Source organism: Eleutherodactylus coqui, chromosome 4 (genome assembly GCF_035609145.1).
Source record: "Eleutherodactylus coqui strain aEleCoq1 chromosome 4, aEleCoq1.hap1, whole genome shotgun sequence".
NCBI lineage: Eukaryota > Metazoa > Chordata > Amphibia > Anura > Eleutherodactylidae > Eleutherodactylus > Eleutherodactylus coqui.
This window is the reverse complement of record NC_089840.1, coordinates 210479809-210623987: the sequence shown is the minus strand read 5'-3', so window position 1 is coordinate 210623987 and position 144179 is coordinate 210479809. Positions and strand designations below refer to the sequence as shown.

Genomic DNA, 144179 nt, shown 5'->3' with positions numbered 1-144179 from the left:
GCGGGTTTCCTACCACCCTGTCATGCCCACCAGGGCAGGTTTTTTAAAATGGTCTAATCATTGAATTTCAACTAGTTTTGCAGTTGCATCTCAAGAGCCATAACCTTTTCATTTTTCCATTGACATGGCCATATAAGGGCTTGTTTTTTGCAGGACATGTTGTACTTTTTTTAAACTGGGGGGAGGAAAAAAAGAAATGGGGAAAAAAGAAAAAAAGGGGCCATGTCATTAAGGGGTTAAATAATGCATTAACTTCCTTCTCTGGGTCATTACGATGCATGGATACCACATGTGTGATTGTATTTTTGATTTTTTACAAAGTAAAGGTAGACAAGTGTTTTTATTATTTTTTTAATAACTTTTTAACTTTTTTTTTTTAATTTTTATTTATTTTTTATTTTTTTGTCCCTTTAGGGGACTTCCACAGGGACCCATCAGGACCCCCTGATCACATTCCGGGGGTCCGATGGTGACAGCCCTTTACATGCTGCAGTCACATAGACTGCCGCATGTAAAGGGTTAACACAGCAGAGATCGGAGGTTTTCTCTGATCTCTGCTGTAAGAGCAGGTACCTAGCTGTCCTCTCACAGCCAAGAACCAGCTCTCCCTGCCACAGAGACCATCGGCTTGCTTCTGAAAAGCCGATGGTCTCTATGGCAACCTGTAAACAAAGCAGGACATTAGAAGCAGGAGATTGCCGGCAGATCGGCAATATCTTCTGCTGGTTTTTCAAAGCCCTTGCTTTGTTCTCTGTGGGTCTATGCAGGCAGAGCACAATGTCACAGCTTGTGGCATTGTGCTCTGCAGCTCCCATAGTGATACATAGCCCGGAAATCTTCCGGGCTATGTCGCTATGAGCAGTGGAGCTCGTCCCAGAAACTTTCCGGGCGTGCCACTCAAGGGGTTAACCCCTGCTCAGAAAGACATCAGCTCACCTGTGTACGGCTAGAGGGACCAGGATCACACTCTCAAGTTATCCCTAAACTGCACTGGGAATATGGTAAAAAAAAACCAGGTTAAAATATGTACATACTCTGTAACTCATTATTGTTGTATTGAATGTTTGATCTCTTATAACAATTTTTAAAAAAAAGGAAGGAGTTGTCATTTTGCTGCAAAACTCTGCATACAGTTACTTGTCATACAGTTATGATAATAATTAGAGTTGTGATGTGATTAGATGAACGGTCTTACCACCTGAGGGCCTAAAAGTGGTTCCCCCTTGGCCTATAAAAGGCTCTCAGAGGCTCCTTGTGTGTAGTGGCCTCTTCTTCCCTTGTGTAGAGCTTGTTGACCACTAGACGCCTCTATGACACAGAGAAGAGATTTCAGGGTTTGAGAGGGGCGCATTATTGGAATGTGAGAAGCTAGATGTTTGTATCGAAGAATTGCTTGCCTTCTGGGCAGTTGTGATCAGACTGTTAGGAGATGGATGTGTGAGGGCACACAAGGCAACCGGGCTCAGGACGTCCTCAACAGACCACCAGTAGAAAGGATGATCTGATCGTGCAACAATCATGAACAGCTCCAAATATTTCATTGTCCACCATCCAGAGACAGATAGCCCCATCATGGCTGTTGGAACCATTTCCAGGCACTTGGCTTGAAGGACCTTTGGTATACATGCACCCCTAATGCATACTGCCTTTGACACCCACCCACTGTCGCTGTTTGCAGTTTTGTCTTGAATGACGAAGCCAAGTTGTCTTTAGCAACAAATGCAGATTTACTTTGGGCACTAATGACGGCCATGTTCCTGTCTGAAGACCTAGGAGTGAGCACCTCAATCCTGGGGGGCCATCACATATGACAGTCGGTCACCCCTAGTAGTGGTACGAAGGACACTGACAGCTCAGCGATATGTTCAGGACATCCTGCTGCCACATGTGTTCCTCTCATGGCGGCTTCCAAAAGGTCGCACACACAAGGATGTCACAGAAATGTCCCCACAACATTGTCACACTTCTATGATCTGCCCAGTCACAAGATTTATCTCCGATAGAATATTTTTGGGAGTAGCGGGGATGCCAACTTCGACAGACTACAAGTTTGTACAATCTAGAGGCTCAGTTACAGCAAATGGGGAGCAATATGCCGCAGGATACCATACAGAACCTGTATGCCTCCATGCCCGCCCATATCACCTCTTGTATCCAAGCTAGAGGCTGTACAGCAGGGTACTAGAGCCTATATATCCACCCAAATCACATTGGTATTCAAGATAGAGGCTGTACAACAGGGTACTAGACCCTCCATGCCTACCTCTATCACATCTTGTATCCAAGCTAGATGTGGACCAACAGGGTACTAAAGCCTCCTTGCCCACCCATATCACATCTTGTATCCAATCTAGAGGCAGTACAACAGGGTACTAGGGCCTGCATGCCCACTCGTATCACATCTTGTATCCAATCTAGAGCCAGTACAACAGGGTACTAGAGCCTCCATGCCCGCCCATATGATATCTTGTAAACAAGCTAGAGGTGGTACCACAGGGTAATAAAACCTCCATGTCCGCCCATATCACATCTCGTATCCAAGCTAGAGGCGGTACAACAGGGTACTAGAGCCTCCATGCCTGCCCATATCATATCTTGTAAACAAGCTAGAGGTGGTACAACAGGGTACTAGAGCCTCCATGCCCGCCCATATCACATCTTGTATCCAATCAAGAGCCAGTACAACAGGGTACTAGAGCCTCCATGCCTACCTGTATCACATCTTGTATTCAATCTGGAGGCGGTACAACAGCGTACTAAAGCCTCCATGCCCGCCCATATCACATCTTGTAAACAAGCGAGAGGTGGTACAACAGGGTACTAAAACCTCCATGCCCGCCCATATCACATCTTGTACCCAAGCTAGAGGCGGTACAACAGGGTACTAGAGCCTCCATGCCCGCCTCGATCGCATCTTATATCCGAGCTAGATGTGGACTAATAGGGCACTAGAGCCTCTAAGCCCGCCCATATCACATCTTGTATCCAATCTAGAGCAGGTACAACAGGGTAGTAGGGCCTCCATGCCCACTCGTATCACATCTCTTATCCAATCAAGAGCCAGTACAACAGGGTACTAGAGCCTCCATGCCCGCCCATACCACATCTTGTATACAAGCTATGGGCGGTATAACAGGGTACTAAAGCTTCCATGCCTGCCCATATCACATCTTGTATCCAATCTGAGCCGGTACATCAGGGTACTAGAGCCTCCATGCCAACCCATATCACATCTTGTATACAAGCTAGAGGTGGTACACAGAGTACTAGAACCTCCATTCCCACCCGTATCACATCTTATATCCAAGCTAAAGGCAGTACAACAGAGTACTAGAGCCTCCATGCCCACCTGTATCACATCTTGCATCCAAGCTAGAGGTGGTACAACAGGGTACTAGAGCCTCCATGCCCACCTCAATCACATCTTGTATCCAAGCTAGATGTGGACCAACAGGGTACTAGAACCTCCATGCTGTCCATATCGCATCTTGTTTCCAAGCTAGATGCGGTATAACAGGGTACTAGAGCCTCCATGCCCACCCATATCACATCCTGTAGCCAAGCTAGAGGTGGTACAACAGGGTACTACAGCCTCTATTCAAGGGTCATTTTTCTGCAATAAATTCTCCTTTTGTTCTGATATTGTAATCACTTATTTATAGCAACATTACAATCAGACAAAGAAAGTTTTATTCAATTCCGAACAATTTCTTCTAGGGAAGGGATTTCTTTGTGACAATGAGTGGATAAGGGTGAACTCATATGAGCGTGTTTGCGCACGCAATACACAGAGAATAGTATCCATTGATTCCAATGGGTTTTCTCACATTATGAGTTTTTGCGCGTGCCTTATGCGCTCGAAAAAAGATGCAACATGCTCTATCTTTGTGCACAATACAATTACACGCTGCCACCACTAGTTTTGTTATCGGTAAAGTGATATATGAATTATGAATGCAAACTTCGGAATATATGGATAGTTTTTCAAATGGACAAGGCTTGAATTGATACATTGCAGATTTATTCTAGAAATGGTCTAGCAGTGCCAAAATATATGATATGTACAAAAATATACAAAAACTTACGTGGAAGAATAAGGAATACAGTATGAATACACAGCAAAACAGATCTTTAAAATAAACTGGAGAAATTAACAGAAAGTTACCAGATTTTGGGATACATGGTCCAAAGGGTCTGGCTGGTGGAGTTCCAGAACAGAGGGACGGCCCATATACCGTAGTATGGCTCAGTGGATTGACAATTTGGACCTGTGGGGTCCCTCTGGAACACTCTTTCTCCCCACCCCCTCTGAGGTCATACAGAGAAGGGAGGATTGGATTTGTAGGAACTCTGAAAAATCATAATCCCCTAGTTTCAGTCATATCTCCGTGGTAGGTTATTTGATCGGAAATATAGGCCCGGCATATTTTTAGTGATGATTTTATCTACGCATTGAATCTACACACAACTGGGTTCAAAGCCATATTTTCCCAGATATGCAGTTCTGGGAGTTCTGGGCCTTGGACCTTACTGCGGGTAGATGCGTTTTATTCGGCTGGGCAGCCTGAATCTGAAAATATGATTCATATCGGGATAGGACCTTTATACGCCCAAATATCCTTTATTAAAAGATTCCCTTCTGATGTGAGTCTGGCACCAGGAGGTCAGCATGAACCATCCCAGTTGTCAATTTCACTTAGCTTGGAATTGTCATTAGCTAGTTTTATGGCCACCGGGACATGGGATTTCCTGTCCTATTGTACATCAAATGCTTATCAAATACAAGAGAGGAAGAGAGGATTAGAACATTATAACTTATCCAGCTTTTCCAGAGCTACTACATACCATTGAAGCTGACATAGGCCCAAGGCTGACACACAAAATGTCTGAGAGCCTAGGGCAGTGATGGCATACCTTTTAGAGACCGAGTGCCCAAACTGCAACCCAAAACCCACATATTTATGGCAAAGTGCCAACACGTCAGGGGGCGGGGCTTATCACAACGTATGATTTTACCTCCATCGTTCTAAAAAAGACAGGGCAGCTTCAAAATAGACAGCTTGCAGATTTTGATTGCTTTTTGGATGCAGAAATGCTGCAGAATGTCCTCAGCCAAAATCTCTGTGGAAAATTCTGCAGCATTTCCAGATCCAAAAAGCAGTCAAAATCTGCCAGCTGTCTATTTTGAAACAGCCCTGCCCATTTCTGCCACATGTAAACATACCCCAGCAATAATAGTGACCCCTCCCCCGACAGCAGCCCCAGCGATCATAGTGACCCTCCCCACAGCGGCCCCCAGCATAATAGTGACATCCCACAGTGCCCCCCAGTATAATAGTGACATCCCACAGCAGCCCCCAGAATAATAGTGACACCCCACAGCGGCCCCCAGAATAATAGTGACACTCCACCGCGGCCCACAGTGTAATAGTGACACCCCACAGTGGCCCCCAGAATAATAGTGACACCCTACAGCAGGCCCCCAGTGTATTAGTGACACCCCACAGCGGCCCTCTGTATCATAGTGACACCCCCTCCCCCCTACCCAGACGCACATACCGAGACGCACCGCCTCCTGATCTTGGACGCTCCGCTCCTCCTCTGCATGGCGTTGTTGCTGGCATGGATCCCGATGCACACTGTGACGTCAGTGTGCTGCCGGACACTTCTTCCACCTGATCTTGCGGAACCAAGTAGTAGGAGACGTTGGGGGAGGGGGGAGGAGGATCCTGGCTGCACTCTGACATCACAGTGTGTGCAGGGATCAGCGCTGCTAGCAGTGCAGCTGAGTGAATACTGGCAGGGGAGCCGCGGCCCCTGCTGGTATTCACAAGTGTTGAGCGGCCGATGGTGGCGCATGCCAGCAGGGAGGGCCCTGCGTGCCGCTTCTGGCACGCGTGCCATAGGTTCGCCACCACTGGCCTAGAGTCTCTACCTCCCAATATCTATATATCATTGCATCTTTCTAATATCTATATACCTATCATCACAGTAAAATCAAGGGGAAGGATGTCACATCGATTTTTCCTAGTGTCCTGGACGGCAGCTGATTGATACTGGACAGCCGGGGGGGGGGGGGGGGGGGGGCACTTTCTCAATCCCTTTATATGACAGGGACTACCAGAGATACTGCAGCTGAACACTTGTATCGGTAGCCCCATTAAAATGAATGGAGCGACACGGAACATGCTTAGCTATCGCTCTATTCAATCTCCATGGCACTGCAGGGGGTGCAGTGAGCCCACAGTGAGGAAGAGAGGAGGACATGTGACCTCTGTTCTAGGGGTCATTGACGGTCTCAGTGGTGAGTCCCCCATCAATCAGACATTTTGGCAATTTTGTAAACAGCCCTTTAAATTTGTCTTCAACAAGGCTCACAACTTTAACAAGGGCAAGCCTGGAACTTTGTTCAAAAGTCCTTCACCATCATGTCCTTAGTTTTATACAGAAGTTATTGATAGGTCCTTTTTAATGTCTCTACGGAACTTATTTGCATTCTGGGAAATGTCATCTTTATACCAGACTTTATACAGTAATCTGGTATAGGAACAACTAACTGTATTATACGTGTCTGAAAATAACTAAAGTGTCTGAAAATAATCTTATCAACTGTTTGCAATAACATCCGGCTGAACCGTGAATACAGCTCTGGGCTACAATGCAGGATGGAGCTCTGAACCAGTACAAAAGAAGTTACGAAATGCGCACCTGCACAATGAACTGCGCAATTTTGTGGGGATATCAACACACCCAGGACTAATTAAGGCTGCACAGCCCAATAAATCACGGCACGGCTGTGTCCAGTGCTAATGTAAAAGGTCCCCAGCAGCACAAAAAATACTGTAAAAAGTGCAGATACTCTTGCAATATTGCAACCTTCACTGCACAAAGTTGCACTATCACATTTTTTTTGCGCTTACGCTAATTTAAAGAAGCCCTAAGGCTAGGTGCACACTTGCGTTAAAAAAAGTCTGTTACGTCTGCAGCTCTGTGTGGCCTAATTATTCAGGGCTTAAACAAACTATTGTATTTGCGCATGTTTTGGCAATCTTAAAACTCATGCCCGCAAAATGTGATCAAACAAACCCATTGAAAGCTGCCATAGAAGTCTATAGCAGGTTAAAAAAATCAAGTTGAAGGGTGTGATCCTGCAGACAACTCTTGTTCATGTGCTAACATGCTCTGTTGCGGTGAGCGTATTTGCGCATATGTTCATCTGTTTAAGCCCTTAGTCCATATTTGGTCTATGCATCAGTGCATCAAATCTAATAGGAATTATATTCACCCTACCACAAGTTCTGGTCTGGGGGCAGCAGTTCAGAGTCTGTGACCGTTGACCTCCCCCCACCCTGGCATCTGCTGTAGGGATGATGCCCGGCCAGAGGTCAATAGAGGGGTTGCTATTAATACTGGATCTACTATAGGGGTCACTATTACTACTGGGTCTACTATAGGGGTTACTATTACTACTGAGATTACTATAGGGGTTACTATTACGAATGGGGTCACTAATAATACAAACAGCTTGTTTTCGGGATGTAGCCCCTTCTTCAGAAATGACCAGAAAGAAAACTAATTTAATAAAACAAATGGAAACTTGAAGGTAGGAAGAACAATAATCTAAAAAAGGAAGAGACAAAAATAAAATCAATAATTTAGATCCATAATAAACTAGATACATTTTACCCCTCGAATAATGCAAATAGATACGATAAATTCATGACATTAAAATAAGAGAATTAAAAGAAATTAAATATATAATTTAAAAGAATATATATATTTTTTAATAAAGTAATTAAATTATTCGTTTTATTAGTATTCTTTCGGCCATTTCTAAAGAAGGAGCTGCTTTCCCGAAATGCGTTATTTGTGCTGGATATCAATTAGATAATAAAAGAGAAATTGGGTTAATCCCTTTGCTTTCATGCACTTTACATTACTAGGGTTGTGCCCACAGTCCATCATTTTCTCCTTTTTACAATTAAGCATTACTATTACTACTGGGGCCACTATGGGGGATCACTTGCTGCTTCAGCTACAATCGGTTTACTGCTACTACTAGGGCCACTATGGGGGACACTGTTACTACTAGGGCCACTTTGGGAGTCACTTACTGCTGCAGCCACTATGGGGGCCACTATTACTACTGGGGCCACTATGGGAGACGCTGCCACTATAAGGGCCACTATGGGGGTCACTTACTGCTACGGTCATTATGGGTTCACTGTTATTACTAGGGCCACTATGGGGGTCACTGTTACTATTAAAGGGGTTGTCCCGCGAAAGCAAGTGGGTCTATACACTTCTGTATGGCCATATTAATGCACTTTGTAATGTACATTGTGCATTAATTATGAGCCATACAGAAGTTATAAAAAGTTTTATACTTACCTGCTCCGTTGCTAGCGTCCTCGTCTCCATGGTGCCGTCTAATTTTCAGCGTCTAATCGCCGGATTAGACGCGCTTGCGCAGTCCGGTCTTCTTCTCTTCTGAATGGGGCCGCTCGTGCCGGAGAGCGGCTCCGTGTAGCTCTGCCCCGTCACGTGCCGATTCCAGCCAATCAGGAGGCTGGAATCGGCAATGGACCGCACAGAAGCCCTGCGGTCCACCGAGGGAGAAGATCCCGGCTGCCATCTTCACCAGGTAAGTAAGAAGTCACCGGAGCGCGGGGATTCAGGTAAGCACTGCCCGGTTTTCTTTTTTAACCAGTGCATCGAGTTTGTCTCGCGCCGAACGGGGGGGCTGTTGAAAAAAAAAAAAAAACGTTTCGGCGCGGGACAACCCCTTTAAGGTCACTATGGGGGTCACTTACTGCTGCAGCCACTATGGGGGCCACTATTACTACTGGGGCCACTATGGGAGACGCTGCCACTATAAGGGCCACTATGGGGGTCACTTACTGCTACGGTCATTATGGGTTCACTGTTATTACTGGGGCCACTATGGGGGTCACTGTTACTATTAAGGTCACTATGGGGGTCACTTACTGCTGCAGCCACTATGGTGGCCACTATTACTACTGGTGCCTATTGGGGTTACTATTAGGGCTCGTTCACACAGTGCATTTCAGTTGTGCAAATATGCTGTATATTTGTGCGACTAAAAATTAGCTTACGCCACGCTTTGGTGTGTTTTCATGTGCTCAAATACATAGACAGGCTCATTGAAATGGTGCACAGTGAATATACAGTTTTCCTGCCTATTTGTGCCCACCCATTCACTTCAATGGCCTATTGCGGTCCGTAATACTTATGAAAATGGGTCATGCCGCGTATTTTTGAGCTTATGTGAGCAAACCCATTAAGATCAATGGGTTTTATTCACTGTGTAATACGCTGTGCAAATATGCTCATGTGAACAAGCCCTTGCAATTACAATCGGCCCTTTGAAGGCAACCATAAGGCTGATGCGGCTCCTGGTGAGGATGAGTTTGACCCCCTGCCTATTCACATATGATGCCGCTGTGGCATTGCGCCTCCTGCCAGGCACCGGTGCTCTGCGTAAAACATTTAACTGTTGCATCCCTACCCTGTGAATCCCACCTAGTCCATAAAACATGAACAGCAAATTGATCACCATAAATAACTAGGCATAAGCCATGTATTTAGAAGCTGCACATTTCCATCTCCATAAGGTAAAGTTTATTCATGAATCTCCTGTGCTTGTCTTTGATTTTGCTTTACATACATTAAAATGAATCCAAGGCAGGCAATAATAATATGCAGCCCATGAAGCAGAAGCAGCAGCAGCAGCATCCGAGAGCCATGCATGGAGATGGCTAAATAATAATGACATCCACTAGGGGGCGCTGTGCCATAGAGAAGAATGCACGCAGAGCACAATCTCAATGTAATAGGCTAATCAGCTCATACTTACAGGGAGCGCAGTTTTCACATCCTACATGCTTCTTACCCTGGGTGCTGCTCTGACAAACAATGCTATATACACTGCTGCTGGACCTGCTGGGATACAACAGAGTTGTCTGATCGGATGCAAAACTATCTATCTACCAGATCCAGAAAGAGAGGAGAGAGTTCATGGGGATTGTCCAGGCTCTAATCTTCATGGCGTATTGATGCAAAATAGATGTGTGCCAGGAGATCATGATCCAGAGGAGGGAGAGGGTGCACTGACCCCTCATCCAAAATATCTGCTGCTGCACACAAGTGCTGGAGAAGATCAGGGCAGCAGCCACATAATGATGGTGCAAAGTGCTCATCTCTTCCTGGGAGCAAAGTCAGTGGATGTCTGGAAGCAGCCCTGAGTCACCACCACAATGCAGCTGGCAGAGGCTAAGTGCCCCTGGCCCCATAGGCAATAACTACACCTGAGGAGCAGCTCTCACATGAATGAAGAATGGGTACGTGTACTACTGGGGCACACATTGCACACACAGGCACCTGCATGCATGCCTGGGGCAACATGTGCAAATGCACATACACTCACATAGACTTCTACAAAGCCACAGACTAATTTACAGTCATGCTTAGATACGTCTATCAGCAAGATTGCTGCACATCATCTGCTTTTTCTGCTCTGTGGCAGTGATATAAATTACTATATGGTATGTGTGTATATATATATATATATATATATATATATATATATATATATATATATATATATTCATTGTAAATATATATCTATCTGTACACAGTATAAATATATATATAATATTTTTGTGTATGTATAATAATCTTTATATATATATATATATATATATATATATATATATAGCGCCAACATATTCTGCAGCGCTTACAATGTATACATACACACATTATATACACACATATATACAGGTATTCATCATATAAGTAGAATTTATTTATTTATATATATATATATATATATATATATATATAAACATATATGTATATATACATATTATATATATATATATATATATATATATATATATATATATATATATATACTGTGTGCAGATAGCTCTAAAAATGTATTTCCAATGAGTTATGTGTGGGCAAACATGCTCAGACTTGTAGATTATTTTATTCCAACACATATTTTCTATTATTTTCTGTTTATTTTCTTTTCCTTTTTATTATGTTGTTATTGTACTGAAGAACTATCCTAGCACGTCACATTAAACGTTTTCTATTGCATGCTTTTTAGTGCTACATGAGCATTCTATTTTCCATATATTATGCTGTTATATGTTATGTCTCTATTAATCTAAACATTGTAAATCAGAAAATCACTTCCAGGCTTTTGCTTGTAGGTTTCAACCCTTATCGGTTATTAAGAGGATCAGCTGTATTCCTGCTTCTAGCCCTGCTGGTTTTCATGGCTATGCTCTCCTCTGCTGAACGTGGGTGCCCTACAGGATGTAGGTGTGATGGAAAAATGTTTTATTGCGAGTCTCAGAAGCTGCAGGAAATCCCGTCATCAATATCTCCTGGATGTGTTGGGTTATCTCTCCGATATAACAGCCTCTACGTACTGAAATTTAATCAATTCAAAGGTCTTAATCAGCTTACTTGGCTGTACATAGACCATAACCATATTAGCAGCATTGATGAGAATGCATTCAATGGGATCCGACGATTAAAGGAGCTGGTACTGAGTTCGAACAGGATTTCTCATCTGCTGAACAATACCTTCAGACCTGTCACTAACCTGAGAAACCTAGATCTGTCCTACAATACCCTACAAAAACTTGGAATGGGACAGTTTAAGGGTTTGAGGAAACTGCAGAGCTTACACTTGAGGTCTAATTTATTAAGAACCGTTCCAGTTAGAATATTTCAGGATTGTAGAAATCTAGAACTTTTGGATCTGGGTTATAACAGAATTCGGAGTTTGGCCAGAAATGTTTTTACAGGTATGATCAGATTGAAAGAACTGCATTTAGAGCACAATCATTTCTCCAAACTCAACCTAGCCCTTTTTCCAAGGCTGGTTAGTCTACAGAACCTCTACCTACAATGGAACAGGATCAGTTTTATCGGACAAACCATGTCTTGGACTTGGACCTCGTTACAAAGACTCGATTTATCTGGCAATGAGATTGAGGCATTCAGTGGCCCAAGTGTATTTCAATGTGTCCCAAACCTTCTGAGGCTTAACCTGGATTCTAATAAGTTGACCTTCATCGGCCAAGAAATCTTGGACAGCTGGGGATCCCTGACAGATGTAGGCCTGGCAGGGAATATCTGGGAGTGTAGTCGAAATATCTGTTCCTTGGTCAACTGGCTCAAAAATTTTAAAGGCTTGCGAGACAACACCATTATTTGCGCCAGCCCGAAGGATCTGCAGGGGGTCAATGTCATCCAGGCAGTCAAAAGCTACAATATTTGCAGCAAAAATGTCACGGAAAGCAGGGAGTTGAAAACCACCGGGCGAAATACAACATTGAAACACAAAATAACAAGAACTAAACATGAAAGTAACCACTCAATGCCTCCGACTGTTGGATTGACAGGACCTGGCTATGATACCAGTGGGGATGCAGATAGTGTTTCTTTACATAAAATAATAGCAGGGACTATTGCACTGTTCCTGTCAGTTTTAGTGATATCCTTAGTAATCTATGTGTCATGGAAAAGGTCTCCAGCAGGTGTACGACATCTGCAGCAGGCAACTCTTATGAAAAATCACAGCCAAACAAAAAGATCATCCCTAACACAAATTAGCTTAACACCACAGGAATTTTATGTAGACTACAAGCCTGCGACTAACAGAGAAACTTGTGAATCTATAAGTAGTACTGGGCCCTGCACGTATACGAAAACAGGCTCCAGGGAATGTGAGGTATAAGGCGCAAGAATACCTTTTTTTTTATTTTAGGATGACTTGTTTTTTTATGGGACTGCAGTAATTCCACTTCTCATGTATCACTAATGTCACTTATAGACAGCTGTATAAATATCACTGTTCATTTCTGCTACCAAATTATAAAGAAGGACATTACAAGATTAGTCGCTGTAAAATCACGGAGAGATGGTGTGCAATATATTGTGAGTTATGGTGCTGTTTCCTTTTTTTTCATTTTGGATTAAAGTATCACTTGTTTTGAGGTTTTGGAAACTTCCGCTAACATTTCTTTCAATCTTGTATCACAGATCATGCTCTGTTTTGTAAGGCCAGACACATTGATTAAGGTAATGTCAACTAAACAAATCTCATCAGCTATTTGTTACTTGGGTTGTTATTTTAGCCTTCGAGTGATTGGCCACTTCCTACCGTCATGACAGTTTTTAGGTGCAAGAATTCTGTGCTGATTAATTACTTAATATATCTTCATAGCAGTTGAATTGTTTTTTTTTTGTCTATTGGTCTCCAAATCCCCTGCATCTTTCCAAGCTCCATCTTTAATTATCAGTTGTCTCTTAGCTCAGCTGCAGAATAGATAGAGACTAGCAGCTATAAGGTCTCTTATTCACAGCACATATAGAACAGAGGAGATCCTGCTCCTCTATCTCTGTTTCTGAGACCCTGAGAAGCAGCAGTAGCATGGAGAACATTATACAGCAGCACTAAGCAGTGCAACTGTGAATTCAACACAGGGATGAGATAAAACACTTACTAGGGCCTTCAGCAGTATTTCTGTGTGTCTGTCTCTCTGCCTATCTCTCGTTCTGCAACTGTTTCCTCCTTCCTCTCCTTTCTTCATAGACTGCTATGGGCTGCATGTACTTTGATACCTCAGTGAACTGTTCTGTTTCGAGAAGGATTTTAGCGTTATTTTAGAATGAATGATTAGTACAGAAGGTGACGGGAGGCAGAAAAAGTGGCTGATAAATGGGAAAGAGACATTTCTTATATTGGTCTGTACTATTGATTTATGCAAAGTTTATTGGTGCCTGTTTAAGAGACAAATCAGCACAGAATTGTTAACCAATCTAGATTAATAAAATTAAACGGTGGACTGTTACTTTAAGCATAATTACTCCAATTTCTCCATGATGATGAAAATATGAAATCTGATGGCTTCACTAGTACTTTCCAGACTCTAGAAGCTCTTGGGTCATAATGCAAAATTTGTAACATGGTCAATCAATGAACTGTACTGTACTTGTCTCCTTAAATGGGGCATTTCAGCTTCCTCGGGCTTCAAGGCCTGGCTGCAACCATATAGTTAATGCCTCTATCTTCCCAGCAATGTATGACTTTTGTTTTCTAGGAGAAGCAAAGGAAGACTTTGTATCACAGTCAATAGGTGATATATGCTTCAAAGTGAAAAGCATTGTAGTTTTGACATGAGATGTTTAGGTCACACTGGTTTGTTAGTAATTATAATATAGAATTCTATAAAAGCAGTTATTGACAGATATTGTTATCATTGAATTATATTTTGTCTTCAGTCTTTGGCTTATCAGTATACATTTAAAGGATTCTCTGGTTTGATATAAATAAGGCTCAAGAGCACATATAGTGTACACTCCAGGTATTACACATTTAGTGTTTGAGAGCTTAGTTTGTTAATGAGATGCAGAGGAGAAAGAACAAGGAGTTTTGCACATATGAATCAAATCTATGAGAGTAATTAAAACCTGCAAAGTTTGGGGATATATATAGTAATTGATTTTGTTAATCTGATTAAACAAAAAAAATCAATGGGGTGCCTCAGGTATGGTGCGTGCAGGATCCAAGACTTTCGCTATTTTTGTTCTTCAACTCCTATACTGAAAGCCTAAGGCTGCTTTCACATTTACAGGGGGGGGGGGGGGGCTGTTTTCCTGCTCCATTCAGGGAGCAGGAAAGAGGAATCCTCCTGCTGAACTGGTCCATCTTATGACGGAGCCGAACAGTGTAGAATGGAACCAATTGATTATAATGGGTTCCATTCTGTTTCCGTCCAGCTGCCCGCCATTTTACCAGAATGCGGTGCTATTGCTTCCGCTATTTTGTTCCAGATCTGCGGCAGAACCTCCGAATGGGGATTCCAGCGCAGATGTGATCCTGACCTAAATCAAGTGTGAATGTGGCCTAAGCTATAAATGGTGTAGCACTAAGGTAACAATCACATTTACTTGTATACAGCCTCTACAAATCATTTATGCTACTAGACTCTTATAAAAATGTGCAATGGTGGTTATTATTTAGAATGAACAATTTTGAGAATTTAACTTTTCCCTAAAAGTGTATATTTTCTGTTTTACATATATACATAAATCAGAATAATTTCTCCTTTCAATTGCAAAACTTGCCTAAAGGTAGCACAATTATCTATCTTGTCAGCTTCGTTTTTTACAAGACCTTTGTCCCATTCCTTGTCAAATACAATCACCTTTTGATCGCCTTTTTGCTAAACCTCGATCTAATCTCCAACCTAACACAGTAGCGCAGCTCCAGCCAGTGGAGCGGAGAGACATTTGACTGAAGTCATACCCTAATGTTTGATCTCCAAAGGAGAACATATTTTTGCAAAGGAGAAATACTAGATAATAGATAGAGCCTCTAGGCAAATACATACTTTGTTCTTTGTTATTGCACTACATGCTTAGAATGCTCTTATATCACCATTATACTGCAGGTTGTATGATGACATTTAAATACACTTATTATTTTGCTCAACAAACTTCCAGAAAGTAATAAATGAAAACCACTGAATATTTCCTATTCCAGGATGAAAGGAATGACTGGAGATTATCAGTATATTCTGCAGTATATTTTCTATAGTAGTAGTTGGTTATGCATTTTGACATATACATTATGGAGGCATTTGATTGGTATAATAAATCCCATTGATTAGTGTATAGAGAGGTTAGAAGTACTGACAATGGACCATCAGAATAGATCAGTTTGAATTGGAACAGAATGAATTGTGTTTGGAATATATTGCAGCGCCCTTCAGTTATTAGAGGAAGACTGGAAGGAATTATCATTCATAAACTGACACCATTTCTGATCATGTGATTACATTAAATGCCAAGCAAACTGGATTAAATGACAATGCAGTAATAAAAGAAAATTGCTGCAGTCTGAATAGCCATAACAATTAATGAGGATCCCCTTTTGCAGGAGCCTCAAGAGCTTCAAGATCTCCTAAATCTGAGGTTCACCTGAAAAGGGACAATGCACAATATGTATATACTTTGCAGATTTCCTGTTTTTTAAAACATTTTTGATTCGCTCCAAAAAGGTCCTGATACTCTGGAGAATGCCAGAATCCGTGCTGTTTGGACAGTAGTAAGGTCTATTGGTACAGTACTGTGCAAAAGTTTTAGGCAGGTGTGGTACCTTTTGCCTTCAAATCAGCATCAATTCTTCTAGGTACATTTTCACACTGTTTGTGAAGGAACTCTGCAGGGAGATTGTTCCAAACACATTGGAGAACTTAGCATAGATCTTCTGTGGATGTAGCTTGCTCTAATCCTTCTGTCTTTTCATGTAATCCCAAACTGACTTGATGTGCGATCAGGGCTCTGTGGTGCCATATCATGACTTTCAGGACTCCTCGTTCTTCTTTACCCTGAAGATAGATCTTTATGACATTGGCTATGTGTTTGGGATTGGTGTCCTGCTGCAGAATCATGTTGGAGGCAATCCCTGATGGTATTACATGATAGATAAGTATCTGCCTGTATTTCTTAGCATTGAGGACACCATTAATCCTGACCAAATCCCTACCTCTTTTTGTTGAATTGCAGCCCCAAACTTGCAAGGAACCACCACCATGCTTCACTGCTGCCTGCAGACACTCATTATTGTACCGCTCTCCACCATGCTTCATTGCTGCCTGCAGACTCTAATTAATGTAAAGCTCTTCACCATGCTTCACTGCTGTCCGCAGACACTCGATATTCTACCACTCTCCACCATGGTTCGCTGTTACCTGCAGACACTCATTATTATACCGCTCTCCACCATGCTTCACTGCTGCCTGCAGAACTCATTATTGTACCACACTCCACCATGCTTCACTGTTGCCTGCAGACACTCATTATTGCACTGCTCTCAACCATGCTTCACTGCTGCCTGCAGACACTCATTATTGTACTGTTCTTCAACGTTCTTTATTGCTGCCTGCAGACACTTAGTACTGCACTGCTCTCCAACATGCTTCACTGCTGCCTGCAAACACTCATTATTGTACCGCTCTCCATTATGCTTTACTGCTGCCTGCAGACACTCATTATTGTACCACTCTCCACCATGCTTTACTGCTGCCTGCAAACACTCATTATTGTACCACACCCCACCATGCTTCAATGCTGCCTGCAGACACTCATTATTGTACCACTCTCCAACATGCTTCACTGCTGCCTGCAGACCTCATTATTGCACCACTCTCCACTCTGCTTCACTGCTGCCTGCAGACACTCATTAGTGTACCACCCTCCACCATGCTTCACTGTTCCCTGCAGACACTAATTATTGTACTGCTGTCCACCACGCTTCACTGCTACTTGCAAACACTCATTATTGTACTGCTTTACACCATGCTTCACTGCTACCTACAGACACTCATTATTGTACTGCTCTCCACCATGCTTCACTGCTGCCTGCGGATACTCACTATTGTACCACTCTCTGCCATGCTTCACTGCTGCTTACATACACTCAGTATTGTATTGCCCTCCACCATACTTCACTGCTGCCTGCAGACAGTTATTATTGTACCACTCTCCGCCATGCTTCACTGCCGCCTGCAGACTCTCATTACTGTACCACTCTTCACAATGCTTTATTTCTGCCTGCAGGCACTCATTATTATACCACTCTCCACCATGCTTCACTGCTGCCTGCGGACACTCATTATTGTACCACTCTCCACCATGCGTCACTGTTGCATGCAGACACTGATTATCGTATCACTCTCCACCATGCTTCACTGCTGCCTGCAGACACTCATTATTGTACTGCACTCCACCATGCTTCATTGCTGCCTGCAGACACTCAGTATTGTACCGCTCTCCACCATGCTTCACTGCTGCCTGCAGACCTCACTATTGTACCGCTCTCCACCATGCTTCACTGCTGCCTGCAGACCTCACTATTGTACCACCCTGTACCATGCTTCACTGTTGCCTGCAGACACTCAGTATTGTACTGCGGTCCACCATGCTTCACTGCTGCCTGCAAACACACATTATTGTACTGCTTTCCACCATGCTTCACTGCTGCCTGCAGACACTTATTATGGTACCGCTCTTCAACATGCTTTATTGCTGTCTGCAGACACTCAGTATTGTACTATTCTCCACCATGCTTCACTGCTGCCTGCAAACACTCAATTATTGTACCGCTCTCCACCATGCTTCACTGTTGTCTGCAGACACTCATTATTGTACCGTTCTCTACCGTGCTTTATTGCTGCCTGCAAACACTCATTATTGTACCACTCCCCACCATGCTTCACTGCTGCCTGCAGATGCTCATTATTGTACACTCTCCATGCGTTCAGTGAAGAAACTACCTTCTGTAACAACCAAATATTTCACATTTTGAGTCATCAGTCCAGAGCACCTGCTGCAATTTTCTGCACCCCAGTTCTTATGTTTTTCTGCATAGTTGAGTCACTTGGCCTTTCTATGTTGAAGGTTTGGATTTTTGGCCACAGTTTTTCCATGAAAATCACTTCTGGACAGACTTCTCCAAACAGTAGATGGGTGTACCTGGGTCCTACTTATATCTGCCAGTTCCAAACTGATGACACTGCTGGACATCTTACGATTTTGAAGGGAAGTAAGCATGATGTGACTTTCATCTGCTGTACTAAGTTTCCATGGCCGACCAATGTGTCTATGATCCCCAACGTTGCCTGTTTCTTTGTCCTTCTTCAAAATAGCTTGAACAGCATATCTTGAAACCCCAGTCTGCTTTGCTATCTTTGCCTGGGGGAGACCTTGCTAATGCAGTATAACTACCTTGTGTCCTGTTGCTCTGCTCAGTTTTGCCATGCTGCAAGACCTGTGACATGAAACTGAAGGCAGGAAGAAGCGGCAGCATTGGGGTCAAAATGTTGTTACGCTGTCATTTTTATTTGTCATGGGAGAATAAAGAACGTTTTTCTATATTGCAAACCCGGATGCTGCTGCTTCTTCCTGCCTTCTGGTTCATTTGTCTGGGACCTTGTTGTGATCCCGAGCGGCTTTTGCAACCCTGTAAGTCCTGCCACTGACGTGGATGCTGTTGGTAATCTATGGTATTTGCTGTGACCTGAAACTGTCTTCCACAACCTCACCTTTGTAGCAGAGCTTTGCTATTCCTCACCCACTTTTAAGCCTCCTACACAGCTGTTACTGTTTAAGTTAATGACTGTATTTTAACCTACATCTAAAAATCATGATCATTATCATCTGTTTGGTATAACTGGTTAATCATACACCTGACTATAATTCTACAAAACCCCTGACTTTGTGAAAGTGTACCTAGAAGAATTGATGCTGTTTTGAAGTTAAAGGGTGGTCAACAAATATTAATTTCATTTCTATTTCTGTTTTGTTCATTCACTTTGCAGTTTGTCAATTAACAAAAATAGACTATTAACACTTCTATTTTTGAAAAAAATTCTTACTTTGCAGCATTTTGCTTCCACATCTGCCTAAAACTTTTGCATAGTACTGTTTATATAGGCTGGACTAGAATGTACAGATAACTAATTAGCAAACGATCCACTTGAGTCCAGGCAGCAGTGAGGCCTCTGTATAAAATACTAGTCTTTAATGGGATAGTTCAATCAAAATTACCCCTTTTAGGGTACATTCATATCTTCAGTTTTGTTGCAGAAATTGCTCCGACTGAAAAATCCATTTTTATACATGTAAATGGTGGTTTTCTGCGGTATGCGCCTGGATTTCTGTAAGCTCTGTTTGAAATTCTGCAACAAATCTGCTGTATGTGAATACAGCACTATAAGGAAGCTGTCCTAGCAGTCTGCAAATCTGAAATCTCCAGCAATATCAGCTGTAGCTCTAGATTTCAGTTGACTCCATCTTGGACATATAATATTGGATACCAGACCATTCAAAAGCATAGCTGATAATGCAATACATGGCTGTGCTGAGTTTCCGTAGGTGATTGCTATTTTTGCCAGTGGATCCCCATTCTGACAATTAAAAGGGGGTCCTAAGTACAGAACTGATTACCAGAGATCTGTATTACCGCAGATGAGTAATTCTTAGTCACTTATACTGAATTGCCACCAGGTTTTAAATGGCAACAATGTGATTATTTGTTACACATCGTATAATTAGAGGGGTCATTTGAAGCTTCTTGGCCCCAAATAGCCCCTTACATTTCCAGGTGCTATTTGCAATTCTAGCATCTCCTTATATTGTAAAGTAGTTTTTGGTTCCTCTCAGGCACCAAGGCCTGCTAGCAATTGGTTTTGCTGCAGCTCCAATATCTGCACCCTATAAGCAAAGAATTAAATTTCCCCCTTTCTGTACTCCACGAACCCTAAGAAGATGTCCATTTTTGCAATTCATTAACATAATGTAATGTTCCGCCTGCAGTGTAAGGGCTCTTTAATACGGGCCAATAAATCATTCAGATTCCTACATCCAGCAGGAATCTAAAAGATTATTGTTCAGTGTCAATGCACGCCTCGACTGAATGATGAACGAGAATTTGTTCACTTCTCGTTTGTCGTTCAGTTTTCATGGGTCAGGAGGGATGTCGTGTTTCCTTAAGAAGAGCACCCAAAAAGTGTAAGAAGACACCTAGGGGGTGAGTGGGTTGGGGAATGCCATCGTCTCTCCCCAAGGAGAGCACACAGAAGGGGTGTGGGCACACCTAGAAGGTCAGTGAGGAGACGTATAAGGCCATGCATGCTCCTCTGGGTAATTTATGCAAATAAGGAAGATGGACTTACTACCTCTGCAGCAACACCTATTGGATGGCAGCATTCCTTTATATCAATGTCAGACCCTTTATATAGGTCTTTATAACAATGTTTGGGAATAGGAACCCAAGCCAGAAAACCACATACAGCTGTCAGTACATAATTTTCTAGCTTGGTTTCCTATTCCCACTCATTGTTATAAAGACTTGTATGCAGAAAACTGAATGACAGATTGCCCTGTCTAAGTAGGCAGTGGTTCACTTATGAACGACTGCCTGCTTACTGTGAGTGGAGGCGGGTGGGCCGGAATGATCTCCGGTCTGACTCCATTCACTCAGCAATGCTCACTCCTGTGTAAAAGTAGGCATCTGCACCCAACAAGTCGTCAAGTATAAAAAGAGCCTACATGCTTGGATTTGACTACAACTCTTGCGTCTTAAAGAGATTATCCCTGATTGGTAGAGGGTGAGATCCTCACCAATCCCTTGAATGGTGTCCCATTACCCAACCCTCCTCACTAAGGCCGCAGTGCACCCCATGCAGTGGGGAGGAGCTTGAATGGAACAGTGGTCATACATGCTTGTTGCCACTCCATTCATCTTCCATTGAGTGCAGTAGATTGCACTTGTACTCAGCTATTTCCATCAGCCCACTGAAATGACTAGAGCAGCACTACACATGTTTGGCCATAACTTCGTTGAATCTCCACATCACTGCAAGGGGTGCAGTGAGCCCACAATGAGGAAATGTAGAGGACATGGGACCCCTTGTTCTTGAAATCGGTGGGGGTCAGCAGGTAGACCCCATTATAAGATTTTTATCACCTATCATATGGTAGGTGATAAAAGGCAGTCTTCCGGTAACCCCCTGGGAGAGACTCAGATAATGACTTAATACAACATAATGACCAATATTCAGCTCCCTAATAAATTCTTTAAAGTGTCTACCTAGTTGGAGCTTTACTTAAAGTTGACAACTTTTTGAATGCCCAAGAACGTCCAATCATATCGCATACATTATATATAACTTATGTTTCTGCATTTACTACATCAAACATGCAGTAAGATGGAAGCACACATCATCTAGCATTGTACCATTTTCTAGATGAGATAGCATTAAGTGGAGCGGAGTTAATATATGGAGGCCCGAGGTGACATGTAGATAGTCCTCACAGAGCAAGTAATGGAAGGCTATGTGGAAGATAGGTTCTGTTTTCCTGATTCATGATGCTTTTTAATCTCTTATGTTTAAATTCATGGGTAAGCATGATGCTCAGATAGTGTTGTTGAGAAATCTACATTCAGCTTGTTCACTTTATCGCTCTATAAATTGTGTTGCTTCTTAACCTCTATTTTATTTGATACAGCCACATACTTAAAGCAATGCTGCATCTTTGAAGGAGCGTTAAATGAAGTTCATCTTTGCATATTTTCTGACACGTAATTGGGAAATGTCAGAAGATATTATCACCTGGGATCTGAGAAAAATTACATATGCATTACATTCCCATTCATTTAAATGGCAGCACTGTCAACACAGTTAAGAAATCTAGAGGCCTCCAAGCTAAAATAGGCATGGCATTCAGAGAAGCGCCAGGAAGGACCGTTTAATTACAGACCTGTAAGTAGACCAAAGGCTGCTATTGGTGGTAGCTTGGGGTTTGTAAATTGATAAATTGAGGCTAGACTCAAGGCCCATGCACATAGCATTGCAGCATTCACAGATAGAGAAGAGGGAACTTTTAAAAAGTTAGGCATAAAGTTTGGTTTAATCCGAATTAGTTTGAACCGAACTGGAAGTTCACAAAAACCCTTAAAATTAGTGGTAACCCTCAAAACTAGTGCATAGCATTGTTGCCTTGCAGCATTGGAGGTCCAACGTTCAGATCTGACGAAGGACAACATCTGCATGGACTTTGAAAACCTCCATGCAAATGTTGTCCTCAGTCAGATTTGAACCTTGGACTCTAGTGCTGCAAGGCAACAGTGCCAACCATCCATTGAAGGACTACCCCCAGACACAGCTCTATGTGCCAACTTCTTGTGCCCTCATAAAGCACGGTATTATCCCATTACCCCTGGAAGCACTGCTTCTAGTTCCAAATATTACTCTAATTTGGAATGCGATGGAGCAAATCGAAGGGTTTGAGCCAATAGATGACTCTCGGCGTCATAATCATGTGTATGAGGATTTAGTTATGCAACTGCATAAGGTGGACCTTCCCTGGAGATGGGAGCTGTGTGTGGTTATACCCAAATATATTGTAATTTGGCCTTTCGGAGATGGTCATTTTAGATTTGGCTCTATATTACGTTTGCCCACCTTACGCCAACAAAGGTTGTTATTTAAGCAGCAGTAGAACGTACATAGCGAGGACTCTAATTTACAGGTTGGCAGATACAACATGGAGAGCCATGGCGTTTGTGTTGCTTCAGCAAGATGTGTTTGCAAACCTGTTGTATACTACTAATTTATAGATAATTATTAGCTATTAGTTCCTTGATTTCTTATTCACTCCACATTTCTTATAACAGTAACGTACTTAACATCAAGACAAAAGCAAAGTAATTAAATGCAAAATGAAGGTAAATGAATAATTAAAAACTGAACCATGCACTGCAAAGCTAATTCGTAGTTGTAATATGGGTTGGTTCTTGTCCAAAAATGATTAGAAACCTTTGATATATACAGCGAGTCAGCTGTGGGATTATGTTGGTATAAAGGGGAACCCTCCGTTTGAATATATCTTTAGAGGTTAATTACAGTTTAGTTTTACAGTGGAATTAAGGGCCATGTCTTACTGCAATTACATGTGGCAGAACTTCCATTTATGACGGGTATTTTAGAAAAGTTACTCTAGAAGGTTCATATAAGCAGTTTTAGTGGGGAATTACATACAGCTATTCCCTAATAAACAGTAGTCTGTATTGCCGGGAAGTTATTAGAATGCTGTCGTCTGTAAAGGAAGTAATAGGGAATTGCTATTTAGTAATTTTTCTTACATATTCATATTGTTCTGCAGCGAGGTACCGTATGCCTCCCTTAGCTGCTCACCTTTTAACCAACTGGGCATGCCTGAATCCAGATTGTCCCTGAGATAGCCTTTAGTCCTTCTGACCAACCTTTGTGAACACCCAGGCTAATCATTAGGGACCGGCAATACTGTACCCGTTTATATTTCCCCACTGCCTTACCAGCTATAAGGCTGGGTTCACATCGGTGTTGGAACCTCCGGTCGGAGGTTCAGTTGCATGTCCGGCTCAAAATACTGGAAAAAAAAGCACTGCATGCGGTGCTTATTTTTCTATCTAAAAGCCGGGCATCTGAGGGAAAACCAAATGGACCCCATTATAGTTAATGGGTTCCGTTCTGAAACTGAGCCATTCGGGTGTAAGGTTTCCCTTTTCCTGCTTCCCGAACTGAGTAAGAAAGCAGAACCCCAGGCATAGGTGTGAAACCACCCTAGCTTATGCTATAACTTACCTTCCATGGCCCGCCTTTGTCAGTGTCAGAAGGAAAAAAATAAGGCAGAGATTGGGCTGTAACCGGCCTTACTGGCCAAGCAGTCACCCTACTTTTTTTTCAATTTTTTGCTACATTTCTCACCTTATGGTAGCTATAAGAATGGTCTCCAAGACCGGTAGGGACTACATGGCCTGCTCTATCTTGTTATACTTTAACCCTAGGTCTTGGAGGGTTCCCACTTGTACTAGTAAGAGTAACTTGTTGCAGACACCTTTGCAACTGTTCCATATGTCTGAATGGAATTTGTATGAATTCATGGACACGCCGCAGAGATAACCATGGTTGGATGGAATAAAAGACATTTCTGCAACCAATCAGTTGTGTGTGAACATACTCTTACAGAACCCCTCTATTAAACAATGATTATCAAGAAGATTCCTATAAAAGTTAAGTTTCCCAATCACCGAGCTCCGTGAAGGTGCTCCCAGTTAGCTGACAAAGAGTAAACATTCGTTTATTGCCTGATCAGATATTTGGGCTGCCACAAAAATCATTATTGTCAACAGTGCATTGTTCATTACCCAAACATTCCGAGTTGGCATGAAGGTCAGCTAAACCGATCTTGTTAATTGATGCTTCTAATCTGGCTCATATAAAACAGTCTAAAAGAACCCTGAACCCTTTAGTGACCACCAATGCACCGTTGTACTGACCTGACTGATGCACTTTAATCCTGGACATACATCTTTTGAAGGTTGTGGCGTGGCCAATTACTGACAGCCAGGCTCCTGCTCTAACAGCCTGGAGCAGTGAAACCTTTAATCCTGGTAGTTTAACTTCCTTTATACCACAATCAATAGCAACTGCAGCATGAAAGCAGATGACAGTGGACTCCTTCTGTCAACCATCGGCACCCCGCAGTGCGACTGCAAGGTACCAATGTGTTCTCATGGCAGTTGGAAGCCTGATTTCCATGTTTGCCATGTAACTGTTAGACCCCGGCTCTGGCAGAGTCTATTACACATCTGTCATAGGCTTATTAGAATGCACTACATAAATAATGCAGTGTACTATCCTAGCACTCAAATGACTGTAGCTTCAAGTCCCCTTGAGTGCCTAAAAAACAATTGCAAAAAAGTGCAAAAAAGTTTTCAATTAAAGAAAAAAATCCAGTTAAAAAAAAAATTCCCCACAAAAACTCTTTTAAATGGATAAAATATTTTTAAAAAATTGAAAAGCAACACATGATAGGTATTAGTACATTTTTAACGACCCAGATAAAGAAAATATTTTGTTAATTATGCATGGTCAATGCCATAAAAATAAAAAAAACCGCCAGAATTGCTATTATTCTTTTGTCTCCCCAAAAAATAATAAAAAGCAATCCAAAAGTCACATGTACCTCAAAATGGTACCAATAAAAGCTATAACTCGCCCAGCAAAAGAGAAACCCCCACAGAGCTCCACTGCTGGAAAAAAAAATATTATAGGTCTTAGAGGTGATGCAGAGTCAATTGTTTATCTTAAAACTTGCTTTTACTGTGCAAAAGTAGCAAAAAATTGTAAAAAAAATCTATATAAACTTTGTATCGAAGTAATTGTTAAGTATCGAAGTAATAGTTGCTGATAAGAAAGTTATTATGTTACTTTTTACCAAATGATGGACGCTGTAAAAAGAAAACCCCAATACAATGGTGGAATTTCTGGAAGCTTTTTCCCATCTCCCCCCCCCCCCCCTCCAAAACAAAATGTAATAAAAGTTCTACAACACATTATATGCACCCCAGAGCGGTGCCAAAAAAATATACCACTCATCCCATGAAAAACAAGCTATGTCAACGAGTTATGGCTCTTGCAATGGGATGATGAAAATCACTTGGTCCTTAAGGCAAAAAAATGGGCTTGTCACTAAGGGGTTACCTCATTTACTGGAAAGCTACTAACCTTCTTACAAAATAATAAATAGGAACAAAAATAAATAAAAAGTGCTGTTGTTCTAAGTTCCCAATTAGAGATGAGCGAGCACCAAAATGTTCGGGTGCTCATTACTCGAGCCGAGCTTTCGTAATATTCAAGAGCTCTGATCGAGGAACGAACCCCATTGAAGTCAATAGGGAGACCTGAGCATTTTTGCAATTGACCCGGCAGGTGCCAAGCTTTTCTCTCTCTCTCTGTCTGTCTGTCTCTCTCTCTCCCTCTCTGTCTCTCTCTCTCTCTCCCAGCCAGATACTGCTGTAGATGTGCGCACGCTGGCATGTCACAGCAGGAAGTGGTAATGTGGGGAGGGGCCATAACATTTTCTCGAACACAGCGTGGTGCTCGCTCAAGTAACGAGCACCGCCAAGTAGGATACTACTACTATGAGCATCAAGCTCGGACAAGCATGTTCGCTCATCTCTATTCCCAATCAGATTACTTATTTTCCAAATGCAAATTGAAAAATTACGGAGTAACAATATGCTCATTTGAAAGTGGCTTTATTGGGAGAAAATATATAAACCTAAAAACTGCCTAATAAAATACTCTGTCAGTCTGAGTCCTGGAGTTGTTGACTCTTTTAACCCCTTCAGTGGCACGTTTATTATTACCATGTCATGCCTCACAGGTCAGGTTTTTTAAATGAGTCAACAATGCAATAAAAACCCAGGAAGATTTTAGATGACAGCTCAGTGCTCTGCACATTTCAGCACTAGAGCTGTCCACGGAAATCTTCCAGGGTTTAACTGCATGGTCAATGCAGCAAGCCCCGGAGATTTTCCGGGTATGCCACTAAAGGGTTAAGGGCTTGTACCCTTAAGTTGGGGGTTCTGTTCAATTGCTGCATTTGGGTAGAAGGGAAAATGATACCTCCTGGCAGAACTGATCTGTTTTATGATGGAACTGAATGGCTCCAAGCGAATCTCATTGACTATATGGGATTCAGGAGGCGCATACTGCGCTATTTCATGTTTTTAAACAATGGAACCTCAAACACCAATGTGAACAAGTCCTTAGTTATTTCTTTTACTGAGGGCAAAAACACATGGGTGCACGCGCTAATATGGATCAGCGTATGACTGGGGTTCTTTTATTTGACTATTCAAACTCTGCGTTATTACGCGTGAGTTTGGAAAAAAAGCAGAAAGATAGGAGAAGTCACCTGTCTTTTGTCGCATGTAGAAAAACTAAGTCTGATAAAGACAGGGCAAGTCCTATCTTATCGCAAGTGTACTATAAACAGAATCCAGATAGTGAAAACTAAACCATTAAAATGAATGGTTTTGTTTCGTCCTGTTATGCGGCCCTGATTCTCAAGGCCGCATAATGCGACTAAAACACGCATCTGTTTAAGCTGAGAAAGGACCTTTTACATGGGCTAATAAGTCATTTAGATTCCCGCATCCAGCAGGAATCTCAATGATTATTATTCAGTGTAATTACATGAATGACGAACGATTCTCGTTTGTTGTTTAGTTTCATGGGTCAACAGGGGTGTCATCATCCCTTAAGGAGAGCACACAAAAAGTGTGTGGAGAGACCTAGGGGGTGAGTGCTTTGGGGAAAGGCATTGTTTCTCCCCAAGGAGAGCACCAAGAAGGGTTGTGAAAGACACCTGAAAGGTGAGAGAGGAGACTTATATGGCCATGCATGCTCCTCTGGGTAATTTATGCAAATAAGGAAGATGGAACAATATCTCTGCAGCGCCACACTGCATTCCTTCAAAGTTCTGGCTATTCCCAATCTTTATTTCACAGACTTGTTAAAAGATCATACACTGATTTGAAGGAATGCTGCCATCCAATAGGTGGCACTGCTGAGGTATTGTTCCATCTTCCTTATTTGTTCAGTTCCTGCATGCAGAAAATGGAATGGTCTACTGTTCTGTGTAAACAGGCAGTTGTACATTTATGAATGAAGGTGGCGGGGGCGATCCCCAGCCTGTTCTGCCTCTATTCACTTCCCATATAAAAGCACAGGACTGGTCTTCGCTGGGACGTCCTGACGGGCATCTGCACCCAACAAGTCGTCCCATGTCTAAGGGGTCTAACAACTAACACTCAGCCTTAATACACTGCTGAATAGCAAACCTGGGCTAGTACTGCAGCGATATGAAATAGCTTTTACATATATAACATATCTCCATATATATATATATATATAGAGAGAGAGAGAGAGAGATAGATAGATAGATAGATAGATAGATAGATAGATAGATAGATAGATAGATAGATCTATATATAGAGAGAGATATTTGTATATATATATATATAGAGAGAGAGAGAGAGAGAGAGAGAGATTGTGTATTGTATTCAGGACTATAGGGAAGCCAAGTATTGGTTAAAAGTAAGTAGAATATAATCTTTCGGAGGGATATGTCTATAACGTTAGACTCTATGGGAGAATTGTTGACTATGGCGAATCTCTATATAGAAAACTGCTCTCAAGCCTTCTACTTTTCAGGAGGCCGTAATCAGTAGTCTACGTGATATAAGTGTCTAGGCTGTCTTGAGAAATAGAGATACACTGTGAGAAATGCGTCATTGAGTAATTCGCTCATTCTCGGATCACTTTTTCCTTATTGATTCGGACGGCATGGCCTAATAGGTACCCAATGAATAATATGGCAAGTAGATTATTATCTCTATTTCCTATAAGTAAAAATCCGTAATTATCCACATCTCCCATTATATAATTTGCTTTCTAGTCTATGCTGTACAGTTGCTATGCTTGTTCAGTCCTAATTGGTAATCACAGCCTCAGACTCTTATTAACCTTTCTCTACAGGGGCTGCTGTTTCTCCAAATACATTTTCCGAAGAAGCTAAGTAATAAGATAGATAGATGTGAAAGGGGAATGCTGACAATTCATAGAGATTCTCCTTCTTTTATCTTTTTTCCTTTCAGAAATTGTGATAAGATTCAGGGAAACATATAATTTATATGAATAACATTTTACACTGTGCGAAGAAGATAAAAAAAAAAGGATTTTGTCATTTTCTATTTTTCTAGTAAGTGCAAAAAAATACATAAGGAACTAGAAAGGGAACACTGCCATCTAGTGGTGATCTGTAATCATGCGCAGCACTAAAAAGGAATGAGTCATGGCAAGTCATAACTTCATAGTTGCCAAGTTACCCTCATTTGTATACAGAAACAGTACTGAGATTGCAAGATGTGTCCCTGGGTTTTATCATATAGCAACTTAATATATTATCTTGTTGTTTGTCTATTTATCAGCAAAGTTGTATTATGTGTGCTGTATGCATCCACATAGTAATTATTATAAATAAGGGGTCCCCTAAGCCTCACTGAGCCCTTGGAACATTTGTATTGAAGGAAAAACATGAAAATCACTAAAAATGTCACTAAAAGCTAATGAAAAACTAATCACAAGCTTCAGTAGAGTCCTTGGAACAATGGCAGCTCTTGTACAGATGCATAAAATGGGATATATGCTCTTGCAACTGAGTTGCATGATTCAATTTCCGGTTTAGATCTCTGTAAAATAAGACTGTGGTATATCAGAGAGATTATGTTTTACTAGGGAAAACATAGATCTAAGGAGGCATTATACAGGGGGTGGACAAAAATATGGAAACACCATACGAAATACATGGTATTTTAATCATTAGTCCTAAGCTGCTGCTTTGACCCCTGCTTGCCTGAGAGCTTTCCCACCAAATTTGTGTTTACTTCACCTCTTGCCCTGCTCTGGGTGGTTTTGGAATCCAGCTGGTAGCCGCAGCTGAGTGGCTCAAACCCCTGACCAATGGAACCTTGTTGCTCGCCTAATATTCATATCTGCCCGCCAGCATCTGTGTCATATTACCTCCACTTAAAATCGGTCTCTACATGTCTTATTGAAATATGATTTATAATCCTATGTAACTCAAGGCATACATTTTGTGCAGTGTTTCCATATTTTTGTCCACCCCCTGTAGCTCTATGCAACTTCCAAGTGGCTGTAATACGGAGTTAATAGACTTTATTGTAACTCCATATTCCAAGCATTTCATATGAACGCACAAGAACTTTTTTTGTGTTGGATTTTAAAGGGTTCTGACCTAAAAATATTTTTCGCCATGAACGATTAGATACTTAGGCTAACGTCACACTGGTGTATGCGTATTTGGGCACACCTGAGCACTGCGTATTTGCAGAATGAACTCTGCTTTTTTGCGTACACATCAGCATATTTTACTGTACTTTTTGCGCCCATAAGACATGTTCACTTGCACGCCGCAAACAAAGATGCTCCGATTGAAATGTCTAATTAGTCTTAGCATGGACTCACAAGAGCATATGGTATGTATTTACCAGGTGCGGAGCTGCGATCCCTGCGATTGTGATTGCATATCTCACGCACGCCGTCATGCACTTTCCTCCTTTTTTTTTCTAGCAACATGTGAATAAAACGCCGCACATATGAAATGTAATTGTGTATGTGCAGCATTTTCATATGTGCCCATAGAGAGCAATAGGCCTCTATCACGCGTCATACATGGTAAAATAGAAGGTGCTGCGCTGTGAATTGATCAATGAAAATCAATGTACTTTCATTGACTCCATTCATCGTGTATTATGTAAGCGTACGTTACTCAATGAAATTACGCCCGTGTGAGTCTGCCCTTAATTAACTCCAGATTTATGGTCTTCACAGCGGAATTACGCTGTTTTTCATGCACCTCCTTACATATTACGCAAGCATTTGCTCACACCTCATTAACTTCCATGGGGACCTTTTGGCACGCAACTACGCAAAAAATAGAGTATGTTCTATTTTTTTTTTTGCATGACCAAAGTGTGTGCACAAAATGCAAAAATATGGATGAACCCCTTGAAAATCACCGGGTTATATTTTCTGCGTATTTATGCATGCAAATTTAATGTGCTCAAATTTGTCCGTGTCAAGCCGGCCTTGCGGGGCAACTTGATGATATGGGCTATACTAAACGAAGGCACACAGGGTAGCTATCACTCTGTAGTACTGGGCCGCAGGGGCTCATGTGTCCTTGTATAGTGTCTGTCTGTATGGCTCTGCCTTGTGCATGAGGCCTTATATATAATTGTGCGCCTATTAAGAAATATGTCTATAGAATCACTGAAAGATTAATTTTGCCTAAAATCAGACTTGTACGGGTTTCAGAGCCTGTTGACTAGATGTCATTGCGGGAACCGCACTGAAATGGGACAGGCTGCGATTTGATTTCTGCACCCAAAACACATTCACATACTTTAATTCAGTTGCGGACGCCCATGTTTCCCTATGGGTGGCTTGAATTGGGGGTCACCCTCGCGGGTGCCAGCAATTCAAGTCCGCCATGGACATTAGGCCTTAGTTATTTGTAAAGAACCTTAAAGGGGTTTATGATAAGGGATAAATAATCTCTGGGAGTATGACCGCTGGGATCCTCGGCAATCCCAAGAGTGGCGCATTCTGAAAGCGCCATGTGAATGCTGCGGAGTTGCACATAATCAGTGCCGCACCATTCACTTCCATAGGAGAGAGGGAGATTGATGCGTACAGTTCCCTCCATCCCAGAGAAACCAATGGTGGTGGAGTATGCGCACAACTGCGTCATTCATATGTGTAATTTTGGGTGCTCTGTTCTCTGGATCCCTAAGGGTCCCAGCGTACGGACCCCCAGTATGAGGACATTTTTCTATTATAATGGGGATAGACAAATGTCCTTAATAGTAAAACACCTTTTATAGGGTTTTCTGAATACTACTAACATTGGTGGTGGTGGGGGGGACATAATATATTAAAAAAACAAAATCACAGTATTCGCCTCCCACTACCGTGGTGCTGCACCACCACCGGAGTAAAATTGTAGAGTTGGAATTGACTTCCAGGGTCATCTGGTGCAACCCCCTGCTCAATGCAGGATTACTAAATCATCCCAGACAGATGTCTGTCCAGCCTCTGTTTGAAGACTTCTGTTGAAGGAGAACTCACCACCTCCCGTGGTAACTTGTTCCACTCATTGATCATCCTCACTGTCAGAAAGGTTTTTCTATCCACATGCTGTAGCCAATAGAAGACCCAACAGGGACATCATCAATGTCGTCCCATGAACCTGCTGGGAGGTCCACGTCACCAGTCTTCTGGCCTGGTAATGTCACTTGTCAAATGCCGTGGTGCTGGAGTGCTAAAGCAGCGGTCCAGCTCTACTGTGAGAATATTGATCCTTTATAGCTTTGGACATGTGAGGCTTAAAAATTGTATTAAAAAAACCTCGAATAACTCCTTTAAAGACTAGTGATTTACAACCGAGCTCTACTGTACTATGGAGGTCATAGCTTTGACTTTACAAGGTGGGCCCAACAGAGGGTCCTCATATATGTTCGTTTTTGGGCAGCCCTAGGCTACAGTAGTCTTGTCCATTTTGAGGTCCATGGACAGGAGGAGTTACTTACTGTGGCTCTGATTATGACGGGTTGAATCTTAGGCAAGAAGAACTGCCAATCTTGAGGTTCACAGGCTGGTTGAGTCAGTTTTCGTTGGCTCTTATTTTGCTATTACATGAATTAAATTATTTACTGATACACAGCTTAATGAGTGCAGCTCATCAACATGCTCGGCAGCCTGGCAGAACGGTTTTTACCAACATGACATGAAAAAAATATTAAAAGGTTTGTGGTCTCAGAAGAGATAGTTGGCAATAGGTTGACTTAAAGGTTAAAGAAGCATAAGACAAATTATGATATTCTTTGTGCTGCAGCCAGGACGCCGGACGGCAGCAAAAGGGCCACCTTATGATTTATGATGAGTCAAGGGCAAGTAAAACATTTTGACATGATTTTCATTTCTGTATCGTTTTAGAGGATGTTTTACTGCTGAATAGATTATTCGCTGGATGCAGAATTTGGTTGCCAGACATATTGAGGGACTCTAAAAGCAGCAGCACAAGTGCAACCATGGGGAACTAACAAGATAGCGTTTTATGTAACAGAACTTTCTTGGTCTATAGTCTGGTGGGACCATAGAATGGTGTCTGCTACCATCTAAAAATGTCTGTGGTTTCTGACATGCACATCAATATAATATTAATGTACCCACATTACAACCTCTCAGCTATGTCTCAGCCTCTGTGGGGTAGTTGTCACTTCAAATGAAAAGCAATTAAAATAAGAGACCATTTGCTTTGTGTTTCGAGTGCTAGACAAGCTTGTCCTTGCAACCTCCTGTAGTACGATTTGCTCTTTTTCTAGAGTTGGACACAAGGATGTATGTACTATACAGGTAGCACTTGCAAATATTCAGGCTGGCACCTTCCCTGTAGACAATATGAACCTGTACTTTCTCTTTCCTTCAGTACTATCACTCTGGCACGCAACATCATTGGTGACACTCCAACTTGCCAGTTGCTGTTCTCCTACAGATGATGAGATAAGAGGGGAATTGTCAAGCCTGATAAGCACCATAAACTAAATGATGCCTGATAAATAGAAATGGGTGATTATAACTTAAAACGTAACATTTATTTCCGATAATTAAAATAGGTGACTAAATGCTAATTACAATTTTTAACCCTTAAAGGGGTTGTCTCGCGGCAGCAAGTGGGGTTATACACCTCTGTATGGCCATATTAATGCACTTTGTAATATACATCGTGCATTAAATATGAGCCATACAGAAGTTATTCACTTACCTGCTCCGTTGCTAGCGTCCTCGTCGCCATGGATCCGTCTAATTCTGATGTCTTCTGGCGTTTTTAGACGCGCTTGCGCAGTCCGTGCTTCTGGCTGGTGAATGGGGCCGCTCGTGCCGGAGAGCTGGTCACCGCGTCGTCATCGTAGCTCCGCCCCGTCGCGTGTGCCGATTCCAGCCAATCAGGAGGCTGGAATCGGCAATGGAACGCACAGAGCCCATGGTGCACCATGGGAGAAGACCCGTGGTGCACCATGGGTGAAAACCGCAGTGCATCCCTGGGAAAGGACCGGCGGCCATCTTAGGGAGAAGATTTTTATAACTCCATATTTCGTCGGATCGGTGAGTAGCAAGCGGTTTAAAAACTGCTTTAAATTGCTATTTTATGCCAGGGGGGTGACAGGGGGAATGGGGTAAGGTAAAATTTTGATGTTTGCCGCGAGACAACCTCTTTAACTAGGATGCCAAAAAGTCACAAGATACTTAGCGAATGTGAAAGACTGAACGATCCGTGTTTAAGCGGAACAAGAAGTGAACAAGCCAACGATGATTTTTATGTCTTTATAAAATAAAAGACGAGTGAGAAGCGTGCAATTCCCATTCGTTGTTCAGTTTGCATGCAGATTGAATGATTAGCATTCGTTTTCACTTGCTTTGAACAATAATCGTTCCATCTCAAAGCACCCTTAGTTTATGGTGCTCATCAGACATGATGGGTTCCCTTTAAAGGGGTTGTCTCGCGGCAGCAAGTGGGGTTCAGCACTTCTGTATGGCCATATTAATGCACTTTGTAATGTACATCGTGCATTAAATATGAGCCATACAGAAGTTATTCACTTACCTGCTCCGTTGCTGGCGTCCCCGTCGCCATGGCTCCGTCTAATTCTGATGTTTTCTTGCTTTTTTAGACGCGCTTGCGCTGTGCAGTCTTCTGCCTGGTGAATGGGGCCGCTCGTGCCGGAGAGCTGGTCACCGCGTCGTCATCGTAGCTCCGCCCCGTCACGTGTGTCGATTCCAGCCAATCAGGAGGCTGGAATCGGCAATGGAACGCACAGAGCCCATGGTGCACCATGGGAGAAGACCCGTGGTGCACCATGGGAGAAAACCGCAGTGCAACCCTGGGAAAGGACCGGCGGCCATCTTTGGGAGAAGATTTTTTTAAAGTCCTTATTTCGTCGGATCGGTGAGTAGCAAGCGGTTTAAAAACCGCTTTAATTTGCTATTTTATGCCAGGGGGGTGACAGGGGGAATGGGGTAAGGTAAAATTTTGATGTTTGCCGTGAGACAACTGCTTTAATTTTGCAAGAGATTGACCTCTCCTATTCCAAGATAAAGGGGTGTGCTAATATGACCCAACATAAGAAGAGAGCTCCCACTGATGCTTTCTAAGGGTCGCCTATTCCTCTTACATGCACCTCTGGTAAGAAATACTCAATGAGGTTGGCAATTTAGGTAATAAGTAGCATTCACGTAACTAAAAAGTGCTAGTTTCATTCAGTGAAATTCCTTATAACTTGCATTATTAGGGCATGCTGATCTGATTGAACGTGGACTTTCACTATGGTTCCCTGGAAGATCATTGTCATCCCAGTGTGTAATACCTTATTTTCCCTTTAGGGGCACTGCAGGGAAAATAGACATTTATGTAATGGTGTGACCACTCAAATCAGAATGCCCCAGATGACATTCATTTGCTATAGGGTTAATGAGAAGAACACTGTACTCTAAATAATCAGTTATGTGATAAGGACAAGTCAGAAATATATCCTTGAAATCTGATATTTGCTGTAATATAAAATGCATAGTTTGACATTTGTGCATATGTGTAGTTCCCATTGCAATTAATTAACAATCATGTAATGGCAATGAAAGCTAGTGTGATAAAGGCTGCCACATGCTTCTGATTTACAGAATAACCTTCGCTATGATATATTATGATGCTTCTTTCTTTTAATACCTTTGGTGCTACTTTATATTTCAGTTACACAGAAAACAAAGTGGTAACACCTAAAATGTCACATTAGTTTGGGGTAAAGTAAAATTACATTAAAGAGAACCAAGCTAGTGAAAAAGGTATGACTCGTCTTAAAGGGATTTTCTGAGGGCAGGGAGGGGGGAATCCCAGGCTTAAAACTGCATAAAATAAAGGAAAAAATACATATTCACCTGCTTCAGAGATTCCTCATCCAGCGCTGAAGCCTCAGTGTTGCCACTTGGTACTCAGAAGGAGCACGCTGGCAGTCACCTGCACTTTCATCATACATGTGGCCACTTAGCCAATCACAGGGTTCTGGCTCATTCAAACTGGGACCTATGTGCGCAAAAATCACACGCATAAAAAACTTGCGGCTATTAGAACCAATGGTTTCCAATGGGAGCGTTCAGATGTTTTTTCTACATCTAAAATACCTTCATCTGAATGTTCCCATAGGAACGCAAGTTCCTAATAGCCGCAAGTTTTTATGTGCGTAATTTTTGCACGTGTAGGTTCCCGTGTGAACGAACCCTTCAGTGGTGATCCTTCCACTAAGCCTGTGATTGGCTAAGCAGCCATGTGCACAATGTATGGCCCACCGGCTGCTTCTGGTTTCCAATTGACAGGCATTGGGGATAGGCCACGGATTCCGTGCAAAACACAGGTGAAACAGCTGTTTTCTGGCAAAATCCAGCGGCCACTTAACGATCAATTTAAAAACTGTCGTGGCTGCATGCTAATGCGGTCTTTGGTTGTAGTGCGGTTATATCAGTGCTGCTGAGGGTCTGAATCAATTTTGGGGTCTGGTCTAGGGTTTGATGCCTCTCATGCCCCATTCTGGATTTTTTACTTATTTTGCGACCAATAGTGTGGTATCATTGTCCCAGCATGCTTTGATTATTTGTCATGTCAGGCTGGTAGTTGTACTTTACAGATCTTGTATTTTTGTTTATAATGACTTGGTTGGCAAGTGTCCATTCCCTGTAAGGCCGGCTGCACACTGCAGAGCCGGATTCCGCATGCAAAATCCTGCAGCGGAATCCGGCTCTGCCAGCAGAGGTGTGTGTGCGTACCTGCTGGCTTTCAGTTTCATCTGTACTGCGAATGGTTCACACGGCTCGCCGTCAGACATGTTCAGTACAATTTTTTTTTTAAACTCCTGCTTTTCCTGCGTCATCACCCTGATTGCGGAACGGCCACGAATCGGACGGCTTGCGTTGACTTTAACGGAAGCCGTCAGTCTGGAATCCGCACAAAAATGGAGCATGCTGTGATTTTTCCTTTGCTTGCAGAAACTGCAATTTCCAGAAGAATTGATTTCCCATAGCATGCTCTGAGCGCTATTTGCAGCGGATCCCCGCCGCGGATCCCACAAAAAATATCCGTCCATGGGCAGAAGCCCTAACTTTCTCATGGATCTGGTAAATGCCTAGTGGTGGGGCGCCTCAAAAGTTTGCCCTGGGGTCCAGCACTTTCTTGTTACACCTCTGCTTGTAGGTGGAGTTTTGAAATCCCTTTCTTCATGTATTCTACTGTAAAAAGTCATAAAATCCACATTACGGATCCACGGAAATAACTCTGCATCATGAGCTGGCACAGGGCCGGCTAAATGCAAGAACCTTGCATCCTATATCGCTTCTTCACGGACATCTGCAGATAATGTGTGGAATACACCATTGAGGTTAACTGCAGTCAAACTTTAATTGGAAGACTTTAGTTTTTGCAAAGCCTATGCTACCAATGTGACTGTGCCCTCTGCTGTATTGGGAAAAATAAACCTCAAATTGAAAAGATTCAGTTTTTTCGGTAAGCATGTATTAGTCACTGTAGTCACTGTTGCTTTAAAGCTACTGGCAGAAATTTTCAGTTTCAGATGGAATATCTGCAGGATAAAAAAAAAATCCGCAAAAATCTAGTAGATAAATAACCCAAAATGTAATTAATGACCTGCGCCTAGTGCTGAATGAACAATCTATCAGGTTATCAGTCTGTTTCAATGTCTGGGATCCGCAAATTGCATTTTCTGTGATAGCTTCTCTCAAACTCAATCGATCCACACAAAGGTTTCAGTATGTTATAGTTCACTTCAAAAGCCACTTTATTAACGCCATTCGATGATGCAGAAATTTCTGCAGCATTTTTTATGTTCAGGGTGTTCACCATAAATTGAACACTGGAATTTTCTATTCAGAAAACAGAGCATAATTTTGTGCAGATTAATCAGGAAGACATAGATTATTCTATTAATGTGACTTGTGATAATTGTAGTACAAATTATAACAGTAAAACTGGTCTTAAAGTTAATCGCTTGTCATACGTTTTGCGGTTTTGAAAGACGAAAACTAAATAAGATTGTATTTTTAATCAATTGGATATGGTAAGCCATAAGCATTTGTTAGAATACCCCTTTAAGATGTCAAAACCGTACAATTGCGTTCCAAGATAGGGTTGGACTATAGTGACGGCAAAAGGGTCAGGGCCAGCCTTGGGTTGGTTAAAGAGTAGACCTGTTCAATGCCTTCTATTAACCTCTTTAGTGGCACGCTCGGAAAATCTCTGGGACTTGCTGCACTGACCATGCAGTTAAACCCGGAAGATTTCCGTGGACAGCTCTAGTGCTGAAATGTGCAGAACACTTAGCCGTCTTCTGAAATCTTCCGGGGTTTTTATTGAATTGTTGACTCACTTGAAAAACCTGCCCTGTGAGGCATGACATGGTAATAATAAACCTGCCACTGAAGGGGTTAAAGGAATTGGTAGAGACTTTTACTAGTGATGACCTATCAGAATAGGCCAATAATAATTGATCATGGGTGTCCGCCATTCCAGATCCCCACAGATCCGTTGATTCCCAATACCACTATCATTGCGGACAATGCTGGAAGCAAATAGCGCTGTCAATGTTGCAATGCCTGCTTTGGTAATACAGGCACAGCTCCCAATAAATTCAATGGGAACTGTGCCTACAGTACCAACCTGGGCTGCTACAATATGAACAGTGCTATCTGCTTCCAGTTCTATCAGTACTGACGACTAGCCTGGGGATCAGCTAATTGGCAGGGATTCTAAGTGGGAGACGCCCGCCAATCAACTATTCATAGCCAATCCTGAGGAAGGTCATCAATAATAAAGGTCCGGGGCAACTCCTTTAATATTACAGTGCTCATATATGACTGCCAGACAGTTGCCTAAATAGCACTGCCCAATCTCTAAACTAGGGCATGTAGTTGGATCTTTGACAGGTGCCTCTCTTGGGGCACCAAGTATGGATGAGGAGTATAAACTCTGGGTAGCTAGGCCAGCAAGGTAAGTGGCACCCACTTTAGTAGTGACAGGTGATATGCCATGTGTGAAAGTACAGGTAACAGACCTCTGACACTAGCTTAGCCCAGGGGCCTCTAGTACATAGGGGAATTTTCTCCAGCATTTCTCAGACATTCTCAGTGCATTTTGAAATGATTTAGAGTGGGCATCCAACAATATACAAGGTTTAATATTTGGCAGGGGTGGAAGACGTAGTTATGCAGCTTGTACTAATACAATATATCCTGTACAGTTTACTTGAAGAAATCCAGTGGTCAGACATGCATGTTCTGTCGCAACAACCTGATATATAAAATGATCATGTTGTTTGAACCATACGATGTACACCATAAAAATAACATTCCAGAATTCCTTTTTTATTTTATTCCTGAGTGGCAAAAAAAGTAATCAAAAAGTCACATGTACCAGAAAAAAGGTACTAATAAAAGGGGCCACTCATCCATCAAAAAAACAAACCTTACAGCAGCTCCATCGGAGACAAAATAATAGAAAATGATGGCCCTTAGAATTTGATATCACGAAAACAATCCAAGTCTTATTATTCTGTAAAATTAGTAAAATATATTTTTAAAACCTATAAGCATTTGCTTTCTGCATGGCCCTTCTGACCCATATAGTTAACATGTCATTTATACAGCAAGGAGAATACCTTAAAAACAAACCCCCCAAAATTGTGGAATTACTGTTTTTCTTATTTCCATGACCCCCGCCCCCCCCCCCAAAAAAAAAGAATTCAATGTAATCTTTTCAACACATTATAACTACCCAAAATAGTGGCAGCAACAAATACAACTCTTCCCGCAAAGTCCTCATACAGCTATATCAATGGGAAAATAGAAAAGCAATGGCTTTTGGAAGACACGGATGAAAAAGCTGAAAAATCACCACATGCTAAGGGCGACTACCCACTACAGTTTTTTTTTCACTGTGAAATTCGCAGCGTTTTTTTTTCTGCAGGGGTCTATAAGACTTGCAATGTTAAAATCGCGATCGTGCAAAATCGCGATTTAGCGGTAAAGTGCAATTTTGCGCGATTTTAACATTACAAGTCCCATAGACCCCTGTAGAAAAAAAAACGCTGCAAATTTCGCAGTGAAAAAAAACTGTAGTGGGTAGTCAGCCTAAAGTAGGAAAGTAAGTCATACTCTTTAGGGGTTGAGTACACTATCTGGAGTTTGGAGCCATTGAACATTGTATCGGCAATGTGCAATAAACACACATCATATTGGTGAATGTATGTCAGAGTTGGGCTGGATTTACACAAACATATGCGCAATTCTGCACACCTCTGCAATGTATTTGTGCACTGAGCAAGGCTTTTCTGCATGCATATTGGCGTTTTCTACTGTACTTTTTCTGCACGCAGGGTTTTTCATTTGCGCACGGGACACAAAGACGCCACGATAGAAATGGCTAGTTCGTCTAATGACTTTCAGATGTTCTTTTTCCAGTGGAATTACGCAGCATATTGTGAATCTTCTATTGCGCGTACATTTGTGCAACCCCCATTGACTTCTGTGGGGATCTTTGGTGCGCAAATACGCAGTAAAATAGAGCATGTTTAAGGTTTTTTTGCGTGCAGTCGAAATGCGCCTGCACACCACAGAAATGTGTACGAACCCGATAAAATCAATGGGTTGTATTCTCTTCGTATTATGAGGCAACAAAGGCAAATATGCAGGCAGAACGTAAGATGTGAGAATGTGACAAGTATGAGGTCGGAACGATCAATAGAGGGGTACCTACTGAGCGTTGCAGCGAAAGATGTATGAGGTTGTCAACATCACTTAGGTATTAGATACTGAGTGCCGATAAGTCATTTTAGCACTTCTACCACAACCGAACTTGTCTCCTACTTGCACAATGAGGAAGGGTTGGTGTTTGTGGCCAGATGGTTCATCTAGTTCTTGGCATATGTGGAGGAAGCCATGTTTCATCCTTGACGGCTAGAGAGTCTTTGAAGAGTTTTATTCAGCTGAGTTATTTTTAATGAGACTGTTCTATTTTATAAGATTTAAAAATATAATTTCTTGGCCCAACAGAGCGTAAGATTAATGAGCCAAGCATCATGTTATGGACGATGCAGCAGTTTAAAAATACCCTGTGTAAATTGGTGTAAGTTGGACTTACAAGACTCATTGTTTGAGGCTCGGTGAAATAGTCCCACTGTCTAAAGGGGTTGCCTGGAGTTTAAAAACATTAGCTGAACAATTACTCACCGGTTATACCCCCCACTGCTCCAGCGCTGAAGGTCCTCGCTTGTCTTTGTCATGATGTGCAGTATATGCAGTATATGCAAGCAGTGATTGACTGCAGTGGTCAAGTGCATCAACGGCACATCATTGCTGCAGCAAAGTAAGCAAAGACCAGCAGGGACCACCGGAGTGGTGACGCTGGTGCAACAGGGGATCCAACAGATGAGTAATTGTTACTTTTTATTATATAACATTCCCTGCTGTCCAGCAAATTTGATGGAATCGAATGAACTTTCTTAGTGTGATTGTAATGTTAAAATAAATAAGTGATTACAATATCAGGCCAAAAGGATCATTTATTACAAAAAGGCCGCCTGCAGATGACCGGGTCGGATCCCATGTGAGAATTCTCGCAGCGGGATGTGGACCCACGCCCCTGCAGAGGCCTGTGGATCAACCGCTTCGGGCGTCCCCCGTTCCCTGCTATGCGCCGGCTGCCGGCCAGCCAGCGCATGCACAAAGCAGAGCCAGGCCGTCACTACTGACATTTCTGTGCGGGTCTCACAGAAATAGAACATGCCGCGATTTGTTTTCTGCATGTGTCTTCACGTAGACAAATTGCGGCTGTATGCATAGGATTGCGTTTTGCACGGGCCAGCTGCAGAAACTAAACACTTGAAGCGAGGCTCTAGTACCCTGTTGTACTGCCTCTAGCTTGGATACAAGATGTGATACTGGCGGGCATGCAGGCTCTAGTACCCTGTTGTACTGCCTCTAGCTTGGATACAAGATGTAATAAAGGCGGGCATGGAGGCTTTAGAACCCTGTTGTACCACCTCTAGATTGGATACAAGATGTGATGTGGGCAGGCATGGAGGCTCCAGTACCCTGTTGTACTGCCTCTAGCTTGGATACACAATCTCATATAGGCAGGCATGGAGGCTTTAGAACCCTGTTGTACCGCCTCTAGCTTGGATACAAGATGTGATGTGGGCAGGCATGGAGGCTCTAGTACCCTCTTGTACCACCTCTAGCTTGGATACAAGATGTGATACAGGCAGGCATGCAGGCTCTAGTACCCTGTTGTACTGCCTCTAGCTTGGATACAAGATGTGATACGGGAGGGCATCAAGGCTCTAGTACCCTGATGTACTGGCTCTAGATTGGATACAGAATGTGATACGTGCAGGCATGGAGGTTCAAGTATCCTGTTGTAGCACCTCTAGCTTGGATACAAGATGTGATACAGGCAGTCATTGAAGCTCTAGTACCCTGTTGGGCCACCTCACGATGGCACCACCTGTCTCTGGACAACAAAATAGTTGGAGCTGCTTGTGTGTCGAACAATCGGATCATTGTCTCTACTGGTGGTCTATGGAGGCTGTTCTGAATATGGTCCCCTTGTGTGCGTGATCATACTCATCTACTGGTCCTAACAGTCTGGTAGAACAGCCCTAGTGGGGCAATTCGTTGGTGCAGCTATCCAGCTTCTCACTTTCCAATAATGTGTCCCTCTCAAACTCTGTTAACTGGGCCAAATCTCTTCTCTGCATTGTAGAAGCATCTAGTGGTCAATGGGCTCTACACAAGGGGAAGAAGAGGTCACTAAACACAAGGAACCTCTGAGAGCCTTTTATAGGCCAAGGGGGGAACCACTTTTAGGGCCTCAGGTGACAAGACCATTCATCTAATCACCACAACTGTAATCATTTGTATATCTGTCTGAGATGTAACTGCAGGACAAGTCTTGCAGCAAAGCGACAGCTTCTTCTAGGGGCGAGATTTTTCTTTTAGAAAGAGTATATTTAACCAATTGGAATATACTATAATACTAAAAAAAACTAATTGCAAATCATTAAATAATTTAACATTTAGGACACCTCTATATGATGCCGGTGATCATCCCTTAAATATATTTTTGTTACCTTCCATCATGCTTCATTTGCAGCTGGCAAGCACAACATGAATATTCGTGGCGTGCTAATGAACATTCATACCATGCTTAAGATATTTGTGTAATAGTGCTGCCTATTCACTTTATATTGTAGCAGCCATATTATGCAAATTGCGTATGAATGTTTGTCACCCCAAACAAATGTTTTAGACACAACAAATGTTTAAATGATTGTTACATCTTTTTTATTTTCTTCTATTTTGGGCAAAACTTGCACCGAACAACTGACCAGAGGCATAACAACTTCAGCCTATGGGATTTTTTTAATACTAGTGTCTTCTTAAGGAATTACGGTATTCCCTTCCAACTCTACAATTTTGTGATTCTATATTAAAACACAGCAATTTTAGGTACTTCCATAATTCCTGCCCCCTTTTCATTCCATAGCTAGCTGGATGCAACAGTCATCCTCGCACGGCAGGACAGGTTTGGTGACAACCATTCCGAAGATAGGTGCGGAGCGTCCCACATCTATCAGACATTTCTGGTATATCCTGTGAATTCCCAATAAATGTCTAAAATGGGAATAACGTTTTTAGTGACAGAGGGTCTTATGGTTCCCCTTTGCACTAGTTCCTGACAGGGATCCATGCATCCGACTGCAACCTATGCATCATACACCCTTACAACTGACAGCAGTGAAGGGAAAGGTACCGTATTTTTTAATCTATAGGATGCACCGGACGATGAGACGCATATTTTAGAGGTGGAAAATAGGGAAAAACTATTTTGAACTCACCCAGGGACAGTGCAGGGAATAGTACCCGGCGACGGAGCAGAAGGAGCAGCAGAGGTCTGAAACACCGGAGCTCTGTGACAGCGGCACTCATGTATGGGCAAAGGAAGGGAGGAATCTGATTGGTGGAGGCGGGGGAGCAGCAGCAGTTCCCGCCAGCGTTCATCACCAATCAATGGTATGAGTAAATGATTACATGTTTGCACAATCGCAAGTTTGTTTCCGTGACCGCGATTTAGTTCGCACGATCGCACGTTGAACTCGCGATCCCGCCAGAAACCTTAAATTTCGGTACATTCACTCTATAAAACTCATTGACTTTTTTCCAACACTTTGGTGGGAAGAAAAATGCATTTTATAGAGCGAAAAATATGGTAATTTACATATGACTGACCCATTTAAGATGCAATGTGGGATTGAGATATTAGAATTCTGGAATTGCGGAATGTAGCAGCTAAGCTGTAAGGGTATGTCCGCATGGGGCAGTTTTACCACGGATTTTCTATGTGGACCCTCTACATGGAATATCTGCAGCATTTACAGTAGCTACAAAGTGGTTTTACTCCGTGTGTACATATCCTTATTGTGACTACAGATCAAGGATCAAGGAATTCAGGGTCAGCCTTAGGCAGGTATGGTTTTTGTGGCCAGACAGAATGCTTATCACTACTAAAAGGGGTTCTGATGGTCTGCATACTTGGAGCCTACACCCCTGATCTCTCTAGTGATTGCCCAACCTATGGAAATGCAGCTGCTTCGGATGTTACTACTTCTCCAAGTGCATTGATTGATTATTTAGGCACTGTATCATTTGGGTTCTATGTGATACACCATAATGATGAGGGGTGGCCCTAGTACTAGTAACTGCAGAATACACCATTACAGCCTAGGACCAGCTGTGAATGTATAAATGGAAAATAGGGACAAATCTGACCAAGAACTTTCTTAGTCCTAATATGTGTAAGGCGCCACTACATGACTTGGATTTTGCACAATTCTATGCTTAATAAAAATGTGAGGATAGGGACCAACCTTCCTGCTATTACTTCCCTGCCGGCATCTACTTTCTAACCCCCCACAAGACTGCAATACTTAACACCAGACTTTCAAAAGTATTGACGTCTGGGGACTGTGTAGACCATTACAAAACCTCAATCTTTTGTTTCCTGAGGTAGTTCTAGGTTGAGTTTGAAGTATGTATTATATTGACTTGCTGTAATATCCATCTCAGGTTCAGTTTCTTCACTGACTCTGGGACATTGGCTTCCAAGGGCTGTTGATATTTAATAGAATCCATTTTTTCCTCTAGCTGTACAATATTTTCTGGCTGCTGTACAGACCAAAACCTCAGGGCTTCACATTTTTCAAGTTTGATTTCTTGGAATTCTTTTCTCTCTAAATGTACCTTTGGTGATTGTAGTCACAGAGCATAAAATTTCTTTATTAGACCAGTGCACTATATTCCGAAATGTCTTTAGCTTATTGTAGAGTTTGGTTGATCTACTCAAAACATTGGGGGACATTTACTAATACTGTCTAATAGGAAGCCTTTTGATAAACCTGTCATGTGAGCGAGGGGAGGCTTAGTTTGTGGAGTGATTGGTACCCAACTTTCCAGGACTCTGCACGTCAACTAGACAACCAACCGTCACCTTCTGCCACAATTCTACAGCAATCTGCCTAGCCCTGTGCTCAATATCACCGCCACCACCAATGTTCACAGCTTTAGACCTGAATGTTAATTACCCACAATTATGTCTTCATGGTTTCATGTTAATGCAGACAAGGTTCACTAATTAATTGAAAACTTAATTCTAAAAAGATAGAAGTGCTTATTTACAGAAAAATAGAAAAAATAATACTACAAGGTAATAGGCAAGAGCAATACACAAGATATTCGCAGACAATATTAAAATAAAGGATTAAAGTAAAGAATGTTACCTTACTTTGTGTGGTGTCACACAGAATTACTGGGCAGTCCGCACGCATAGTGCACTCCAAGGGGCTGACACTGAATACGAGTCCATGTGTGGTTTTTAAACCCTTGGTGAAGTCACTCTTTTACAGCTCCCTCTAGTCTCCATGGCAGTTTGGCTTACACTGGAGCACATGGGAACTGAAAACCATATTTCCTTCATAACTTTATGTGAGTGGGACCCACAATGAAAATATAATGGCAAAGTTTCCTCTCATGATTTTACATGCGGTTTGAGCCCACACATGAATATGTTCGGATACATATTTTCATAGATATGTGATTCCGGAGTCTCTGAGCATCTCGCAATGATTGGAGTACCTGTGTCTAGTTTGTGGTGATCTTACGTTTGTCGACAGGCTGTGACGAACAGATCAGTCATAAATTCCAAATTACATTTTCTTCTTTGTTTAAGAAAAGTTCCTTTGTTAAAATTGTCTCCAAAAAGATAGCAGGTGTGGCGTTTTATAATTATGGGCTGGATTTAACTATAAATAATATTTTTCATTGGACAACCCCTTTAAATATGCCTGGCTTCTGCACTATGTTGCTGGTTATAGCATATCCTATATGCTTTTAAATTTAGTATCACTTGTGTGCCTCTAGTATCTTGTTTCTAGCCTAACAATTCTTTGTATGCTTCTAGTGTTTTGTTTTTAGTCCAGCTTTGTCTCTTGTCAGTATAGTTTGCTCCTGTGGTTTTCTATTCCAGTCCTTGCTCTTGGTTCTGTAGCTTGTTAGCTTCTCCTATTTGTATCCGTGTTGTCTTGCTTCTAGTTCTGTTTGGCTTTCTTGTCTCTGGATGTTAGTTCCTTATCATTTTTTGTCAGGGACAAAGTCTCAGATACGGTTTCCATTAGGGATATCTTAGAGTTATTCAAGGCAGTGGTATCTGGTGTTAGGGTCAGGGAAAGACACAGGGAAAGCTAGCATTTGATTGAGTTATTGATGGTTTGTTGTTTCTGTTTCCATCAAGCATATGCTCCATTATCTGATGCCATCATCATTTGTTTTTCCATGATTTGATTATCATCACCACCTTGTTACTGCCATCTATGATGAATTCCTGTTTTTCCATTAACTACTAGTATTGATATATGTTTCATATATTTTTTCATTCAACTTTCCAGCTGTTCCAAAACTAAGCCCTCCTATAAGTCCTGGGGGTATCTTGGAGACATTGCTATTACCTAGGAAAGGCCACTACTACAACTGTAGTCGAGTTCCGCCATCTTGTATTCAGTCAGCTTCATTACATAGAAGTGGTGTGCCAAGTGCCACATAGGTTTACTGCAAATGGCAGTTTTGCAATACTGTTTTTGACTGCACTGCTTCTTAAAGTCAAACACGTCATTTAACCCTTTCCAATCCACTGTCTGACGTCTAAAGACATTCTGATTGAGGGCTGTACAGCCTCCAATGTCGGAAGACGTCCGGCTGGGTATTCTTACTGTATATTATTGGCCGCTTTGTTGTTGGGGGCCTCTCCAACATATCCAATACCGCAGTACTGGCTCTAGCCAGCAGGTGGCGCCATTGTACAATGGCAGAAAGAGAAAAACCCCTAGGAAATCCTGAATCCAAAATTAGATTGCAAAGGGTTAAATGTGTTTCATCTGTACAAGTCATGTGGCACGAAAATGAACACAAACCCATGGTAATTCACACTAAACAGTATACAGTTTTTCCATTTGGCATACTACTGCTACATGCATGGGCTGTCTTAAATGGCTGCATTAGATTTTTGAAACATCCTGCAGTTGTTGTATATCAAATGAAAAGGTGACTAAAGTTTTGCACATAACATATTTATGTCTTATAGTAATTCTATTGAAATGGTACATTAAAGTTTGCAGAAACATGTCACATTTAATTTTGTTCCCTGTGTTAAAAATTCTTTGCACTTCGAAAATGAACTGAAGATTTAATTTGACAAGGTGATCAACATGTTGCGTACAGCTGGTGTAAGACTGGTAGCATACGGGTACCCGTATCTAGCATGGGAAACCTTGATCTGTCTAAACTATGCGCTTTGAAGATAAAACATTTTCCTCCTCCCTAGATACAGCCATCTTGATAACATCATCTGGCAGGTTTATTCTGATACATAACCCTAGAAAGAGGATTGAAAAGTGTTGTATATCTGAAGTAAACATTTGCGCACCAATTTGAATGAACCTTTTGTTGAAGTCTAAATATCAGGCTGACAGTTTTTTTGTACTTTATTTCAACTAAGATAATAGCTTGTAAACAAAGGAATAGTCGATACCGATCTTGGAGATAATTGTACCAGATCAATGAAGCCTCAGCGTATAATTAGCCATCCTTTGCATGTTACCAGGCATATCTTTAGAACTATACACTTATAAATGGTGATGATGATAGTGATGATAGAAACCTCTTTACATTTATCTTTTTTTGGTATTTCACCTTTATGTATTCCAAATGCCAATTTAAATTGTATTTCTTGACTACCTAATCTTTCCCCTTAATTGGTATGAACTTTTACATGGTTCAGAAAAACTAGTCATTGCAGGTGGCAACATCAAGCTGTGCTCCCAAGAGAAGAGGGGGTTGGGTGATCACTAAGTACACTGCAGTAAATGAGTGGCATATGAAATACAACACTGCTTCCTATAGCAGCCCTACATGACCCATTACATGATTGCTTGGTGGCCTTTTATAGGGTGGAGCTACTGGGTCAGGATAGTCATAGAATCATAAAACGGTAGAGTTGTAAGTGGCCTCCAGGGTCATCGGGTCCAACCCTTTGCTCAATGCAGGATTCACTAAATCATCCCAGACAGATTCTCGTCCAGCCTGCGTTTGAGGACTTCGATTGAAGGAGAACTCACCACCTCCCGTGGCAACCTGTTCCACTCATTGATCACTCTCACTAATCAAATTGAACTGAAGAGTATATTTTCACATAGCTGTTTACTAGCACATTAACCCTGGAAGGTATCTTACAATGAGAGGCTATAAAATTTGCTCTTCTTTAGCCTTCCGGCTGCCTTAGGCAAAGTTGGCCCAAATACTTTTCTGTTCTTCTAGATCAGATCAGTCAGGTTTAAGAAGGGTTAAATCTGATGCATGTGTGTCATTTTTTTTCTTTTGTGGTAACGATTGTAACCTTTGATAAAAGCAGAAGAGTTTCTGGAAAAACCTATATGCTCTCGGAATTTAAAGCTATACTAGTAGAACTTGTAACCAAACTCTATAAGTCTATAGGCACATAAACAATTTTTTTGTCCAATTTTTGGACTGAAAAAAATCGGTCTAAAATCGGACTGAAATAGAACAAATTCAACATGAATATCCACACTGGCTTCCTGTTACTTTGACGAACATTCAGAGTAAAAAAACAAAAAACAAATGCAGCATGTCCTATTTTGCTGTGAAAATTACCCATTAATGTCTATGGGTGCATTAAAAAAATCGGATTGCACTTGCATGATGTGTGTGCAATCCCTTTTAAATATATGTAACCATTGTGACCATAATTTTAAAAAAGTAGAACTAGAAAGCTTTTTTTATATGTAAAAGATGCCTAAAAGTTGGAAATTGTGCTAAAAAAATCACACAAAAATGGCAAAATAATTGGACAGAGTTTTGTAACCGAATTCTCAATCGCTTGTGTGAATATACTCTAACCTACCACTATATTATTTGCCTCTGTGAATTTACATCACTGTACAGTGATGAAGGGCAAAACCCCTGAAACAGCTGTATGTACAGTGAGTCTGGCTTTGCTTTTAATTCCCAGTCATTGTAACAAGGCTTGTATAAAAAGTCAGACTTTGGCTTGAAGGAATGCTGCCTTTCAATAGGTGGCACTGTGGAGGATTTATTCCATCTCCCTTATTTTTATATCATTCAGGAAAGCCCTGGGGTGTAAAGGACGGGAGTATATCAACATGGAATACAAGCTTATAAATACAATGGACGATTAGAAAAGAGAGTTGTCCACCAAATACACTACAGAAGCCTCAGTCCTATGTCATCTGGGGTAATTCATCATAACTTGTTATCAATATACATTCTGATAAAGCTTGATATAATTAAAGGAGTTTGCCATGCAAATACTATTGATGACCTATCCTCAGGACAGGTCATCAATAGTTGATCAGCTGGAGTCCGTCACTTGGGACCAATCAAATGATCTGGCAGCTGCTGTCAGTGCTGCAATACACAGGGGTCAGAGCAGAAGCAGTTAGCTCCGACTTCAGTGTAGTGGGCAGCGCTGATAATTGCAGGCACAGCTCACATTAAAATCAATGCCGGCTGCACAGGCAATGACAAGTGCCGGCCACTACAAATGAGTGGGATATGCATGAAGTATTAACATGCTACATGGTAAAGTACATTGCCTATGGTTCTCCTGCTTGTCAGGACTGGAATACAATCTTTGTAAAAAAAAAAAAAATCTAACCCCTAAAAGGACAAATTGTAGAGGCAGCAGCACTCCTCTGGAGTACACCAATAGGTGTGAGGTGTGGGCCTGGTATGTGCAAAGCTCAAAAAAGTCCTGACCCCTAGGACTATAAAGTTCATCCGAGTAAGATATAAATTGAGCAGCACAGCCAGCATCCAAAGAAATTCCAGCTTTATTAATCCATAAAACAGCAGCAACGTTTCAACCCCTTCTGGAGTCTTTGTCAAGCTGACAAAGACTCCAGAAGGGGTTGAAACGTTGCTGTACTGTTTTGCTGCTGTTTTATGGATTAATAAAGCCCCTGAAAGGAGTTGTTACTTTGCTGCAAAACTCGGCATGCAGTTACATCTCAGGCAGATATGTAAATGATTAGATTTGGTGCGTGATTAAATAAACTGTCTTGTTACCTGAGGCTCTAAAGGTGGTTGCACCCTTGGCCTATAAAAAGCCTTTCAGAGGCTGATTGTGTGTAGTGAACCTTTTTTTCCACTTGTGAAGAGCTTGTTGACCGCTAGACACTTCTACGACGCAATCAAAGAGATTTCACCCAGTTAACAGTGTGAAAGGGGGCGCATTATTGGAATGCAAGAAGCTGGATGGTCATATCGATGAATTGTCCACCACCTGCGGCGTTCGGACCAGACTATTAGGAGGTGATGGGACCAGTGGATGCATTAGGGTGTGCATACAAGGAAACCGAGCTCAGGACACCCTTGACAGACCACCAGTAGAGAGAATCCTTTGATTATCCGCAAAGCATGAGGAGCTACAACTGTTGCATTGTCCACACTCCAGAGACAGGTGGCACCATTGTTACAGGCCCCCGTGTCTGTCTCAACTATTTCTAAGCACTTGGCTGAAAAACATTTGGTGTCATGGCACCCATTACATGTACCGCCTTTGACACCCACCCACCATTGCCTGTTTGCATTGGTGTGATGAGCACAAAACTAGACTACAATGGAGTGGAACTAGGTTGTCTGCATCACCAGAGCTTGGGTTAGTGTGGGTACCGACGATGGCCATGCTCGTGTCTGGAGACCTAGGGGTGAGCAGCTCAATCCTGCCTTTGCTGTGGAGGGGCACACTGCCCCCACTGCTGGTATGATGGTCTGGGGGGCCATTGTATACGTCAGTCAGTCACCCCTAGTAGTGGTACGAGGGACAATGACAGCTCAATGATATCTTCAGGACATCCTGCAGCCACATGTGTTCCTCTCATGGTGGCTTCCAAGAGGCATTTTCAAGGTCACAGGAATGTTTCCACAACATTACCACACTTCTGTGGCTACCCGGTCACCAGATTTATCGACAAAAGAACATTTATTGGACTATTTGGGACACTAACTTCGACACCCTATGAATTTTCATGATCTAGAGGCTCAGTTACAGCAAATGTGGAGTGATATGTTGCATGATACCATACAGAACTTGTATGCCTCCGTCCCTGCCTCCCAGGGTATAAGAACCTCCATTCCCATATGTGTCACTCCTTGTATCCAAGCTAGAGGTGATACAACAGGGTACTAGAGCCTCCATGCCGGCCCGTATCACATCTTGTATCCAGGTTAGAGGCCGTACAACAAGGTACTAGAGCCTCCATGCCTGCCGATATCACATCTTATATCCAAGCTAGAGGTGGTACAACAGGGTACTAGAACCTCCATGCCTGCCCCTATTACATTTTGTATCCAAGCTAGGGCTGGTACGACAGGGTAGTAGAGCCTCCATGCCCGCCTGTATCACATCTTGTATCCATGCTAGAGGTGGTACAACCGGGTACTAAAGCCTCCATGCCAACCCATATCACATCTTGTATCCAAGCTAGATGCGGTACAACAGGGTACTAGAACCTCCATACCCGCATGTATCACATCTTGTATCCAGGTTAGAGGCCGTACAAGAGTGTACTAGAGCCTCCATGTCTGCCCCTATCACATCTTGTATCCAAGCTAGAGGCCGTACAACAAGTTCTAGAGCCTCCATGCCCGCCGGTATCACATCTTGTATCAAAGCTAGAGGCGGTACAACTGGGTACTAGAGCCTCCATGCCTGCCCCTATCACATTTTGTATCCAAGCTAGGCGTGGTACAACAGGATACTAGAGCCTCCATGCCCGCCTGTATCACATCTTGTATCCAAGCTAGAGGTGGTAAAACAGGGTACTGGAGCCTCCATGCCCACATGTATCACATCTTGTATCCATGCTAGAGGTGGTACAACCGGGTACTAAAGCCTCCATGCCAACCCATATCACATCTTGTATCCAAGCTAGATGCGGTACAACAGGGTACTAGAACCTCCATACCCACATGTATCACATCTTGTATCTGAGCTAGAGGCCATATAACAGGATAATATAGCCTTCATGCCAGCCCATATCACATCTTGTATCCAAGCTAGAGGCGGTAAAACAGGGTGCTAGAGCCTCCATGCCCACCTGTATCAGATCTTGTATCCAAGCTAGAGGTGGTACAACAGGGTACCAGAGCCTCCATGCCTGCCTGTATCACATCTTATATCCAAGCTAGCGGTGGCTCAAAAGGGTACTATAGCCTCCATGCCCGCATGTATCACATCTTATATCCAAGCAAGCGGTGGTTCAACAGGGTACTAGAGCCTCCATGCCCGCATGTATTACATCTTGTATCCAAGCTAGAGGTGTACAACAGGGTACTAGAGCCTCCATGCCTGCCCCTATCACATTTTGTATCCAAGTTAGGAGTGGTACAACAGGGTACTAGAGCCTCCATGCCCGCCTGTGTCACATCTTGTATCCAAGCTAGAGGCGGTACAACAGGGTACTAGAGCCTCCATACCCGCATGTATCACATCTTGTATCTGAGCTTGAGGCCGTACAATAGGATACTAGAGCTTCCAAACCCACCCCTATCATATTTTGTATCCAAGCTAGGGGCGGTACAACAGGGTACTAGAGCCTCCATGCCCACCCCTATCACATTTTGTACCCAAGCTAGGGGTTGTAAAACAGGGTACTAGAGCCTCCATGCCTGCCTCTATCACATCTTGTATCCAAGTTAGAGGTGGTACAAAAGGGGACTAGAGCCTCCATGCCCGTCCGTATCACATCTTGTATCCAAGCTAGAGGCAATACAATAGGATACTAGAGCCTCCATGCCCGTCCGTATCACATCTTGTATCCAAGCTAGAGGTGGTACAACAGGATACTAGAGCCTCCCTTCAAGGGGTCAGTTTTCCACAATAAATTATCCTTTCGTTCTGATATTGTATCAACTTTACAATCACACTGAGAAAGTTTCATACAATTCCGACAACTCCTTCTGTCAATGAAAATTGATAAAGTCTACAAGATTTTATAATTCCTTGACCTTCCCTCACTTGTTTACGTGTAGTTACTTCACAGCGCAGAACAAATTTATGTGCAAACCGAAAAGGTGAAATGGTAACAGTTGATAGCTGAAAGTGACACGAATGCTTCACAAAGCAGAAGGAGCAAAACAATAAAACGTGACCCTTCCAAAGTGAGGTCTCCGTGATGGTGCTTAGCTGTGTGCGCTTTGTACACAGCAAAATAATAGGTTCCTGATCATCCAGGAGAAAACATTTTCTCAAGGCTACATACTGTATGTGCTTCCCCTCTGCATTGCAGGCAGAACAGCCACAGAGACTTGTTATTTAGGTTATCACTTATTTTCTGTACTTACAGTCGTGTGCATTGTGTATGTAGCTATAACAAAAATCATCAAAAACTAGGAACCAAAAAAAGCATTTTCTCCTGGCAACTTCTACTGCCGCTACACACTGCTTCAGCATCTGGCAAAAAAACATGGTTCACACATTTACATCACAAAAGGTATAAAAAAATATCCTCATTATAAGCGTACTTGATCCCTGGCTGCTTCATCTAGTGTGTACTGTAGGAGAAGAATTAACAGACAGAATCTAAAGAATTGCTTAGCAAAATGTAGTATAGCGTACAGAAAAATATCATAGAAAAAATAGTAAAGAAATTTCCACAGAATACAGAATAACTATCGGATCGGTGGGGGTCCGAAGGACCCTACTGATCTAGAAAACACGGTAAAGCACAAGGCTATTTCCAGTAGTCCCATTGAAATGGTGGTGTGCATGCTTGATCCATTTGAGGACCTTCGGGACTCCTGTTATTAGGATCTGTGGGGGTCTCAGTTGTAGGACCCCACCGATCTGATAGATATCCCCTGTCCTATAGATAGGTGACAACTTCATTGAGCTGTCATTTACATACGGACATACAAGGTTGCACCCTTACGGACACAGTTAAGGAGGGTCGCGGCACTCGGATTCCTGAAGAAAAGAAGGCAGTGGCGGCTCAATTGCTTCTGACTGACTGGCGCTACAGTTGCTGTCAGGAACACCCCCATTTGCTAAGGCAAGTGCGGCCTGTCGAAACTGCATAGAGAGAGATAATCTGTCTTTTAATCGGGTTCTCTTTTTCTTCGGGACTATGAGTAATAACTGCTATCTGGAGCCAGGCAGATTGGATCCTTACCCCAGGCCTCCTGCCAGATACCAAGGTCTTGAGCAGGTGAAGACACCCAAACAAAGAAGAAAGAAAAATGCCCACACCTCCTGGGGTTGCCCCCACCTACCTGGACAACCTAGGTGCTGAACCTTCCATGCCTAGTGACAAATACTGGCCTGAAAACAGCTATACAACTCCAATGCGTATAGACAGTCTAATGGCTGATATTCAAACTACAGATTAAGAATTCATGGTTTGAAAAGTCATTGCCTGGGATCTGGATAAACCTTGATTCCGGTAGAGATTAAGTTATGTGTCATTGTCTACTGGCAGTGACTTTCCCAAGAGCAATGTGCAAACCAGCAATGACTATGCTAACTGGAAATATCACTTCAAAGGGATATTCCCATTCCATTTCGGTAGGATATGCTTTCTTTATGATTGGTGGGTTCCGACCTCTCTGACCTCCACCAATCCTGAAAATGAAGGTGCCATAGAACTATTTCACTGCTTAGAGGTCATAGTCCCACTGATCATAAAGTGATCTAGATATTCTAGAGATATGGACAGTGGCATACCTGCTATAGAGGTAGGGTAGGCAACGGCTATGAAGCCCATGAATCAAGGAGTTTGGCGCCTGACTGTGTTCTAACAAGTGGAGTATGCTGCTGTTATTGATTTGCTGTTATGCTCCTCCTACAACCAGCTTCGAGTCACGGGAGCGGGCCGCCTTGGCCTCTACCCACCTGCTGCACGAAAACCGACAGCTCTTTCCTGTTTGTGCATAGGGTGAAAGCTGTAAGTCTTCATGAAGCAGGCACAATAGGGTGGCACAGTCTGCTGTCGTGAGTTGGAGCTCAACTTTGAGTCAATGCCGCAGCGTTTCTGAATAAAATATCCACAGGGCCAATAGGCATCCCTGTCTTGGGTTGATCTTGCCCATGATTCGAGCACATGAACCTGATGACAGAGTACCTTCAATATGTTTGGTTACATTGAAATCTAGGCCACAAAAACATTGCTGTTGGAACTATTCTAAGACCATATTTAATGTGCCGAATCGTCCTTGTGGAATCACTCATTCCTGGCTACCTGATTTATAGTGAAGTACTAAGTGCGGTGACTCCGCCAAGCTTGAGATGATCTATTTTGACAACGCATTGGTGTGTCTAATAAAATGGAAATTTAGCATAAAGAAATGTTTCTCTGTTATTTTCTTTCCAATAAACCAACTTTGAGTTAACTGATCCTTTAAATGCCGCGAAATGAACATATCGAGCAGTTATACATTAATGTTATATCTTTGCTCAAAATTAATGGGAATGGTAATAACGTCTGGCACCTAAATGACAAGCAGCTACCTTCCCACTCCTTGCAGACTCTGGTTGGGCTGCTGTAGGTGTGATTATTGTGAAACATGATGTTTTCTTTACAGAAATAATACATTAATTATGGACTTAATGCAGTGGTAACTATATTAAACGTCAATTTGTGGCTAATGAAGTCACAAGCTTCCACGATGGTTAGAGCATGACAGAAAATCCATACATATGCATATAATATAGCTTGTCGGTTTCTAAATACGAATGGATCAGCCAGGGCAGCGTTTGTGTGCCAGTGCAGTACCTATCAGCAATGGATTTGGGCCCAGGCACAAGCAACATAGGACCAATAACTTAGTATGACCTACAATAATAAGGCAGAAGAAAGTCCAAAAAATGTAAGATGATTTTTTGCCATTAAGTTCAATCTGTCACTTAAGTTCTTATAAAGTTTTATAGCTTTTTTAATTAAGAGTTATAGAGCAGATTGTAAAAGTGATCAGGAAAACATATGGTAAAATAGCACTAATGTGAACAGAGCCTAATTCATATAAATGAGGTTTTCTTTTCTTGTCTACCACCACTATTTATGTCTTGTAGAATTCTGCCCTTGATCTCAACATGTCTGATGATTTATACAGCCAGAATCCTCTCAGGCACAATACAAAACTAGGGTTTGCCAGAAGCAGCTGGTCACACATAAGAATCACTGCAAATGGCACTGCCAGTCTTTATTCATAAGACCAAGCACTATGTTGAAGAACAGCTTGTTTTGTACAGCATGTCAATTTTAGAAGTAATATACAATGTTCTATCATTGTAACTTTTTGTTCTAAAAGGTTTATGCATTGTGATTACTCATCTTTATTTGCTAAGCTTAGTCTCAGTGGCATAGTTACAAGGGTTGCAGCGGTTGCATTTGCGATCGGGCCTCTTTGTTAAGGGGAACCATAGGCCCCTCTCACCACACTAAGGCTGACTGCACTTTTAGTACTTTATAGGGAACCTGTCATCACCTTTGAGTCCCATTAGCTACGTTATGAAGCTCAAAGGTGAGGGAACGGTGAGTCCGGGGAGCTGTGTTTCATACTCACTGGGCAACCATTCCTGTGCTGTGGTCCTATGAAGTTGACTCTTTTCAATTGGTTTTGTGCATGTGCTCTCCTGTAGAGATAAACAGAAGAGCGTGTTCAGAGATCTGGCAGAAAAGAGTCAAATTGTGTGCATGCACCAACTTTGCAGCTCCTTGGACTCCCCGTTCCCTCACCTCTGAACCCCATAGTGCAGTTAATGGGGCTCAAAGGTGATGACAGGTTCCCATTAGGCCTCATATCCATGGGCAGATTTGGATTACGGAATCCTTCTGATCCACAGCCCTTCTGAAATCACATCACGGAAAGCTCGCGGATTCCACTTCATTGCTAGGCAATGGCGTGGGAAAAGCAGGAGTTTGAGCAAAAAATCTGTACTGCTCACCCTGCAGACCATCCACAGTACAGATTGAAAACGGAAGTACAGGTACGCACGGATGCCACTGCTCCCAGGGCCGGATTACGCTGCCGTGTGCAGGCCGCCTAACATGGCTGCTTCCCAAATGCTCATTTGCAAGACAGCTATTTTGCCCGCCACCTTCATACATATGCCCACTTGACTGCCAGAGGAGATTGATTTTATCCAGAGCCTGCCCTCACTAGCACAGATAAACCACAGCACCAAGAGGGATCCATGAAAGCAAAAAATGATGAAAAAGGTAGACTTTCATGCTAACTCTAGGGGCCCAGGTGCAAGGTCTCAGTTTGCGCCTCCTCACTGCATGCAACCTCTCTTCACGCTCCATCTGGAGGTACCCGAAAAGCTATATGGTTAATTTCATGTAGCGGAAAAAAGTGGCAGCCACATTGAAAACATAGGGAGTACATTGCGCTCCCCTGACACAGCTGTGACAGCTATGGCAGAGGATTCCTTGATCCCCACGGTGAATGCCCCGTCACAGCTGTGGCAGATGTCCGCAATGCTATCCCATTGCTTTCAATGGGGCTAGCGCTGCTGCAGTCCCATTGAAAGCAATGAAATGAAAGCTACCATTGCGGCAATGATTTTCGGGGAAGGGCTTGAAATATAAGCCTTTTCCTGAAGATCATGGCTAGCTGTAAAAAAAAAAATCAGCTTACCCATAGTGGTCAAATTTTTTTTCTGGTTCACTGTGGATTTTCTGCAGTGTATACAACCCATATCGTAAGGCCCTTAACACACTGAATGCGCACACAGAACATCTTACAAACGCATAGACACAATTTTACAAAAACTGTAAGCACACACACACTCTTTCAGAACCTTTCGCATGGGATGGAATTAGTTGGCGCGGACATTCCTGCGTCACAATATTATCCTTATGGGGCTTGAATTCCTCATCTGTTAGAATCCACACGTCTTTACTTATAAACCACAATACTAAATACTGCAGCAGGAAAACTTTTTGCTGCAGAATTAAGGACGTCTTGCAGAATTGTTGTTGCAGATTTCTTCCAAACAGAAGATGTAATTCTGCCATTAAAGTCTGCAAAATAAAACACAACACATTCAACAAGATATTCCAAAGAACGCATTCTGCAGGGAAAAATGCAACAAAATCCATACTAATTGACAAAATACTCATTTGCTCTGCCTCCTGTGGACAATGCCATTTCATGTGAAAGGTCCTTAAGGGTATATGCACACAGGCAATTTAAAAGTTGTGTCTAAGATCCTGTCCATGTGATGTCCGATGTGCTGAACAGAGTAGGTTTAGATGTGCTATTCTTGTCCAAAAATTGGACCAATTTTCAAATAAATCGGTCCTATTTCTGGCCAATTTTTAGACTGATTTTTTTGCTCCAAAAAGTGGATGGAAAAAATCACTATGCATGTATCCTTATACATACATTTCACATACATACAAGGCATATAAACACAAATGGGAAGATGGAACAATACCTCTGCAGCGCCACCTATTGGAAGGCAACATTCCTGCAAGCCAATGTCAGACTTTTTAACCAAGCCTTTTAACAATGAGTGGGAATTGGGAGAAAAAGCCAGAATAACCATACACAGACAGCTGTTTCAGGGTGATTGTCCCTCATCAGTATGCAGTAGATTTCTGACTTGGCTAGTGAGAGACCTAAAAACGTAGTTCAGGAAGGGTATTGTTTTTTTCCTAAGGAGAGCACCTAGGAAGTGTGTGAGGAAACTTATAAAGCCATCCATACTCCTCTGCAAAATATACAAATGAGAAGATGGAACAAAACAGGCAGTGCCACCTATTGAAAGCCACACTAAGGGGCAATCACCCCAAAACAGCGTATGGTTATTCTGGATTTGGCTCACAATTCCCAATCATTGTTACAAATCTTTTGTAAAAAGCCTGAGATTGACTTGCAGGACGACTCCTTCAATTAAGAAACAAACTGTGAAATACATGCCTTTGGTCTCATGTATGAAAAGTAAAAGAAATAACCCCACTGTCCATGGCAACCACTCAGAACTGACTGCAAAATAAAATGTAGAACTTGATTTTTTGCCAAGAGCAAGAAGGCAACGTTTTCTTTGAAACATGACTTTTGATACATGTGATCCATTGTGCGAATGTTGTCAGCTGCTTTATGTGTATCTATGGTCCTTTTAAAGAGTGCAGAATTGGATTTAATTGTTTTTTTCCTTTGGTGGCATGCAGACTTCATCAGTCCCTGGCAGGAGTAAATATTGATTAGCACAATGCATATTTAAAGAGAAAGAAGGCAAACACATTGCTATTTTAATTAGAAACGCTTTTTCATTGTCAACATAGACAAGAGCGGACGGCATGATATTTAAAAGGGCTAAAGTAATTGGCATATGTTTAATACTAAATGATATTATGTTTGAACACACAGCAGTAATCTACTTAATGGGAAAGTGCTAAACACAAATAATAGCTAAAACATAAGATTGACAATCAGGTTTACATTTATTATCTGATGAGGAAATAACTCCAGCTTGCTCAAGTCTTTTACATGGAGCAATTATCATTGAGTTAGGGGCCTTTTACACGGATTATCCCTTGCTATTACTCATGAGCGATATTTGCTTTGTGAATGGAGGCGGAGTGAGCTGGGAATCGTTCTGGTCACCCGCCTCCACAGAAAACAGGTCGTTGTTCATAGATGAATGATAGAATGGTAGAGTTGGAAGTGACCTCCAGGGTCATCGGGTCCAACCCCCTGCTCAGTGCAGTATTTACTAACTCATCCCAGACAGATATTTGTCCAGTCTCTGTTTGAACACTTCCATTGAAGGAGATCTCACCACCTCCCGTGGTAACCTGTTCCACTCATTGATCACCCTCACTGTCTTAAAGTTTACACAGGCCGATTGTTGTTTTATTTTTATGCCTGCATGACAAACAAATTATCATTCATCATTCAGATCATGCAGGCATTTACACGGAATAATTATACTGTGCGACAAATTTTTTTAAAAATTTCTTGACAGAAAGTAATTAATATGTTTCTGTAAAATTAAAATATGCTAATTACACTGGTAAAACTGAATAATAGAAGCACGTCTCATTTTCAAGTTATTTAACCCCCTAGTGACCAAGTTTTTTTTTTTTGCATTAAAAAAAAATTGTAATTCCTTTATTTATCCATCGACATCACTGTATGCGCTATCTTTGCCGGATGGACGTTTTTACGCATCGGGAATACACCCATCTGAACTGATACATTGGAAACCAATGCATCAGATGGGCAGCGTATATTGGCCAGCCGTGGAAATGTGGCTGATATACGCTCGTGTGAAAGAGCCCTAGGGCTGCGTCCACACCTGTGGCATTCTTTGGTTACAGTTTTCAAATGCAGTTGTTTTGCAATTAAAAAAAACTCATAACAAAGCATGTATTGTTGAAAACTGTGACAAAAAAACGCCACAAATGGATTGCAGCCTTAGGGCTCAGTCACACGGGCGCATCGGCACCCGTACACCGGCCGTCTTTCTACAGCGCCGGGGGAAAGAACACATGACCGGCAATGAAGCTGGTCACATGTTCTTTCCTCCGGCGCTGCAGAGAGACGGCCGTCTTCAGGTACGTACGTCTGCTGGTGTCAGTCACACGGGCGCATCGGCGCCGGTGTACGGGTGCCGATGCGCCCGTGTGGCTGAGGCCTCAAACTCATAAGAAACAGCACAAAAAGCTGAGTGATGTTGGAATTGCTGGCCCCCACAGCCTACTTTTTATGTGTATTCCAGTTACACATTTAAGCAGGTAATAGTGCACAACGTATAATGCTGACATACACTACTGGTCAATAGTTTTAGAATACATACATTTTTCCACTTATTTTTTACATTAACGTAGTTCAAATCCAGCAAATAGCATGAAATGGTTCAAAAACTTCAAAAGTAAGTTAAAACTATAATAATATTATGAAATTTTCACCTGAAATGTATTAATAGTCTGAATTTATGATTTTAATAAAATGGCTTTGTTCAGGGAACAAATCAAGGACAGCTGCTCTGCAGTACATGAAGCAAATTATGGTTTGAAATTGAATGCAAACTATTCTTACTGGTGTCTAAAGTTTTGTAGATTACTTTCAAACCCTCTAATTCTACATAACCAGTGTTGGAACCGACTGCATTATAACAATCTCTAGTGTAGGATTTGGACAGTTTTGCTCTTCAGGACAGAGCACATTGCTGTTATAATGGCAAGAGAAAGGCAATTAACCAAAGACGACAGGTAATACAATCTTTAGAACAGTGTTTCCCAAACTCTAGTCCTCACGGACCCCAACAGGTCATGTTTTCAGGATATGCTATAGTAAGAACACCTGTGACAATGTCTGAGACACTGATAATAATTACATCACCTGTGCAACATGGTGGAAAACCCGAAAACATCACCTGTTGGGGTCCGTGAGGACTGGAGTTGGGAAACACTGCTTTAAAAATATAGGTCTGTTTTACAGAGAAATTGCGAAGAAAGCCAAGGTGGCAGTCAGTATAGTTTCCTATAACATCAAAAAGTCCTTGGAAACTGGAAGAAACTGACAGGAAGAGGTCTGGGAGACCAACGACCACTACAAAATCAGGTGACAAGTTTTTGAGAGTCAACAGTTTGCATTATCAGCACAGAATCTTCAAGCACAGCTTTAGCAAAAAATAAACAAGTTTCCATTTCAGCTGTGAAGAGAAGACTTTTATCTGCAGGTATGATATGTAGAGTATCAATCACTGCTAAGATTTCAAAATAAAAAGACTTGCCTGAGCCAAGCAGCTCCAGTGGACTACTACAGAGTGGAAGGTCTTATGCACTAATGAATCAAAATGTGACATCTTTGGTACATTATGCAGGGTTGTTGAATGTCATCGAGTAGGTGAAAGGATGGTTCCTGAGTGTGTGACGCCAAGTAGAGGAGAAAGCGTGATGGTCTGGAGCTCTTTTGCTGGATCCAGAGTTCATAACTTGCACATAGTGACTGGCACACTGAACAAAAAGGGCTAACACAGCATTTTGATATACCATGCAATACCCTCTAGTGTACACCTAGTTGGTCATATTATAGCAAGACAATCATCCAATACATACTTCTAGGTTATGTTAGAACTACTAAAAAAGACAAGAATAAGCCCCTATGTTTCAAAGAATGGAAAGACCTGCATTGAGCTTGTATAGGATGAACTGGACAGAAGAATGAAAGCAAGTGCAGTACATTTGTGGGAACTTCTGCAACAATATTGGAAGTACATTTCTGACCAATATCTGAATGCAATTGTAGAAAAAATGCCTCAAGTGTGTAAAGCTCTTATATCAGCTACAGGTGGCTACTTTGAAGAATTAAAAATCTAGATTTAATTTGGCGAAACAAAGTTAATCAATTATTTTTATTCATCTTAACTTATTTATTTGTTCTCTGCTTTTGTTTCAAAGATACTCACCTCTCTGCAGCTGCTGGGGCTCAGGCGCTATTTAATGACAGCTGAGAGCTACCTCTGATTGGTCACAGTGCTCAGCCAATCAGAGGCAGCCCTTTCAGCAGACAGGGTGTTCAAATCTCCGCCTGCTGAAAGCACTTCAGAGCAGTGCAGGAAGAAGACCCGGCTAAACGCGCCTGAGCCCCGGCAGCTGCAGAAAGGTGAGTATATATATTTTTTTATTTTTTAAACATTTTAGGGATGATTTTCAGGGAAAGGCTTATATTTAATGCCTTTTCCAGAAAATCATTGCAGGGCTTGGCAGCAGCCCATTGCTTTCAATGGAGCCAGCTGTAGCGCTGGCCTTCATTGAATTCAATGGGAGAATATCGCTCTCCTCTGCCACAGCTGTGGCAGAGGAGCGCAATGTTCTCTGTATGTCAATGGCACCACCGGTCCCATTGACCAAAGGTGAAACCCCTGGATGTGACCGCATCCAGGGGTTTCACATTCAAGGAATCCCCTGCTGCAGCTGTCACAGCCGCAGCAAGGGATAGCGGGCAGCGCACTTTATGTTCACAAAAATGCGGCCAAGTGCGCTTTTTTTCAGCATGACGTCCACTTCGGTCACGTGAATTTTTTTAAGCATGTGTTTTTGCGCACATAAATTCACACATAAAAACACCCGTCTGACTGAGACCTGACAGTGCTGGAGTTCTAGGTTTGAATCTGACTTTGATGGGGATTTGCAACAGGGACTCCGCCACTGCAAGGCAGCAGTGCTGGCCACTGGGCCACTGTCACCTCCACCATCAATTTGGAATTGGTAGTTTGAATTCACAATTATTTTTGAAAATCAGGTTGGTCACTCCCAACCCGATTATTTCACTTATCGCTCAACGCTAGTTACAGCATTCAACACAGAATATACAGGTCTCATATTGATCTGGAATACAGTATGGTTACTCCAGGGCCCAATGCACATAGCAGAACTGGAGCTTGTATGGTGGCAGGCATGGGCATAACAATAGAGGATGCAGGGGATGCGGTTGCCCATAAGGCCTCTCCATATAGGAAGCCCAGTACTATGAATAAAGTATTATAGTTGGGGGCCTTGTTACATGTTTTGCATTGGGGCCCAGAAGCTCCAAGTTACGCCTCTGGTGGCAAGTGTAGTTGGCATACCTTTGTATTATGGATTATAGGCCCTTTGTTTGCCTCTGTATTGCTCTGCTTTCTCCTCTAGCACAGAACATCTCTGTAATCTGTTGTGCAATGACGCATTTAGCAATGTCTTTCCTCAAAAATTTTGTAGGAATTTCCAAGTGAAAAAACTTCTGTATGACTCCTCCCGAAATCCGAGTTAGGCTGCCTGTAGGCTGCATTGCTATGGAGAGCGCTTCCCCCTGTCCACGAGTGGACAATCATTGCGATTCTCCGCTCGCGGGCGGCAATTCGCAGCATGCTGCGAATTTACCACGATTCTCCACGGTCAGCCTATCTACCATATAGGCTGACAGCGGAGATCCGTCTGCCGACTCCTGCTCCCAGGCAGCGGTATCCCGCGGCGGATCTCTGCCGCGGGATACCGCAACGCCCGTGAACAGGCAGCCCTACAGTATGAACCCATAAATTTCTATGGATGCCTTATTATGAATTATGAGGTGTAAGGATCAAATCATGCTGACTTTATAGGGATCCAATGTACAGGAATAATACAGACAAGGAAAGGTGTTGCAGGAACACTGTGAAACGATTTATGACAGCCGCACAAAAAGGCTGCAGTGGTGGATTGTGGGAGCTTCATGATGTCCGATTAGTCACAAAACCTGCCCCTTTCACACGAGAAACCAGAAAGTAAACCATGAGGAATACCAAAGGTCTACAAAAATAAGAATATATACAAGATTATGTAATAATTAATATTAATGTGTACAGTAAATGTGGTTCCAATACTAATTTAGCTATTTTTGTTAGCGGCAACCCCTTTAAGTTCACACTTGCCTTTATGTTTGTCTTTTGATTTGTTTAGTTGCTTTTAGCTTACAATCATTTTATCCTTGCAAAATGAAAAATTATTGGCAAGATGGCCAGTCTAGGCAATTACCTTAATTTTCCTGCTAAGGATATGAGCGGGATATGGCTGCGTGTGACACCATTAGATCACATACTGCAAGATGCCACTTGGATGTTGAGCGATTCTTTTTTATTTCATTATAATAAAAGCAGTAATTTCAATGTTTTTAATAAGATTTCTATAACCTATTATTCTTTACAGTTATAGAATAACCGTCGTATTTAGTGCCGCAGCAGCAGAGTAATCATAATGGAATCAATTATCGTTAATTGTTTGCCTAGCTAACTCCCGCTAGTAGTGTGAACAATACAGAAATAGGGGGAATTTGAGAAGGCCCCAATATGAGTTTCATAGCAGTCTTCAGTAAGCATTCCACTCAGACTATAGATTTCTGTATCATTATTAGCAGTCTACAGCTGAGTCACCACATCTGATGGCAAATGTGCTGTACTTTTTGACAGTTCCCTGATATACACTATCCTACCAAAAATAATTGGCAACTGAGCAAGAATCCAAAGTAGTATTTATTTATTTACTTATGTTGTTAACAGATAATGGGACTCCTTTGGCCCTTATTGCATCGGATACTCTTCACTGCATACTTTCTACTAATATCTGATATATACTTTAGATGGTATTTCCCTCCATTCACCCTGCAAACATCTTTCAAAGAAAATGGATGCTGTTCATGTTTCCTGACCTGATATTCCAGTTCGTACCAAGGACGTTCAGTAGGGTTTAGGTTGGATCTTTGTGCAGCCCAGTCCCATCGTGGAACATCCATATCCTCAAACCAACATGAAATAGCACATTTTGACAAGGTGCAATGTCCTGTTGGAAGCATTGCTGAGTATTGCCACATTGTCGGCAGCACATTATTGTATAAAATTTCAAGGTTTACCTGTGTCTTCATGGTTCTTGGCACTATAAGATCATGTTACTTAAAACATCCCCTGGCCATAAAGGAACCTTTACCGTATTTAACTGTTGACACAACACAGTCAGGCAGAAGGTGTTCCCTAGGCTCCTCCACACCCAGGTATGACCACCTGATTTGAAGATGAAGTTGTGTGATTTGTTTGAAGATGAAGTAGCATAGTCATTCTTCCATTGTTCAACTGTCCATTGACTAGGCTCCTTGGGCCATTGTAGACGGGCCCAAGCTTTTCCCTTCATGATGGCTTGTGTGCAGAGGAATAACCTGTACATCCAATAGCATGCCCTTCCCACCACAAACAAGGGTCTACATCTTATATAGCATGGTTTAGGACCTGTTAATAAAAAACAATCCGTTCTACTGATAGGGGTGTCCGAATACATTTGGTAGGATAGTGTATTATGATAACTCACTCCACATCTGCGGTACTCATTGAGCGCATCCCTAAGATGCTCGTAGTTATAGCATATGTTTTCGAAGAGTCTTACATTTTACAAATTAAGATACGTTTGAAGTATATGTCTTGTTATACTCAAGAGTATGCCAAAACTACATCTCTAAGCCATAAAGTTGCATATGTCACAATATACGACTTGATACTTTTTTTTGCCATTTTAATAGCTCTTTCTGATTCAGGCCAATGAACATGGAGTGAAAGGGACCAGAATAGACATTTAATATGAGCCATGCAAAAGATGTAGTTGCCAAATTCATCCCTAGCAACAGACAAATCTTCCCCAATGTATTCACGGTTTACTTGTATCAGTATTAAATTGCGCTTTCATGTTTTCACAGCTGCTGTAAAAAAATAAAGTACTTATGGTTGGCAACAGAGTCTCATGAAGACATAAATGAGTCAAAACAACTTTAATAGAGCTTTGTGCTCAGCATAATGCAGAGAAGAAACATTAATAATCATGTGCAAATCATCTTATTATCAGCGAGGTACAGATGCACCTTGGTTGGTTCTTACGTGAGGTGGGGAAGGTCAAGAGGAGATTTTAAGAAGCGAATTACTGTGTAGTTACCGTTCCTGATAGGTTATGACTAATATAAGACTTATTCCTAAAGCTATAAATTGAACACAAGGAAAGGACTCTACAATACTGTGCATAAAATAACAGCTCTCATAAAATGATTTCATTCCTTGCACACACATAATATTATACCTTAGGGCCTTGAGCTGAATGTAGGAAAATATGTCAAGCTGAAAAAGACACTGCTTACCACATGAATGATTCCGAGTGGGGGCTAAATAACTGCAAAAATGAAACACACATGCAACGTATGAAAAAGAGAACACGGGCGCAGATAGATTTTTAGCATATTCTTCATGGAGAACTATATGCTGCAACTACCTAGTGCAATGTAACTAATATCTATGCAAGTCTATAGAAAACATATCAATTAAATATTCAGTACATATAATATACATAAAGCTAGTTCAGATAGATACATTCATCCATACAGATGTCTCATATCCTCCAAGTATGTTCCAATGGCTGTCAAAGGAATATAAAGTCTGCAGTGACTACATTGCCTTCGGCAGAAGAAGACGCGCCTCTCAAAGCAGCCGATTCCCTAGAGAGCATGAAGAATTTGCAATTACAACCTGGTCCTTAAAGGGAGCCGGCTCAGGGTGACTCAGCTTCCATCCTTTCGAGGTTGGTAAAATGAGTACCCAGCTTGCAGGGGGGTAAAAGATGACTGGGGAAGGCAATGGCAAACCAACCCGCAAAAACAGTCTGCCAAGACCTAGGAGTCAGTCATGGCTCGGTGCTTGCACCAGGGGACTTTACCTTACCTTAAAGGGAATCTGTCACAACATTTGAGCCCCATAAACTAAACTATGGGGCTCAAAGATGAGGGGATTGGGGATCTGGGGGGAGCTGTTTATACTCACCCGATGCGCTGTTCTACGCTGTGTCCCCCTGAAGTCTTAGACGTGAATGGGAGAGTGCACACCGAGCGGGCTGAAAAGAGTCACGCTGCTGGCACACAAGGGCTTCAGGGGAACACAAAGCAGGAACGGGGCATCAAGTGAATATAAAACTGCTCTCCCCAAACCTCCCATTCCTATACCTTTGAGCCTCATAGCTTAGTTTATGGGACGCAAAGGTCGTGACAGGGTCCCCTTAAATCAAGGGCATAGCTGTAGGCTCAAGGACCCAAGTGCTGAGGCTCAGCTTGCCCCTCTCCTCCACGCACAACCTCTCTTCACGCTATGTGTGGATGTACCCTGGAAGTTACATCTACAGAAGATCTATGGTTAGTTCTCCAAGAGGTTTGGAACAACCCCCCTGCCGAGTTCCTGTGTGTAAGTGTATCTAGAAGAGCTGACGCCGTTTTGAAGGTAAAGAGCGGTAACACCAAATATTGATGTGATTAGATTATCTTTTCTTCAGTCACTTCACATTTTGTTAATTGACAAAAATAAATTATTAAAGGGGTTGTCCCGCGCCGAAACGGTTTTTTTTTTTTTTCAATAGCCCCCCCGTTCGGCGCGAGACAAACCTGATGCAGGGGTTAACAAAGAAAATGGGATAGTGCTTACCTGAATCCCAGCGCTCCGGTGACTTCTTACTTACCTGGTGAAGATGGCCGCCGGGATCTTCTCCCTCGGTGGACCGCAGGTCTTCTGTGCGGTCCATTGCCGATTCCAGCCTCCTGATTGGCTGGAATCGGCACGTGACGGGGCGGAGCTACAAGGAGCCGCTCTCCGGCACGAGCGGCCCCATTCAGAAAAGAAGAAGACCGGACTGCGCAAGCGCGTCTAATCCGGCGATTAGACGCTGAAAATTAGACGGCACCATGGAGACGAGGACGCTAGCAACGGAACAGGTAAGTGAATAACTTCTGATAACTTCTGTATGGCTCATAATTAATGCACAATGTACATTACAAAGTGCATTAATATGGCCATACAGAAGTGTATAACCCCACTTGCTTTCGCGGGACAACCCCTTTAACACTTCTATTTTTAAAAAGCATTCTTACTTCGCAACTTTTTGCTTCACCTTTCTACAACTTTTACACAGTACTGCATATAGTTAAAATTCGTTCATATCTGGGGAATTTGCTGTGGATTTTCCACTACTAAAAAACTTGGAGTGAAATCTGTTGCTTATTTGCACCAAAGTCTGCACTGAATGGTACAAATTTTGACACAGATTTTTTCCACTGCAGGAAGTTCGTGGCAAATCCGCTACGTGTGAACACACCGCAAGGCAGTGATTCCCAACCAGGCTTCTGAGGCTCCCAGGCTGAGAATCAGTCAGCCGATATTAAATGGGTTTTTTAGGCAGCTTGATTTCAATGAAAGCTGCGCCTGTAATTATGAGCGCCGGACACTACACAGGAGTCAGAGCAGTGCTTCTGCTCCGACCCCAGTGTATCCCGGTGGGCGCTGCCTGGGAAACCACTTTAGGCTGGGTCCAAAGAGTGCGGATTTGTTTCAGAATTTACAGTAGAAGCAAAGTGGATGAGATTGTGAAATCTCCACAAGCTTGGTCTGCCTAGCTCCGGCCCTTGCCCACAGCCAGCAATGGGAGGAAGTGGGATGGGGCAGCGCTTAGCTCTGCCCCCGTCTCGCCCCCTCCCATTGTAAAGAGCAGGGCAGAAGGAGGGAGTTTAGCAGACACGCTGTTAAACTCCCTCCCACCTTCATCCGCTGTTATCGGCTCCCATAGGAGCCAATGCAGCGGCCAACGTATTCCGGCCCAAAAGATAGGTCCAGGAGTATCTTTTGGGCCCAACATAAAAATGCCCGGTGCTATAATGTGCTGGCCGAGTGCTTTTACGTCTCAGGAATACGGCCATGTGATCTGATGCACTGAAATCCAATGCATCAGATCAGAGCGTATATCGGCCGGCCGTGAAAACGGACGGACGATATATGCTCATGGAAAGAAAGCCTAAAGCATACATTGCACATACATACATGCATACTCATACACAGGCACCACTTTTACACGTACAGGTTCACAAACACACATGTGTATATGTAGCCTTCAGTTAAGTTGCAGGCAGCAAGCTGCATCACCATTGAAGAACCTGAAGAGGAGCAGCACAACACTTCGGCTATGGGACTCTTCATAGGTTGAGCACTATTGTGGGAGGGAAACACAAGTAAACTGCACCTCCCACTTACGACCCCTCCTCTACTCTGGTAGCTGTGTGTCGGCATCACTTAGCATAGACGCTATGCTCCATGTCTCTAATACGCTGGGCTGTGGAGCCTTCACCCTGCACCACTAATGCACCGTACAGTCTGTTGAGAGGCTGGGGGAGGGTGCTGGCATTCAACCCATTCAGTGTGGTGAGGGGAGCCTGTGGGTCCCCCTCACATATTAACTGCTCGATTCCCAACCTGATTGGTTGTTTTGGTTGGCTGATTTATAATTCCAGCAACCTGATTGGTTAATTCACAGTGATTGGTTGTTTGGATTGGCTGATTCACCAAACAGCCAATCAGGTTGCGAATCGAGCAGGAGACTTGTGTTATAAATTAATATGCTTCCCCCTGGTTTAGGGCCCGGCTGCAATTGCAGTCTCTGCAACCCCTATAATTATATACCTGCCTAAAGTCCAAGAGGGCTAAAAGGATCCCTCTGCCTCATATGAGTAGAGCACTGGTAGAAATGATATAAAAGATGAAGTGACTGATTACAAATTTTGGATTCATTTGGAGGAATTTTATTACCTTTCTGCGAGAGGATATACAGTACTCTGTCTGCTCTTATACTATGGGTTCTAATAGCCCACTAAAAAATAGATTGTTACTTTGATAGGATTCCTTATCCTTCAGCACTACTACACCAGATTAGTGAAGACAATGTACATTCGTTAGACAGATTGCTGATGTGCTAATGCTAAGGGCTATTCCCACCTTACAAATTCCTAATATATCTATAAAATGGGCAATAAATGTCTAATAGGTGTCCCACCTCTGGGACTCACATGTATCTAGAGAATGGGGGTACCCTTAGCCTTATGGCACTTGCAAGGCTGCTTGGCTGTGTCTATAATTCTTATTGAAGTGAATGCAAAGAGCTACATATGTTTGTTCTCCTTCTGTATGTAGTGGTGTAGTGGTTGTCTCATCAGGTGGGGCAGCAGGTAGGGACCCCCATTCTACAGTTAGGAAGTCTATAGCATATGCTGTGTATTGAGTGTGCTGGGTTTCGGGTTTCAGCTGTCTTTGACAGCTGGCACACGGCTATAACAGCTGCAATCGGAGATGGCGCTGATCGTGGCCATTAACCGTTTAAAAGTCATTGTCAGTTCTGACTGCAGCATTTAAATGTCCCAAATGGTCGGATGTCATGGCAGTTTACAGCCTTCCGAAGGCTCCCCAGGCTGCCGCGATTGTTTGCCTATTAAAGACTTGCTTCTGGCATGTCTATTAAGCAGCCTGTAAAGTACAGTATGCTATATAAGACATAACTCACAGAAAAAGACGTCACATATGCATCACCTGATACTGCAGAACAGGCTCAATAACCATATCCCCTAGTAGCATGCAAAAAGACAGATTATATATGAGGGAGCTAAATGTTCAGTGCAGAGTAATGTACAGCCACCCAACTTAACCCAAGATTCGGGGAGGGGTGACTACAGATAATATAGTCTGCACATGTGAACTGATACCAAGGATGTCAGCCATGGATAAGTGTGAACCACCATACAGGAATACAACCGATTGCCCTGTATCACCACAGTGTGCCACACTGGCAGGGCATCCTGGGCTCTCCCAACATCTATAGCACATTGCATGCAAAAAACACAGATAAATGCGGGTGTTAGTTTGCATTTTGGCCAAAACACATAAGCTGACAGCCCACGGCAAGGCCACCATGCGTACGTCAGAATCTACGCTATCTCACTGAGGGCGCCTTCACACTGGCGATAAAATCACACAATTTTCGCGCAATGTGAGAGTGAGATAAAGTGCTGTGATTTTCAATGGTTTCCTTCACATTTGCGATGTTTTCACTCATGCGATATTGCGAGAAAAAAAATCACAGTATGTCCAGTCTTTCTGCATTTTGCGTTTTTTAATCTCCCATGTTTCCCTATGGAGCCTCCTTTTTATCACATCGCACAGCACAAACTTGCTTTTTCGTGTGATGCGTTTTTAACAGTAGAAAGTCTTATTGACTATTGCATTAAAATAATTACTGCAAAATCGCACATGGCGGTGATGTTTTTGCAAGAAAAAGCATTGCTGATGCTCAAAATCTCATGATCAAAATTGCGATTTTGTAATTATTTTCTTGCTGCGATATTGCAGTTTCCAGTGTGAAGGAACCCTAATAGACATTAGTCCGCACTGAACATTTAGCTCCCTCATATTGCAGTCTGGCTTCCTGCATGTTATAAGAGTATATGGTGATTGAGCCTGCCCTGCAGTATCAGGTGATGCATATCTCGCTTGTTTTTCTGTTAGTTATGTCTTTGTGCATCTTTTCTCTCACCTCTGTGATTTTGTATACTATATAGGCAATCAAACGATCACAAGTTCAAGTCCCCTATGGGGACCAATAAAAATAAGGTAGAATTAGTAAAATAAAGGTGTTTTAATTATTCTAAAAATAAAGAAAATATTAAATAAAAAAAAAACATTCGCAGTTATTGCATCTAAAAAATAAAAATTTGTATTGCTGCATCCGTTTTTATTAAAATATCACATTATTAATCTGGCATGATTAACTCCATAAGGAAAAAATATACACAAATGTAGAAAAAAAATATAGGAATAAATGTAAAAAATTGTAGAATTGCACTTTTTAGTCACTCTGTCTCCAAGGTAAAATTGAATAAAAATTGATCAAAAAGTCATACTTTACCCCAAATAGTAGCAATACAAAGTACAGGTTGCCCTGCAAAAAAAAGCCCTCACATCACACCAATGAAAAAATCTAGTTATGGGGATTACAGTATGGCAACGGAAATCAATTCTTTCTTTCTTAAAGGTATTTTTATATTTAGGTAGTACTGCATAAAAACAATATAATTTTGGTATCACTGTAATTGTAATGACCCACTAAATATGACAACATGTAATTTTTACTGCAACATGAACACCGGAAAAATAAACTCCCCCCAAAATAGTGCACTTGTGAGGTTTTTCCCATTTCACCCCAGTTAGAAATGTTTTAAAAGTCCTCCAATACATTATATAGTACATTAAATGGTGCCATTCAAAAGTAGACCTGCAGCATGAATGCCGTAAAAATACCAATGGTGTAATTATGTTTTTTCCCCATTTTGCCCCAGTTACAGTTTTTTAAAAGTCTTCCAATTCCCTATATATGGTACATTGAATGGTGCCATTGAAAAGTACAACTCATCCTACAAAAAACAAGCCCACATGAAGATATTTCAGAGGGAAAAATGTAAAAGTTATGGTTTTTTGAAAGTTGGAATACCAGAATTGCAGAATGTGACCTGGACACATGCGTGTCAATGACCCTTGGTCATGAAAGAGTTAAAGATCTGCCTATCTCTTGCAAACCTTTGATATAAAAGCATGATATACTGCATTAACCACTGCAGCTAAAGGCCCATTTAGACACAACGATTATTGCTTAAAAGCCATCTTTTGAGCAATAATCGTTGTGTCTGACTGCACTGACATTGTGCAGTTTTCGTTATGCCATCGCTCATCGTTGTCTTTCAGCGTGCTGAAAGACAACTATGAGCCTTATCAGGTATCACAGTGGGATACAGCTGGTACTATTGTTTCAGCTGTATCCCGCTCCCTGATGACAGGCGGGTATGAAGAACTCAGCGGTCCAGAAGACAAGCAGGGCCACCCCGCTTGTCTTCTATATCCTCCGCTCAGAGCCCTCGGCTGTACGACAGCCGGGCGCTCGGAGCAGAGAACAGCTGGATGCAGAAGACAAGTGGGGACACTCCGCTTGTCTTCTGCATCCTCTGCTGGGAGCGCTTGGCTGTATAACAGCCGGGCGCTCCCAGCAGGGAACAGCTGGATGCAGAGAACAAGCGGCCCCCCTGAACGTTTAAGCAATCATCTTGCGATGTAAATGACACAACGATTATCGCTCAAAAGACATCTTTTGAGCGATAATCGTTGTGTCTAAATAGCCTTAAGGCCATTTTCACGCATTCAGGATTGGCAAGATTTATGCAAGGTAAGGTATGTTATACTCCATTTCCAAGCTTCGTAAAAAACCTGTGCGAAACATAAATACGCCATGGACTTTATTGTTCATTATTGCTGTTGATTTTGCTGGCTGAACTACAGCAGAAAACAAAGTGTCTGCTTTGGATCTGTTCTTTGGATTTTTATGAAAAATCAATTTTATGTGAACATAGCCTCATCACCGCTCTGGAGCGCATTACCCAGTAAATTCTGTAAATGCATTGAGCGGGAGATAAGTGAAAGAAATCATAGAATGGTAGAGTTGGAAGGGACCTCCAGAGTCATCGGGTCCAACCCCCTGCTTAATGCAGGATTCACTAAATCATCACAGACAGATGTCTGTCCAGCCTTTGTTTGAACACTTCCATTGAAGGAAACTCACCACCTCCCGTGGTAACCTGTTCCACTCATTCATCACCCTCACTGTCAGCAAGTTTTTTCTAATATTTCATCTGTGTCCTCTTTAGCTGCTTATAATGGAAAAAGTTATATTCCTTCTATCACCAGTTCAGTCATTGAACATCATTTTAGTTTATATAGGTATGCAAATATAATCTACATAAAATGTAGTAACTTTGTAAGTTAATTGCATTATTTATCCTTGTTTATGGGATGTGTTAGAGAGCTACATTCATGATTCTGCTGGCTGTCATCGGGAACAATCGACAAGCCTGTCAGCAGGCACACCAACACACAGCTTGGAGGTCTTTGTTTTTGTACATCAAATAGCATACAATAGCTAGTGTGGTGTAAAGACTATACTTTTTGGACTGCAAATTTTCTGTACATGATTATGGTGACAGTCCCCTACCTGAGCCCCGGCGGCAGTTCAGATATGCCTTACAGCACCATATGAACAGGAAACTTCCATCTAAAATTAACTTATTAAGAAACTTTTTATGCATGTCCTGTGACCAAATGAGCCTTGGGGCATATTTCAGATGGGCCGCCCCAGCTTGCTGCCTGGATGCACAGGTTCCATTTCCGTTGCCGGGTTGTGTATATAACCTTATCATTTTAGTGCAAATAGATACAGTGATTCATCATATGATTTATTCACTTTTATTTTCATTCTCCATCTGACCCAGACCAGCATGATGACTTATTTCAGCCATGACTCATCTCTTCAGAATTTAAAGGGAATGCGCCATCAGAAAACAACCTGTTATTTTAAACATATTTTTTAAGAAGTTTTGATAATTTTTTTAACTTTATGTCACAATTTATATTAAAAAAAATAAATCATAAAATCCTGAATTCTTCACACTGAGCCGAATTCTAGTCTGTTACCTCCTGATATGACAGGTGACATCCATATGGAGATAACACAGGATCCATCATTCACAAGAGGTATAACCTGTGACTATTTGCTCCTCCTCTGTGCAAAATGACCCCTCCACAGGTGAGAGAGCATGTCTAGAACGGTCTCCCATACAAGTCAGTGGGTCGCTGAGACTGCAGTATAGCATCTCTCTAAATGCAGCTCAGGAAAAATAGCAGCCCCCATAGTCACAGGATAAAAAAATTCTACAATCAGAAAATAAAAACAAATTAGAAAAGTGGAAAATGTTTCACTATCTGGTTGTAAGCAATAAAAAATTGGTGATATTTTCTCTTTAACATACAGACAAAGTAATAGTGTCTCCCAAAGTGCCCGCCATAGAGTAATAGTGGTCCCTGTAGTATTCCTGTATAGTAATAGTTGGCCCCCACAGTCCCTCCATAATAGTGGCCCCCACAGAGGCCCTATAGAGTAATAGTGATCTGGATAGTATCACACAAAAAAAGACTTTTTAAAAGTGGAAATGGAAAGAAAATAAAAGTAATTTAGGTTTAAAATTTTAAAAAAGGTATAAATAAATTTACCGCCCCATAAAGTTAATATATTATTTGGGCTACACAATCAGCAACATAGATTTAAACTACAAAACAAAACAACAAATTTGAGGGTTTTTTTCTTTGTTCCTCAAAAAAAGTGAAGTTCATCAGCAGGTTATATGCCCCCCAAAATGGTGTCATTAACCCTTTCCAATCCACTGTCTGACGTCTAATGACATTCTGATTGAAGGCTTTACAGCTCTGATGTCGGAAGACGTCCAGCAGGGTGTTCTTACTGTACATTACTGGCTGCTCTGTTGTCGGGGGCCTCTCCAGTATGTTGCATACTGCAGTACTGGCTCTAGCCAGCAGATGGCGCCATTGTATAATGACAGAAAGAGAAAGCCCCCTAGAAAACCCTGAATCCAAAATTGGATTGCAAAGGGTTAAGAGAATGCAACTCATCCAGCAAAAAACAAGCCCTCTAACAGCTACGTAGACAGGAAAACGTAAAAAGTAGTTATGGCTCTTTGAACATGACAATGCAAACAACAAAAATAAAGAAATTTGATCTGGCATGAAAGAGCGTAGAGGCTCAGTTAAAGAAATGCTTAAAAGGTGGATTTTTTTTCCCCCCAAGAACCAAGATTGATATAACTATATAAGAAACAAGGTATATAGGCTCGATTGCTCACCCAGGAGTAGAACATAAAGATGGAAGGAGACACAACAAATGTAGTGCCGGCTGCTGCACTGGATTGTTGAGGATGGAGAAGTACTGCTTGATTTGTTATTTCATCACATTTGCACCTGACATTTAAATTTTCAAAAAGTTACAAGTCAATCCTTTTAACCCCTTAATTCCACTAGACGCATAGTACTTAACGCTACAGAATGTAAACTTACATCCTACGGATAGCACGGGCTTAAGTGTAATCTCACGCCACCCCACTGCAACAGCGGGGATTGTTGAGATCAGCAATCCCTGCTGTTAACCCCTTATATGCCGCAACCAATGTAGATCACAGCATGCAAAAGGTTCACAGAGAGAGTGCACTCCCTGTAGGACGTCATCCACACTTTTTGAACGAATTTAAGCAAAGTTGAAGGAATAAATTATGATTTACATTTTTTTTGGCAATTGTGTCATTTTAAAAACAGTTTTTTATACAGCATACATATGAATGTGGCCCCGATGTACTTATAGGAGACATTTCTAGGCCTGTAATGAAGGGTATACCCATTGGATTTCAGGGCACAACTGAATAATTCCAGGCCACATTGCTCACTTGTGCAGAAAAAAAAATTAACTCCCTAAAAATAATCCCCTCCTTTTTGGCATTCCCTAAAGGTAATAATTTAAGCTGTGTGGTATGTCCAAAGACAGGGGTAATTACGGAGACCTGGTTGGGATGGGCACATGGGGCATCCATCCTCCTCCCTTGCTTGCTGCAAACCCAACACTTCTTTGTGGAGTATTTCCTGACCTCAGTTGCGGGGATGGGGTGTAGAAAGTGGCGCTTGTGAGGCTTCATATGCTTGCTGAGGTGCGGCGGTCTCACACAGAGGGCGCTTAACAAGCTGCTCCTGGAACTGCAGGAAGGCGAGCGTTCCCGGGGCTCCTTGTAAATTACAGATTACAGGTAGCGGTCTGAATAATGCCGGGCTCACACAGACGTATGTGGAATCCGCTTGAAGATGCCCGCAGCGGATCCCAGCTGTGACCCCGGCCCTGCGCATGGCCGCGTAATATACTGCGCACAACTGCGTACTCACACAGGCGGTCATGCACAGTGCACCTTTTTTGTTTATATTGCCCGTGCCATCGCTTAGCAATGACCAGAGTGCCCGCAGTCCGTACACAATGTGGTTCTGTTGCGGAACCCATACACAATGAGCTCTATGTTGCGGATATCCGCAGTATAATAGAATCTGCTGCCTTCTACGAGTGGATTATGTAATTTTGACCCGCTAATGTGAGCTGAATTCAATGCATTTGATTGATCCACTTATTACCATGGAACAAACGCATGCGGAATCCGCAATTTCTATCCGCTTGTGTAAGACCGGCCTAAGGTAGAACGTGACCGGGGACCACTCAACAAAGCCACCAGTCAATGCTCCAGGTGGGAGTAGGGAGATTTTTAATTTCCACGGGCCCTCCCCAGCCTCTGCATTCGCGTCTGCCATTTTGCCGACAGGCGCATGCACTGAAGCTGGGAAAGGTCCACGGATAAAGATCCCATTGGGGAACATTGCCGGAGGCCTTAGGTAAGTAATTTCACCTCCCCTTACAGATCAGATGAAAACAATGTGAGAAACTCTGCAAACCTCCATCGTGGCTACCAGCCGCGGCAGAGGTTCCCTTCATCCCTGTTGGGATGCGAAGCTGTTTTGACATGAAAACGCCTCAGAGAATTCACATGATGGTGAGCGCAATATGGGGGGCAGGATTCATGGCCCCATATCGTGCTTGTCCGTGTGAAGTTAGCCTTTAGGGGTTAATGATATGAAAAATATATGTAGAGTTAAACCCTATCATGGAGCAAGTTACAGTATTTATGCAAACAATGCCTTCCAATATTAGGCTGGGTTACCACAGGTCATATTCTCCGCGGAAATCTCGCAGTTTAGCCGCAGCGAAAAACCGGGAGACTTTCGCCAGGAAAGCGCAGCTTCAAATCACGGCACTTAGTCGTGGGTTTTGGAGCGGCTTCACTGCATGCTTTTCTGTTGTGGCCAGCTCTCCCATAGAGAAGAGTGAGGCTGCAGCAGAAAAACAAAAGAATGGACAAGCAGCGCACCGGGAATCTGGCTTCTGCCTACTTTGCCGCAATGGATTCGCCGCCCCGTGTGCACAAGATTTTTGACAAATCTCGTCCACATGGCTGGCTAATCCCAGAAAAAATGCTGCAAATCCGCCCTATGTGAACCCAGCTTTAAACATTCATATTCTTACAACACATTGTTTGCTAATGAGGGAGACATGAGGTGGTCCCACACCTTCTTGGCTATAAACCATGTGTGGTGGGAGATCTGCTGGATAGAATAGAAATGTTTTTCTGTCATTAAATAAGAAATGATTCCCACAGTGCGCCATGTCAGCAGAAAGGTCATCAGGCTTCGCGTTTACGCAGAGACTCGTTCCTTAATTTCTCTGATGTGACAGTGATTTTCTATTGTGTGGCTCTGCTTACTATTAGATGACAGATACGCTCAGTGACTACTGTCACCCTATAGACTCATAGAATCTTGTATTTATTGTCTGGGTTGGGGGGGGGGGGTCGGTGTAGATTAAGCCCCGGAACGATAATCGTTCAGCTAAAGGGTTCATTCACACAAGGGAAAACATTCAAAGGAATTTTAGCCACAAACAAAAAAAGAAAAAAAAAAGAATGCACCTAAAATAATAGGACATACAGGACTGAAATCCCGCACATGAAATTCCCTGCTGCATGAAAAAATAGGGCCTAACTTATCTTTGGTGCACAATGCACAGGAGTTTCCATAAACTCCTACTGGAGCTGGATAACCAGGGAGGGGAGGGAGACTAGCTAAACATTACAATTGTTTATCTTAAACTGCTAAACAATGGGAATGGGAGGGTGGAGAGAGATTAGCAGGGTTAAACTAAACATCCCATTGTATGTATGTACTGTATGTAGTGTAGTGAAGGTTTTGTGCTGGCTGGAGGAATAAAAACATCTCTCTTCCTATTTTTTCAGCAACATTCCACTCCAGATTGTGTAAATGGTTGATTTTAACGCTAATAAGGCACATGATTTTTAGTGCAGTTAGCTGTGATTTTTTTTACGCAGCTAACTCATGCACTATTTTGACGCATATGTGAATGAGCCCTAAACATGAGCCAACGACTGAATCATGAGAGATTCTGAAGTTCTTGCTCATCGTTCAGTTTCAGCTGGCATAAAAACCAGCACCGCCTCAGGCACCGTTTAAACATTGTTTGTTCAGTGTTTCACGTAGAAATGTATGCAAAGAAGGAAGAGGTTAAAATACCTCTGCAGCACCACCTATTGGATGGCAGCATTCCTTCAAATCAATGTGACTTTTTAACAAGTCTTAACAATGATTGGGAATAGGAAACCAAGCCAGGAAACCCGACACAGACAGCTTATTTGGGGTATTTGCCCCTCATCAGTGTCAGTCGGTTTTTGGCTTAGCTGGTCAGAGGCCTGTGTTGTGGGTCAGAAGGGTTATCGGGTCTCCTTAAGAGGAGCACCGAAAAAGTGTGCGAGGACACCTAGAAGGTGAGTGAGGAGACTTATAAGGCCATTCAAGCTACTCTAGGTAATTTATACAAATAAGGAAGATGGAAAAATACCTCTGGAGCGCCACCTGGGAAGTCATATGTTCTGGAGAACAATATTGAGCAGAGTGTCACAGCCCAATATTGCGCTCACCTGTGTGAAATTAGCCTAAGGAGAAGCAATACCCTTCCTAACCCGTGTCTATAGGCCTCTCACTAGCCAAGCCAGAAACCTATGGCACACTGATGAGGGATAATCACCCTGAAACAGCAGTCTGTGTATGGATTCTGGCTTTGGCTTACAATTCCGAGTCATTCTACTAAGTCACATGACTGTGTGTAAAAAGAGCATGTTAGAGACGCAGAGTCTCAGAAGCAAAGATAGTCAGAGCTTCACCAATCTGTGAAAAACTGCATCTAAAAATTGTGGAACAATTTCAGAAAAATGTTCCTCAACATAAGGTTGCAAAGACTTTTAATATTCCAACATCTACAGTATATATTATCATCAAAAGATTCAGAGAATCTGGAGAAATTCATATGCACAAGGTACAAGGCCGACAGTTAATATTGGATGCTTGAGATCTACGGGCCCTCAGGCGTGACTGCATTAAAAACAGGCATGATTTTGTAATGCAAAACACTGCATGGGCTCAGAAATACTTCCTCAAACCATTGTCTGTGAACACAGTTCACTGTGCAATCCACAAATGCAAATTAAAGCTGTACCATATAAAGAAGGAGCCATATATCAACACAATACAGTAACGCCAGCGTCTTCTCTGGGCCAAAGCTCATTAAAAATGGACTAAAGCAAAATGGAAATCTGTTCTGTGGTCAGATTAATCAAATGAGAAACTCTTTTGGAAACCACAGACGCCGTGTCCTGCGGACTCAAGAGCAGAAGGACATCTAGCTTGTTATCAGCGCACAGTTCAAAAGCCTGCATCGCTGATGTTCTGTGGTTGTATTAGTGAGATGCAGGACCATATGTCTTCTATATTCTATTGTGAATTAGATATGGTTAGATGAGATTTCCAAAACATGACATTCTTTTCTTTGCATTTACTTACATTTTACACGCTGTCCACACTTTTGGGCAATTAGCGTAGTATTTATGAACAAATGGAGCAACTTCTAAAAATATCATAAACCTACTTTTCTGTATTTCACGTGAACAAAATCACGAAAAAAAAACTTTTATGCAACAAAAACGTTTAATAGTTTACAATTTCTGGTAGCTGAAAAGGCAATATTTCATCACCATTTACAAACTTCATAAATTCAACTGTAATATTAAAAAAAACATGAGACATAATACAAGTATAATGCACATTAGAGCAGCAGTAATAGATTCTTTAGCAAAGATAAGGGCTGTATATCATTTGCTGTATGAGGCAGCTGAATGTCTAGACCTACATTCGGTGGAAGGTAATCGCCATCTTCTGTCTGACATCACCATTAGTGTCAAATGTTGATTGATGGAAAGTTACCAGAAATGTAGATCTCCAAAACATGTAAAGTTATATTTTTGCCCCTCGTCTTGCAAAAAAGGCAAAATCGCTAAGTGGAGTGAAGTTACAGGAAGGGCTCATGCCTTTAAGGCAACACGTGGAGCCCATAGGGTGCTTTCATAATACAGCACTCTTTTTCCTTATTGATTCTAAAGGACAGCAAGAAATAAAGCCTTAGTGAACCTCTGTAAGAAATCAGAGGCACAACAAGTTACAGCTTGGCCCCTAGGAAACTATAAACACCCTACTATAGAGCAATACAACACTGATCCACATTACATGTATGCAGAGGCGTAACTTGAAGCTCCCGGGCCCCAATGCAAAACTTGTAAAAGGGCCCCCAACTATAATGCTTTACTCATAGTACTGGGTTCCCTATATGGAGAAGAGAGACCTTATGGGCCCCCTAAGACTCCTGGGCCCGGGTGCAACTGCATCCCCTATAGTTACACCCCTGCATGTATGACTATAGGTGTGCATGAGGCCTTACTTGGAGTGATTGCTACAACACAGATTGCTACATACAACTAATAAATAGTTCCGTTGTGGAACCAAATAGAATGTCCTTCTAGGTCACTTAGGTTTGATTTTAGAATGATAGATATTGTAGGTGGAAGAGATGGTCCAAGTGCAAATTTACAGATCCACGCAATTTCTGAATACGCTAACATTTTAATAAAAACTAGAAGAAAAAAAACATTTCTATTCATTTTTACTATAAATATATAAACTATGAAAGACTAAACACACTTTCCAAAAATGTCTATATCCACCTTATTCTTTGGAAAGGCTGCATTAAAAAAATGAGCCTGCCAATGAACATTATATGGGATATTTTACCAAAAAGTAAAAAAACAATCCCCAACCACGGGCTGATACACAAGATACAGTCAATAATTCAGTACAGTAGGTACAGTTTCCAGACCAGAACAGTGTTCGGTTGATGCAGCGAGTCCAGTCTGGCCACTACGCCAGCGGTAGCTAAACTCTAAGGCACTGATGCATTTCTTGCTCAGCAAGCATGGAGACCACTCAGGGTTTCCATTTTAGAATGAAATCTAGTATATCATAAATAACCCTAAATCAGTGAGTGACTTGGGAATTTACTAGGGCATAATAGGCGCCTTGTTTTGCCAGCAGCTGAGGATGAGTTCCTTGCTCAATGACCCGTCCATTGTGAATTACTGCTATGATGTCGGCATTTTGTACTGTGGTGAGCCTATGAGCAATCACTACACAAGTCCTTCCTTGTCTGGCGTCGTCCAAAGCCTTCTGGACAACCTAGGGGGAAAAAATAAATGGTTAAAACCATTTTAATCTGCTGCAAGAAGGTAAAAGGAGCTTAAAGTTTATGTGCAATTTCAAATGGCTTTTCAGAAAACACTGAAATAATGCACACGTAATAGCACTATTTCTCATCATAAGAACCCTTGTATTCTGCATATATTACCAGTTTTCCTTTATGCAGAATCTCTGTCAGTCGTCCCTGATCTGAGCTCTAGAGTGGGTAGAGACTAGCAGTTATGTCTCCCATACACAACACACAAAAGCAGAGATCCTGCATCCCTATCTCTTTGCAGCGCACTCTCAGAAACTACACCAGCAGCATGGTGGACATTATACAGCAGTACAGCTGTGAATCCAGCATTGGGACGAGACTATAAAACACTCACTAGCCACCAGCAGCATGGTGGACATTATACAGCAGTACAGCTGTGAATCCAGCACTGAGACGAGACTGTAAAACACTCACTAGCAAGCAGCAGTATCTCCTCCTCATCCTCACTTCTTAGACGTCTATGTGCTGTATATTTAACCCAATATCGCAGTGAGTTGATCCATGTTGCCTTTCCAAAGATAGATCTTAGTAGTGAATTGCGAGTGAATGTGCAGGAGAAAGAGGCATTTTTTCCTTACAAAGTTTCGTATATTCACTCCTGCAATTGGTTTATGCAAAGTCTGTAGAAAGGATAGTGCCTCTACGATCTACATGGACAACCAGTTATGCATTTCAAACCATCAGGTAGTTAGGCCCTAATCACACTGCCATATTTTGCCTCTGTTTTACATACGGAATACAGAAGTGTTTCCTGGCCTGACCACAGGTCTCCTAATCCAAGGATCGTAGAACCATATGATGCTTGGAGTTTGGGTCAATAGACCCACAATCAGGCCAGGGACACACTTCTGTATTCCATAGAAAAAACAGAGGCAAAATATGGCAGTATGATTAGCCCCTTAGTCATAACAATGATAGGTCATAGCTGTAGATTGCATAGATATTGGACCTGATGCTAGTTTGAAATGTATAAGTAGTGGTCCGAATAGATCTCATGTAAAATAAAAACAAAAAGTATAAAATTTTACAAGGTATCCCAAATGCTGGAATTTTGTTCTGAATAGTATAGCGAGCATCTGGTCATCTGATTGGATAAAGAGTAATTCCAGATAAATTGGATGGTACGACTAAAACTAATATGTTAAAAGTGGGAAAGCTAGTAAGCGAGGCAACTAGTAGAATGAACTTTCCCAACTAAGTCCCTCATTGCCACATTTCCCATTATAATTTTGAAATCTGCCAACTAAAACTACCTTTTAGGCCATTCCTACTATTACATGGCAACATGGTTCCATCACTTGACAGTAAGACTAGCACAGCATGCAACAGAACCTTTATGGAACGGACTCCATTATCAGACAACGATATCCATCGGTTGCCCTTTGGTTCTGTTGTAGGACAGATCAGCACTATATTACCGCCTCTGTTCTGTTCGGAAGCCAAAGCACAGATGTGAACTTAGCTACTCAACTATGCGTAGATGTCAAGTCAATTTCATCATGAGTTTTAACATACGTAAATCTCAGTCTCTGGAAATTTCATTTGAATGTATTATGAGTATAGCAATGAACAAGTGGCATCAACAAGTGACAAGGCATATAATATTGATACTGGATATCAAGTGCTGCTATCAATCTAATACGCAGAATGAAATTAGAACCGTGTTGATGTTTATGTCAGTCGGTTAATTGTGGCAAGCAGGAATTTACCTTTTCGCTTTCTGTATCAAGCGCAGATGTTGCTTCATCCAGTAACAGAACTTTTGGTTTTCGAATTAATGCTCGAGCGATAGCAATTCTCTGCTTTTGTCCCCCGGAAAGCTGGGCTCCTTTATCTCCCACCCGTGTGTTATATTTCTAGGAGGGAGAATAAGGACACAGTCACTACATTTGCAATGCAAATTAACTTTCTTACATTCATATTTTTAATTATTTGTATTTCATTTTGTGCTGCGGGCACCATGCTGCGGTTCTACTTTTGGGCTCATACAGGTGATTAGACAAGTCTGCATGTGGGTGAATAGACATAAAAAAGGAGCCTTGTATAAAAATAAGAACAGATGTGTTTTCTTTAGCAAGTTACAGAAATGAAAGAAACCATCTGCCTGTTCTTTTCTATCTACTACTAGTATATTTTTGTAGTCTTTTTTAGTTTTTGTGTCTTTATTTTTTAACTTTATACGGACAGAACGCTGCTTTTTCTTGTCCAATAAGTACTAATTAGTAAAGACAGCATTGATGCTGGATTACCAAAAGGATATACATAGGGCAAAGCAGGTTTTTTTGCATGACTGTGTTAAGGCGAAAAGTTCCAAGTAGAGATGAGCGAACCTACTCGTTTCGAGTAATTACTCAATCGAGCACCGCAATTTTCGAGTACTTCTGTACTCGGGTGAAAAGATGCGCATGGAGGCATGGCGGAGCGGGGGGTAGCAGGGAGCCCTCTCTCTCTCCCTCTCCCCCCCCCCCCACTCACCAGCGGCACCCCCCGAATCTTTTCGCCCGAGTACGGAAGTACTCGAAAATCGCGGCGCTCGGGCGAAAAAGGGGCGTGGCCGAGTAGGTTCGCTCATCTCTAGTTCCAGGCAATGGATACGTATGTATGTTTGTTGCAGAATGATACACAGGGCCACATACACTCATTAGTGTCCTTGGAAATATGTGTAAAATAAAAGCTACACTGTACCACACCTAAACAATACCGCCACAAACAATGCAGCATAATGTAATCCTCTCAACCTGTTAAAGGTCCACTTCCTCCGGGGTGCCTTATGAAACAATGTTAATAGCAATAAGCACAGGCCAAGTGTTTTCCCGGGCCTCAAGGTTGTTCTTATGATGCAGAGGCGGAAGTGAGGTTTAAGCTTTTTTTTTTACTTCCCTGTATTTATTAGTTTATCCCCAATTCTCTTTACTAATAATCTATTGGAATGTTGATGTGCATTGTTGGATTTTCTCAGCTTTCTTGAAGTACCATAAAAACATATCAAATGGTCATACATCCGATAGACATTGGTGAACATCTACTACGGCTAGCTTTGGTTTGAACAAGTTCATCAGATAAATATTAAGTTTGTGCTTACATCAGGCAAGTTCTCTATGAAAGTGTGAATATTTGCAGCTTTTGCAGCTTCAACAACTTCATCATGATCCACTTCTCTGTCAAGAACTCCATACTGAATGTTTTCTTCTATGCTGCAGTCAAACAGCATAGGCTCCTGAGATACAATTCCCATTTGGGACCTCAGCCATTTCAGATTCAGATTCTTTGTGTTTTTTCCATCTGCAAACTGTAATTGGAGTAACAGAATGGTTATTAAAAGAAACTAGTGCTAATCAAAATTCAGTTTAACATACTAGATACATTGTATCCAATTCTTTGACTTTTTCATGCAGAGTAATTTTAGGCTGGCTTGATATCTGCGTTGGAATCTCCGGTCGGAAGTTCCGTCACAGATGTGACATAAAGTGCAGTGCTGTCTCTTTCAGTAAAATGACAGGCAGTTGAGTGCAAACCAAATGGACCCCATAATAGTCAATGGAGTCTGTAAGGTGCTGTTTCATTCCATCATAAGACGGACACATTTGGTCAAGGGATTCCCCTTTCCTGCTCCCCGAATGGAGCAGGAAGATAGAATCCCCGCCGCAGATGTGAAAGCAGCACACTGCACCATTCTTACTGTTATCTGGTACAGATTGTGACTGTTAAGCTCACTAAAATCCATATGAAAGAATACATGTGTAGCTTTAGCAGTGATTCAGTAACAAGATCTACAATTAAAGGCCCATTTACACGCATGCTCAAAATTCTTTCAAACGATGGCATATGAGCAATAATCGTTGCGTGTAAACGCAACCATTGTTCACTCTTCAGCTGAACGATGATTTTAAGGTGAGCTTAAAATCCATCTTTCAGCTGGAGAGAGATAACAGGGACCACAAGCTGTGTTCTACACAGGAGTCAAAGATTACATTGTATTCAGCCGACAGCCTGTGCAAGAACAATGGAGCTGTGTGCAGAGCTCAGACCACATGCTGTGCTCTGCAAACAGCTACTAGAGGCCCTTTTACATGCAAATGGAGTTTATATACTTTATGTTAATGGCATTAAGACTTTATTTAAAGTCTCCATTAACACTTTATGCAAAATGATCGCCAAAACTGTCGATCCTGCAATCATTTGAATGATTGTCTTTGCATGTAAATGGGTCTTAAGATGCTGCTAGCTTTGAAGGCAATCCCTTTCTATAGCCAATATAAGAAATCTCCCACTCCGACCACCTCTATGAGTTAAAAGCTACTAAGAAAAAGTGGTGTCCCCTTTAGGAGACTGAACTACATGGGTAATCATTCATTTGCATGGTCGGCATGTATAACATTTCTCCTGCAGTTGCAAAATTAAAAAGGGGGTAGTCATGGCAAGATGTTCCTTTTAAGTGATATGGTTTTGTTAGGTTGCATCATCCATTGCACAAATTACCTACATATCGCCTAATTGATATATACTAATCTCCATGAGCAGTGCTTTTTTCCTTACCAAATGCATTCGGTTGGTTTCCAACATAATAAAAGCATAAACCATTGTAAATATACTAAGTAGATTAGCAAAGCAATAAATATAAAAGGGGACCATGTTAACTGAACGAGCCACTAAGTAAAGTATTTAATTTTATAGAGCCTATTACAATTTACTGATAAAATACAAATGTCTGATTAATGTGCAAATCCATACAACTAGGAAATGGCAATTACAGTCATTTTGTAAATTTTCAAAGCCCATTTTAAAATTTGATGAGACTATTCAAGCAGTAATAAAATCGGATGAAAAAAAATTGTGAAATAGCATTTTTTTCCCCATCACTGTAATTAAGGATTTGCACATTAACATACCTATCAGTAAATTAGGCACCAGGCATATTAGGTAGAATCATCTTCTGGATGAGCTTTCTGCACCTTGTGATCAGTATTTAAATGTTTACTTATTTAGCATCTATGACAATGCGGCAGCCATTTACACCTGAGATCTTGACTCATTTAGGTAAACAGATAGATCATTAGGACTACAAAATCCACAGTTTAGATTTTTGGACTCACACTGAATCCCATTAAAACGGTATCTGCCAAATACAATACTGAACACAAACCACATAAAAGTAGGATTTGCATATGAAAATTAATCAGAACTGGACTAAATAGTGGAATTAGCCTTTCGTTTTTTAGCAATGGGGGTCATGTCTCTACATCTTGCTCTATATAATTAGAGGCTAATTATGAACTGGATTTGCTTGGCCAAAATAAAGCCACATACTTATTAAATGCATATTGCAAACTTTTTTCTAACTTTAGAACATTGTGTGGGTGAGAAACAGATCAGCAGACGAAAATAACATGCCATTTTCCAAATGCCTGCAGGGAGCTCCTAAAGCGATAGTAAAATGGCAACTGTCCCATAGGAAATACTCTCTATGAGAGCTAGATAGATTGGTGCGAAGGAACCATTACAGTAAATTGTCACTTTTGCATATATATCTTACCACTGTGCCTTCGACTGGATCATAAAACCTCTCCAGTAACTGAACAGAAGTACTTTTTCCACATCCGCTGCTGCCAACCAAGGCAAGCGTTTGTCCCTTAGAAACTTTTACACTGAGCCCCTGGAGAACTTGGACTTTTGGTCTTGTTGGATACACAAATTTGATATCTTGAAATTCAAGGTTTCCTTCAAATGTATTCTGTGAGACAAACAGAAATAGTTCACCATTACTGGTAACATAATTCATATAACTAAACAATCTAATACAACACAATGCATAGGTCCATCAAGTATAATTGTATTAATTAAAAAGGAAATCCAAGCCATTCAACCTCTACTAATCCGATATTTATCATGTATAATAGCCATAAAATATCAATGTCTATAAAAGAAAAACCCTTTAAGGCCTCTTCCACATGGGGAGCTAGGCATGCGAAAATCATGCCCGTGGGCTGCATTCCCACGAACGTATATCGGCTCGGTTTTCACGCCGAGCTGATATACGTCGTCCTCATGTGCAGGGGGGGGGGGGGGGGAGGATGGAATAGCCAGGAGCAGGAACTGAGCTCCCGCCCCTTCTTTGCCTCCTCTCCGCCCCTCTGCACTATTTGCAATGAAAGGAGGCGGGATGGGGGTGGGGCTAAGTTCGAAGAATTAGCCCCGCCCCTGTTCCGCCTCTCCCCATTGCAAATAGTGCAGAGGGGCGGAGAGGAGGCAGAGAGGGGGCGGGAGCTCAGGTCCTGCTCCTGGCTCTTCCATCCCCCCCCCCCCTGCACATGAGGATGACTTATATCGGCTCGTCGTGAAAACCGAGCCAATATACGTTTGTGGGAATGCAGCCGTAAAAAAACACTCAACTGTTAGAACCAATGATTTCCTATGGAATTTCTTCATCTGAACGCTCCCATAGGAAACCATTTGTTCTAATAGCCGCATCAAAGTCCGTGATTTTTTTGCGCCTAGCTCCCCGTGTGAAAGAGGCCTAAGAAACATTCAGCTGGTAGGAAAATGGGGTATTAATCCACAAGTTCTGGCAATTTATTCAAGAAGCACAACAATCATTGAAAAATTTGTCTCTCCTGATTGTGACCTTCTAGGTTAAAAATCCTGGCATTCATGGTTACATTATCAGGAAAGCAGCCCAGCCCATTATGCAATAAACTATTAACCTTTGTCATGCATTAATTACAGCATATACATGATGACCAAGATCAGTTTTCACCGAAAGTTTAAAAAAAACATATTTGTCATATTTATTGTTTCAATCTGTATATGGGCACCATAACTCTTCCTTAAAAATCCTGGGAAGACTTCAGTATGCATTTCCCAAAGTCTTTGCAAAAAAGCCTTGGCTTTGTACTCAGCAACAGAGCTACATAAAGACACTCTCAGGGTTTAAAATGTGTTTGGAGAAGCCACAGTATTGGATGTAAGAGGTAATTTAAGTTAACAAATTGATTTAAATGGTGTTGTTGCAAGTAAATCTTGTTGCTGATGAGAAATCTGACCTTGCTAATGAGATAGCAATCAAGCCTTTAAAGAGTAGCTGTCACTACTTCTGATATGTCTGTTTTAGTAACTTCTCCCATTCTCCTCTAAGGACATGTTCACACCACATCTTTAATGTACATTTAGCATATACAATAAAATGTACATGGAAAAAAAACATACAAAATATATGCAATTTTTAAGCATGTACTTTTTAAGCATATACATTAAAGACACGAGGAACGGTTAAAGGATCTAGAAATGTTTAGCTTGCAAAGAAGGCTGAGGGGAGACTTAATAGCTGTCTACAAATATCCGAAGGGCCATCACAGTGCAGAGGGATCAGCCCTATTCTCATTTGTACAAGGAAAGACTAGAAGCAATGGGATGAAACTGAAAGGGAGGAGACACAGATTAGATATTAGAAAAAACTTTCTGACAGTGAGGGTGATCAATGAGTGGAACAGGTGACCACAAAAAATAGTGTGCTGTGCTTTTCTATCCCACAAGAAAACATATAAAAACATAAAGGAGGTAAAAGGTAGTCAAAAGTATGCATTTTTGAATTACGCAAGACTATAGTCTATAGGTACGTTAAGCAATTCCTTTTTTTTTTACTTTTTGTATTAAAACATTATACGCTCAATGGAAGGCTAAAATTTGTTGTGAACATTCCCTATGCAATTCTGGAGCATCTCCTCTTAGAACTCTATGGTGTGCTGTTCTTTTGTTATTCCTCATGAATATGTATGAATAAATTGACAACTGGGTGTTACCCTTGCTTAAGTCAAAGGGGTGTGTCCTTACAATGATACTGTCAGCACTGATTGGACAGTGTCAGAGTGTTGGGATACACCCAAATCATAATACCCAGTAGAAAAGGTTTTTAAAAGGTGAACAGCACGTAAAATGATGCTCCAGAATTGTTATCTCATGGAAAATTCAATTATTACTATAGATATGCCAGAAGAGTTGATGGGTCCTCTAATATATAGACAAGGGGGCAGGAAGTAATAAATTAAATTATATGTTTAATAATCCTAACTATTTGCTTAAGAAGCAATTCTTTCATAAAAACAAAAACAAAACATTTTTAATATCATACCGGTTTATCACCATCTTCACTATAACTATCAATTGCCGGTTTCCTTTCCAGGAGCTTCATAATACGCTGGGCTGATACCCTGGCTTTTCCAAAGTCAGGAGCGAGAGATGTGGATTGCCCAACATTCATAGCCGCAAATATAATTGCAGAGAATACACTGTAATAAGACAACAAAAATAATGAGCTCTCCAATGCAAAAATAATAGTTACTAAGTAATTATTTTGCCAGTAGAAAGGCTGCATGTTGTGCAGAAGTACAGTATGATAAAGCATGCGAGTCTAGACTGTAAACACTATCAGTGGCAGTGTATTCAAATCGTAAGTGACTTCTGATCTAATGCTGCATTGTGCTCACTTCACTGCGAAGTCTACAACAAAATAAACCAATTAAATGAAATTAGGCAGAAGTACCACACAGAATATGAAGATGAATAGCAATAATGGAGCAAGTTTCTATTAGATCAAATGAAATGAAATGTTCAAAGAGATGCAGTGTATTACAGTACATTCTGTTCGTGCGTGTCCCTGCGACTAGGTCGCTTGCATAAGTGCACATACTATAGACGGAGCACTAGAAGAAAAGGGCGAGCACTAAAAAGAGCGAGAAAAAAAGGGCGAGCACTAAAAAGAGCGAGAAAAAAAGGGCGAGCACTAAAAAGAGCAAGAAAGAAAAGGGCAAGCGCTAAAAAGAGCAAGAAAGAAAAGGGCGAGCGCTAAAAAGAGCAAGAAAGAAGAGGGCGAGCGCTAAAAAGAGCAAGAAAGAAAAGGGCAAGCGCCAAAAAGAGCAAGAAAGAAAAGGGCAAGCGCCAAAAAGAGCAAGGAAGAAAAGGGCAAGCGCTAATCAGAGCAAGAACGAAAAGGGCAAGCGCTAAAAAGAGCAAGAAAGAAAAGGGAAAGCGCTAAAAAGAGCAAGAAAGAAAAGGGCGAGCGCTAAAAAGAGCAAGAAGGAAAAGGGTGAGTGCTAAAAAGAACAAGAAAGAAAAGGGCAAGCACAAAAAAGAGCAAGAAAGAAAAGGACGAGCGCTAAAAAGAGCAAGACACAAAAGGGCAAGCGCTAAAAAGAGGAAGAAAGAAAAGGGTGAGTGCTAAAAAGAACAAGAAAGAAAAGGGCAAGCGCTAAAAAGAGGAAGAAAGAAAAGGGCGAGTGCTAAAAAAGAACAAGAAAGAAAAGGGCAAGTGCTAAAAAGAGCGAGAAAGAAAAGGGCGAGCGCAAAAAAAAGCCAGAAAGAAAAGGGTGAGCTCTAAAAAGAGCAAAAAAAGAAAAGGGCAAGCGCTAAAAAGAGCAAGAAAGAAAAGGGCGAGCGCTAAAAAGAGCAAGAAAGAAAAGGGCGAGTGCTAAAAAGAACAAGAAAGAAAAGGGCGAGTGCTGAAAAGAGGAAGAAAGAAAAGGGCGAGCGCTAAAAAGAGCAAGAAAAAAAAAAGGGCAAGTGCTAAAAAGAACAAGAAAGAAAAGGGCGAGCGCAAAAAAAAGCCAGAAAGAAAAGGGCGAGCTCTAAAAAGAGCAAAAAAGAAAAGGGCAAGCGCTAAAAAGACCAAGAAAGAAAAGGGCGAGCGCTAAAAAGAGCAAGAAAGAAAAGGGCGAGCGCTAAAAAGAGCAAGAAAGAAAAGGGCGAGTGCTAAAAAGAACAAGAAAGAAAAGGGCGAGTGCTGAAAAGAGGAAGAAAGAAAAGGGCGAGCGCTAAAAAGCAAGAAAACTTGAAAGGGCGAGAGCGAGAGCAAATTCACACTGGGGATTTTCACATGCGAGTTCTGTCCGATTACATTGTAGATGGAACTTGCATGTAAAAAAGGAACATATGTAAATCCAGTCTTTTTATTCACATCAGTGATTTTTCTCTCAGGCTGATGGTCCAAGATAGAAAAATCGCGGACAAATAAAAATCGCATCACACTGCCGGCGATTTTCACGCGAGTGAAATGCTTTGTTTTTATTTTTCCTTTTGAAACAGGTGATTTTCTCGCATGTACTGTGATGCAATGCGTTTATTTCACAAACCGCATCGTAATCCCAGGTTAACAGGCACGGTATCGGTCCAAATTTCTCACTTGCTAGCCTGCAATTGTGATGCATTCTGTGAGAAAAACACCCTGCTGCACGTGTTCTGGGGCGCGTTTCTCAGACAGAAATCACGCTCACTTGTGTGAATACACCCTGAGACAGAGTACATTCGGTTCACATATGTCCCTGCAACTGGGTCCCCATGCATAGGAGCACGTGTGTGTATACACTATGCAGAGGGAGCATGTGCGAGAGACAGGAGGGGAGAGAGAAAGAGAGAAATATTAAAGGAGATTCCGTAGAATAAACTGATACTTTAATACACAGTATACAGATGCTGCAAATACAGAATTTGCTATTTAATGGGGTTAGCCAGGATAAGAAAAAAAATTCTCTTTTCATTCAAAAACAGCACCATTCTACTATGGACCGTTCCTAGTACTACATCTGATTTCCATAGGCTGCAATACTAGAGACCACCTTTGGACAAGGGTGTTGCAATTTTCTGGGGGGGGGGGGGGGGGGGGGTAAGGGGGAAGATGAACCTTTTTTCTTATCCCGGAAACCACCTTTTTAACTCTCAGTTGGTATGCTTGAAACATAACTTTTTGAAAGAAAGATAAAACCACATTCTTAGACCTCTTTGAGTTCAGTACTTACATGAACACATTTTCAAATTGCGTGTAGCAATGTGCAATCAGCCAGGCTCCGAAGCGGAATACAGCTGCATTCACAAAGTAGTTTATTGACTGGGAAAGTGCGTAAGTAAAGCCATACAGTGGAGCTTTAGCCAATGAGTCCCTAATGCAAAATGTCAAAGAGAAAAAACTTGTCAGTGGTTGGCTATGCAGTACTGTCTACAGGTTATATCCTCATGTAATCATGTTAATCCATAAGCACTAGAGATGAGCGAATATACTCGTTTCGAGTAATTACTCGATCGAGCACCGCGATTTTCGAGTACTTCCGTACTCGGGGGAAAAGATTTGGGGGGCGCCGGGGGGTGGGAGGAGGCGTGGCGGAGCGGGGGGTAGCTGCAGGGAACAGGGGGGAGCCCCCTCTCTCTCCCTCTTTCCCCCACTCCTCGCTGCAACCCCCCACTCACCCACGGCGCCCCCCAAATCTTTTCGCCCAAGTACGGCAGTACTCGAAAATCGCGGCGCTCGGGCGAAAAAGGGGCGTGGCCGAGTAGGTTCGCTCATCTCTAATAAGCACATTCATATTCAATGGAACATTGATCCTGGAGGGTGAAAGCCAACCATTGAAGTAATTCTAAACATAATACACACTGGAAGAACGCGTTCGTATAATGGCCGCAATGTCAAAAACATATGCAAGCTGCATTATACAAAGAAAGGGAAGGATTGCCGTACAACCACCACAAACACAACCTTAACGCAAAGTTGGATAGCCAACAGACCAGGGATTCCCAAACTTCAGTCTTTACAACCCCAACATGTCAAGTTTTCAGCATTTCCATAGTATTGCACAGACAATGCAATCGTTGTCAGTGCTCAGACATTGCCACAGGTGTTCTCTCTATGGGATATCCACAAATCATGACCTGTTGGGGGGTTGTTAAGACTGGAATTTGGGAAATACTGAAATAGACCTAAAAAGTTTGAATGAGTAGTCATCTCGAAGGGTGGTCTTCAAAAGAAGAGTCCAATATACCATACATACAATATAGGGGGAAATTTTAAAATCCAGTCTACATCTTCTCACAGAAGTGTCCAATCTAGTCAATTTTAAAATTCCCCTCAGAGAAATCTGGTCTACATCATGTAGGACTTCTCAAAAAATGCTCTTTTGCAGTTATTTCACTGTATTTTATGCAATTGCAAATGGAGTTGTAGGTTCCCCATTTTTCTAACCAATGCTGCTACTTACTTGTAGGGGCCGCTTAAACTTTCATTGTATTTATTATAAAATGCCTCTTCTCTTGTCAGGGAAACAACCGTTCTTATATTTTCAACTGCCTCAGTGGAAATCTGCAGGAAAAATATAATTATACTTTACACATACAGACGAATCTATTATCATTACGACCAAAATATATTCTACGACTCTCTTAAAGTTCAAGAATTTCAGAATATCCTCATTTTGTTGCACTTTTGATCCCATTGTTTATAAAAAAAACTATAGAAATCCTTTACCAGCCTAAACACTTCCAATCTTTACATGGACTATCTTCTACAATTATCAACCTTTAGCAAGTTAAAGGAGTCTTGCATGTACAGAGCGGCAGTTGAGTATGTGCACTGGAATTCCACTCATTTTAATGGGACTAACCGAATTAGGAGAATTCAAGCACTGGGCTATCTCCGACAGTCCCATTGAAGTTAATGAGGAGCAGTGTGCATGTTAGACCACTGCTCCATTTATGCACTAATCTTTAGGACGCTTATTCATAGGATCGTTGCAGTCCCACCAGTTGGACCCCCATTGAATAGCTATTTATCCCCTATCTTGAGTCCTTCATTTGGTGCGATAATTCTTTTAAGCTGTGGAGCATTGTTGCTTAATGCAAGTCCTCATTGGTGATCAGTTTATTCAAGTGTAGTTTTGCTGTGTGAGGTTGGTTTGGTAGGTCATGTTCACATAACATTTGGGCCATACTGTTTCATTAAATACATACCTACCTGAACTGTATGAGCAAAATGTGAGCTTTAGTCTGACTTCCAGGTGTTCTCCCTAAGGAGCAAGCCAGGAGTGTAACTATAGGGAATGCAGAGGACACGGTTGCTCCCGGGACCAGGAGCCCTAGGGGCCCCATACGGCCACTTTTCTCCATCTAAGAAGCACAGTACTATGAATAAAGCATTATATTTGGGGGCCCTGTTACTGATTCTGCATGCGGGCCCAGCAGCTTCAAGCTACGATTCTGGAGCAAGCATATCCTTTTTGACCCACATTATAGACCTCTCATCCAGTAACCTACAGCGGACTGATGAGGGACAAAAACCCCAAAGCAGTCTGTCTGTGAATGGTGATCTTTCCCTTCCAGAGAAGACTCTGGCTTTGACTTATATTCCTAGTCAATGTTATAAGGCTTGTGAAAAGGGCTGACATGGAGTTGCAGTAATGGTACCCTATAATAGGTGGCGCTGTGAAGACATTGTTCAATCTTCTCATTTGCATATATTTTTTCCAGAAGGGCATGCATGGCCTTATAAGTCTCCTCCCTAAGGAGAGACTACACCCTTTCTGATCTACACCACCAGTCACAAGGGGTTTCACTCTTGTGAGTTGCAGCCCTAGAGGTTCCTCTGCCCCATATGGTACCACTTCTAGGAATGATGTATATGGTTAGAGGGTGTCATTAAACTTAGAAGCTTCGATTTAGGCCTCCATCACACACAATTTCTATGAGCAATAACAATGTACAGAAAGTGTTGCGCTCCTATATACATTATTCAAAGGCATTTATGCAGAATTGTGCACCTATTAAATCGGAATTTAGCAAGAACTGCTATAGTAGTTGCTCCTAAGCAACGGCTATTGGCATAGTTCATTTCTAATGTATCTTAGGGGACATTGTACGCGTTTGCTGCAGACGTTGTATGAAGGAAATATTCATTCTCACTCTTGACTCCTCTAAATCATTTACAGACTTTCTTCTGAAATAAAACAATGTTTTTATCCAAAGGACACAGCGAGTGACCACACTATTTAATGAATGCATGTACTTTTTGCAGAACACCAATTACTTATTGTTATGATTATGGATTATTCAATCCATCATTTTTGACAACAAAGTGGCTGCAAATTGGATCAGCAGGTTTAGATCCTTTGGGAGCGAGAATATCCAATCTGCGGGGAATATTTAGTAAAGTGTCTGCTGTAATTAGGCTGTCTTATACAAGGACACTAAAATGGTCTTAAAAATGTTAACGAGATGCAAGGAAATGTTTCTAAAACCTAAGACTAAACAGTTAATTAATTTTTTTTTTTTCCATTGAAGTCAATGAGGGAAAACGTCAATAAATCCATAGTAAAAGGAGATTATGCCTTTTAGAGGGTATCACTATAGATGTAATATGTGAATAGGATGAGGTATATCATCATATAATATTAGCCCCAACACTCCAACTCTTAAAGGGTGCAACGTTTGAAAATTACCCATATTGAGATTCCTCAATATATTACAGTGGGATTGCAGATGCAATTTAAAGGCAGCCTGTCATCAACTATAAGTACTTGGTGCTTACAATTTAGTAGACATGGAGTCCAGGGAGCTTCTTTTCATTTTTCCCAGTCCCACAACAAAGTCAGCATGTGCACACCAGCTTGGCTCTTTGCAGAAGACTGTGCGCGCACTCCCATAGAGTTGGATGGGATTGCATGCACAGCCTTCTGTAAAGAGTCAAGCTTGTGTGCACGTGCTGGGGGATGGCGCAGGAACTGGGGTCTGGATGAGCATGGAAAGGGGCTCCCTGGACTCCGCACCACCTAAACTGACAAGTTGCCTTGAGTTTGATCAGCAGTCCCACTGTAATATATTGAGAAATTGCAATATGGGTCATTTTCAAAAGTTGCACCCTTTATGTGATGGAGTGTTGCGGATAATATTATCTGATGATATACCTCATCCCTTTAAAAGAGGTTGTGTCAAGATTAAAAAAGTTATTATAGGATTAAGGACATCTATCTAACCAGTGGGGTCCAAACACTGGGAAGCTCAATCAATCATAAGATCTATGATCACGCGTCCTCCTGTGTGAATGGAGCAATGGCTGAGCAGGTGTACTGCTGCTCCATTCATTTCAATGGGACTACCAAAGATTGCCAAGCACTTTCTTATCCCCTGCAGTCTCAGGAAAGTGAATAGAGTGGCAGCACACATCTCCATTCTGTTGGGGACCTCAGTTCTCATGATTGGTGGGGGTTCCAGCAATCAGACCCCTGACAATTGTATAGATATTCCTTATCCTTTGGATAGGAAGCAACTTTTAGATTTTGGCACAACCCCTTTAAAACTTTAAATATAACCTTTGTTTCATAAGTAAGGGGATATTTCTACTGGTTATTTCCAGGGACTGAATTTAGTTATACACTTCTACTCCTCATCAACCGATTGGTAATAAAGTTTTATATTGCTGTAAAAAATACAAGCACATGTGCCATTACAGTATTGATTTCTCTGGTTTAGTTTAAATTAAATAGGCTTCTTCACTCTATCATTGCCAAACATCCGGTGGTTGCTTTAAATAATAAGACTGTCTATTTGAATTAAATGGATCGGTATCTCGATGTGAATCTCAAAGAGTCTCTTTTATATTCGACAGATATAATAAAGAGGGAATGTGTTACAAATGAAACTTCCCACGCATCACATACTGCTGGTTTACAAATTTGTCAAACATTTTTTAATTTCCCTAATGAAATGTAGCTTTTTGTCCTGAAAGGATATTTTATGTATCCTCATAAATTGTCGTCCTAAACTATCCAGGTGTTTGATTATTTAATTAATCTCCCAATTCTTTTTATACATAAAATAAATTGAGAGCAGAATTTGCTATTTTGAGTAATTTTCTATCACATTTTGACAATTAAACGGACTTACTCTTCCGGCTTCTTCTAATGCTTTTTGATCCTTTGATGCATGGCCAACCATCGATTTCATTCTAATAAAATTTGCACCAATCAAAAAGGGAATACAAGCCAAAATAAGCAGTGTTAGCTGCCAGCCGTGCACAAATGCAATTATGATCGCTGCCAGCAGAGTGCACACAGTCATGGTCATCAGTCCAATTCGACTACCAGTGGCCTAAAGACAAAAAAATAAAGTGATTAATATGATAAATAAAAGAGCAGTGTAAAAAAAAACAAAACTAATTGCTATTCCTTCTACTGAAGAGATTCTAATTTTATTTTAATTTTCCAAAAAGACAAAAGAAGTCAAATAAAAAATATAAAAAATTGTAAATGCACTAAACAAAAATTAGCAATGAAATAGTCATTTCCATGTCTTAACACTTTGCAATCCAATTTTGGATTCATGGTTTCCTAGGGGGCTTTCTCTTTCTGCCTTTATACAATGGCACCATCTGCTGGCGAGAGCCAGTACTGCGGCATGGAACATGCTGGAGAGGCCCCTGATAACAGAGCGGCCAGTAATATACAGTAAGAATACCCTGCCGGACATCTTCCAACATCAGAGCTGCACAGCCTTCAATCAGAATGTCTAAAGACGTCAGACAGTAGATTGGAAAGGGTTAATTTTTCCTGTATTATCTTTTCCTAATTCTGAATACATCAAAGCAGTTAATTGGACAACATGGTCTTGATTAGAGATGAGCGAGCTTACTCACTAAGGCAAACTACTCTAGCGAGTAGTGCCTTATGCGAGTACCTGCTCGTTCATCTCTAAAGATTCGGGTGCTGGCGGGGGGCGGGGAGCAGTGGGCAGGACTGGGGGGGGGGGGGGGGGGGGATCTCTCTCTCACTCTCTCCCCCCCGCTCCTCCACTGCTCACTCCCACAACTCACCGCTCTCCCCCGCCGGCCTTCGAATCTTTAGAGACGAGCGGGCAGGTACTCGCATAAGGCACTACTCGCTTGAGTAGGTTGCCTTAGTGAGTACGCTTGCTCATCTCTAGTCTTGATCCATCGAGACCAAGGCCCTTATCAGCAGATGAAGCAAGAGGTATCCATAGACAGTTGTATATTGAAGTCTTGGGTCAACATCTGTATTGCACTTTATCCATCAAGACGTAGGGCCAAAACCAGAACTCTACCAGGTAGCCGTAAACTGCTCCCTGCTCTTACCAACAAATGATATGGCACTCATAGAAGTCTATTTTGTTTTACTGTACACTCGAATGCCTCTGATTGCATATGAAGGCTCTGCCATGTGCGTGAGACTCAAGGTTATATATGAAGTGTGAATGTATTTCAGATACTCAATAAATGTTGAGAAATGGAATGAAATTGCATGTATAAACAGATCATCTACTTTGAAGATGCTTAGTCCATATTTAGTCTAAGATGAAGTGTATAATTTATACATACTCCTTTCACTTGAGATGCGTCTGTTGCAAGTCTGGTAAGCAAAACGCCAACGGCATTTGCATGATCATCAAAGAACCCAATTTCCTGTTAAGAAAAACATGCATTAAGTACAAAATGAATATCAATCATGTTTCCTCTGTCTTTTCTATGTCCTAAAAAATAGTTTCCTTGACCTTTGAGACATTTATTATAATGTGCCCCACAAGAGGTTTTTAAGCGAGCAGAATGGTTTATTTGCTCTAAATCCCACTGTATATGCCGGCCGGCTAAATTGCTTTTACTATGCAAGTAATTAATAAGGTTTGAGAGTCTCAGGTAATTAAATATCAACTAAAACAAACAGGAATTGCAAGGCTATATCTGGAATAAATGTGTAGATAAGTGATAAAGGTTAGCCATAAAAAGCTAAACCAGAAAAACAAACACTTTACATCTGAATGCACTAAATAGTTAGGGCCCTTTTACACGCAGCCATAAATTGTTCAGATTCTCGGTGGATCATGGTAAGCCGAACAGTAATCGTTAAGCGTTAATGCCAGCTGCGACTGAACGGGGAATGATAATTTGATAAAAATCAAATGACGATTAGCCTATGAATGACTGCATGCTTCCTGTGATCCCCAGTCCAATCCACCTCCATTATATGAGCAATTATCACAGGGACAACTGTTGGGTGCTGAGGCGCCCAACAATTATCCTGTATAAAAAGGACCTTTATTATCTAACTGTACCCAGGACTGTGACTGTAACAAGGGGGCACCCTCTGTCTAAAGAAAGAAGGTTTCTATACTGACATAGAAGGGGGTTCTTTACTGTAAGAGCAATGAGACTATGGAACTCTCTGCCTGAGGACATGGTGATCGCAAATTCGGTAGAGGAGTACAAGAGGGGCATGGATGCCTTTTTTGAGCAATACAATATTACAGATTATAGTCACTAATTAATTCAGAAGGTTCGGTCATCCATGGATTGGAGTCCGGAACGAATTTGCCCTTAAATAGGGAAAATTGGCTTCTGCCTCATTGGGATCTCTTTTGCTTTCCTCTGGCTCAACATTGGAAGGTAAAATACGGTGAACTGGGTGGACATCTGTCTTTTTTCGGCTTAACATACTACGTTACTATGTTTAGCACATGACCACAGCTGATGGTCAATTTACTCATTTCCATTTGTACTACGTTTTACACGATTTAAAAGAGTTTATTTGAATCATGTTCAAGTAACTAATGAATACAGGGGCCACAATCCACAAAACTGGCTGTATACATGTTCCATAGAGTGGAGGCAGTATGTACATGTCGGTGGATATAATTATTAAATAAATAGGATTTTGTTACATACAATTATTAATAAGCCATTAAACTGATATTTTAATATTTTCATAATGTATTCCATTTATCCTTTCAAAGGCCTTCAATTATGCATAAAGCTACTTACTGGAGGCATGCTAATGTACCCTGTTTCCCTGAAAATAAGACATACCCTGAAAATAAGACATAGCATGATTTTCCAGAATTTTTGAGGATGCAAAATGATTTTTCAGGCTTTTTGAGGATGCTTGAAATATAAGCCCTACTCTAAAATTAAACCCTGCTAACAGTTAATTTAAAAAAGTCAATTTAAATAGTGTCTAGGCAGCTATACATGTAAAAAAGGTAAACCTTTTTGAACAAAAATTAATATAAGACACTGTCTTATTTTCGGGGAAACACGGTATTTGTCACCAACTGACATTTACTGTATCTGACTGCTGTTAGATTGTACACATCTAATTAAGCCATGCACTTTGTAAGATATTTCTGGCCACTATTTCTTACTTTTACAATGTTTTACACCAGCCAAGCTGTTCATTTTGGCGCACTGTTTTTTTTTTTTTGTTTGTTTGTTCAATCTGACGCCTGAATGGCCAGAAAAAAAACTTTTAAGGCTCTTTTAGACAGAACACTTATCATTCAAAGAGTGAAAGTAAATGATCATTCAGTCTAAATGCACACCAACGACCGAATGTCAAAAAATAATCATTCATTTTGCCGTTGTCCATTTTCTGCAAAAATCCTCGTTGGCTCGTTCACAAATCGTTCGCTTTAAATGCCGGTCATTCAGTTATTCTTATTAAATAATACAGCGAACTGTGAATGACTGAATGATTAATCTGCCTGTATAAACAGACTACCAGAGCGAACTCTGATGTTATTCGCTCATTTAAATGATACTCGCTTGGTGTAAAAGGACCCTTAGGCCTCATGTCCACGGGGAAAATCAGGCCCGCTACGGATTCTCCATGGAGAATCCGTAGCGGGTCCCTCCTGCCCCGCGCACATGAGCGCTTAAAATAGGAATAAATCAGAATTAACTCACCTCTCACACGCTCCGGATACTTCCTTCGCTGCGGCGTCATCTTCTCTCGTCGCGGCCGGATCTTCTTTCTTCGGCTCGGCGGATGTGCATGATGACGTCGGTGACGTGCCCCGCGCATGCGCCGGGCCGAAGCAAAATGATCCGGCCGCGACTGAGAGAAGATGGCGCCGCGGCGAAGAGAAGAACCGGAGCGTGTGAGTAAAATCTGATTTTTGTGTCCCGCGGATCCGGACGGCTTCCATAGGCTTCAATAGAAGCCCGCGGGAGCCGTCCCCGCGGGAGCCCCGCATGAAAATGGAGCATGGTCCGGATTTTTTCATGCTCCATTTTTTTTAAAATCACTTTTATTGACGATCCGCGGGTATTTATCTACCCCGCGGGTGGTCCATGCATCCCTATGGGATGCGGATCCGCAGGCAGGAGAAGAGTTAAAATCCGCTGCGGATTTTAATTCTTATTTTGCCCGTGGACATGAGCCCTTACTCATCTCTGCTGTCCACTTTGTTATTTTGTATTCCGCAGTTAAGCCCTACCTGTCGGAGCAGTGCTTTAAAGGATAACGACCTTAATCTCATTGTTAAATTTTCTCCAGATATTCCAAATGCAAATCCCTGGAATGCAAAAAAAGGTTAATTATGAGTGGATTACAATTAAATTACCAAGTAAGCCTACAATAAAGCTGTATATGCATCAGATCTCTAGACCAAATAAGTCATCTTTATTCAACTACATTAAAAAGTTGTTCCAGTCTTTTTACTGGTCCTTTATGTCATGGTTTATTACTGAATGTTGCATATATTTGCACTTAAGGCCTTGGTCACATGAGCGTTTTTTTTGCGCATAAATAGGGGCAATTTAAAAAAAAGGTAAAAAATACAAAATTGCGTGTAAAAAATGCGTGACCAAATCTAAAAATCGCACATCAATAGTGCAGCCCCATTGAAAGCAATGGGAGAGGATCGCTTTTCCCTGCTGCGGCTGTGACAGCTGCAGCAGGGGATTCCGTGGATGTGATGCCCCTGGATGCTGTCACATCCAGGGGCTTCACCTTATTGTCAATGGGGCTGGCGGCCCCATTGAAAACATAGGGAGAAGATTGTGCTCCTCTGCCACTGCTGTGACAGCTCTGGCAGGGGATTCCTTCATCCCCGCAGGGAGTCCCCTTCTGTCACAGTGTTCAGTGATGAGGGGACTCCCCATGGGAATGAAGGAATTCCCTGTCACAGCAGTGGCAGAGGAGCGTGATCTGTGACAGCTGTGGCAGGGGATTCTTTCATCTCCGCAGGGAATACCCTCATCACTGAACACTGTGACAGCACTGTCACAGTGTTCAGTGATGAGGGGACTCCCCATGGCAAGGATTTTTGGGGCGAGGGTGGAGGGCTTGAAATATAAGCCTATCCCAAAAAGAAGCCCTAGCTACAGAAAAACAAGAAAAAAACACATCACCAAGTGGCACTGTGTGGCTTCTGCGTGTCTTTTCCCCTGTTCTTCTTCATTTCTTCTGGCTGGGGTTTGAAAAATACCCGACTCCTGGAAGCAGCCAAAAGAAAAAGAAGAACAGTGTCGGGGACCTGAGAAAAAGACGCGCCGGAGCCGGACAGCGCTTCTAGGTGATGTACTATTTTTTTTTCCTGCAACTACGGCTTATTTAAGGGCTTCGACAGTAGGATTTTTACTACTATGCATGATCACGCAACGCTCCTCTTTTTTTAACGCTATCCTATCTTTTGCAGGTGCGATTATTTAGCGTTTGTAAAAATCAGACATGTGAAGGCTTTTTTATTGGAAAGCATTGGTTCTAACAGAGCTGCTTTTTAGAGCACCTATTCATGCACTAACAAAAAAGCTCGTCTGACCGAGACCTTATAGTCACTACATATATCTTATGCTGATATATCCTTTCACACATGCAATTATATACTTTAAATAGATTCCTTTTTATTCTACCTAGCTTAGTGCCTTTTTACTGGCATTGACGACCTTGTACGATGCATAAATTCCAGCTTAGTAAATGGTTTCTTTCTCATAGTTTTAACTTACAAAAGACATGAAAAAAAACCGTATACATACCATGATGACGTACACGATCAGACTGATCACTCCAAGCACAAGAAACATCAAAGAAAGTAGAATGGTCCTCTGACTTTTTTCATGTGGATCTTGGATGCTGAACGCCTACAGAAATAAAAGCACATACAAGGTGGTTTAAAGGTAGATCTGCAATAGATAAGGCCGGGGCTACATGGAGACTTTTTGTAGCGTGACTTTCCAGTTTTAACTATAATGCTACAGCTATAGTTCAGAGAAATGCTGGGAGTTGCTTGTAACCAAGTGCACTGCTGTGAACTGCAGCTGTTATTGTTAAAACTGGAAAGACATGCCCCAAAAAACTCCATATATGGCTGGCTTCATATCTGCGCCGAAACCTCCGTCCGGAGGTTCCGTCACAGATGCGGCTGAAAATGTTGGAAGAAAAAGCGCTACATACATCACTTTTTCTTCCATCCGAAAGTGACCAGTTGGGTGAAAATTGGGCGGATCCCATTATAGTCTTTGGAGTCTGCCAAGCGTTGTCCAGTTCAATCCACAGATGGAACTATACGGCTGTGGGGATTCCCCTTTCCTGCTTCCCGAACGGAGCAGGAAAGTAGAACCCCAGCACAGATGTGAAACCACCCAATCCCCACGTTTCAAATATTGATAAAATCTTACCCCAATAACTTTCCCAAAAATGACAGCAAATGTTGGATATATGCCACCACAAATGGCTGCCGCAATGACACCAAGAATTATATAGCACATTTCCGGTTTGTTGAGTGCCAGTATTTTGCTAAGAGAGAACTTGGGGAGATTATCTTCCGAAACCTGTAGGAAATATTAACAGATTGTAAAGTTAATTAAGCCAAGGATTTGTTGCAAGTACTATGAATAGCCTATCCTGATTTCTTATCTTTACCTCCTTTGCATTGTTGACAGTGGTCTTTGATTTAGATTTTCTTTTTGTAGATCTTCTGCTGATTCTCTTGGAACGCCTATGTAGGTCACTTCCGTTCACGGTATCCAAGCCATCAGTATTTTGGAAGTTGGCAGCATTCTCTTCATAATCTTCATTTTTATCATCATAGTCAAATATTTCTTCATCTTCTTCATCTGCTTCCTCATAATCACTATCTTCTTTCTCTTCCGTTTTATCATAACTCTATTTTTTTTTTTAAAAATCAGTGTTTTAGTGCTCATTTATTTTTCATTATCTCCGTTTTCTCTTCAGTATGGTGAATTATCATTATAAAATTCATTATGATAGTCTAGTAGATACATCAACAAATCTGTCTATCCCAATGTCCAATATAGCAAAATATAGTACCTGCAACATTACAAGAGAATAGTACACCCCCTTCTTATTCATAAGGTCATCGTGGGACCCCTGTTCAACCACAACACCATTGTGAAATCCAGCGATGACATCAGCTGTACGGATAGTAGACAGTCGATGAGCAATCACAATAGTGGTTCGGCCAGCTCTAGCCTTGTGAAAGAACAAATAGCATTTTGTTACATGCATCTTCTAGGTGACGTATACAATACTGTATATGACATGAGAATAGATGAAAATTACCTTATCCAAAGCGTTCTGAACGATACATTCACTTTGAGTGTCCAAAGCGGATGTTGCTTCATCAAGCAGTAGAATTTTGGGGTTACGGACTAGCGCTCGAGCAATAGCTATTCTTTGCTTCTGCCCCCCACTGAGTTGAGCTCCTCGTTCTCCCACCATTGTGTCTAAACCCTAAAGTAAAAATATTATAAACGTAAGAATATAGCAAATCTAACACATGCAAGTATAAGGTAACTCAATCTCTTGTATGTAACCTATGACACTACTTCTAATCTGCAGGCGGTAAATGCTAATACAGAATTAAGGTTAAAGGGGTTGTCCCGCGGCAGCAAGTGGGTCTATACACTTCTGTATGGCCATATTAATGCACTTTGTAATGTACATTGTGCATTAATTATGAGCCATACAGAAGTTATCAAAAGTTTTATACTTACCTGCTCCGTTGCTAGCGTCCTCGTTTCCATGGTGCCGACTAATTTTCGGCCTCCGATGGCCAAATTAGCCGCGCTTGCGCAGTCCGGGTCTTCTGCTGTCTTCAATGGGGCCGCTCGTGCAGAATGCCAGCTCCGTGTAGCTCCGCCCCGTCACGTGCCGATTCCAGCCAATCAGGAGGCTGGAATCGGCAATGGACCGCACAGAAGAGCTGTGGTCCACGGAGGGAGCAGACCCCGGCGGCCATCTTCAGCAGGTGAGTATGAAGACGCCGGACCGCCGGGATTCAGGTAAGCACTCTCCGGTTTGTTTTTTTAACCCCTGCATCGGGGTTGTCTCGCGCCGAACGGGGGGGGGGGGGGGGTTAAAAAAAAAAAACCCGTTGCGGCGCAGGACAACCCCTTTAAGGCTATATTCACATGGCTGTGTGGGAGTGGTGCCTGTAAAAATTGAGTGCAAACCACATAGAAAAGCATAAAAACACCCTACGAAAAAAAGCCTATGGGAATAGGTTATAAATCCGTATGCCATCGGTGGAATGCCCTGACAGCACACAGATTGAAAATAAGCCCAAACGAATGGACCTCTAGGTTGTCCAGTTGGCTTATTGATGTATTGCAACACAAAGTTGGGTTACACAACTGGAGGAAGCGTTATTAGTATTGCCTATGCTTATTCTGAACATACGCTAGGTAGAAAAGTATAAAAATATTGCCAAACATCGCAAATGCTCCTAAAACATGGACATTTTCCACATATTTAAACTTTTTAGCAGCTTTTCAAAAAAGCACATCATATTGAAGGTTGAATAGCTCTTCAGAGTAGAGCCTGCACTTGACTGCAAGTATTTCTCATGGAGTGTATATAAATCAATATCATCTTACATCAGGGAGTTTAGATATGAAATCAAAGGCGTTGGCCTCTTTGGTTGCTTGAATGATCTCCTCTTCTGTAACATCCTCTCTTCCATAGCGAATATTTTCCCTGATTGTTGTTCCAAACAAAATTGGTTCTTGGCTGACGACTCCAATATTTTCTCTTAGCCACTTCACATTGAGTGAACGTACATCATGACCATCAACTGTAACCTAAGACAATAAGTAAACGATTATTACATATTAGGATTGGTATATGGCATTCCAGTTAACCAATAAAACAACGTTGTTATATAAGAGGTTTTCAAATACATACCTGCCCTACAAGAGGATCATAGAATCTCTGAAGCAGCTGAATTGTGGTGCTTTTCCCACAGCCACTTGACCCAACAAGGGCAATTGTCTTTCCAGCAGGAACTTTAAGATTGAGGCCCTTTAAAATCTGAAATAAAAATAGTAATTATTGAATTGTCTTTTTTTTAATGATGTTCAGATCTTATTTTCTTAATTATTACTAATATAAAAATAATTTTTAAATTTCACGAAAGTTAGTTATTTGTATAGCGTCAATCCTATTAGTACAGCATTTGCTATTACCATTATGTATTTCTTTAATAGAAACAGAATTCTATTCTCGGGTTAATGTCCAAACCATTTTATGACTTGTTGCAAATCCTAAGCTTGGAGAATGGATCTTTAGCATCTGTAAATGTAGACAAATGCTCATAATGGTTCACAGAGGCATCATGATGCAAGTCCATCATTCATTGCATCTCATTATGGTTGCCACTGGAGGTGGTAAATTGTCCTTCAATGGAAGTCTTCAAACAAAGGCTGGACAGACATCTGTCTGGGATGATTTAGTGAAACCTGCACTGAGCAGGTGGTTGGACCCGATGACCCTGGAGGTCCTTTCCAGCTCTACCATTCTACAAGTCTATGATCTATTTACAATAGGGATAAATATGCACCCACAAATTATTGACCTATATTTTAAGCATATTACTATTAGAGATGAGCGAGCATACTCGCTAAGGACAATTACTCGATCGAGCATTGTCCTTAGCGAGTACCTGCCCGCTCGGAAGAAAAGGTTCGGCTGCCAGCGCGGGTGAGAGGTGAGTTGCGGCAGTGAGCAGGGGTGGAGAGAGAGATCTCCCCTCCATTCCTCCCCGCTCTCCCCCGCCGCTCCCCACCCGCCGCCGACAGCCGAACCTTTTCTTCCAAGCAGGCTGGTACTCGCTAAGGGCAATGCTTGATCGATTAATTGCCCTTAGCGAGTATGCTTGCTCATCTCTAATTACTATGCAATTTCATGTGTATGTAACTACCAGTAGGTGTAAATACAGGTAAGTATGAACAATTTAGATGTACACTTACTTGTATATCCGGTCTACTTGGATATGAGAAGTGGATATTCATAAACTCAATGTGTCCTGTAAGCTTATCAGGTTTGTGCCCTGCATGAGAACTGCTGTCAATTGGCCGTGCCTGTAAACCAAAAATTATATATTGAATTCAAGGGAAATCAAATTGAATGCATCCTTTATAATTCAACTCTAATTCCGAAAACCCCACAACGTCATCCATACGTTGACAATTTGCGGTGAAGTGTAGTGAAAAGCCAGAAATTCAGTAATGGTAACGTATCAAAGTAGACCGTGCTGAACGAATCTTGCAAAAGGTAACATAAAACAATCTGAATTTTAAGGTTAGGCTTGGCGGAGCGAGGCTTTAACTATTTTTAGTATGTAGCACAAATTCCATTAAGCATCATTGTAAAGTCTACTGAAGCTCAGTTGCTTCATAAAAGCCTAAGTTTATTTAAGGACATAAACTAATTTGTAACCAGGAGGGAAGTGAACATATGTTTGTATATTTTAGCATCCACTTATCTTTGCCTTCCAAAGATATGATTCTTAGATTATATCTGTAAACACTACTTGAGTTGAGCTTCAAGCCTTCTATCTCTTCCCTTTGGCTTTTCTAACATGTCATTGACTTTAGGGAAGTATCCTTGTTAGAGTAAGAATTTAGAGGGCCTACTCTGCATTGAAGACATTTGTTATGGAACAATGAGCAAATTCGCTCATAATAGGTTTCACGGTTGCTAATTTATGACCTATGACATATATAAAAGTTGTCACTTTTTATGCTGGGTGTGCTATGCAAAATTATCAATCTCACAGTTATTAAGCGCTATACAGCTATAAAGAAGGGTCTGTATTGATTCATTCTGTTAATTGAGCCTTTATGTTCACAACATATAGTACAGTGGTTTAATACTATTGCATTGGCATAGCGATCTACATATGCACACCATTCTATGAAAATCCATGAGGCTCACATTTGCAAGCAATCCTCAAGGTTTTGCCATTATTCTCTATGTAGAATAGTGAATATGGCCTTATCCAGTATTCAGTTTATACATTCATCTTTTCATGTGAAGTGCTCATTGTACAGACAATAGTCTTTGTGCTTATCTCTGACCTTACCTTATTAATGACTCTGTAGACTTCATAAGCAGCTCCACGTGCGTTAGAAATGCTCTCTAGGTTTGGGGCTGCTTGACCAAGGGAAAATGTTCCAACAAGTACTGAGAAAAACACCTGACGAAAGAAAAAAAAAAACAACATTAAGTATGCTAGCCTGCTATATACATACTCAAATTTGGCTGCTTGTAAAATCCTATTGTTGAAGTTCAAGAAGCAGATATGTAAAAGGGGTTGTTTGGTTACCGAACAACATTGGAGCTAGAGCTACAACTCTGAAGAAACAAGAAAAAATAAGGAGCAGTACCTACCCCTCCTCTACCATAGGGGATCCAGCAATGCAACCCTGCCGTGGTCATTACTGCTGCTGTCATTGGAAGTCACTAGACTGCTTGCAGCCAATCAGGGGCTGCAGCGTCATTGTTATGAACTTCTAATATTATAGCGCCCTTGCATTTTTATCTGTACCCATTGGATTGGCCGATAACTTGGCCAGTCTAAAATGGACCATTAGTCATTGAAATAACATGTGGGAAAAGGTCTTGAGCCCTGAATATTCCTTGCCCAGCCTTTAACCGTAGCAGGAGCTAGTCCGAGTATTGGCAGAGTATAGTGAACACATGAAGTGTCCCTCCATAAAATATTATCTTTTGTAATGAGTAATATGTGATGGTAAGAAAAAAAAATTGGCAGATATATTATCAGTTTCAGGTATGTGGAAGAGAACAGGACCCTTTTTAAGCCATCATTTGCCAAAAATGTCATTTTGTGGACAGGATACTTTCATAAGGGTTTACATTACACAGTTTATCCATGAATAGGATTGCATTCACAGGCCTGAATAGAACATGGCTGTAGTTCTTCCATATATAGTATGTCGAATATGATTGAGAGAGTTTATCGCTAATTCTCAGTACTATTCAATACAATACAAAAAAAAAAAGAAAAAGATAGGTTTCACTTACGATTAAAACTTTGCCGATGGTATATGTTTCCTCTTCATCTACTGTGAGTTTGGTTCCATACCAGAAAGCTAAAGCGTATGCTCCCATGATGAGAAACTGAGAGAGTCCCATGGACACATCAGTTGTTATGGACTTTTTTATGCCGACTCTTTTAGCATCTTTTAAGTTTGCATTATATCTGCCAGAGAAAAAGGAAGCGTTAATCTCCAATAACTTACTTACAGAGCACATCCTTCTGAAATCAGAAATGACCAGTGACTAGAAGTCATTTACAGTAGCTGTCCCCTTCCATTAAGTTGCCCTTGTAATACAGCAATTACTGTCATATTGCTATTAATTTGCCATTCAGGACAACTAAGCAGGCCAATCAAAACTGCTGAAAAGCTGGAGTCTATATTAGTTTTACTCAGCTTCCACAGACCTACAAAAATTGCTTAAAGATAACTTAAAAAAGAACCAGTCATCACCTTTAAGTGCCATAAACTATGTTACGTGGCTCAAAATGTGACGGAATGGGGAGTTTGGGGTGTTGCCTTTTATATTTACCGAATGCCCCCGTTTCAGTGCTGTATCCCAGCAAAGTTTGTGTGCATACACACAGAGACTCCTTCTGCGTGCACACCTCCCATAGAGATAGTATGTAAGGTCGAAAAAAAGACACATGTCCATCCAGTTCAGCCTATTACACCCCAATGTTGATACAGAGCAAGGAAAATAGAAAACCCAATGAGGTAGAAGACAATTTTCCCCATTTAAGGGGAAAAACATTGTTCCTGACAATCTGGCAATCGGATCACTGACCCTTCTGAAGTAATCAGTGATATAACATGTAATATTGTATCGCTCAAGAAAGGTGTCCAGGGCCCTCTTGTACTCTGTTAGTGAGTTCACCATTACCACATCCTCAGGCAGAGAGTTCCATAGTCTCACTGCTTTTACAGTAAAGAACCCCCTTCTATGTTGGTGTAGAAACCTTCTTTCCTCCAGACACAGAGGACTATGAATGGAAGATGTGCATGTTGAAACAAATCAAGCTGCTAACTCACACTAACTTTGCAGGGTCACAGTGCTGAAATAGGATGCCCATTCATTATGAAACACAGCCGACCCCAGACTCCACGATCCCTCACATTTGAGCCTAATAACATAGCTTTTGGGGTCTCTAAGGTGATGACAGTGTCCCTTTAACAACTTGATAAGAAAAAAGCAACACAAATACTTAAAGGTGTATTCTGGAACTTTATTGATGATCTAGTTGTAAGGTGCTTTTATAAGGAACGGTTATCGTTCCGATTCCCGTGATCCAGTGAGAAGCTGAATGATTATTGTTCATTATAAACAGGTAGTCCTTCACTTATAAGCAACTGCCTGCTTACTCTGAATGTAAGCGGTGGGCCAGAACAATCGAGGCCTGCTCCACCTCCATTCAGTCAGTGATGCTTGTTCCTATGTAAAAGCACTGAAACGATTATTGCTGGGACGACCTGCCGGACAAGTCCCATGTAAAGGCACCCTTAGAATAGGTCATCAATATCAGTAGCCACTGTACAACAGAAATAGCACAAATCTGTATATAGTGCAGCGGCTGTGAACACTACTGCAAACTTAGTTACATTCAAGTCAATGAAATTGAGCTTGCAATACCATTCCAGGCCACTGCACAATGGACACAGCTGTGTTAATTCTGAAAATTATAATTAGGTTAGGTATTCAAACTCAAGTCATATTTTGTTGTCATTGTATGGAGGTAGTAGGGAGGAAAAGGGGATTATGTTAAATGGTAATGGAATTACCAAAACATTTTATTTCCTACTTTGAATTACATTTACATGTGTATATTTTATGGTCTGTTGATGACATCAATATCACAAGATTGTGACAAAATGCCTAAGTTAAGCTAAGTGCATACTGTGTCTTTGCACTTAGCCTACCATAGCTTAGTTTATAGCTGCGCCTCTAGATCTAGTAATACCACTTACTGTTTAAGTGCCTTTTCCTGCCCATTAAATGCAACAACAGTGCGTATTGCTGTAAGGATCTCCTCGGCCACAGCACCTGCTTTTGCATAGGCAGCCAATTCTTTTGTTGTGAATGAAGCGAGTAGCTGAAGAGAGAGAACACAAAATGTTGTAGTCATTTATTGTATAAGAGCTATAATTAATATGGAGAGTGAGTAGACCGGATACAGACAGATCAACATAAGAAAGCTTGTTGCAATAAAGCGAAGATGTTCACCTACTGCTGATTAGACCAGGTTATTATCTTCACATCCGAGTTCTCGGTGCGAGTACAAATAAGGTATATAAGGGTTCTCCAACCTCATTTTTTTCCTATTGGTAACAGCTAAAAATGCTAAAAAAGAAAAAAAAAGTAATATCTTCGCAATCACCTACTTTGTTTCCCCATAGGTCTCTAATCACCTGGTATCACATCACCAGTTTGACATGTCAGTGTTTGGCTGCACCAGTCACATGTTGATGCGCTATTGATGGAGCCCATTAAACAAAATCAAAAGGGCACCAAGGAAGAATCGGTACAGGAGCTGCAAGGAATTAGTAATGCTAGCATTACTACCTCCTTTTGGTATTTTATGGAATTAGTTGATGAAAATTATGACTCTTACTTTTTTTTTCAGCCCCCATAGGAAACTTGAGTTTGAGATTGTTTGATCAGTTAAACAATATAGTGCAATACTGAGAGTGCTGCAGTATATTGAAATTTCTGCAAACTCTATTAAGACAAGTCAGAGGCACAGCTTAATAGGCAGAAATACCTTACTTCACAAGGCACCAGACTGTCAGGACAAATCACGATCCAATAGTGGGGGAGCCATTTGGAAAACATAGGGAGCTCCCTCTATCTGGTCAGAATTCACAGCAGCATCTGAATGGTTAATGTCCCATATTGGAATTATCACAGCTACTGTAACTGAGTGTCAGCTGTAAAAGACAGCCGACACCTACTACGCATCGAATGATCTTGGCTTCCGTGCCCACTCTATACACCCTCCCTTCTGTCAGAGGGCATACATGTATGCCCTTTTGCGTGAAGGGGTTTAACAATACCAAAACTTTTATTAGAAAATCTGCATTTTATTCTTCTTGACATATAATTGATAAATATATTTTCTATTAGACTCTTAACATCACATTCTCCCGATGCAGAAAACTGCACAGGGATTGACTCGTTCACTTCTCGTTGCGTTTAAAGACTGTTTCACATAGGGATGTGAAGCACTGAACGAGAAGTGAGCAATTCTCAACGATAATCTGCCTGTTTAAGCAGGCTGCTCCATAGCGAACGAGTTAGCAGTAACATAAGTCGCTCATTCAAAGTAGAATCGGCTAATCTACAAGGACTCTAAAAGCCATTGAGTTTACCTTAGACCAGACTGCTGCCGATACGCCAAGAAGTGGGCTCACTGACAGGATGACCAATGTCAGTTTCCAGCCATTCACAAAACCAATGATTATTCCAGCTAAAAAGGTGGCAAAGTACTGGGTGAATATAGCAATCTTGTCCCCAAGTCCTTCGTGAATGGTGTTAATATCCCTTTAAAAAAAAAATCAGCATTAAAAATAGTATTCAAATTGTAGAAGACATTGTTCATGTTCCATGAGATTAGGCGAGCCAGGTGCATACTCATTAATTATTCTATTCCACACTGTTTAAACACTGTAGCCCTAGTGAACAATAAAGGGCATATCAAAGATTGTCAAAAATGTGGCTAAGGCCGGACTTACACAAGCACAAATGAATTTGCAAGTTTTTGGAAATCCCAGACAATCCTATTATTTAATGAAAATGTCTAACAATTTAATGGAAAAGCCAAACAAGCTGCTGGCATCCTAGTCACTACACAACGCAGAACTGTGACATCATCTATGTAGCAAGATGCATCTCCTTTAGCCATCAATGGATTTTCTTACTCAGTTAGTCTGGTATTCAATGTCCCAATTTGGGTTGAGTCAAACCAGGCCATATCCTGATGGAGCACAGCTTTGAAAAACAGTTGCCGAATCCTATGAGTCTGTCTTGCAGCAGATAACAGAAAGGTCCAGATTTGGAAAAGGCTCAGTACGAATACAGCACAACCGATGCCAACGTAGTAGTAAGAATATCTGAAGGGAAAGAAAAAAAAATATTTATGTTAGGATTCATCTCTTCATATCATGTTTGCCTTCAAATAAGAGCTTTGTGTGATCTACGGAAAATAAGTTTATTTACAAATGGGCAAACCGAAGCTTTGATGGCAGACACATCATGGCACCAATTCAATAATCCGAAAAACACAACCAAAAAGAAAATCTGTTGCCAGCCAGAATGGAATCTTGGCTTTGCTTTAGCATAATGTGTAATAACTCATTTTATGTAAGAATTATACCATAAATGTGTGACAGATAGTTGAATAATTACATACATAGAGAGCTAGACTTTTTAAAAAATGGAGAATAATTTCAAGATAATTGACACTATACAATGGTTCTGCTGATTCAACCCAAAAATTACCATTTCCACCATGTGTATAAAAAAATGATAGGTAAAAGGCTATGAGTTTTTTTTCTTATGGTTTCTACTACTTCTTGGCAGAAGTAAACACAAAAGGGAACCCGTCAATTATAAGCACCACAAACTAAGTTACAATGATAATATTTTAAGTGACCTAGAGTCCAGTGAGCCTCTTTTCATATTCACCCGATCTCCCATTCTTGCAGTGTCCTGCGGCAAAGTGAGTGCGCGCCCAGTAAACGGAGCACTCTTCAGAAGGCTGTGCATTACCATAGAAGTGAATGGCAGTACATGCACGCAGCTTTCTAAAAAGAGGCATGTTTACTGTGCCTGCAATGACTTTGCCATGGGACACTGCAGGAATGGTGGACCGGGTGAGTATGAAAAGAGGCTCCCTGGACTCCATGTCACCTAAACTATAAGCAACGTAACTTAGTTTATGGTGCTTCTAGTTGGTTAAAGGTTCTCTTAATCCTTTCCAAACCAATTTCCAAGGGGGCTTACTCTTTTTCTGCTGTTATACAATGGCGCTATATGCTGGCTAAAGCCAGTACTGCATGAGGTGACACTTTGGATAGGCTCCGACAGCAGAGAGGCTGGCAATATACAGTAAGAGAACCCTGACGAATGTCTACCAACATCGGGGCTTTACAGCCTTAAATCATAATGTCTTCAGAGGTCAGACAGTGGATTGGAAAGGGTTAAAGTTGAAGGTGCTTTCTAGGAAAAACAGAACAGGAACTCCTCTTCTTTTCGTACTAGTCCAGTCCTTCATATCCTACCATTATGGACCTCTCCCTCTAAGTTGCATCATCCATGAGGGCATCATTTGCAAGAGAGAGAAAAAGCAACCATATCTCCTTCTCGTAACTGCTCTGCTTCACAACTTTATCAGCTTTTCCGCAATAGTGGACTGTGGAAGCACGGAAGAAAGAGGGAGTTCATGACCATAAAGCCAGTAGAAAAGAGGGGATGAGGCTAGCGTGCGTTGGCCCCGTTTTGTATGTGCTGGGGGATGAAGGGGGGAATGCTAGCATATACTTTAGTCTTTAAGGACAGATTTTCCATTTACACACAGTAGCTTGTGGTAGGAAATACAAATGTGACCCTGTCTACAGTACATATGAATGTAAAGAGTACTTATTACTAAGCTAAAACTTTCTGACAAATTCCATTGAAAGAATATTATTTCTACCATCGCTTTACCTTGTCATTTCAGCTTCTATGTCAATATTTCCCATAAACTTCTGGTTACATTCTCCTTCCACGACGCTGATGTTTGACCCATTCTCTTCATAGAGAAAAGGGAACATAAGATTGTATTATACAAAATCATTCATGGACAGTATTATTTAGTATATACATATTTCTGAACCCATATGATTCATTCCTTAGCAATGCATACTTCACTTAGTTTTTTTTGCATTGAAAGGTCTTCTTTTGACTAATAATCCAGATAAGCACATAATGCCAAGGACAGGACTAGGAGTAACATATAGAAGATGAACAGCCAAGGAAGAGAAAAGTGAGAAATGACTGGTTTGCAGATACTTGTTGGCTGACTACAGTTGCAGAGTTTTATCTAAGTTTTACAACAAGCAAAGAGCAGATTATAAAAGAAATTTTAAAAAATTACTTACCATTTTTAGTAACACCGCTCTGGACAAAGGCATCTGTCATCTCCCCGAAGACTATGATCATAATAGGAAGTCCAGTGCCGGCCGCGAGCGCACATACCATACCAACAATCATCAACAATATATCCAAACAATCTGCGTAGCGAAACTGGAAGGAACATTTCACACGTTCAGTTTATATCGTATAGCAAAGACTAAGGTGATTATTAGATTTTATGCAAAAAAAATCATTTTCTAATGCATTTTTGCATATTAGCTGCTATTAGTCATATATGATAGAAATCACAATGCAGCTATGCCAACAATACAGGTATGCATTAGCACTACATTTTTCATGTATGTTTGCTATATTTGTCAGTATAGCTTCCAGTCTATCCGCATCCATAGGCTCCTATTCAGCTAACGGAGGCGAAATCTCTTTCCTTTTGGCCTCCGTTAGGCCGATATACTTTTTTTTTGCAACATAAATGGCATCAAGTCAAAGGAAACCTTCAGGAAATTCCCAGGAGTGGATATACTCTTATACTTGGCTGCTTCTGGTGTATATATGTGATTATCTTCTGCACCTGAGTTGCATTAAATGCTACAATATCAGTGACACAGCTATCAGGGTCAGAGAGGTTGCAATCACAGTTGATCCAGCAGGCCTGGGGAGCCAACAGGTCCCCTTGGCCCTCAAGACAATAGCAGTGGGGAATGTTAAATGCTGAAATGGTCACACTTGCAAATTTTAGCATGTTAGTACATTATAAAAAGTCAATGCTAACTTAGTAGCAACTGATGTTAGGATAAAGGAAAAAACACAACTGTTAAATTGATGTACATCTACAGTATATACTTACCAGCTCGAAAAAGCCCACCATCGACTCTGTGCTCTTTGCTTTTTTCTTTCTAGTTAAGAAAACGCAAAATACTAATGTAAATGTTCATGCTATTAATAATGTCATTTAAATATAGACATAAGTATATGATGTTCAACAGTCCCCAGTGTAAAATAAGTGGAGCAGAAAAAAAAAATCTCATAAGCTTGCAAAGTACAAAGTAAAGTCTAGAATGATGCTTTAAAATCAATGTAAACCATGTCAAGTGTGTGTTATAATGTAGTTAGAATATTAGTATACAGCTGTGTTACAAGGGAGCTTGTTCTAAGCCATTCATGACACCAAAATTTGCTACTTTTTATACCAGAAAACTGGTGGAAAGAGTTTACTAGATTCATAAAAAAATAAAACAAAAAAGTGCCTAAAAAGGCCGAAACTATATATGATTAAATAACACATTAAAAAAACACTATCTAAAAAGATGAGATGCCGTAGGAAAAAGCCCAAGGTGCGGGTGAAGAATCCCAAGACAGATACCTCAGTATATAACCCAAAAGAGGTCATACATAGAGCTATTAAAGTGCAAACTAATAAAGCAACATATATAAAACATAAAGCATGTGTAGAAATATAATAAAGGAGAAATACATGGCATCAGCCCAGGCGAAGGCATGTATGCCAAAACGCATGTCGGGGCTGACGCCATGGTATACCATTTTCTATAGGTCTTAGATTTATAGAAACTTGACGGCAGAAAAGCACCACAGAGTCCATGTAGTCTGCCCTTAGATTATTTCCTTTTTAATCCCCTTTTAGGATAAATCTGTTTATCCCAGACATGCTTGAATTGATTTGCTGTTGATTTTTCAACCACGTCTGCTAGAAGTTTGATCCAAGCATCTACTACTCTCTCAGTAAACAAAATATCTGACGTTGCTTATGATATTCCCCCCAACTAATCCCAGCTTGTACCCCCTTGTTCTAAAAAACACTTCCCTCCTGAACCCTATTTATACCTTTAACATATGAAGAGTTTTCCATCATGTATCCTCTCTACATTCTTTTAGTAATTTACTGCTAACGAGATTATCTCTTCCACCAACCACGATATCACCATCTTCTACAATGGAGGGGGGGGGGGGGGGGAATGGGGGAGTTATATCAACTCTGAAGGCCACAGTAAACCTGCTCTGGTGAAGGGGCAGCGTTCTTATAGAGATATCATATAGTCCTAGTTCTCCAACTAAAACCCCGTAATTATAGGATACAATTGTAACAGTCACACTTGCTCTGTTCTTCCTCTGCTTTAAATGTGATTTACCAACTGTGACCATATTGTAGATGGATACACATGAAAGCTCCCTGCGCCAGCATGATCCTTTGTAGATGTACAAAGTTGCAGCTTATTTACAGTATATATTACACCCCTAATAGAACTGCATTTTGCTGTTTAATTTCTGCCTGGAAAAGTCAGCGGTTTTCTGAGCACAAACATCATTTTACCTTGGATTATAAAGCTAAGCCCCAAGAACAGAATGGAAATGTTGTTAAAAACATAATTGCACATTACCCTCGTATACTTTATTGCCGGTGTATAATGCCTTTATATCTGCTTTTATACCAAGCGAAGCATTAAGCATAGCTGAACCTCAGCCAGTAGGTGCAATTACATTTGCTACTATAGCAATTAAGTCTGAAAAAATAAAAAAGGAGGAAGAGAGGCAGCAGTATCTAAAGACTAATGTGCAGAAACTCAGCAGCACACAATACAGTTTGTGATGATTATATTACTACATGTACGGAGGTGGCCCTATTAGGAGGCAGCAGGATTACAACTTGGCAGGGGGAAATTTCAGAGACTAATTTTTACATTATTATGTATTTTCCGGTGCATTAGTTTAGACCAGTGGCTTCTAGTATGGTCATATATCTAATGTTAGCCTCAGATATGACACACCCAAGATTCAGATAAAAGTCGGAAATATATTACAACTAGAGATGAGAGAGCATACTCGCTAAGGGCAATTACTCGAGCGAGCATTGTCCTTAGCGAGTACCTGCCCGCTCGGAAGAAAAGATTCGGGTGCTGGTACGGGTGAGAGGTGAGTTGCGGGAGTGAGCAGAGGTGAGCGGGGGGAAGAGAGGGAGAGAGAGATCTCTGCTCCATTCCCCCGCTCTCTCCCACCGCTCCTCGCCCACCACCGGCAGCCGAATCTTTTCTTCCGAGCGGGCAGGTACTCGCTAAGGACAATGCTCGCTCGAGTAATTGCCCTTAGCGAGTATGCTCGCTCATCTCTAATTACAACTGCTTTGCCCTTAGAATACAACCTAAAAATAATAGAAATGGCTTTCACGGTAGTACTGTGGTTTTTACATACATTGAAGTCCACCTCTTTATTACGAACAAAGTAGTATTGAAAAGTATTGATTTACACTTAAAAAGGGTATTCCCATCTCAACAGGTCATGGCTGAGATAAGAAACCTTCGGCTGTTTCCAACGCCCTCGCCAGGTGTTAGAGACAGCCGAGGCGGCAGCGTTACACTGTTTCTGTAACTCCCACTGAAGTGACTGGGCGTAATGGAAACAACGTAGCATACTATGCCGCTTCTGTAACACAGGAGTTACAGAAACTATGTAACGTACCTCAGATAATAGTCACTTCAGCTGTCATTGATTTCAATGCAAGTGAAGCCAGCTAGGGAACTTCCTCTCTCTCATTCCCCGTGATTCATTTCGACCAGCTATACCTGCCTATTATTGATAACCTTTCCTGAATTTTTGCTTGCAAACCCCCTTTAAAATGATACTCCTGCCTTTGCTTATTTTGATCCTTTTTGGTGTTTACAAATATTTTGATGCAAGTTTAAACAGAAGAAACCTAATCCAATAAAGAAGGATGTAAATATTCATAAACAATTATGTTTGTTTTAATGGGTAAAAGTAAATAACGAGGAATAAACAGTAAAACCAGAAACAGCATTACTGAAGTGAAAATTGCACCCTACGCTGGGCTAAGTAACACTAGTGACATATAGAACTGAAAAGATGTCATTTACGCAGGCATGTTGAGAAGAAGAAAAATACATCCCCGCTCTGCACTCAGAAATCAAATAACTAGGGAGAATGAGTTGCATGAATAAAAGTGGTAAGGAGATTGGGAAAACAAGATATTGTAATAAACTGCATACGGCTGAAGGAAGGCTACGAGATTGGTTTCTCAGTATAACAAGCATTCTCCGTGTGCAATGTACTCCCTTTATCTAAATACTTGTTAAAATCTTAGTCCGTGTACCCACATGTTCAAGTGACTCATGAATGAAATTGACATTCATCACTAATATATAATTAACTCCAGGATATGTAGCAACAAGAAAAAAAGACAAAAACTGTTTCAACAATATGTCATATTCTGTCTAATAAAGCGGATATTGCATGTATGAGTACTACTTCCCCCATATGTCCCCTGCTACACAGGTAAGCGCAGAACATTTCTATTCTGTGGCACAATGAGGGTAATATTAGATAGTTGATTTGGCCTGAGAGTTGGGGACTTGAAAGGTTATTTGCTGAAAGCGGGATATTTCAGTATTCATGGAAAAAACATTTTATTGGGAAGGAAGGGGGTGCGCATTATTAAACTTCGGTGAGTAGAGTTCTTCGATTTAGTGGGAGTCTGTAGAGTGCCTTTAGGTTCACAATAAAGCACAAATGTGTTGAAATGCAGATTATATATACATATACACTAAAATGGCAACTTTATTAGAGACACCGCCCTTTCACGATTGGAGCTTCCCTTTATGGAAATTAGACAAATGACCCTGGAGTGCAGCATAAAATCAAAGGAACATGTTTCAATTGTTGTTAGACTACCCAGGGCTTTGTATATTGAAAAAAAAAAACTGCAAACCTTGTGGGGTTCTCTAATGCAAGGGTGTCAGGTGATTTTTAAAAAAAGGGGATATTGCTGCGGCACACAGCGGGGAGGGAGGGAGAGGCCCAGACAACCATAATAACTTCTTCTGGCATCTCTTCAGAGTTTGCCACACAGAGGTCTTTGGCTGTTTGTTCACATCCTTAACAACAATACTAAAAAACTTAATACTGACACACACAGTAACCCTGTATGTGTAATTAGTGATGCTCTGTCCCCCCAAGAAATATTTAGCAACACTGACCCCACAATAAAAAGTAGAACCACTCTGCACCTTCAATAAATAACCCTAACTACTAATACTGCCCTTCTCTTAGTCCCTACGCCCCAAAACCTCCAGCCAGGTAGCAAGCATACCAGCAAGTGTTATAACTCACTGGGGCTCTGTCTGGGATGCTGCCATGCTGTATTCAGACCCTTACTCTTACTCCTGATGCCTGCACTCCCACATGCAGTACACCAGGGTGGAGGAGTCAGGATCTTGTCTTAATGCAGCAGTGCAATGTCCCAACTGCAACTTCAGTGAGTTAAAAAAAACTTGCTTGGTGGGTTTCTTCTGGGCCTGATGTGCCCCATAGCAGCAAATTACCAGATGGCAATCCTAATTCTTAAGGATATGGGATTAATATTGGGGACCAGGAGAGGGGTTTCTGGGTAACTAGAACCTCCCTCTTTCTTGCGTGTGTACTAGAGTTTACTAAAAATGGTGCGATGGAGGAAAAACATCCAGTGAAAGTGGATCTCGTAGACATAAACAATTGTTTCCTGCTGCAGTGATTCACCAACACCAGGAACACGTTACTGCTGCAGCCAAGCATAGATCAGACATTGGCTGCAGCAGTGACATGTACAATAGTCGAGATGTATTACTGCTGCAACAGGAAGACATGAGCAGTAGGGGACTGTGTCCAATCAGAACAGGAACTCTGGGGGAAATCGGGAGAGGGGACCATTCCTATTATTTACATTTTTCTTCTATTCTAGGCAGGAATAAAAAAAAAAAAAAAGGAAAAAAGGGGGTCTGAATAACCCCTTTAAAGCGTACTCACTAGGATATGTCATAACATTAAGATCATGGGGTGGTTGTCATTCTCTGCAGCACTTAATTAGTACGTTTGTGGAGTCAGAGCAGTAGGGCCCCGGTTAATCAGGAAGTAATTGAATATCTTAGTGATCTGCGACAATATTTAATAATGAAAATTCTGCTTTAACAATTAAGAAAATGTGCTGATAAAAAATGATCAGGAAGGAATCTCCATCATAGGAAACAAACGGGATTTATTGCAATAGGCATACAATTATCACTTCACTGCTTCCTAAAGTCATTTGAGGTTTGTCAGTGAAGATTTTTTAATTTGGTTTATTTTTTTTTAGAAAACAAAAAGTAGACTACAAGCTGCAAAAAAAAAAAAAAAGTCTTTGAGCAACAAAATGCAAAAACGAAATTAGCTGATATACTGTCCTGTAAATCAGCAGCCTGAAGGTACAAAATGCTGTCTGGCAGGATACTGATCAGCCAGTGTAAAATGTTGGAGAGACTGTGCCAGCACTCCACAGATGCCAATCACTGTTACAATGCAAGTATATGAGTATTAAATGGACACTAGTAAAACCAACTCCCATGGCATAGTCTAGAATTCATCTTTAATTATAGTCCATGGCCTTTCCTGCAGGGTTGCTTAGGCACACACCTCATGTGCCAAATGCGTCTTGTCTGGGTAACATACCTACCATGTGATGAAATAGAACAATGCAGTAATCCCAGTAATGCTCTACAAAGCAATGAGGCCATGATACAATGTCTATACAGTAAAGCAAGCAGCACAAACCAAAGGGAACGCAGGTGTAGAAGTCCTGCTGGTGAGTCGGCAAACCAACTCAACTTGACATTTCTGCCCATGAAGGATAGATGGCAGATTTTTCCACCTAGTAAATGACTCTACTGACATTAAGTAGACATTTGAAGTACTGTATAATAAAATATAGACTTTTGGCTTTAATATCAGCATCACAAAGATTTATTGAGCAGGTTCCTGGAAATAAGCAGAACACTAGGTAGTATCACACTACACCGCCTAGGACACATTAAAATAAATGCTCTTTTGCGAGTAGTTGTCAACATAGACTGACCCCACTTAAATCATAGCTGGGGACATAAAAATAGACTGATACAGAAGAGATGTGACTTACTTGTCTTTCTTCTTCTTTATTATCCCATTACTTGCTGGCTTTTCATCTTGTTGAAAGGCAGGGTTGTCATAAACACCATCAGGAAAGCCATCTAAACAGAGACAATGCCACAAAGATAAAAGAAATATATCATCACTTTCTACATTATAAATGAATATTCGTCATTATACTCTGTTAGAAAGTTATTAATAAATACCTAAAATATCAATTATTGACATGAATTACATAAGGTTCTCATCTTGTTTGTGGGGAGCACAAGAAATGACACAATGCCATACTTTGTAGAACTCTTAGTCATTGTTCATATAGGACTTGCATTGCTATGCTTGACAAAATGATGGAAGCCTTGCAGCAACCCCTTCAGATCCCATTGGTTCATCAGTCTTTATTTGGATCCATCTTACAATAGTCCCAGCACATAGGCATGTCTTCCGATATAAAATCAGAAACCATGACTCTAGAGGTTTAACTTGAAGCTTCTGGGCCCCAATGCAAAATCTGTAATAGAGCCCTCAACTATAATGCTTTAGTCATAGTACTGGGCTCCCTATAAGGAGAAGAGATGGCTTATGGGCCCCCTAAGGCTCATGGGGCCGAGTACAACGGCATCCTCTACATCCCTATAGCTACAGCCCTGTATGACCCCATCGCGTAAATATAGCAAAAACAGTAGTAGAACAATGACCACAGGAATGGAGTAGGGCTTCATATATTAAATTCACAACAGCCTGTATTCTAGAAGACATTGCCAATGACTGATAAAGAAAGCTGTAGTATCATTAGACTAGTAAGGAAAACCTGCCTGGCAGCAATATAAGGGTTTAAACCGTTGTTCCCATCTAGACTTTTTATAGCGAATATAGGAAACTGCTGCTATAGTTATTGGCCACCCAGACGCAGCTTACACTAAGAGTCGAATGGCAAGCTCGGTTTCCGTAGAGCTCATTCAAGTGAATAGGAGTAATGGAAACAGTGGTTTCTGTAATTCAAATGTGAGCAGAGGCTGAGTGATGGATGCTAGCGAGCCAGAGGGCCCAGATGACTAAGAGGCCGAAGGTGGCATGCAGCATGTGAGGGGATAGAGCCTCCCTCTCCATAATTTCCTAAAGACAAGATACAGAGACAATGGAAAGGTCTGTGCAGCAGTTGCTGCATGGTCAAAGAGGACTGATAAGGGAGTCACGGCAAGCACTCTTAAGCATTAGTGACAATTGAACGTGCCAAATGTCAGCATGTGCATGTTGGTAGTTACCTCAGGACCAGGCAGAGTCATAAAAGTTGGTGGTCTGTGTGTGTGCAGTCCGATGGGGACACTAGGGGCAATAAGCTGCTGCAAGTGTTGCTGATGTCAGATTCGGAGAGCCAGGATTTGAGAGATAAGTGTTCCCATACTCAGGACTGAGGATAGCCAGTAAACCATGTGTGTAAGAGGAAGAGAGTGGAAGACTAAAGAAAAGAGCAGCGGGGAAACAGCGGTCAAGAACTACTAACAGACCAACAAGTGGTGAATGCTCTGGTTGTTATGTTGGCAAAAGATGTGACCTTTTCGACCTAAGACAGGGGGCAATAATCCCATGCACTGGCATAACTATAGGTGATGCAGTTGCACCCAGGCCCAGGAGTCTTAGAGGGCCCATAAGGCCTCTCTTCTCCATACAGGGAGCCTAGTACTATATATTAAGAATTATACTTTGAGGCCCTGTTACAGGTTGCGTATTGGGGCCCAGGAGCTTCAAGTTACGCCTCTGTGTTAAGGGGTTAAAAGAAGTTGGGGGGCCCCAAGATAAACTTTTGCACAGGGGCCCATGAGCCTTTAACTACGCCCCTGAGCCCACATATTCAGATATGGAGACTGTTCGGAGTGTTAAAACCTGCAGTACCCAGGATTATAGCAGATAGGGATACATAGAAATTGAAAAGGTCAACTGTATAAAAGAAGAAAATCGCTCAGGTTCTAAAAAGCCGGATTTTATTATATGTTTATGTAACGTTGAAGTATTTTAACTCTTGTGATATTATGCTAAGCAAATTGCATTTTCTGTTTAGTAAAGTTTGATAATGCTGCACAGAACAAGCCTCTGTATGCCACCCCCACGTACCATCCACCAGTTACAGCAACAGTAATAAATTGAAGCAGAGCCACTTTGACTAGCAGAAGGCCAATTAATGTAATAGGGTATTGCAAGTCTGCAAACATTAAAAGATGCAAGCCTGAATGAATGTTTAGTGGCTTTATCCATGAGGCCTGAAGGCAGGGGGAGGCTTTTAAAATAGAATAAATAGGAATATGAAGACTCAAGAGAAAGGCAAGTGACGCCAATATTTATATGCTTCGCATTATTGGATGTCTTTGGTGTGGAGTGTTACGTGGGTGGAAGTGATGGTCCTCTTTTTTGATACATTTAGACCAGCTTCACATGACCAGACTTCAATAGCAGAATCTGCTATCGTCACCCACGCGAACGATCCGTGGTATTCCACGCCTGTTGAAAAAAATAGAACATTTGCATGTTCTCATGGACGAGTGGCTAGCGAATGCGATTTCTGCAAGCGGATTTAAAATTGCAGCATGTTCTATTATTTTGCGGAATTCGCATGGACGGCTTCTATTTAAGTCATTGACCTTAAAGGGGAGCAACAATTATGTCTGTAGCCATCTTTAACTCTTTCTAATCCACTGCCTGACGTCTAAAGACATTCTGATTGAAGGCTGTTCAGCTCCGATGTCAGAAGACGTCCGGCAGGGTATTGTTACTGTAGATTACTGGCCGCTCTGTTGTCAGGGACCTCTCCGGCATGTCACATACCGCAGTACTGGCTCTAGACAGCAGATGGCGCCATTGTATAATGGCAGAAAGAGAAAGCCCCCTAGGAAAACCCTGAATCCAAAATTGGATTGCAAAAGGGTTAATGTTATGACCTATAATCTGTGCTGTTTCATGTACAGATTTAAAAATTATAACACAACTGGTGCGCTGTAATAAATACAATGTACTACAAAGCTATAAGTTGAGATAAGGGATCATAACGCAATAAATGCCAAATTACTGTTTGCTACATCTGTACTTTAAACAAAATAGAAAAAAATATATATGTATAATCACAGTTCTTTAACTTACCAATGACGTACTTTCCTTTTTTCGGCATTTCTAGACCTTCTTTCATTTTCACTTAATATTGAGGATCTGTTGGACAACAACACATACATGAGGTTACAAGAAATATCTTCTTCACGTACATAGTACAATGACTTGTTACCTACACCTATGAGCCATTTCAGGTTTCTGTGAGCTAACAGATCTGGTCAAGAACACAGCCGATCCTCAAAGTGTATTATGTTTAGGCGAGACGGACATGTCCCATCTGCTAGGAACGTGATAACATTGTCTTTATATCTTGAGTAGCACTGTTGAATATGCAAAGCAATGTGCAGATCAAATATGATACAAATTCAAAGTACTTTATATGATGCAATCAATAGATACTACATAGCTCAAATTTTGGGGGGCCAAATTCCACTTCATAATAGCCTCTAGGAATCGGTAAATAAAATACGGCCAAACAAATCTGCTCGAAAATGTTAGAGTCATCAAGACATATGGCAGCTACCACTGGCGTAACCATAGGAGATGCGGTTGCACCCGGGCCCAGGAGCCTTAGGGGTCCCATAGGACCTCTCTTCTTCCATATAGGGAACCCAGTACTATAAATAAAGCATTATAGTTGGGGGCCCTGTTACAGATTTTGCATTGGGGCCCGGGAGCTTCAAGTTACGCCTCTGGTAGCTACCAAATGAAAACGAAAAGACGAAGTTTGCACACAGAATTTCATAAAGGCCCATTAACCTTAGGACTTATGCCCACTGCCTTATTATATTGCATGCTTCAAGTTATATGGAGCATGGTGCTGACCGACAGATATGTATACTGTATGCCTCCAGGTTCATACGAAGGTCTTAGTAGTACACATTAGTGTAGATCAGACTGTGTGCGCCACGCTAAAGGCATGGCTCCAATTGTTGGTCCATCCTTATTAGGCAGGGTCAAGCTCCATTCGGCTAGTCTTATGCTGCATTTCGACGGAATGATTATTCGACAATCGTTCAGTCTTAACTAGAGATGAGCGAGCGTACTCGGAAAAGCACTACTCGCTCGAGTAATTTGCTTTATCCGAGTATCGCTGTGCTCGTCCCTGAAGATTCGGGTGCCGGCACGGAGCGGGGAGCTGCAGGGGAGAGCGGGGAGGAACGGAGGGGAGATCTTTCTCTCTCTCTCTCCCACCCGCTCTCCCCTGCTCCCCGCTGCGACTCACCTGTCAGCCGCAGCGGCACCCGAATCTTCAGGGACGAGCACAGCGATACTCAGATAAAGCAAATTACTCGAGCGAGTAGTGCTTTTCCGAGTACGCTCGCTCATCTCTAGTCTTAACTCGAGCCAACGATTGAGCGATGAACGAGAATTGTTCACGTCTCCTTTGTCGTTGACTTTCTGTGGGTATAAAATTAATCATTGGCTCGTTTACTTATCGTTCAGTCTCTGTATTCGCTTTCCCAAGGACTGAACAATTTTCGTTTGAACGAGCTAACAATGCATCTGCCTGTCTAAACAGAGTGCATGATTTCGAACGAGTTAGCGGGGACATTACTCACTCGTTCAAACAAGAATCGGCTAGTGTAAAAGGACCTTTAGGCATTTAAGGCTTTCACCCGCCAATTCGCTTGCTCCTCTATCGCTGCACACTTAGGCTATTATTGACTTTAGGAAACCAAATTTGGTGAAAGTCATAAAGGCAATGAAATTGATAGCAACCCATACCTTTAGTGGAAAAAAAGATGCCCTGAAAATCCTAACTCTAAAGCACATTTACTGTGTGTGAAAGTTAAAAAAATTAATAATAATTCTATAAAAAAATAAGATTGGCCTTTCGCCGCATAGATTTCTGTTTTGTGATTACAGATGCATCCGAGAAGCAAGGCATAATGAAATTCATTAAGGAATGGATAAAAATAAAATATGAAATTAGCTCTAAAGTAATGCCAATTAACTCAAAGAACAAGGGTTAATACAGGCAGAAAACCAGTTCTGTGTAAAGAGAGATCCAGCATGAAGGGGGTCGAGTTCACAGCTTCATAACATTTCAGAAATTTTCCACTATGTTAATTAAACAAATTATATGTGAACTGAATGGCAAAACCATTTGCATATCTTTTTATAGGGATCTTAAGCAACAAGTGCCAAAAACAATAAGTCAGCTAAGGCTACAGCACTCACTTTTTACATTCTGTCCTTTGGGGAAATTGCACAATGTTGTAAATATTTTAAGGCTGTTGGCATAACAACACAGTTCGACAAGAAGGTCAATCCTAATCCTTAAGGGTCATTCACTAAAGTCAGATGACTTGGAAACCCAACCTGTTCTTTAACAATGGACTAAACGGAATTATTCAAATAGTTTTGCAAACACGTCATCTACCAAATTAGTCCCAAACCTACTGTATTTATCACGTAGTGCAAAATGGGGCAAGCGAGCACTTTTTTTTTTTGTTTTACTACAAAAGTTGCAGCTTCCGCCCCCTACCAGACAACTCCTTTGCTGAGAACCTTAGAGAAATAAGAGCCTGATTATTAGGCCAGATTCACATGGGTGTAAGCGCTATTCTGCCCCACAAAAGCGCAGCATATTTGACCAGCCAAAATGCGCTTAAGCCCGCGTATTTTGGCTGCTGGGCGATTTATGTGGGCAAATGCACCATGCATGAACATATAGGCACAAAATCTCATTGACTTTGTGCCTATTTGCGCAGTCAATCTGCAGGTTTCCTGCGCATTTGCACAAGCCCATTGATTTTATTTGGCTCTTGCGCTGCACAAATGCGCACAAAGTTGAGCTTGACAGAAAGTGAACCATTTTACGCCTTTAAAAATAAAATAAAATAAAAAAACAGTTAAAAGCAACAAACAGTAAAACATGAGAATATTGAGAAGGAGTGTAGCAATCTTAATGGTATCCAAGGCTCGTGTCTCAGATGAATATCCAGAACCCAATAGCCCTAGAGAGGGTTGCAAAAATCAGATAGATAATGGAGTTACTACCAACCAGAAAGACCCACCAATGGTGGGCACACTAGATATGCGAGAACAAAAAAAAACAAACTGGTATCTCGGCGCAACTATCCAACTTCTCTTTTATTAAATGGATTAAAAACCAACATAAGATATGCTTTTCAGGGTGAATCCCTTCATTAGTCAAGCTGGGTGGGACATCACTCTTGGGACTGAAGGATTATGGATCCCAAAAGTGCTGGTGATACCAGTAGCAGTGAACACTGGGGCTAGGAACACAAGGAGAAGTGGTCTGCTCCGCTATTGGTATCACCAACACTTTTGGTATCCATATTCCTTCATTCCCAAGAGTGATGTCCTACCCAGCCTGACTGATGAAGGGGTTCACCCAGAAACACATATCTTATGCTGGTTAATCCATTTAATAAAAGAGAAGTTGTATATTACATCCTACCATATCACTACCTCTATTGGAGAGTTGTGCCAAGATACCAGTTGTCCTAACAAGCATGAGAACATGGCGCTCCCCGTAGAAAGGGCGTAACAACCATATAAAATAATGTTCTCAACTTGAATTAAAAAGTGTGTCACTCATTTATGGAAATTAGATTCTTGACTACATTCTTTACTGCAGACAGAAGACAGCCAGGGACTGTCCCCTATTAGAGCAGCCTGCTGAACATGGACATATTAGTATGACTCAATGTTCTCTACTTGAATTATAAAGGGTGTTAACTCAATGTGAAAAAGATTCTGGACTAAATACTTTACCGCAGGCAGAACCTGAATATGATTGAACATTGAATACATTCTTGCCATAGAATGCCATACAGATGAAACCCACCATCCCCTATTAATCAGAGCGGCATATCTATGCTATACAAGGACTGCCATTGGCTTTAATGGGTACCATTAAATGGACATTTGTGGGCTGCTTCTTCCTGCCATGACTGCCCTTCTGCCCTGCCAGCAGTACATTCTCAAGAACCAGTTGATTTGAACCCATCAAATGAGAATGGTCAAGTTATGAGCATCGGATATTTCGATCTTTCATTAACCCTTTGAGATTAGACACTATATTAATATTAAACTATCACGTACAGAGCTGTAAAATACGAGTCTCATAGAGGCACGTGAACCCTCTAATGTACCTCCATATCCCCCTCATATCGAAGTTGTCACTATATGAATATGAGAGTAAAGGTGTGTCTTGCTCTATCAGATTCCATACAGTAGTATGGAAGAAGTATTACCCACTAAAGCATGGCTTCTAGTCAAGACTACTTATGTACATATAGTACCTGATGGAGCACACAGGGGTAGCACTGCTAAGTACTAAGAAGCTGTACAGGTTCTTGCCCAGATGAATGAGCTCAGACATTTAAAGGGGTTGTCCCTGTCTGAGTATTGATGATCTATTCTCGGGATAGGTCATTAGTAGTTGCAGTAAACTCCCAATGGTCAACTATTGATGACCTATCCCAAGGATGGATCATCATTAGTTCAGACCTGGACAACATTAAACTACACCGGCATAAGTATGTTACAAAGTCGCTTGGGAACAATAATTTTGTTTAGAAGGCATTTCTATGCAGTTTTATATTGCTAAGTAGCAATTCTGTATTGAATAATAAATAGTGCATTGCTGTCCAAGATTGTAATTAGTGCAAACAAGGAGGTTACGCCTTAGGGCTCTTTCATGCATACCATTTTATTCAGTGGTTTTAAATATTTGTAAGACAATGAGCAGAAATATATATATATATTTATAGAAAAAAAAAAAAAAAAAAAAAAAAGCAGCTATATTTTAACATTTTTTTTGTACCAGTTTTTTGAGCCAAAGCAGGTGGGAGAGCCAAGGGTCCTTCCATTACACTGTATTTCCCATAGCTTTTGAATCCACTGACTAAAAAAAACTGAGAAGCACGAACATAAACACCATTCTTTTGAAAAAAAAATTGCAGCATGTTTTATCTTTGGCGCGTCCTCGCATCACACTGCCCATTGCTTTTAAATAGGGCCAGCAAAGCATCACAGCAGATGCTAGGTGCACATGAGTGCCATGCGAGGTCTCCCATTCAATACAAGTGTGCAAGATGCTTTTGATACAAAAACACCTCGCATCCGCGGCAAAAATGGCAGTTGGCGAACATGGTATGGGGCAGTGTTCCACAGCCCGCTATCGCACTCAATCGTGTGAAATTAGCCTTATGAGGCATGAAATCTCTAATGTTAAAACCTCACCAGTGTGTAAACTTCTTGAACCACTGAGGGTATAAAACATGGTAATGTTTTAGATTTGTAGCAGAGCTGGGACTCTGCAAATGGCCTTATAACAGCCCTGTTTCCCTGAAAATAAGACAAGGTCTTATATTAATTTTTGCTCCAAAAAAAAATTTAACTTTTTTACATGTCCAGCTGCCTGGACACTATTTAAATTGACTTTTTTAATTAACTGTAACTACGGCTTAGTTTTGGAGTAGGGCTTATACTTCAAGCATCCTCAAAAATCCAGAAAAATCATGCTGCATCCTCAAAAATCCTGGAAACTCTTGCTAGGGCTTATTTTCAGGGTAGGTCTTATTTTCATGGAAACTGGTTATTAAAGTACATGAGACCTCTTTTGTACTTCTGTATACATCTGATTTAAAGGGATTTTTGAAGTCAAAAAAGGCACCCCCATGGTCAAAAATAATAAAGCATATTACATTCGCCCATCTCAACTCCCCGCAACTTTCATGGACAAGATACAGGACATGCAATGCACACGAACGTGTATTGGCCATGTATATCAGACAGCTATCCTTAGCCTTAAAAGCATTTCTTAGGGATAAATATCTGCATACATACCGAGTCTAAGGGACCATATATGGCAAAAGCCAATGATGTAGCGGACATGTGCTTTCAACTTTTTCTTATACACTTTTCAAAGTGTTGCATAACAAAAAGTTTGCAACATGTAGAAGCAATTACATGCTGTCACAGTGAGTACATCTTTTTTATTAAAGGGGTTGTCCCGCGCCGAAACGGGTTTTTTTTTTTTTTTAAACCCCCCCCCCCGTTCGGCGCGAGACAACCCCGATGCAGGGGTTAAAAAAACCACCCGCACAGCGCTTACCTGAATCCCGGCGGTCCGGCGTCTTCATACTCACCTGCTGAAGATGGCCGCCGGGATCCTCTGTCTTCATGGACCGCAGGGCTTCTGTGCGGTCCATTGCCGATTCCAGCCTCCTGATTGGCTGGAATCGGCACGTGACGGGGCGGAGCTACACGGAGCTACACGGAGCCCCATAGAGAAGAGGAGAAGACCCGGACTGCGCAAGCGCGGCTAATTTGGCCATCGGAGGGCGAAAATTAGTCGGCACCATGGAGACGAGGACGCCAGCAACGGAGCAGGTAAGTATAAAACTTTTTATAACTTCTGTATGGCTCATAATTAATGCACAATGTACATTACAAAGTGCATTATTATGGCCATGCAGAAGTGTATAGACCCACTTGCTGCCTCGGGACAACCCCTTTAAGTATATATCACACATTTGCATACAGTTTTTTGCCTCAACAGATACTTGCCTTTTACATATTAAAAACATGGTGTGCAAGGAACCTACAAAGATGTGCCCCGGGTGTGTTACATAACCGGTACACCTTGTCCTCACTAGTCATGTATCATGTACTAACGTAGAGAGACCATTAATCAAGAATTATTACTGCCATACCGTCCTGCCATTATTACATGGAACAAGCTGTAAACAAAGTGTGCAATTACTTCACCGCCTCTTCTGCACAAATGCACTTTGCATCATATCATCAGGAAGCTACGTAATCGAACAGTTATATGACTCACTAACCGGCTCATTTCCCTTTTACTGTATAATTTATTAAGCAAATCTATCCTTCGTACTATGTGATGTGACACATATAATCTCCCTTCTACGCACAAAACAGAATCATATATTTCAACTGAGGCCAACACTATTATTTAGGATTAGCACAGTTATTATTTTTTTTGCCAAAGCCAGAAGTGGATCCGGCAGGAAGGAGACGTGTGGGGCTGTATCTACAGGGGCGAGTGCGATTTAGGTCAGTGAAAAAGTGGCCATTTTTACCTGCGATTTTCCTGCATGCATAATGAATTTTTTGTGATAAAAACCCACAATTTGCATGTTTTTCATGCACATGTAAGGGAAGGGGGGGAATTGCATGTAGTTCCAATAGGAAAATACTTTAAAACGGATCGCGCTCACATGCCCTACAAGTGCAAAATGTTTTTTAAACACTCCCATAAAAATGATTGCCCAAAAATAGAACTTGCTGTGATTTTCCAAACTCAGACTATGGGCTTATTCAGACTCGTATATCGGTTTTCACGTCCGACCGATATGCACTGCCCCTCTCTGCAAGGGGAGGAGGCGGGATGGGACGGGAGCCCAGTTGCAAATAGTAGCGAGGGATGAAGAGAGGGTGGAAAGGGAACGGGAGCTCAATGCAATGCTCCTGTCCCGCCCTGCCTCATCTCCTTGCAGAGAGGGGCAGTGCATATCGGTCGGACGTGAAAACCCGACCGATATACACCCGTCTGAATAAGCCCTATTAGTCCGAAAAAAGAGAATAAAAAGCTCATGTGAATTAACTCATTCAAATGAGTGGGTTCTTTTCCTGTTTAAGTGCTGCCTTGGAATCGGTCAGAACTTGCATGGGAGAAAAAAAATTTTTTCAAAAAATCACAGTGTCCTTTCTTTAGATTTCCCATTCCTTTTGATTCCGCTCCTGGTTTTGGATTAAACACTGCCGCAGTATTTCTCCAAAAAATTGCTATGTGTCAAACTGCTCTTCTTACAGGCAACAACACAATATCCATGATTTAATAAATTTCAAATCTAAATGACTTTCCACAGGATTCACCTAACTTTCAATGTGATAGAACAGCGAGTGACATAGCGCAAGTTTCCATTGATTGCGACTTTGAGGCACGTTTTTGGCAGAAGTATTTTATGGCCCCAACAACCTTTACATATGGTTAAATATTGACAAATTCCAAGTTAACTGCAGAATATAAAACTTTATTCACTTCATTAAACTTGTGTTTTTGTGAAATCAAGCTCCAGATGTAGCAGAGCTGAATGTGGGACTTCATTCTCATGCATATAGATGAGGGTTAATACAGTGCAGCATTACTTGCAGGTTTGTACAAAGGCACAGCTTGAGATGTCCCAATTAGCTGCAGGATAAACTGAACTCTACTGCACCTGACAAACACAGCCCTGCTACATCTGACAGATGCAGCCCCGCCACATACAGTAATCTATGAAATAGATAGCCCTAGGTAAACAAGGTCTACTTTGTCAACAGTTGCTACAATTTACGTTGGAATCATCATCCACTTAGGAGTTCGCAGTAGGATTCTCATGTACATCAAACGTATACAAGCGCACGCCATTTTGATCATACTTGTACTTTTCATGAATGTATGTATTCTATGCGTAATAAAGGTTTCTAGAGGTTTGCTTTTTTTATTAAAAAAAAGTTTTCTTAATAAAGTTTTGTAGTTATAATTTTTTTGTTTAAAAAAATAAGTGTTCACGTAACGGCCGCCTGCACACGGCCGGATTTGCATTGGGGGATTCGCAGCAGACATAGCATGCTATGAAAAAGCGATTTTTCCTGCCCACAAGTGGAAATCAATTGTAATTTTCCGCTCAAGGGGGAACGCTCTATTTTTAGGCGGATTCCTTGCGGACAGCTTCCATTGCAGTCAATGAAAGCAGTCCAACCAGCGGTCCTTCTGCAATCATCGTTGCGGGATTCATGTCATCATCTAGCGACAGTGCGGGATAATCTGTACTGTGCATGTGCGCCGGTCGGCACATCCGCAGGTTAGATTAAAAGACTGTGGACAGGTATGCAGGGGTCACCGGCTGGGCACAGGATCGGATTCCACTGTGGGATCCCGCATGCAGAATTCAACCTGTCCGTGTGCAGGCGGCCTTAATGTATGGAAACGTACAGTCATACGTTTCCGCACGATTTGTATTGACTGTAATGTCAAAAAAAGTATATATGTTCATTGTTGTTTTTTTTGTGTGACAGGAAAGCATAGTGAGTAGAGATGAGTGAGCGTACTCGGTTCGGGTGTTTTTGCACTTGAGCACCGCTTTTTCCGAGTAACTGACTACTCGGACGAAAAGATTCGGGGGGCGCCAGGGGTGGCGTGGTGGAGCGGGGGGTAGCAGTGGGGAACAGGGGGATCTCTCTCCTCCCCCCCCCCGGCGCCCCCCGAATCTTTTCATCCGAGTAGTCAGTTACTCAGAAAAAGCGGTGCTCGAGTGCAAAAACACCCGAACTGAGTACGCTCGCTCATCTCTAATAGTGAGCTACACTTTTCCATCTCACAAAAAACCCAAAACATTCAAATAAATAACAGTTCAAAAGCACTTAAAAATTTGCATTTTCAACTACGTTTGACCCTTTCTAGCCTATGGTTATATGAAGCTATACGTTTTTATACTTTTTTTTTATGCATGCGATTCACAGATACTTAAATTCTAGTGCGAGTAAGCCCCTAAAGAGATTGTTCCACGATAGCCCATACCTGCAATTCAGCCACAGCCAACTCCCGTAGTTCCTGAAGTGCGAGGGCGCACATTCGCACCTCCACTCCCATTCTCTTCAATCGGACCACTAGAGATGGCTAACTTGGAGCTTCTTTTAAAGGTATGGGTTGTCATGAGATAGCCCTCTCACACTGAACATGTTATAATCCATAAACTTGAATTTACATCCTAGACTGTACTGATAGCATATACTTACAATTCACCATTAGTAATCAGATCATTTAAGTCTGGTCTATTCTAAGCAACAGTCTATATTGTACATACAGTATATGCAGATATCCTTTAACTTAAGGCTGACAATAATGTTGTAAATCCTGGTTAAAAATCACCATGTGTGAAAAAGTTTAAACAATGTATAAAAGTTAATGAAAAGTTTCTAGCAGACAACATAAGTTCAGCTGTGACTTGTAAAGTGCTACGGAATATGTTGGTGCTATATAAACATTATTAGTGATAAATGTGTTCCTTTATAGTAGTCATTCTATATGCATTGCATCTTACCAGGTGATGTTCTGCCACAGCGTGTTATCTGGATGGTGCAAACTGCCTCCACACAATGGGACGTTTCCTTTTATATAGCAGAGTTTTCTGGTCTGACCTGTTTGCTGAGAATTGGCTTTTCACCTGTTTTAAAAACCATCACCTTGTATATAAGCCTCATCCCAAGCCTCACCTCTTCCTCCGAACAGACTGGTTTGAAGTCACCGGTAACAGCAGGGATCAGTTCAGTTTACATTCTTCAGATTTTGCTATGTCACTGCTATTGTGGGAAGAGGATCCAGGAAATATTTGCATCACTAATGTTCCTTGAGTTAATGAATGAAGCCTGTGAATGCAGTGAATGAAGCTGTGATAGAATAATAGGTTCCATACAATGCACAAGGATATAATACTATAAGGATTTGTAGATTTATGGACGGTGACCTGTGAGCTCCCCTACAAATCTTAGTGATGACAAGATGATCTTATGGCTGTAGGGGCTGAATTGTCTATAGAAGACTACTGTACTGAATGTACTAGTTTGTGTTTGGATTCCTTCTAGCTTTGACGTCATGAAAATAACAGACTATTTTTCAACTGCGCTCAAAATGCTAAAAGTTTACAAAACTCATTCAAACAAGATATTTAGGAACTGCAGGTAAGGGTAAGGGAGCTAGCGGCGGCTGTTGGACGCAAAACACATAAGGGCTTAACAAAACTCGCGCAAATATGAAATTCATTCTTTTGAATAATGGATCGATTCACAAGAGAGATTTTTGCAAGGGGAAGGGGGAGAGGGGGTTAATTGCAGCAAGGTCTATCTTTTGGCTCTCCATCGGAATGCGTTACATAATGTTTTTAATGGGGTCGTTCCCATTGAAGTCAATGCGAAACACCTGCGATTCTTTCATGCGCGCAAATTTCATAAAAATGATGGGATGAGTTTTTTTGATCAAAAATGCTTCACATCGCCATGAAAAAAGAAACAAACACACATTGGTCAGCACAATCTCAGGTCAAGTTTCTCATGCCGATTTCATGCTCGCCGTGTGAATGTAGCAGAATGCTCATATCACCTGTTTCAGTGGGGGAAAAAAATGGATTACTATCTGGTAGTCCTTTTTTTGGGAGACATCACGACGGCCCCATTTACATATGGAGGTTGCCCTCTGACCTCGGTAGGGACAGGAAGAGCCCTTAAAGCACCTCCCCTCCACCATCTCCTCAGTGACTTTCAAATGTATACTGAACCAAAATTTTCCTTTATTCAGTCACTAGAGATGAGCGAGCAGGCTCGGATAAGGCAGTTACTCAAGCGAGCATCGCTCTTCTCGAGTAAATGCATTCTTGTCCGAGCAGGCTTGGGGGGCGGCGGGGGTGAGCCAGATCTATGTCCCAGTTCTGAGATAGGACATCTACCCCACATGGATCGTCCCTTGGATTGAGGGAATAGAAGTCACGGCATTTTTTATTTGTCCTTGTGGCAAATAGGTCAATCTGCGGTTGCCCCCACTGATGTGTTAGGAGATCAAAGGCCTGTTGGTTCAGACGCCATTCTCCTGGGAGGATGCTTTGCCTGCTGAGAAAATCTGCAACGGTATTTGTAGATCCCTTTAGATGGATTGCTGAGAGGGATAGCACCATGGATTCTGCCCAGCGTAGTATCCTTGCTGCCAGATCTTGAAGGTGCGGGTGTCATGTTCCCCCTGGTGATGAACAAAAGATAAGGCTGTCATGTTATCTGTCAGGATTTTGACATGCCGTCCCCTGAGGTGGGGTTCTGCTGTGTAAAGGGCCTCCCATATTGCCCTTAACTCCCTATAGTTGGATGAGCATGCAGCTATTTGAGAGTCCCAGTTTCCCTGAAAAGTTAAGTCAGCTACTTGTGCTCCCCACCCCCTCTTGCTTGCATCCGTCGTGATGAATCTAGAGGGTTCTTGTGACCAAGGGGTACCTTTGCTAAGGTTACTCTGGGAAGTCCACTAGTGCAGAGACTGTTTAACTTGAACGGACAGGCTCATCTTTTTATCTATGGAGGTTTGCCATTTGTCCCAGCGGGCAAGGATAAAACGTTGCAGCTGTCGGGTAAGGGCTTGGACCCATAGGACTATCTGTATACAAGCTGTTAGTAGGCCCAGAAGTTTCATTGCCTCTCTAATGGATACTGTCGTTGCTTGACACAGGGACGAAACTGACTGGATGAGGTCCTCCTCTTGGACAGGGGGGAGCCGTGATTCCTGGGTGTGGGAATCTAGGAGTACACCTAGATAAACCTTTTGCATACCCGGGATCAGGTCTTACTTTTGTCTATTTATTATCACCCCAGTCGTTTAATGTGGACAATACTACTGACAAGTCTGTGCGTATGGTTTCTGCTGATTTTGACACCAGCAGGAAATCGGCCAGATAAGGGAAGATAAGGATTTGATTTCTCCTGAAGTAGGCTATCATTTCTATCACTACTTTTGTGAAGACTCTAGGGGCAGTAGAGATACCGGATGGCAAAGCCTGAAACTGATAGTGATAAATTATATCGCCTATTTGCAAGGCAAACCTTAGGTATTTGTGGTTGGCGGCAGTTATTGGGACATGATAATATGCATCTTTAAGGTCTTTGGTACACATGATGCTCTCGGGATCTGTTAGAAGTACGATGGATCTAACAGTTTCCTCCTGTTCTTGTAGGGACCCCTGGGAGGTTAGGAAGAACCTCTTGGGGGGCAGCGAGTGAAACTCAATTTGATATCCGTTTTCGACTATTTGTAGTACCCAAGGATTGGACGTTACCCACAGCCACTAGCTCAGATAGTCTACCCCCACCGTCGGGTCAGAAACATGCTGAATTTCCTTACCCCGACATCCTTTGGGGTACAACCACCTCCCTGTTCTCCCTTTTCCTTTGGTCTCTGGAGGTGTCTGCCGTGTCCTTTTTGAGAAGGGTGGTTTCTTATGTGACCTTCTGCCTCCTGCTATTCATCTGAGATGACTTGCTTCAGTGTCTGGTTTATTGGGAAAATCATTTGCCTTCTGGACCAGAGCCCTCCGAACATTTCATCCTGGACGGTTCTGGGCGGATGGTCTTCTTCATCTTGCATGGTCTCTCTCACCGCTTTAAGGAGATGTTCCATATCATCGGAAGAGAAGTAATACTTTTTCTCGTCCTCGTCTTGTGGCAGCGGGTCCTCTAATTCCCCTTCTGACAGGGGTTCCAGGGAGTCCTCTGAGATAGAACTCAGCGATTCTGCTGGCCTTGACCTTTTGGAGGGTCTTGTTGGACCAGGCTGTGTATGGGGAAGGGATGCCATAGAGGCTCGTAATTCCTCCCTTATCATACCCTAATATCCGCCTTGAAAGCCGCCCTTTCTTCTGCCAGTATTTTCCCCGTACATTCTTTGCATTTTATAATTATCTTCCAGTTTCTTATTGCAGATAATGCACTTTCTAGCCCATTTTTTAGGGTCCATTTTGCTCTTCAGACTTTCCTCATCAGTCTGAAAAGACCCATGCAAAGGTTGGGAGATAAAGAGAAAAAAGGAAAAAATATGCATTCAAATGAACCACAGTGACATTGCATATTCCTTTTTTGGCATATAGCCACTCACGGTTAGTAGGGTGTCTACCTCTCCTTCCCATGCTGAGCTGTCGCGTGCTGACATGCTGGAGTACTTCCTTGGGTCTGCAGGGTAACCTCCAGCAGGAGTAAAACCTGACAATCAAGGCAGGATTTAAATTTGGCACCATTTCCTGGTTTGTGCCTGTAGCCATGCCCCCTACATCATGCACGTGACGTCACCACGCCAGATGACGGATCGCTATGCGTCCCATGCACTGCTGTGAGTGATGCCGCTATTTCATTGCTGCCAGAAGGAACAACCCAAGGCCAGAGTTCTCTGCAGCAGCAGCAGTGCACGTCCAGGAACAGCTGACCCGCCCATGGAGACCCTGCGCTGCACAGCGACTGACAGCTCCATCACGGAGCAAGCCAGGATGCAGTTCCAGAGTGGTGTGCAGACCCGGCCTCTTCCCTTCAGGGGATCTTCGGCATTGCGTGTCCTTGGTGAGTAACCCCCGGAGCTTGCATCTGGTTACCGTAGGGACAGGAAGACATTAAGTAGATGGTGGAGGGGAGGTGCTTTAAGGGCTCTTCCTGTCCCTACCAAGGTCAGAGGGCAACCTCCATATGCAAATGGGGCCATCGGGATGACAACCGGGAAATATATATTCTATATCATTTTATTGTTCAATAATTTTTATTGTTATAGTTGCACTACATGCATCGAAAAAAAAATCAAAATATTCAATCACATCAGCATAAAAAAAATGTAATAGTCAATACAGAAACAGCTCTGCATCTTCTCATTCCTACATCTGCTAGTGTATAACATATCGCATTGTGAAATATACTTGACTTCAAAATAAACTGCTAAATCACCTGCAACATTTCTTAGATGAAAGAGAAAAACCTGGCTAAAGGGGGAGATAATGAAAGGAATCGGAGGGGGGGGGGGGGCAGGAAGTGGTGGTGGTGGGGAATTTAGGAATGAAAGGGGGGAAAAGAGGATTGTACGATCTGACTTAATTCCAGCATAATTATCTCCTTTTTAAAGTTATCTTCCTTTCACTATTCCAGGATTCCAACCGAGAACAAACCAAAGGTGGTGATCTCCAGAGGCTTGGAATAGAAGTTGATATACATCCTTAATATATATATATTATATATTGTATATTTGAAAAATTATGTTTTAGGGCAAGATCTTCTAAACAAAAGTGGTCCAAACAAGGTCCCCAGATCTCCTTGAAATTCTCAACCCCATCATTTCTATAGGCGTGTCGTTTTCTTGTTTTATCGTTTTTATCGTTTTTTCAATTTTTGGTTTCTTCTCCCCACTTTAAAAAAAAGCTTGTTTTTTTGCAGGACAATCTGTATTTTTCATTGGTACTAATTTAATGTACCATATAAAAGGTAATGAAATACTTTCAAAAATTTCTAAATGGTGTGGAATAGAAGAAAAATGCTCCATTTTTAGGGGGGAGTGTTGCTTTTATGGCGTACACACTGCAGCAAAAATGAAAAAATGAAATGACAACATTGAGTACAATTATGGGGATACCAAAATAGTTTTTTAGTTTTACTACTTTTAAAAAATAAAATATCTGCTAGCAAAAAAAAAATTCTGGCGCCATCTTCTGACTACCAGAACTTTTTATCTTTCCGTTAACTGAATTGAGCAAAGGCTCATTTTTTTGTGCGCCAAACTGTGGTTTCTATTGGTATCATTTTGGAGCACATATGAATTTTATAATGCAACTTGGATTGCTTTTTATTACATTTTTCTTGGAGGCAGGGTGACCAAAAAAAAACAATTCTGGCACTGTGCATTTTGTTTCTGACAATGTTCACGGTATGGAATAATGTGTTATTTTGATAGATTGGACTTTTATGCATTTGGCAATACCAAAATATTTTTTTTTTGTTTTGATTTATTATAAATACAGGTAAAGTGTGTTTTTTAAACTTTTAGTATCCTTTGTTTGTTTGTTTTTTTACAATAAAATGTTTCCCCACTTCTTGTAACCTTTTTTTAGGCCCCATAGGGGACTTGAACTTGTAATTATTTGATCACTTCTACCATATACTGCAATGCTACAGTATTGCCATATACCAAATATCAGCAGGCATTCTAATAACCCTTTGCAATCCAATTTTGGATTCAGGGTTTCCTAGAGGCCTTTCTCTTTCTGCCATTATACAATGGCGCCGTCTGCTGGGTAGAGCCAGTACTGCGGTATGAAACATGCTGGAGAGGCCCCTGACAACAAAGCGGCCAGTAATATACAGTAAGAATACCCTGCCGGATGTCTTTCGACATCGGAGCTATACAGCCTCCAATCAGAATGTCTTCAGACGTCAGACAGTGGGTTGGAAATGGTTAAGATGTGTTACAAGCAGAAATTTATAGCAGCCTTTGGGGATTTCGAAAGGCCCTGGGCTGCTATGACAATTGAACGGCAGCATGCATACGACAGGGAATTTTAAGAGTTTACTGCCATGATAAGCATGACCGCTGATCCCGGCTGTTACAGGTGGGTGTGAGCTGTTAATAAGTCAGCACCTGCCATGTATTAGATGAGATGGATAATCCTACAGAGCTAGTGGGATACAGTAGGAGTGGAAGTTGAGACGAATCATAAGGGTACCATGTTTAGCTACAGTATAAACAGAAGGTAGGTCCATATCTTTGGTTTATTTCCAAGGCCCCAAGGGGAATTATTCAGAAACAAGTTTAAACTTTTGTTTTCTAAATTAGCAACTTTTAAATGGTTTTGTAACATTTCAGGTTGCATTGCGCATGTTAAAACATTGTGTCACCAAATTCCTATCAAATCAATGCATCAATGTTGTAACATGACTGACAAGGAGGATGAGCCATCCAGAATGCCTCCGATTGCATGTGGAGGAATACGCAACTTCTCTGTCAAGACTGACAAAAGCAGACAGAAAAAAAAGTCCTGTTCCATGCATTACTTCTTGCGAAGACTTTTTCTGTACACACAAGAGTCTGATGGAGCCCGTATGGCTGACTTACTGCGCATATAGAGAGACCCGTCAATCAGCAACTGAATGGAGACGATTAACGAGCCACATGGGACTCCTCTCTGCCCAATTTCAAAAGGAAGTTTTACAAAACCGTTGAACCGATGGGTACAAGTGACAGACCACTGAAATCAGTATGTCTGTCGCTATCA

The 144179-nt window shown here is 41.6% G+C and overlaps 2 protein-coding genes across 3 annotated transcripts; one reads left to right on the top strand and one right to left on the bottom strand.

Moving 5' to 3' along the window:
- The first annotated feature begins 9919 nt into the window (after nt 1-9919).
- LRRTM3 (leucine rich repeat transmembrane neuronal 3) lies at nt 9920-12976 on the top strand. The gene is made up of 2 exons (XM_066598782.1): nt 9920-10361; nt 11244-12976. Exons 1-2 carry the CDS (start codon nt 10358-10360, stop codon nt 12779-12781), a joined length of 1542 nt encoding a protein of 513 aa, XP_066454879.1. The 5' UTR covers nt 9920-10357; the 3' UTR covers nt 12782-12976.
- A 68677-nt stretch (nt 12977-81653) lies between these two features.
- Nucleotides 81654-137592, bottom strand: LOC136626006 (ATP-dependent translocase ABCB1-like). Of its 2 annotated transcripts, none has more exons than XM_066600691.1 (29): nt 137454-137592; nt 127396-127461; nt 124277-124367; nt 118175-118223; nt 117336-117480; nt 116902-116986; nt 115116-115307; nt 114567-114738; nt 113166-113290; nt 111187-111364; nt 110225-110338; nt 109110-109220; nt 108046-108171; nt 107739-107942; nt 106423-106593; nt 106171-106332; nt 105763-106005; nt 105519-105671; nt 104877-104981; nt 103337-103414; nt 100446-100529; nt 98999-99202; nt 95323-95423; nt 94093-94233; nt 91434-91590; nt 88842-89039; nt 86391-86597; nt 85018-85164; nt 81654-83250 (listed from the first exon to the last, which is right to left on the bottom strand). In XM_066600691.1, the coding sequence occupies exons 2-29, from the start codon at nt 127439-127441 to the stop codon at nt 83053-83055; spliced, it is 3987 nt and encodes a 1328-aa protein (XP_066456788.1). In that variant the 5' UTR covers nt 127442-127461; nt 137454-137592; the 3' UTR covers nt 81654-83052. The 2 variants fall into 2 exon arrangements, with proteins under 2 accessions (XP_066456788.1, XP_066456789.1); XM_066600692.1 differs by having other exon boundaries at nt 127396-127464; nt 137454-137559.
- Between the last annotated feature and the right edge of the window lie 6587 nt (nt 137593-144179).

Bases quoted from the DNA above. Each gene is read 5' to 3' on its own strand.
- LOC136626006 (XM_066600691.1), bottom strand. From the start codon at position 127,441: ATGAAAGAAGGTCTAGAAATGCCGAAAAAAGGAAAGTACGTCATTG. The intron at 95,424-98,998 runs GTAAGTCCGTTT...TTTTTCCTGCAG, and splicing joins CATTAGAAGAAGCCGGAAGA to ATTTCCACTGAGGCAGTTGA. The intron at 91,591-94,092 runs GTAAGTACTGAA...GTCTTATTACAG, and splicing joins CAATTTGAAAATGTGTTCAT to TGTATTCTCTGCAATTATAT.